We start from the raw sequence: 111753 nt of genomic DNA, 5'->3' as shown, positions 1-111753 counted from the left end.
ATCGCTTGGCAACATGCCACTGGAGACCTATTTATCAATACCAGGCGTCAGCTTGACAACACAAAGTGAGAGCCATCCTCACTTATGTTTGAACATAAAACATAAAAGGAAGCTCATATTGAAAGCACATAGCATGTAAAAAATCTTTCGACGGAAATTATCAGTAACAATTTAACGGTGTCGCCGGCCCGTATTTCTATAAAAAAGATTTTTCATCGACCCTAATTTTTGTCACCCCAACAGGGACTAACAGAATCAACCTCAATGAATTTGAATGAAAATTTATAAAAAGAGTTGCCACTTTGGATTCTCAGTTTCCAAAAGTATGCCAAAAATATTCAAAATATTCATCATATAAAATGAATAATGTTTGTCTTCTTTTTCGCGTTTAACTGAAAATCAACTGCAACAGAAAGTGAAAAAAATATAAATTTTTAACAACGTTTTAAGTAGGGTTAGTAATTGTAAAATATAACACCCCTAATTAGCGCATAGATTTCAAAAGACTTGAATATATATTTATAAACAGTCCAACAGTACGAAAATTTAAATAACGAACGCGTATAAATGGCGTTTCAGAGGACAGTAATCCACAATATGTGTGAAAATTAGAAAATTAGTGTCCCCAATCTCGAGAGTTCTTTTCGTTCTTATGATAGGGGCAGAAAAAGAAAAGAAAATGACAACAACAACAACAACAAAAAGGGTCTGGGATGGATAATTTGTATATTTCAGAGTACATTGAATTGTAATACAAACAAACAAAAAATCTAGCTTAAACAAACAATACGTCTTTGTTTTCTAAATAAAGTTCAATTTGTTAAGAAAGATTTTGGGAACGGACTTTGTAGCCATGAAGATATTCGTCTAAATCAAGTCAAATGCATTTATTGATATGGTTTGAGTTATATGATGATAATAATTAAAGGACCTTAAAAATGATTGGCGAACAAACTTTATTCATTATCCAATCATGCTGCAGTTGTTATCATGTAATTAAAAATGTTTTCTCTTTTGAAAATGAGAATTAAATATTTATCAAGGGAAGATAAAGAATGAACGACAGATAGAATATATGTCCTTTTAGGAAGCGAAAATTACGAAATCAATGGAAGTTCTCTTCAATAATACTTCATGTGCAAATTACCACGGTGTGCCAAAAATATTATCAAGCAGAAATGCCCGTTGATAAATATCAAGTTGATGACATCTTACAGGAAGTCATAACGATGCAGCAATTTGTAATTGATGGTCTTTAAACATATTGAATTGGAGAAATTGTCAGCAGTATTAAAAATGGCAGCAATGAAGACAGAGCTTTTTACATACAGCGTAGTCATTATTTTACTCTCTGTAAAAGTAGCAGGTAAATAACCTTTTTTGTATTCTGTTTATACGAAATCATTTCCAAGTAGTTCTTTGTTTCTCGTTAGTTAGAAACATTTACGAAATAAAAAAGCTGCGATGTTAAAATGACATTCTGAGCGAAAGAAACTCCAGTGACTTAATTTAGTTGAAAATGATAAACAAGCTTAACAAATGTATCGACGCAAGGTCAAACAAAATGGCTAATTAAAAAACCGTCATAATTATCATTGCTTTAGAATAGTCTTAATGAAACCGCAATATGGTCATCAAATGTTGGTCAAAAAATAATAATAATAGGGATAACAATTAGAAAAGGGCTGACATAAAATTTTACTGTCTTGTTGGTCAGACACTACGTCATGTCATTATGTCCTTTTCAGAGATGACATTTTGCTGAAGGACAATTAAAACATTCATTTAAATGATGCAAACTCGTTAACGTTGTAAATCATCCTGGCGTTTATCGATGTTTTACCAATAAACACTTAACACGCTGACTCATGTCTCTTGTCCACTTAAAAAGCTTACAAAACAAATTTTTTTCTTGCATAGAGCATTGTTTGAGTTCTTTTCTGCTCGTTTTTTTTTAACTGCTAAGCAAACTAATTATAACAACCCAGGGTTTTCATAAACAAAGCTATAGCTTTATCACCTAAAATACTTTGTCAGGGGGTGGGGTGTCACTAGATATGTATTTTCATAAGGAGAGAAGAAATGATAAACTTTCCGGTTTTACAATAGACGTATTTTTTATTTTTAGCTTCCCCATCTTCTTTTCCTTACATTCAACATGAAGACAAGGTTATGGTTTATAAAGAAACTGGAGGTACTCTGAACATATCGTGGACTTTGAAATCGACATCCAACTTAGAATATATATTTATTGTTTACATGGACAACGTAAAATTAGCAAGTGGAAACCAAAATGATTTTACGGCCACCAAACAAGGAGTGGCACTTTTTAGCGGAAACATTTATACTTCTGCGAATGAAATGGTCTTCAAAATCATGGCGAAATTTCCAGAAATTTATTTTAGTCGTACTCACCATCACAACTTCATGCTGAGTCAACTTGTTATAAGCGGTTGCAAGAAAAATATCACAGCGAAAACATTAATACAATTTGATGAAAGTAAGTAGTAGCTTTTACCTGACAACTTCAACCCCAGGACCTGTTGTAGGGCATGTCAAACAAAAAAAAGAAAGTCAACATAATCTGCGTACCGGATTGCGTCACAACAGTTTTTTATAACACGCCGTAAAAAAAATTGGAGTGTTCGTCTGTAAAAATGAGAAAAAACAATGCCTAAAAGTACTACCTTGATTCCCAGTATTCTAGACTTGTTTTATACAGCGATAAGAGCAGTGAGTATTTATAACAGAATAGCTAAGAATTCATGTTTTGTAGAATACCATACATCAGTACTTCGAAGCAAATAAGTTGTTTCTTTGACTTTAACTTTTTTTAATATTTTATTTAGCCGAAAGAAAGGATGAAAGAAAAGACTTTTCGCCAACTTTGTTTGTAATAATGACAGTTGGTATCCTGCTTGTGACAATTTTGTTTGTCTCCTGGATATTGCAAGAAAGTAAGTATACAACCTAGTTCTCAGTCCACAATCAGTTCTTGTGTCTTACATAAGTGACGTCGCATGTCATCCTTTTCAGATAAGTATGATCTGGGGGACTGTGGTAGGATTGGACAGGAGGACACCGGTAGATAAAAGTATGTTTATTTCTTCTTTAGAAATTTTGATCTATTTTGGTTTGGATAGAAAAACCAAAGAAGATATTCCATTGAAAAACCGAATTGTACCAAATTTTGAAAAACTCTTTCCAAATTTTAAAAGACCTGGTGAAAATATCAAGCCAAAAACAGCAGCTGTAGAAGTAAATAAAAATCGTACCCTATCTGATAGCTTGAACGTTAGTCTTGAGATTACGAACAATCAGAAAAAAGGGAAAAGTGAAGTGGAAAAAGAAGATATGAAAGATAAAAATAAACATGCTCAAACTGATAGTACGAACGTTGAGCTTGAGATTACAAACAATCAAAAAGAAGAGAAAAGTGAAGTAGAAAAGAAAGAAATGGAAGATATAGATAAACATGCTCAAACTGATAGTACGAACGGTGAACTTGAGATTACAAACAATCAGAAAGATGGAAAACATAAAGTAGATGCAAAAGAAAAAGAAGAATCAAGGGCGACATGAAGTACCTCAATGTTGTTGGTAGTAGAAAGAATGTGATAACATACGTAACACCCAATCACAAATCATGATTCTCAAAATCACTGTGACAATCAATGGGCAAGGCGTGCGATAGAAAACACCATTCCAAATGGAGATTAAACGGGAAATAATTTAATATATCCTTATTATATAAACAGCACATGGGATGGAGAAAAAGCGTTAAAACAACAAGCGGTATTAACATGCGTTTTTGAAAATTTATAAATTTCAGGACATAAAATTGATTCAACCCTTAGACTCCACATATTTTTATGATGAATCCCAAACTTCTATGATAATTTGCCACCATTTGGTCGACTTTAATCTCGATTTCTGGGCACCTTCCGCATCAAGCTGACCACTGCCGGATAATAAATTTAATTCTTTTTCACGTGGGCCTCCTGATATGGCCTTCTTGATATCTCAAAGTTGAGTGAACACGAGTTATGGCTAATAGACAGCATGTCGGAATTTCAGCCTGACCGAAACGCCAATTGGCGTACTTCGGAGTCTAATGGTTATTGAAATCAGAAGAATAAAAGATGCAAAATTTTAATTTTTATATTTAGTGAGAAAATCGTGTCTATTCAATGCAATGATTTTTATGTTCCAGGAAATAGAATATATATGTTCGGTAAATCCAGTTTTACAGCACAAGTTAATTTTTCTCAAAAAGCATTCTTGAGAGCTGTTTGAGATGAACATCGAAAAACATAATTTGGAGGTTTACATCGAAGAGCTTTGGGTCAATAATGTGAAGATTAATTTTTCGTGCGAAAATTTAATTACTTAAATTTTCATACGCTGCTAGATTCACATGGCCCATAAACAAATAAAACTTTCTTGGGCGTGTCCGCCTTTAAAAGGTGAATTCTACTAACGAATAATGTAATTTTGGTGACCTTGCAACGGCGACGTAGAGAGAGATCCACTATAAAATGTTTCCTATGTGGAGATTTATGTTATGAGAATTTGTCCATCATAACAAGCATCGTGAACAACTTCAGCCCAAGGCTTTTTGTCTCTCACTGGCGCTGTGCTTACTGACAGGTCTGACAAAAAAGGTTTATTTTTTATTCATTCGGTATACAAAAAGAGACAATAGGTCCTGGAATCGAGGTTACGTCCTTAAATAATAACAAAAAATGGAAGAATTGACTACAGGTCTTGGCGGGCACTGTTGATGGTCTTAGCGGGCTCTGGGGCAGCGTTTTGGAAGCTTTAGCTAAAAATGGATTCGCTTGCCCTAAAATTAGCTTGAAAGGAAGCAAAAACAACCTCGTTTGCGGATGAGTTTTATGTTTTCCAGGCCTGTAATTCATGAAGAACGAAGTATTTTCGCAACTGTCGCTGCAGCGCAAAGATTACAATAAAATCTAGACCGTTTAAGCTAATGTCAGGGCACATCAGCCTGGTCATATCCGTTCCTAAGAAATGTGGGTCCGTTGTAGTGGTGTTCGCTATGAATTTTCCCTGCCAAAATTTTTCGCGCTAGTGCTGAAGCCGTTGGGCCGGGTCGTCAACATAAACAAACAGTCTCAATAAACTTATGTAAAAACCATAATAATATAGTGGTTATCGAGGCAATTTGATTAAATGATCAATATTCGAAAACAGTTTCGGTTTTTACCAATTCTTCGGCAAGAGAAATGTATGTTTATTAGCTAGCTACCGTGAAGACATAGCTAAACTTTTGTTTGATGATGCAAAACTATGGGTAGCCAACCCATATAACTAAATGTTAGCTAAATACTCCATATGACAAACAACAGAAGCTGAGTTAAACAGAGTCTTCACACACAAAGTATTTTTCATGAAATCTTGTGTTTGTGATTGTAAAAGAACTATTTTGTCAAAAGAAAACAACAGGTTGATATAGTTAACAGTGTGCAAAACTGTATTTATTGTATTATTTTACTAGTAGTTATAACTGTCATCTATATATGTGGTCCATCTATTATTTCACTAGAGTTGTTTATATAAACAAATTTGTTATTTTTATTATTACTTGGATTTTATTCTCCTTTTTATTTTTGTTGGCCTACGCGTTGGTCATGTAGGTTAATTTAATTGTAAAATTAAAATGACAGGTGGTATTCTAAAGTCTAGCCAAACAAATTTGATTGAAACTTCTGATTTATTTGTTAATAAAAATTGGAGGCTGTGGAAACTTTCATAAAGGATGACAAATTGGAAAGTGTATGTGAAAAGTCTGTTCGATGTTTATAATGTTTATTCTCCCACCCCCACCCATCCTAAAAGTTAAAATAAAAAATATAATATTTGAATATTATAAATCTTCTAAATCACGAGTAGTCATATATATGCACTTGTATCATTATCTTAAAACTGAAAGTACTTTTAGCACAAACCTTTAGTACAAAGGTTTAAGGGATTAGGGTCATTCATGTATTATTGCAGCCCAAAATTATATGAGTCAGCGTGATGTAATGATGACAAATCACTTCAAAATACTTTTTATCCTTCAAAAAAAATGGTACGTCATGACATAAAGTGTCACAGGATTTACCTTTCCCCGAAAACGTCAAATTGCCATTTAGCGTATATTTTTAATTTGTGAGTCAAGTAAGAATTGGAATCAGGCTGGGATGTGCCGATGTGAAAAAACACAATCTAGATTGGAGTATACTTACTTTTATGCTTACTGGAGAAACAAATTAAAACCTTATGAGGGTATATATTAAAGTCTTGTGAGTTAGAATTATTTTTCAAAACAAACATAAATGAACATCTGCAAAAATAAAGGTATGATTAAATAGGGGAGGTTCAGACATTATATTAGTGGTAAATTTATTAAGGAAAAAAGTCTGTCTCATTAAAATGTCCATAGCATAAAGAAAAATACACATAATAAATTATTTTATACCTGAGACTGAATATGCTTATAAGTGTAATGCAATAAAGGTGTTGTTGGAATTTTGACACCTTTTGTTATACTGGCAGCAGAAACTTATTGTACTTAAGTGACATGAAGTATTATTGGACATTTTCAAAAAATAGGTAGGATTTTGGCTAATTGTGGAGATTAGTATGCTATGTTACATTTTCATCCATAGAGTTTTTTCTGTAAGAACTGGACAAAAAAATTCAAATGTATCATGTTGTTATGGTATTAGGTATATATTATGTAAAATTGTAGAATTTTTTTAAACTGTGTACGTTTCATGCAGAAAAGAATCGGTAAATCATTTGTGTCCATTATTAGGCAAAACAGAAAATTAAAATAATTTTACAGCCTATTGACACACAAACAAACTTATTAAGAGATTTTTTCCAATCATTTAAATTATTTTATTTATAAACAACATGTTATTTAAATATAGTTTTTATAAAAACATTTAATGTGTATGTATAGTTGCATAAAGAATTAAAGCTAAATTTTGCTACATATACCATGTTAGACAAAGTAAACAAAACTGTAATATCAGATTTTTAATATTTACTTGTCATTGTGTCTCTCAAATATTTTGTCATTTTTATATTCATTTTATTTGATTTACCTGAAATGTGTCACATTAATTTGTTAATGTTAGAAGTTTTTCAGAATTTTTTTTGTTTCACATAAAATAATATATACAAATTTACATTGAGCTGTCAATACTGTGGTTGAAACAAGGATATTAAAATTATATAATGTATGGCCTTGTAAACTACATGCAAATCATTACATGAATTGATATTTTTTTAAAGAGCTCATGCAAAACAAAATATATTTCTAATTAGCATGGGTATGGAATGTACTGCAAATTCAATATCATGTAGATAAGTAACAAACATCTTAATGCAATACATTCAGTGTACAACGAAAGATATTACGATTTGTTTTTGTCACATGATGTTTATTGCAAAGTGGTTTCTTAAAAACTTGTACGGTAGATGAAGGTGTGTCAAATTCCATACTTTTTCTCTACTGCTCTTTTATGTTCTTTACTTAAAATTTTATGTTAGTTTTAGTTTTATATCAAATATGGCAACAAACCAGATCCAATTGAAAACTTTAGTTGATTTAGCTTTAAACTGTAATGATCCTGGTGCTGTGAACTTTAATTATCTACGAACTTTGTTGTTGGCCATTTTGAAGTTGACCAATACCGATGAAAGTTTTACCGAAGCAAAATATGTGGAAATTGATCCAGTATCTGAAGAAAATGAATTTGTAAGTTTTTTCTTTAAAAAATAAAGTTAAAAAAATTACAAACATAACATAAATTCAAAATATATTTCTGTAATAATAAGTGGATTTTGTGTTAAAATTGGTAACCAAACTTCTACTTTGTGCTGAGTATCTACTAGATTATATATATGTAGTCCTTACTTTTCTATTTTTTTATTCTGTCTGCAGGAAGTAAAAAATGATGGCCTGGCAACAACTGATGAAGTGGTAAATCATGCTGAGAAGTAACTAAAATTTCTACTTTGTTTATATTATACCAGAATTTTTTAAATTATCCTAACAGTTTGCAAAAATTTGTTAGATATTATATATACATTTTTGCAAATCGACGAAGTTAAAGCTTTTTTGGAGATACATAATACTTTTAATTAGTATGTCTTTCTAAGGATTTAAGGCTTGTCAGTATTAAAGATACAAGTAAAGGAAAATAAATATTATTGATTATTTTTTGCAAATTTTTCTTCTTATTACTTTATTTTACGAGAAAGCTCAAAATTTCTGGAATTCATGAGAATTTTCCCAAAGTTCTTCATAATATATACTGTAAAATATTAGAAGTTTCATATTTTTTAAATCAAGCCACTTTTAAAATCTCTTTAAATGTAAGGCTAACTCAATAAATATTTAACCAAAAATGATTTCGATTATGTAGCTATCGAAACTTAAACTAGAATAAACTCTCTTGTTCATTCAACTCATTGTTCAATCTTCTTCCTCATTATACCTATGTTCCAATGATAACAGGATACCTTGTTTTGCACTTTAGGTCCATGCGAAACAACAAAAGTCACGAGGAGAGAATATCAAACCTTGAAAAAGAATTATACCAAATTCACAATTACCCATCGAATGCAGAATTACTCAACCCGACAAGTAAAGACACAGCAGAAGAAGAGCAAGCTCCTGATCAACAAATATTAACTGCGGATAGGTTGGCTTCAGTGTGGCAGGGTAAAAAAATCACGAAAAGATTAGAAGCTACCGAAGAAGGGATTGATAAATTATTTTCACTTATTAAAGATGTCTTAAGCAAAATAGAGAAGTCAAACGGTGATGGAGAAGCTTCTGATGAAATGAAAGAAAATATCACGAATTTAAAAAACAATTTTGGCCGTTATCAGGAGATGGTTGACGACAACAAAGATAATATTCAAAAACTTTTAGATCAAGTAAAACAGATGAGTGAAGATATTTTAAGTAATAAGAACTCTACTGATAAAAACACGTTAAATATTGACGATTTAAGAAAGGAAATTGATAAATTGAATACACAGTTTAAAAAATTGCAATCATCGAGCAGTATGGAGAAAATTGATCAGTCACCAAGTCTTTCTGATGAAGTAAAAAAACAAAGTAAAATCATGGCTGGAAAAGCAGATAAATCCTCTATGAAAGACTTACAGGAGCATGTGAATAGGTTACAGAAAGTAATGAATGAAATGGCTGATAAGTTGAAGGTAAATGGATTGGCTGATAATCATCAGGAGGCCAATGTTCTCTCCTTCAATGAATTGACAGAAAAAGTTGACAAAATGGAGAAAGAGATAACTGCTAAGGCAAAACAAGATGATGTTGAAGAAATCTGTAAAAACATGGCAATAAACAAGGAGAAAATACAGAACTTAGATGATGAAATTGAAAAAATTAAACAATCTTTATCAAATATGGATAATTCTGAGATGAAAAGGCTGATTGAGAATATGGATCAGTTGAAAAAGATGTCAGAGGAGATTGACGAATTACGCAAGTTGAGTCATTTGAAGGATCTCGCTGATAACGTTGAAGACCTCAAATCCATCAAGAATTCTGTTGACGACTTACTGAAAGACATGCAGCAGGGAAAAATCGATTCGAATGAAATAAAAAACAACGTTAATGATATTTCAGAGAAGTTGAGATTACAAGAAAATGATAAGCACCAGCTCCAAAATAATGTCCAGTCTATAGAAAACTCACTGACGGATATATTCAACGATATTTCAAAAAATAAACAAGATTTATCCGAGCTTGAAGCTTTGGTGAATGATAATATGAGGAGTAGGATAATTGGAGATGGTGATCATGATAGCAAACAGGTACAGTATACAGCACCTTTTTTTCAATTACATTTCACAGTTACTTTTCGTATGTAAACAATCGCTGAAATAAGCAATACGTTAGCTACTGATCAATTCCAAGAACGTTTCAAATCTAGTCTTTTGATTCAATCAACAGTCTCACTCTGTCGACCAGTTATATATTTTATCCTTTTTTTGGTATTTTTATAGGATTCGAATAACGCGAACAATCTAATCTCACAATATGAAAATCGGCTTGCTCAGTTAGAAAGTCTACTCGATGATTTAAAAACAAAACATAGTAGTATGTTGACAAAAGAGTCTACAGAACCACATACACCAGGTGGGTTTGTTTGTTTAACTTTTGTTGATTCACTATAGCTTCTATGTAGCCATGGCTGTTTTTGTTTTCGTGTTGTTGTTGTTCCTGTTGTTGTTGTTGTTGTTGTTGTTGTTGCTCTTTTGGTTTTGGTTGTTTTACTCATTATATTTTCTGTTATTATAAACTTGTAAACATTTTTCGAACTGACACGATAACAGATGCAATGTATTTGGTTTGATGTGTGTTTTGCAACTGTAATGATTATTTTTTTTGAATTCAATAATGACTTCCGTCGCCTAATTTTAACATTTTTTTTTTTGCATGCAGTGTTCGATGCCTCTGTGTTGGCCGCTATTCAACATTTGGCTCAACAGAATCGCCAACAAATTGCTGCATTGTACGCTGATTTGAACATCTTGCGGAAGTTACAAACACCAGCATCGTCATTCTCTACTGATACCAACATGGGACCAGCTGCAGTGGATAACAAGTTTGTAGAAAATCTTCAGTCACATTTAAATACCTTACAAGAAGAACAGGTCAAATTGTCTGGTCATCTATCAAATACGATAGATGATACGAAGGATGAATTTAATAGAAAACAGGTTCAACTGGATGTTTCTCTTTATTATAGTGTTTTATTTTTTTTAAAATCAATTTTTTTTACGTGTTTAAAATAATATTTTTTATCGCTTAGTAAGAGAAATTGAAGTTTTTAAAAAGTTGAATTTTTACGAACTAGTCGTTTGTCAAGACTTTTGTTTTGCCATGTTTCGAAATTTGTACGTATGGTAGCAATATATGTTGAGCATTTGTTTACTGTTTCAGCAACACATTGATGCTCTGTATGATTACATTGACAAGCTGCAACACAGCAAAGCCGATAAAGACGACATCAACTCAGAAATGGATGTAAAAGCCGATAAACATGCTCTTGATGGAAAAGTAAGTAAAATTAATTGTAGCCCGACGAAATGATGAAGTTGATGTTCCTCCTTCTGTTTTACACGTCACAGAGTTGTAGCAATACCAATCTGACATTACCTCGATTTATACGAAGTCTTGTAATGTTGTCATTCAACATCAATGACCGTTACGGTCATTTGTAAACAAGTACTTTCATACTGCAAGTACAAGCTCTTTTTTAGGTAAACATGAGTACGTTTGATGAACGTTATCAAATGTTAGAGCAGACACTGCAAGATGCTTTGAATCGGTTGGATCAGTATGTAAACCAAGAAGCTGACTTAAAAGAAGCGCTGGATAAATTAAATGAAGATTTAAATTCAAAAATGGACTCGGACGCGGAGAAAAAACTCAAGAAATTTATGGGTGTGTCTCTCACATTGTTGTTCCGTTTTTCACGGAATTCCACTAATTCCAATAGTGTCTGAAACAGATAAAAACACCCGCCATGTGTATATCGAATAATACAGGCATAAATAATTGCTGTTGTATATTAAAATAATTGCCAAGAATGTCAGTCTACATTTTTACTTTTTTGGCATTATAAAAAAAACGTATCCATGTAATCCATAAAATTTATGCAATTTGTTTATTTTTTATTTTAGAAAGCCGATTAAAAGAGATTCAAAACTCTCGTACCAACCTCCCTGATCAATCCAACATGGACTTCGATTTGCGTAATGCTGCAGGCCTGAGAAAACCTATGCCACTATCCTACCATTGTATTTCTTGTGATCGTCCTGTTGATGTCACCATGAGGGGTGTTTTGCCACCTGTACCACATAACTTTCCTTCTAAGAGGAGTATGGGACCTCACACCACGTTTGAATTAGACCAGGTATTAATTTGTAACTACACTTATAATTATAACTCTCCTTGACAAGAAACATGACTTTTGCGTGCTACTTACAAATTTTATAACACCAATGCAACAGTTGGTTCAGAATCTTGCTATCAGATTAATCGTATTTGTCAGATATGGTCGTGTATAGATAAATACGCTACCGAAGTATAAAGTTGTCTGTTGGTGCTTTAACATATTGTTTACTTTAGTCTATACCAAAGACTCCTTTACTATTTTGTTAGGTGCTACCTTCGGTTGATCAATTTTGCTCGCGAAAATAGTCTGCGCTAAAATTAACCAACTTAAGGAGGTTGTATTTAATGATGGCTGAAAGATTATTGTTTATAATTTGTACCTTTCGTTGTTCAAACAGATGCGTCAATCTAAAAGAGCACAAACACAACCTGTGTATGACAAAGTGAATACACTGAACCGAGCATGTGGAGGCCAACATACGTCTGTTAATGCGTCAACGTATCGTGGGCAAAAATTATTCAATGGTAAGCGATATGTCAAAAAAATCTTAAATCATCCTGAAACATTTTCGAACCCTGACGAATCTTAGTAAAAATGTGCTTGTTTACGAACGTTTGTATGGATAGTACCTCATTCTTTTCTGCCGCAAAAACAAAAAGACAAACAGCACTTTTTCTCCTGCATTAGCTATTATTAATTTTTTTCGTCTTATCCTAATATCGACAATTTTGACAATTTTGGACTTTTTGGCTACCGATAACCGCTTCTCTTCGTGGCAAAATATAAGCCCTTTAAATAAATATAGATCGGTAAATCCGAAAAAGAGCTTTCGAATTTTAAAAATCCTCTATTGAGAGACACAGCTGCGTTTTGCGATTGTTGAAAACTTGCGTGAGTGATTAACTTCGTAAATTGTCCTGACGTGAAAATACTTCGGCTATTTATAAAAGTAAGTATATTTATATATTATATTATAGTATAAGTATATTTCAGACTGATAAGAAAAAACACCTTTTAAATTCATACTTTTCAATTTTTTGATTTTTTAACTTTGCAAATTTGGGAAAATCGCGTAAATTGAAAAAATATAGGAAGTTTAATTTACTCTCGAAGTTCTGTATTGGAGTAATAAGTTTTATTCATTTCAGATATAAATGAAGCGATGGAGAAAATGTCTGAAAATAGCGAAGATGTCTCCATCATTGATTGTGTTTTGGGAAAAGATGGACAAATTTATCGTGGAAGATTTAAACAGGTACCCTATTTATACGTAGTTTTTACTTACAACGACAACTTGGAAGGACTTTTTGATTTTGTGACGTAAAAACCTGAATAACGTCTACATGTCTTATTTATTGTAGAACAACCTGCCACCGCCTATTCCAAAGAAAATGCCACCCTATGTTGGTCGTAACAAGCATCATAAGCACAGAGTGACGCATTCTGCAACTGTCGTTAATCAAAAGGTAGTTTTGTTTTCATGTGTTTATATATAGACGGGTTCGTTTAAGTAATATTGTACGAAAAATATTAACCGTAGGATTTTTTTTGGTTGTGAAAGGTTTAGGCTTTCAAATTAAACAATTGGCGTCAAAAAATATAAATCAAAGTCAAGCGCCTAGTTTATGCAGTAAGGAAGCTGCACGTTTGCTTACATCTTGCAAGCCATGAAAATAATTCACCCCGATCAGAACTCTGATCATGACGGGCAAGTATAATGCGTGTAAGTCATATTGATGAACAAAGTAGTTCTTGTTCAATATATGAAAATAATGTCAAAATTCTCTTTTACATCGATTGTCGAAGGTTTTCTTTCTTAAAGCGAGAAAAAGCCTATTCCAAGCATCTATTTTCGCGAAAGTATTAATTTATGGGTAACGCTTGTAGAAAAAAAAAATGCAAAAAAGATAAAAGTATATACAACATTCTTCGTTTCGATATGATCTGACATTTAAAATTACATATGGCTTGATGATTGTAACCTATGGTGTAAACAATGCGAAGTCCTTATCTGATATCTCATTTTCTTGTTATAGGCGCCTTCAACACCACCTAAAGATGACAACCGTCCACGTTCTGCTGAAGCACTTGAGAAAAATGCGACGAATAGCAATGTAGTGTTGCCACCTATAAGTCGCGACAGCAGCTTGATTGGTGACGAGATTATTATGAATATGGAGACATAGAAATTAATTATTTGTGTAATATATAAACGATAGTAAAACTAAGAAGTTGTGTAAAGCATATTGACAGTAATCTTGTCGTTACAGTAAGTTATAAAATAATTCTTTAATAAATTAAGTTAAAGATGATATGGATCGTTTCTGATGTCCCTTTCCCTTGCGCGTTGCCCTTCTTTCGAACATAGTACTTATGCATAGCAGTAGGCACAATGTTTCATGACATATTGCTAGCGCGATTTACACGTAGTAGGAGCATCATAAATGGCATGCCAATAGATTGTTCTTCCTTTTTTATGATTTCTTCCTGTGACAATTAAACATTTAACTTTGTGGTAAACCTTAAAAAGACACTGAAAATTGGAGATAAATCGTTTTCAATACCAATGCTTTTTTACTGTAATCTGTCTTTATCATCGAGGAATTTGTTGTACAATGACGGCACTTTCTCTAACTCACAGGATATCAAGAAATTTTTTTGGTACATAAACAGAGAAAAACACATTCATTGATCTTCATTAGTTTGATGATATTATGGTTTCTCTCTTTTATATCAAATAAAAACCTTCTTGGTTTGGCGAACTTGTTCGAATTCTGCGATAAAAATGGTACAGGTAAATAAGTTCAAGATAAAGTTATAAAAATTGACATCATAAAAGATATATTTAGTGCAAAATAAATAAACAATATATATAAATAGTTATTTAAAAATATAAAATCCAATGTCCCAAAAGGATAGAGATAACTAAACGTCAAGGTGTGTCCACTGTATTACCAGTATAAATATCGACCTTCTTTGATTTTGCAAAGTTATTATTGTACTTTTTCCCAATTTATTTACCGATAAGAATTAGTTGTAAAACAGTGTTTTCCCCATATGAATTTGAAACCCATGTGGCTATATATCAACTATATTTAGAAAGCTTTCCTTCTCTGTAGTACTGTCAAATGTAGTGGTATCTCTGACACCCAGGTTATTGAAATGTTTTTGAAGACTTTGCAAACTGTCCTTATAGTTATTACATTCCTTTTCTTTTCTTTCCAAAAGTGTTTCTTTCTCATGAATCTTGATTTCTAAGCTTTGTAATATGCTTTCATGGTCCATTCGTAATGTTTGTTCGAGTGTGTATAATTCTTTTTTGTGTTTTATTAGCTGTTGTGTACAAGTTTGTTTGTACTCTTCATTTAAACTCTTATACCTAGAGAATTTCTCTTCTATTTCGTTCTTTTGACTCTGCAGGCTATACAGTGAAGATGTTAAGTTATTGTTCATATCTTCATAATATTGCAATTTTATTTCAAGATCGTCAGTGATTTTTTGACAACTTGATGCATACGCTTTTAAGTGCTCATTCTCCTTTCTAACAACAGAAAATTTATTTTGCGTTGTAGATAATTCTGTTTTAAGTTCCTTATTAGTTCTTTTTAAAGTGTCAATTTTAAGATCTCGAGATTCGATTATACAAATAAGTTTTATGGCGCGTTCCTTTAATTTTTCATAAGATTCTTTAAATAATACAATTTCCTCTTGATTCCAGCAGTGCGTTGTCGATGAAATTGGACTTTGGGGTTTAGCAAGCAGAATATCTTTATCATTTAATTTTTTTTTCGCTTTTGCCAACACATCCGTCTTTTTTTCTGCTTGTAAAATTTTATTTTGTTCTGTAACTTCGTTTAAGATTACTTGACTATAAATATTAGAGTAAAAATCATTTGCAAGATTATACTTAGCCTTTCTATCGACTTCGTCAACAGTCAGAAGATCATTTGTAGTGTAACAAGGTTGAAACAAATCTGCAACCCAATAATCACTTTTGTTTTCCCTTTTTGCAGAGTCCATGTTTGTTTTGACGCCTGTACAAAAGCACACTTTGCCGAATATTCTGAAACAAAAACGACGAACTCGGAACAACAACATGGAGATCCCACTCGTGCACATGGAACCAAAATTGTTCTTCCATCTCCAATTTTAGGTTCAGGCTATATTGTCTAAAACTATATTTTTTATCAAATTTTAGGATAATATGAAGGTGGATTTTTCGTTTAGTTAGTAAAATTGTGCAGGATACACAACTAGCTAGCTAATTTAGGTTCGTGGTGGATAAAGGCCAAGCGGTACAACTAACACTGAGACGGCACTTTCTCTACTCACAGAATATCAAGAATATTATTAGATATAGAAAAAAAAAACACGCCAGAGGATGATGCAACTTTAACAGTTTTTATTTTTATAGATTGGAGGACATTCTCTTTGTAAACCTAAATGTCTTAACCTATGCCAGTAAGTTTATTCTCAGGAGGAATCATCATGGCTCAGATGGCGAGTCCTAAAGTATTTAATGCTCATTTTAAACTACATCAACAGCCCACACAGTGTGCCATCTCCATTTCCCTTATATGGCTATTATTGTTTAACCCAAGGCTATTGTAAGAGAAATTGAATCAAGATCATAACCACTAAGCTATTGTGCCATAAGCGCTTAAAAATAGTATATATTGGGCTTACATTGATTATCCACCGTATCTTCCTAATTTTTTGCTAATTGAAATTTTAAAATCTGGGTCCTATCGGTTGAGGCTATTTGTGACACGCAATACATGGAATCACAGTCGCGATATTTACTTGCGCACGCATCTAAAAGATTATGTAATGCCCGATGCGCACGCAGAAATGGAGGTAAAATTGTAAACAAACTAAGCGAAAAAATAATCCCTCCAAATCTGTACGCACATGAAAAGCACGGCACTATGATTCAGTGTATTGCGTTCAATTGTCAGTGCCCGACGATGTTTAATCCTCAGAATAAGCCATAACAACGGTGTAGCGCAAAGCGCAAGTTATATAAATACTAACTTTTTTAAAAGTATTGAAATTGTACCATTGTACAAATTGTACGCTAGCTTAGGTATAGCAATTATAGTGTTAGCTAGCTGTTAGACAGACCACACACCCAAAACTAAGGTGTTGTGTAACTTAATTAGGCTACAAAAAAACTTTATTGCACTCCCTGTATATATTAGGACCAGCAATAAAATGCACATTTTTCGTCTGTTAACTTCCAAACCCACCTATATTATTCCCGAAATATGCAAAACTTGCTCTTTTAATTTTATTGTCTACTCAACCAAAGAAAAAACATTCAAAGTATTGCAGAATTTTGTTCTTTATTAACTAAACATTTATCGAGCAAGTTGTATTAAATCAACTCTGCGCCAACAAGGTTTGTTTGTGATACCATCACAGCATCTCTGCCATCATGTTTTGTACAAAGTTATTTGCAGGACTGTTGGAATACAAGGCTTAATGTCTGTGTTGATAATTAACCCTTTTAATGAACACTTCTGTCACTAGGAAAGGTATGTTTTAGCGGACACTGATAGACAAATTATTGTAGACGTAAACTCTGTTTTTTTCAATTTTTATAATAGATACAGGCTTTTTTTGGAAAAAATTTTGATTTTCTTTTATAAAACACTGAACTTGTGAAGTCCTTGTGATTTTGTGCCGCTTTTCATTGAGTCGGCTCCATTGTGAGTCAATTTCACTCTTTTTTCTCAATGTGTGACGTCAAACGTCAATGTGTGGCAGTTTCAAAACAAAGTAAGGAACCATAAAAAATAAGTTTGTTCCAGGGTTTTGCCAGGGCCGTTAAAAATTTTTTTTGATAGGAAAGAGAATTAAAATATATTTTTTTATTCTTTTAGTAACTTAATAACAAAGAAATAGTTAAAACTACTTAAACAAATGACATAACTTAACCATTCAGCAATTTGTTGATGGGGTGCCTCATTTAGTGTTTGATTCAGCGTTCCAAAGAAATTCAGAATTTGCCCCAAAAAAGCAGCATATATACCAATCAATACCCAAAAAATGAAAAAAATAAAAAAAGATAAAAAACAGTTGCTGAACAGATAACATTTTGCTGGGCTCACTTTCTTCTTTGTCAAGTTGCTATAGAAAATTCCTTTTATAAATCAGGGTGAATATTGTTGGTTTGCCCAAAAAAATCCACATGAGGTCTGAGATGTGTTCTGCCTTTTTTATTTTTATCATAGCGTTAAAATTTCTGCCTTCACTACTAAATTTTCTGTTATGAGGTTCGGTTACTCCTTAGATGATATTTTGAGCAAAAAAACCTAAATGTAAGTTTGTTAATGAACAGAGAAGTGAAGCTATATCTTTATTATTAAAATACTTACATATATACTTAAATAGGAGAAATAAAAGATGGTGTTAGAAACTATAAAGTACAAAAACAGAAAGATGTCCATCATCAATCAGCTCTTGCTTCCTCAACAAACAATGTATGTTGACATCAAAACTGTGCAAGATGGTTGGGAAGCCATTAAGAGTATGCAAGTTAGAGGTGTGTTTAGTACGTTTGTAAAAATACAGCGCTTAGTTTATAATTGTTTGTTATTTAGAAATACAATTAGGTTAAGAAGTAAACAGAAAAGAGCTTCTGCTGTAAAATCATAATTGAGCAAGAGTTATTTTACGTTTATTTTCCATGTATAGACGTTGCACATATATTTTCAGGATCTGCCTTAGGAAACAAACATATGCTGACCAAAATGACCTGCCATAATTGTGCCAGGTCAATTGTTAACAACTAACCATTGTTAGTCCAGTGATGATCACTTATAAATTGCATTTTTCTATATATGTTTAAGCACAAACAGGGCTCGAGATACAACCATATTTTATGCAAGTTCAGTTAGACTTTGCTATTTACTTTTGTCCTTTTCAATTAATCAAAAAGGTCTTGCATAGTCATGCAACTCCAGTAAATTATAGTATATATATATATATATTTGTTAATCAACAAAGCAAATTTTTTTTATTCCTTTCATCATGAAATGTCTATCGAATGATAACTGTGTGGATCGTTAAATGTGCAAAGCACATTTAAGGATACACACAGTACACATAGTGACAGGATATTATACATCCCAGTGTATTAATATTCTAACGATACACACCAGTCATCTTTACATAAGTCAGACATAACAGCAGCCACATTTCAGAAAAACTAATATTCTATCCTCGGAGAAAAATGAAACGTTCATAAAATTGTAATATACAAATTAGAGCATATATTTTTAGTTTTTGTTTACAGTTAGGTACTTTCTTTTAGGTGCTCCTGCCATAGCAGTTGTTGGAGCTTTGTCTCTTGCAGTTGAAATGAATGGCAAAACATTTGCTCAAGTTGAAGAACTAATGCAGTATGTACAAACTAATCTTGATTATCTAATTACTGCCAGACCAACTGCTGTGAATATTTTCAGAGCTTCTAATGACATTAAGGAATTTGTTAAATTACAGATTGAGAAGGGTCTTGAAGTAGAGCAGCTAAAAGAGAAAATCATTGTTTTTATCGAAGATTTGTTGACTGCTGATGTAAAGGACAATTTGTCAATCGGTGAGCATGGCATGGAGCACATGGTTAAGAATGTCAAAGGTGACGAATTGGTAATTTTAACACATTGCAATGCAGGGGCACTGGCTACTGTTGGTTATGGAACTGCCCTTGGAGTTGTCCGGTCACTTCACAATGCCGGAAAACTAAAGCATGTGTTTTGTACTGAAACACGTGCGTACAATCAAGGTGCTAGACTGACTGCGTATGAGCTGGTTCATGAAGGGATTCCATCAACTCTAATTACTGATAGTTCAGTGTCAATTGCAATGGCACGCAAGAATATTTCTGCAGTTGTAGTTGGTGCTGATCGAGTTGCGATGAATGGTGACACTGCCAATAAAATTGGTACTTACCAGATTGCAATCTCAGCAAAACATCACGGTGTCCCGTTCTATATCGCAGCTCCAACTACAACGATTGACCAAAATATAAAAACAGGAAGTGATATTGTTATTGAGGAACGTAATCACGAAGAGATTACACATTATAAACATGAGAGAGTCGCTGCAGAAGGAATCGATTGTTGGAATCCAGCATTCGATGTGACGCCTGCTGATTTGATCACAGGTGGAATCATCACTGAACATGGTGTCTTTGTTGCTAATGAGTTAGAAAAGAAATTAAAATCCTAGTTACATGATTTATAACTTCTATTATATTTCTTTTTTTCAACTAAAGGAATTAAAAAGTAATAATATAAAATATAATTATAAAAATAAAATAAAATTTTATATAATATTTTACGAAGCCATACACGTTTTTTACAAGCAACTACTATTTTTTATTTCAGTCCCGTTTTTATTTCAGTCTCGTAATATTTAAATTTTACATCTTTTGACCTTTATGTTTTCTATTGTTGCAATTTAATGTTCTTAATACACCAATTCAACATAGCGTGAGACCGCGTTAATAAAAAGACTGGGACGAGTTTGGGGTAAACAAAATTAACCGAAATTAGTCTTAGTTGCACAAGAAGGAAGAAGGATATTGAGTTGTTTTGAGTAGTTAGTGTTGTTAGATAAATATGGAGTTTGAAATGATAGAGAAGATGAAGGTAGGCGAGTTAAAGAAGTATTTGAGATTGAGAGGTCTGAAGGTTAGCGGGAGAAAATGCCAATTAGTAGCTAGGGTGTTTGCAGCTAGTTATTTCAGTTAGGCTTGGACTGACTAATATGTCATGTACCAGCAAACCATGTGAGTGGCTCCCTAATCGTACAGAGGTAAAACCGGTCAAGATCAAAGATGTTACATTTAAACGTGATGATTTTGGAAAGAGAGGTAAAAAATCAAAAGGGTCTCTCAAGTACATCAAAGAAAAACTATAATCCCTTTGATGTGTCATTTAAACATTTGAAGCTTTGCGATGTAGCTGCTGCACTTGAAAAGGTTGTTCCAGACAGCACTCTTTCAACGGCTGTTCCAAAACCGGAAATAGATTTCATGCGTGAGATTGTCACTGGCAAGTTACCGAACCCCAATGGCCTTGTTAGCATCAATGATGTCATTTTAATGTCCAATTTTATTGAAAATTTTCATAGCAGTGTTGCAGTACACTTTTCACCATCAAATATTGAGCAAATTGAAATTATTACTCGAGGTCAATGTTGTAATGAATGCCTTTCGCAAAGGTGTCATAACTGCATCCAGAGCTCATGAAGTGAAAACCAAAGTCGAAAAGTTTGTGAAAGGTGGATGTACCATAAATTTTTGGCAGTTGTTTCAAAAGATTTTCGGTTTTGTGTTCCTTAGTCCAAATATTCCAGCATTAATGGACGCTCAATGGAAGTTATGCAGTGAATAAATTTTACAAGTATTATTCTGAAGGTCATAAGAATGTTGAAGTCATTGAATGTGGGTTATTTTTAGACAAGGTTTTTCCAGTCATAGGTGCTAGTCCAGACAGAGTTATTTCGTGTTCGTTTTGTCCTAAGTCTGCTTAGAAGTAAAATGTCCATACTCCATTAATTACACATCTCCAAATGATCCTAAAATTCATCTACCCTATTTAAAATATGTTGAAGGGAAGTTAGTTCTGAACAAAAATCATCAGTATTTTGCCCAGTGTCAAATGCAGATTGGAGTTACTGGTTTAAACTTTTGCAACTTTTTAATTTGAGTTTTGGAACGATCTTTAAAAAAAAATTGTCTTTCTTCCATGTGCATTATCTTAAACACATGTTCTCACAATAAATGGTATATATGGAATAAAAACAATAAAAAGGCTATTTTCATAGCCACACATTTATAAAAAATATTATTTGGTTGAGACTGTTGCGGTAAGAAGGTAAGTAAACAGGTTTTGTTATGCATAAGTTAAGGAAAGTAAGGTAAAACTTAAAAAACAAAATTAAAAAAATTTAAATCACAAAATATTTTGTGTTTGCCAATAATGTTTTTTATAGATATGTGGCTTTAAAAAACGCCGTTTTTTTCTTCACCAAGATTATTTCGGTTGCTTAACTGATCAGATGTGCCAGGTGACAAGGTACGCTTTTTGGCCTTTTTAGGACGTGGCTGATGCTGTCGAATGAGTTCTCTTCGAGGAACAGGCTCTCTAAAATCATACCCAAGTTTTAATGATGCATACGGATTACTGCAGGTTAGTTCTGCATCCACAAAGTGCTCAATACAAACCCTGTCACTTGGACGTGGACCCCACGAAGATTTATCATCTTTTTCTCTCTTAACTCTCCGTACCCATTTCAAACGATTAGCTAAATAACGTTTGGTACTGGGAAAACAAAACAGGCGATATGATGGTGGTTGACAGGAGGCACAAGTTCCTTTAGTTTGAGGCTGACTATAATGCTCTGTGCAAATACTTTTCCTCCACTTTTCCAATTTCCTTGTGTTATTCATACACCCAACAACAGCACAATTCGCAGGACCCATCTTAATAAGACTGGAAAGCCAAACAACTTCTGTCACTACTTTACTCACAACACAAGGTGATTGCGGTTTTGTTTACCCCCAAACTCGTCCCAGTCTTTTTATTAACGCGGTCTCGCGCTATGTTGAATTGGTGTATTATTAGAAAAAGGACTTTCCATTCTTTCATAGAACTTTCAGAACTGTTTTCTTAATCTGTTGTAATTTATTTATTTTTGACATAAATTTTAGCAGTACTTTGCAGCCTAAAAACTATAGTTCAATTTGAATCACATATTTACCAAGTCATATTTGTGAAAGTCAAGTGTCCTGGACAACATTCTTGAAGGTAGCTTCAAGGAAATTTCAGGAATTTCTTTGATCATGAATTTGTTTATCTCGCAAACTTGTTGAAGTTAGTGTCTATCAAGCGTATATTAGTTTTTTAATCCCTTCGTAAATTATTTGTGACATGTAGCATTTTACGCTGTTTTTTTATGTCGAATATGTTTCTACTATACTTAGTTGACAAATTAGTATCCTCCCTCATGTTTGCATATGGTGCGGGCTGAAATGATCCATTTGAAATAGAAATGATTAAAGATCTCTTGTGATGACTATTTAAAATTTAAGCTGCTGCATTTTTAACAGAACATTCTAAGACAAGGAGGAAGTAATGAAGAGAATTGATAGCAATATTTTATTTTATAAAAATATAAACTTTAGGAAACAAAGAGTAACCTTGAGAAAATTAAATAATGCTGGATAAATTTTTTTCTGTGTACCTTCGCGTGTCGAGAATTGTGTGTTATTTCGGGGTTTTTTTTATTTAAAATATTGAAACATAACTTTTTGCGAAAATAGTCAAAATTCGAGAAAAATTTTAATCTAGGCCTCTAGAATTATTCTATTGTGTATTTTCTATTGTTTTTTATTTTATCAATTTTATTAAAACTTGTATTTTTGAACCAGGCTTGTAGCGACGTGATCGTGGGGTACAGTTTGCTCACGAAAGCTTATCCATGCCTCTAGAGTTATTCTAATTTCTATTGTTTTAATTTTTCAATTTTTTATAAAAATTTTTTTTGCATATTCGGTCTTGAAAAACGTTTTTTACAGGTTTGTTTATTTTTGCGTTTATGAGCCAAATATTTGTCCAGCATTAGTGGTTTTGACCCTAAAAAATTAAGGTAACTTATAGTTTGTTATTTACTTTGGGGTGTCAACGATTTTCAACTGTTGTTTATAAATTTTTAACCATTTGCATTTTTAATACTGATAATAATTTTAATACTGATCTGCGGTACTTGTTAAGGACCATTCTGGCTCTTTATGGCTTTCCGTAGCTGTATATACCATTTTGAAGTTACGTTCCTTTTTTTGTGTAATTGTACAAATCGTTGTTTCATTTTCTTTGTAGTGTACTAGTCAAGTAAAAATGGCAAAAACTACCTCCAGTGCTGTGAAATCTTATGAAGGATGCAATTTCCTAAGGCAACGCCTTATTCTGTCAACATTGTCCGGTATCCCCGTGCGTATATCCGGTATTCGGATGCATGAAGACGAGCCCGGTATCCGAGAATTTGAAGCGAGTTTTTTACGTTTGTTAGACAAATTAACGAACGGTACGAAAATCGAAGTCAACGAAACCGGTACCGGGATTTTATACATCCCAGGGTTACTTGTTGGAGGAAACATCGACCATGATTGCAGTACTGAACGTGGGTTGGGTTACTTTCTAGAAGCTGTAATTCCTTTGGCACCTTTTTGTAAAAAATCGATAAATATGACCTTAAGAGGTGTGACCAATGACCCAGTTGATTTATCAGTGGATACCATCAAATATGTGACACTGGCGTTAATGAAGAAATTTGGGATCGATGAAGGATTGGAACTAAAGATTCGAAAAAGAGGAGCGAAACCGGACGGTGGTGGCGAAGTTGTATTTACTTGTCCAGTACGAAGGAAATTGTCGCCTCTTCATTTTACAGACTCTGGGAAACTGAAAAGAATTCGTGGTACTGCGTACAGTATGAAAGTCTCTCCTGCTTTTGCTAATCGGATTGTCGATTCTTCGCGTGGCATTTTAAATAAGGTACTTTCTGATATTTACATCTACACCGACCACGCTAAAGGAGAAACATCGGGTAATTCACCGGGATTCGGATTATCTCTCATGGTAGAATCTACAACTGGAGTCATGCTGAGTGCAGAAAAGTGTTCAAATCCGAAAGGTCAGGGTGAAGCCGTTGTAGCAGAGGATTTAGGACAATCAGTTGCTGTATCGTTACTACAAGAGGTATACAGAGGCGGGTGTGTAGATTCGGTGCACCAAAGTTTGGTGATCCTTTACATGGCACTAGGACAGATGGATGTCTCTAAAGTTTTGCTCGGCGAGTTAACACCGTATACAATTCAATTTTTGAGACACATGAAAGACTTTTTTAATATCATGTATAAAATAGAGCTAATGAAGAAGGATACAGAGGAGGAGAGTTTTCGTGGGTCGCATGAGAAGTATATAGTCTCCTGCATGGGTGTTGGTTATACGAATTTGAGTAAAACATCGATATAAGCGATTCCAGATAAACAAAAGTTTTAAAGTGTCTACAATTTTCGCTCCTCCCCTTTGCAATGAATATCGATGATGATTTGCCATTTGCCAAAAGTATGTTTTAAAATCATAAAATCATCTCATAACATGACGATTTAACTGCGAGCTAAAACTGTTATCCTATTTAAATCTTCGATTAAAACTATTTCATGTTTTCTATATATAACCGCTGAAAGATTTATTTTGTACCAGTTCGACACTGACATCAAAGATCTGTCATGGATTATTTTTATTTTAAATAACAGATGTAGTTTTTCTTATTTTGCTTTCTAATAATACAGCATTGTTTCATCTCATTTGTGCAGCAATGAAAACAATATACATGTTTTGCTCCCAAGCCTACCTGAGAGCGACCGGATGATTAAGTCCCGCCTCTAAATGCGTACGTTGTAATTACGTAATCTGTGAACAGACTCCATTCTTCTTGTTTTCTCCTCCTCCCTAGATCCATCAAGTTTGATTTTCAATTATATTTCCAAATTTTATTTTCTAATGCTATACAGTTTTTGCAAATTCTATCTCGAAGTACGAAAATGCACCCTCAATAGGAGGTCTGCGTACGACTTTGGTTAACAACATTTGGAGTACTATTGAGAAAAGAATTTTTAACTAAGCTGCATGTAATACTTGAGTCATTTCTAATAAGACCTGGGAGAAATCGAGTCGAGAATTAAATATATATTTATGCTGACGTCATCAATACGACAAACAGGATTAACCTTTAAGTCCTTCAAGAATGTTAAACACGATTTAAAATCCAGAAAGTTGAACTCTTTAACTTTTGGAATCATTTTTGACTAGCTATTGGTATAAAACATGAAATATTTAGTGCATCTGCTACAAGGAGTAAACTTGGTGTATTGTCTACACTGGTTGTAAGTAATATTTGAAATATTATACGATTTGGTAACCCGATGGCCCGTCGTAAATATTCCTCGTATCGCTATTTAGTGCATGCGTTTGTTAGCTTTATCTAATGAAATTCAATCTACCGGGGGTTATTACTATGATTAAAGGTGTGATACACAAACCCCGGTATTTAAAGAAAAAACTTGGTATACTTCTGCTCAATTTTCTGTAGAATCCAATTCGGAGTGTATGGGACTGTTGAAGCTTAACGTACTTTGATGTAAATCTACCAATCATATCGGATTATTACGTGTTCTCATCCTGTGGATGTGCAAGCAAACCTGTTCTATTCTTGTGTCTAAAGCGTTTTGTTCTTGTGGTTGAGCGTTCGCCTCCAGTGTAGAATGTTGTGGGTTCATGCCAGAAACTAGAAAAGTGTGAATCAATTTTAGCAAGAGAATGGGATCGATATCGTAGACGGCTGTCAAGTTGAGCGGCTGTTGTGTTTGTACGGCTTTTAGCACAAACTTTAAATGCACTATGAGCTTCTTTGCGGAACCCTTATTAATAACAATACCATTAGGTACTAAAAAGGCGTTCCTTGGTAGATAATAGTGATGAAATAAATTGGTAGATGATAGTGATGAAATAAAATGGTAAAAGAACTTTTTGTGTTGAAAAGCTTTCTTGAACAGATCTTTGTAGCACTAATGAAGCGTAAGAACAAAGATTAAAGGCTAGATTGTTGATGTCTTAGTACAGAATGCACCTTTGGAATTTTTTTGGATGATAAACTTACGTGAGTTAAAACGTGTATGCATTCTGTACTACAATCTACAACATCTTCTGTGGGCCTTTTTGATATCGGGAACATTAAAGGGACCTGAAACAAAATAATGTTTTTATAGAGTAGGGTCTTAGCATTTCGCTGTTGTGTGTAGTTGCATTTAGTTTTTTGAACAAAAACGTGTTCGGCATTTTTCCCGCAAAGTAAATAAATTCCCACCCAATTCTCAGGGTCTCATGCACAAAAAAACAACGTATTTACTTTTACCACTCTGTCGTTCCCAAAAATGGTTGCTTTTTTAAAAAAAGAGAAGACGGCGAAAAACAATAATTTTTCGATGTCTTCCCTTTTATCAAAAAGGCAAAAATCTTTAGGAACTAATATCAACTTTTTAACCTTTTTTTTCTTTTTTTAAAAAAAATTCACCGATTCTAAGCAAATATTTCTTCTGTTAAAAGAACTTATCTGAGGTCTGTAGTCTGTTGTTTATATTTACAACCTACAAGTATGAGTGTGCACGTCTAATTGTTCTCAACCTAAAACCAAAACATTTTGTCACACTGAAAGTGGTCTACAAGCCTCCCCTCACAATATTTTCTGACAAAATCGAGGAATAATCGAGCACCTTATATTATCAGTACTGTTTAGATACATAAAGTTTTATGTTTTACCTCTTAGTAAGTGCGACCACTACAAAATTAAGAGAAAACGTTTTTGGATTTTTTTCAAGGATATATGTCAATTTTGTTTATATGTTACACCTTGGTCACGTTCCACCTTGTTTTCTTAGTTGCTTTTTTGTGAGAAAATAAAGGCGAAGGAGAGCGGTGATTGTAAAAGAATATTAACAGATGTGTCTTTGTGTGGTATTTTATCGTTTTCTAACTAAATATGTTTATGGTCTATAAACCTACACAGTACTTAAAGATGATGGATATATGTTATTCTCATGCAACTATATAAATTTGATTGATGAGGACTAGGTTTCTATCCTTCTAGACACCCCTCTTCTTCCAATTTTTTGCCATGAAAAGCGGGAAGATAATTTTTTGTAAGCTGGCAAAAAAAAAAACTAATCTTCTTCTAAAAGACTTTCAAATTACTGAATGGTTCAACTTCAAGTATGATTTACTAAAGTGAGATTTTACCCAATCTTAGCATTTGTAATCAATTCTGGGAGAATCCGCACTATCTGATTTTCTTACACTAAAGAGTTATTACAATAATGAAACAGTTACTATAAGCAGTTACAACTTTCCATGTTTACCATGCGGTCGATTTTGACGTCAACATTTTTAAAAAGGATTGGCATTAAAATACAGGTGTCAATGTTTAAATGTCAACACTCAATACGTGCACCCGAACTCTTGTACCAGGTTAATTTTTACTGTTCGCTGTTGCGTCGTAATTTTAAAGGACAGCGTTAATTATATACCAGTGAGAGTCTGACTAAAAAGATGAGGTCCAAGAATGTATAAAATATCATTCGTAAATTATAATTTTTTTGTCCTGATTAATCCAAATTTTATTCCAGAGGTAGCGAATATTCGTCAGATCATGCTTGGACGTCAGAAGATTGTTATGACGAGGGCTCTCGTGGTAATCTACGAACCAGCGAACAAATAAAATTCTGTAAAAAATATAAACATATGATGCCATTGCTGACAAAAAGCATAAAACAAATCAAAGATGAATGTCAGGAAACATTTGCTGACCGTAGATGGAATTGTAACCGTATTAATCGAATCCGACATGGGAACATACCAGTAGAGCTCGAAAAAGGTGGGAAGTGTGGAACAATGCTATCTTGTTTTTATAACTTTTTGGCTCAATTTGAAATTCGCGTACCCAGCCTTAAATAGTCAACCGTATTTTCTGTAATTACCTCCCATGTGGTGCTATTTAAATGTTTAAGATGTAGCACTTACAAGAGGGTGGCGCCAATTAACTCAAGGGCCGCCAATTAACTCAAGGGCCGCCTTATTATACAAATCGTTATTTAAGTTTTCTTTTTCCCATGAGAAGATAACTTGTCAGATGAAATGTCAAGTATCCAAAAAAAATTGATAAGAGCAAAGGAAACAAAAGATCTCGTCATTATGAAGTTTTGCAAGAAACTAATGCTTATGCAATCTTTCTAAATTAACACCAAAGTTATTTATGTTACACGAACAGATCCATAGGTACAAAACTGTAGTGACAGGCGCTGCTTTTCACAGAGAGGCGCTAATCGAATGTTCTTGTTTTCGCACCCTAGGTCTGCGCGGCGCTAAATGGCAGAAGTAAGCCAAAGTAAAATTCTGTAGTTAGAAGTTTTTCTTATGTTGTTTAGATACACGCGAATCTGCATTCGTACATGCGTTATCCTCTGCTTCTCTTGCGTTTCGTTATGCTGAATGGTGTTTTCAAAACAGAGACTGTTCTTGCGGCAGACGAGGTGTAGAATGGAATCGCAGGTATCCAAAGACAAGAATAAATTTTCATCCGTGCACCAATTACCTTCAAAAAGGGATGGAATTCTCAAAAGATTTTGCACAAGCTAGTTATAAAAGAGAGTATATATCTTCAGAAAAGATGAAGAAGAGGATAAAAGTCATACTCCATAACCATGAAATTGGTAGACAGGTTAGTTTTCTTCCAAATATTTTGAGTTTATGTGAACTTACAAAAGTTTGATAGGTTTTGGACTGCGTTGGGGCCTAGTTTTTATCCGGAGACTGAATTACATTACGTCGGATCTTGCACGAAAAAAACAACTTAGATGTAATTCGTCCTTGAATACGAGATTACCATTTCAGTAAGATTATGTGTCATGGTTTATCTAATTTAGGTCATACATCAAAACCAGATTATTAGATGCATATGTGCAGGTCATTCGACAAGTTGTCAAAGGAGTATATGTTACAGAATAAATCCCTATTTTAAAGATGTTACAAAAGATCTGTTTTTACGTTACAAGCTCGCCAAAAAACTTCCAAATTACGATGGAAAAACTATAAGAAACGTAGCCCTTGGAGATCAACATTCGATTTCTTCGCAAGGTCAAGTTACACCATTGTACTACTTGGAGGAATCACCAAATTATTGCGATGGGGATTCCAAATTGGGTATTAACGGAACAACGGGCCGTCATTGTGTACAGAATAACACAAGAATTGATGATTGTAAATTAATGTGTTGTGGCAGAGGTTTTCATGTACACGTTTACACCAAATCAATAAAATGTAATTGTAAGTTTGTGTACTGTTGTAGACTTGTTTGTCAGAAATGTAACAAAATACAAACCGATTTTATATGTAAATAAAAACAAATGCTTAGAATAATATGTCAATGTTTTAAATGACATGGTGAAACGTCCCATAAGCATATATAAAATATTAGACAAAAATGCTGAGAAAAAGCAGTTCTTTCGTTATTTTTCAAATTTGGACAAAAGCGCCCAAAGATTCTGCAGTCAGCAGGCCGCAAAACGTTACATTCGCACACGTGTGAGCCAGGTGGACAGCATTTAAAATTAGGGCCGCAAATCGAGACAACTTGTTGGCCAATATTTTCGCCAACACTTCATGCAAAATGTTGGTGTGATTTCCTTTACGCTATAAAAACATTGACAACATGTTGGAAAACATAATATTCATTCATTTTATCCTACATGCATCATATACTTTCCAACAGGATATTCCAAAGTTAAAAAAAGGATTTGAAACTAACTTATTTACGTACATACTAAAGCAGAGAACCACCAGACTTTTGCGGAATCACCAGTGAACCACTAGTGTACATTGCGAATAAGCAGTTGTATATTCACGTCATCTGATGTACGCTTCTAAGACATCATATGGAAACCAAAACATTTCATCTCACCAGACCAGTCGCCAAAAGGGAGCTTTATTGCAAAACGAACTGATAATCTATTACAAAAGGCTTTTAAATCATACATACGGAGTAGTGTGATTTGGTTGTGAGGCCATTATTTCACTGGAATAAAAAATTTTCTACTATTTTTTCGCGAAAAAAGAAAGCTGTTTTTGTTGTTAAGCTTTTGCTAATATAAACTTATGGAAGAAAAGCTTATCTTTTAGTTGTTCTTATTGAGGCGTGGTGATTTGCAAAAGTGTTTTTTATATCAACGATAGGCTGACTAAAAGGAACTATGTTAAATCGTTTTTATGTTACTACGAAATACTTTATAGAATTTTTTTAGCAAGTCTAACAGGAATTATAAGGTAACCTTTTGAACCAATTTTTATTATAATGTGTATAGAGCTGTTTATTTAAAAATTGTAGCTGTGAATTTGTGTGTCGTATATTTTATTGTGTTTTATCTGGACAATTTTGTATATCAAATTTTTTAAAGAAATATTTTATATTTCTTATTATTTCATTTTTTCACATGCAATCTCACAAACGCAAAACTCGTGTCGGGTTTGGTGTCGTTTTCTTACTGAACAATCTTTTGAAATAAGCTCTCGCGTACAGAGGATTAGATATGAAAAACAATGTGTTTTTAAAAAGAAGCTCCTGTCTGAGGAATTGTTAATGAAATTTTAACTATGCAGAAGTTTAAAAACCTCGTACATAGAACTTTCTTAAAAATCTTCATTAAGGGTCAGAGTTTGGCTTTATTCTTGACTCGTTTTTTCCCCTTCTTTGACACACCATGTTCTAACGTGGTTTTGAATTTTATCCTCCTCCCTTCAACAATTTATAAACACGCGTGATGTAACTAGAAACGCAACTAATTATTTTATATATGTATATATATATATATTTGTTTATGTTTTATTATAACAACGCGGCAGTTATTTTTCGTGTTTTAGGTTCAAATTTTAGATTTAATAACGTTATTCGTACAGAACTTGCTAATTTTTAGAAACGGATATGCCCGAGAAACTATTGTTGGTTTTATAATTCCTATTTTGACCCCTGTTTTATTTTTTATTTCCTCAACATTGTAGACTGTTGCTACGAGTTTTTTGTCATTTTTTGAAGGACTCCAGCTTCATTTTGTTCATAAAATATTGCTTATAAAAGAAAGCCTCTGATACGGTTTGTTAATCAAATCATTTAGTATTACTCACCCTGGTCCCCAAAGTTTTTGTCTTTTTGATATGAAACATGACGTCGAATATTTTTCGTTGTCTTCTCTCATATCAAAAAGGCAAAAACCCTGGGGACGAGGGTGAGTATTATTGTTCTTGTTTCATTTTTTGTGTTCTTTTGTTTTTCTATCTGAAATTTGATATCTAAACAACTCTGACACTCTGTTGGCACAACATACGCAGAAATGTTATGATAACGTTGAAGTTAAGGATATCATTTGCGAAAAAGTAAGTCTTATTTGTGTCTCTTCGCGGTACAGCTAATACTCTAAACAATAATTTGAGTTCTCTCGAAATAAGTTAAGCTTCAAAATGAGCCTAGGATTAAATTGAAAGTGGATGGACGGAATATCAAGCAAGCAGTAAATAGGGAATATTTATTTAACGTGACAACTTCGTTCTCAGCAACCTAAAGCGCATTTGTGCACGATTTACCCAACGTTAATTGTAATTGTACAACGAGATCATTTTAGCTATTTCGCATTGCAAAATGAAAAAAAAAGAAACGCGTTGATCGTAATATAAATAACATAACGGCGAGGAAATGAGGACCATGAAAACATACTTGCGTAACAGCACTAACAACAACGGACCTACCAAACGACCAATTAGCCAAAAAGAATAAGAATTTTTAATAATTTTATTACTGTAAACTATTTTATTGTTCCATTCATTAAGTTTGATCATATGTTTCAATTTTCTTACTTATGAATATCTTTTATTAAAACGTTGTTTATTTACTCTCCTGGATTAAGTTGATATTTTTTATTGTAGTAAGAGTGAAATATGAAGTACAGAAGTACCCGCGGTTACGCATCTGGTTTATCATTTGAAGAGTCTTTACTAACTGGCTATTTACCGGATGGTAGCCTCCTTATGCCAGAAACCATTCCTTGTCTAAATAAAGAAAAACTTCAGACGTGGTCACATCTCTCCTACAAAGAGATTTGTGTGAATGTTTTCCAAATATTTGCTGGTGAAGATTTTTTGTCTTCAAAAGAATTAAATGGTAAGATAATCTATCACAGATTTTTCTGTGTTATTGAAAATTTTTAACTTGTATTTTTAAAGAACCTCGTGATAAAGTGATAAAGGGAAATCTAAACCTTTTACTCAGGGGCAGATTTCGCTATGATGTGTTTTTTTGTTGTTGTTTTTTGTGTCGGTGCCGCCTTTACTGTTTACACCAGTTCTGCTGGTGTAAGCTTCCCAGCTGGCTGGGCAAGAATTTCTCTGGCGTATTTAACGCTTTCTGCTTCCACTTTCAACTAATTTTTGGGCTTTAAATGGTTTAAAAAATAAAAACAACGGAGAAGTTCTTAGATACAGATACAGTTGATCTCTGGTCGTATATTCCACCATGTGTTTTACATATTGCATCATCGCCATCGCAAAATAAAGTTGATCAGACAATTGAAGTCTTAAATAACTTAGCCTTGTTCACTACTGTTTTAGAGGTAGATCCTTCCTTGCTGTTAAAAGTCTTGAAAAAAATCAATCAAAGAAGATTTAACAGAATGAAGCAAACTTTTATTACTTACTTTTTTCTAAAACAGTAATTCCATGTAAAGTTAGTTGTTAAAAAGGTTACTGATTCTTATAAAAATACATAGCTTGATTAATACATCGTGTAAAACAATCTCGACCGATAAAATTTGAGCTCTGTATAACTGGTATAACTCGAACAAATTTTGATATCCTAAGATGATTTCAATTGAACGAGTTCCACAAGTTTGTTTATTTTACTACTAGAACTAATTGACACCGCATATCATAATTTTCCTGAAGATACCGTTCCACTAACGAAACTATACGAGGATACGTACATCTTAGAGCTCTTTCATGGTCCGACTCATTCGTTTAAAGACATTCCCCTTGCTATTATTGGTCCAATACTGAACCACGTTATGAAGAAACGAAATTCAAAATGTTTGGTGTATGTCTGCACCTCCGGAGATACTGGAAGTGCTGTTATCGAGGTGACTAAAGATCTACCTCTTGTTGATACATTAGTTTTCTACCCCGGAGGAGATCGCATCACAGACTTACAACGTCTGTTAATGACCACGGTTTCATCCGAAAACATTCATGTTTTCTCTGGTGATTTCTTCTGTGACGAATTTGATAAATTCTTTTCATCTTTTGCTCCACCAATCAAAGAAAAGTATCCTGAGCTAGTAGTGACGTCATTAAATTCGTTGGTATGGGTACGCATAATGGCTCAAATGATCCACTTGATATATGCGTATTTTCGTGTTGCAAAAAATTTTGGAAACGTGAATTTTTTCGTACCGACTGGTGGTATGGGTCACATAACAAGTAAGTGTTTTTCCGACTTCGTTCCCATTCCTTTGCAGTAATAGTGACTATCTCTTCTTAGGCTTTTGTAGCGAGTTATGATCGCGCTGTTTTTAATCAAATTTTACGGCAATCGAACAATCCATTATCGGAAGTTCCATTCGCAGTACTTTTGCTATATCTCGTAGATAGGTAATTTCTATGTTAATACTTCATCCATATCATCATAGGTGCTGTTTTGGTGCAGAAGTTAGGTTTACCCATATCTATCTCGCCTTGTTTTAACAAGAAAAACCTTAACAGCTACAGCTTTCTCCAGGGGAAAGAATTTGTCAGCGATATCAACGTCACAAAATCTCTCTCAGTTGCCATGGATATTCAGGTAAAGTTTTAACGTCCGATTCCCGTAGCAACATTTAACATATAACATCGAAGGTTTCTTTGCTGGACGATTTTTGTTCCAAATACTAATAGGCAAACTTAAACTTCGCGGAACAGTACACTTAGGAAAAGTCATAAGTTTTGTTCGATGCGATTTTAAAGAATCCTAAGAAAGGAAAACGACATGTCTATTTGTTGCGTCAAGGTTACTTGGTGTGTTTCCGCAGATTTTTCAGATCGGAAATAAATGGCGTTTTTATTTCATTTTTTATTTCATTTGAAAGAAAATTTGCTGTAAGAATGCAACTGCTCTTGCAGGGTAGTCACTATTTCTGAAAACTCCTTAACACTCCTGAAAATAAAATAAAACTTTATTTACTTTCCATAAAATAAATGCTTTAGATCCATTTTTGCTTGGTATAAAAGTTACTTACCATTCAATTTTTATTTCATTGAAATATCTTTATTGAACCTGATCAGGTAAACTGTCAGACAATTTCATTATACATCCCGAAAACTAACTTTCCTGAATGCAATTTTAAAAGTGAGTTTTTCGACAGGTTTGAAAATTACACTTCGGAAGAATGTAAAATATGACTGAAGAGTCGGGTCCCTGCACAAATCTGACCCAAATAAAGTTTCGTAAGAAGGGTTCCATTTCTATGTTATATGTAGTTTATGATAGTAGATAATTTGAGTTTCTTGACCAATCTGACTCCTTTAAAATTATAAGGTCATATTTTTTTAATTTGATTTCACGAGCCTTAAGGTTGCAATTTTCGCCAGGAGTTAGTTCACGTGATAGTTAAAAATAGCTGAAAACTGATTTGAAGGATAAAAAATTCGATGAAATAGAGTCTGTAGCGTAGTATCGATTCTTATTTCTAGATTCCATGCAATATTGAGAGACTTTTGTATCTGTGGACAAATGGTGACGTAGATGAAGTTAAAAAATATATGGATGATTTTAAAGATGGCTCTTGCAAAGCAACTGATGACTTACTTAAAGTTGTATGTACCACGACTGTTTTTTATACAAAAATAATTATTGTTATATTTATTCCATGAGTCTAATGAGTTGAGCTAATGATGTTCTGAAATCTTTGTTATGAAATAAAGCATTGTTTTGAAATACTATGGTGAAATCACACAAAATAGAACAATTTTTTTGTTTGTACGCTCTTTCCCAGGCTCTTTCGTCGAAAGTTGTTTTCACAAAACTCTAAATTCGTCAAAAGGAGAAAAATGGGTTGAAGAAAAGAAACATTCTGTTTTGATTTCATATTTTTTAGATGCAGGAAAGTGTCACACCATTTATAGCAAGTGATGACGATATTATTTCTACGATTAAGAGATGCAAACAGGACACGAATTACATCGTCGAACCTCACACTGCGGTTGGGTTGACTGAACACTATCAACGGTATAATCTTTCTCCCTTCTTTCTATTTGTGTAACAATCCTCATCAACTCTTGTTACTTTGAGCTTTATCATTCTAAGGAAATAGGAGATGGCCTTTTTTAAAAAAACAAATTACCTCGTGCCAAGATTTTTTGTGTCGTCAGAACGGAAAGACAACTTCAACTTGTTCAAAATAAAAGGCAAATAGTCGTAGGGTCCAGGTTGGTTCTATCTACAAACTTTAAATTGCTAAGCTAATCTTAATTTTAGAAATGTCGCCAGAAGTGGAGCTAGCGTGTACATGGGATGTGCGTCGCCAATTAAGTTCAGTGAAGTGATAACGTCAGCAGGTATTGGACTTCCTGAGAAATATAATGAATACTTGAACGAGTTGAAAAGTCGAAAAAAATTCGACCGTGAGCTGCCCAGTGAAGTTACAGGTTGGTCTGATTTCGTCATGAAGTACATAGAAGAAAATATTATGACAAGATGAAGTAGGACAGAGATATGGCAATGGCTGAAGTCTGATGGAGTTAAATTAATATTTGTTTAAGCATGTATATAATATCACAACAAAGCTGGTGAGGATGTCGTGACAGGGTCGAATTCCAACTTCCATTAATTTTTTGATACCTGCTCAATAAGTTTTTAATTTTTCCTAAATATAGATTTTCCAAGATTAAGAGATAATATCACAGGTATTCTCAATATTTGAAAAATAAATTGAGACTAGGTTACAAATTTTGAAGTTCGTCTCCACATGTAGTTGTTGATTCACGCATTTTAAATTCTCCAAAGTTCATTTTTTAATATTCACAGCAGATTTAGGAAATGAAATAACCTAATTATTTAGTTAAATCCAAACCTTTACAATGTTGTTGCTGACGTCATACGTCCTCAAATTTCAGGGCCATTGTGTGCCCCGGAATGATTATTTCGTGATAGACAGTGCATGTAGCGCAATTAAACCCTACTTTCTGCACACACGAAAAGGCGTGCTGCCTTTTCGTGTGTGCAGAAAGTAGGGTTTCACCAGCTGCAGAGTAACAGCTGCATAATTTCTCGCTTGGACTAGTGGTATGTCTTATTCTGGAAGACTTGCGAATATGTGGCGTTACAAAAAAGGTTATACTAAGGCAGCATTCATGATCTAAAAACATTGTACGCCTTTGGTTGTTCGTTCAACCAACAAGGGCCACGTCTACATGATTTTTTGGGGGGCGTGGTTTACAACCCGAAAAGGGTGTGCTAAATGTTAAAGCGATCTAGATTCCATTTCATCCCCTCGTCGACCCTTTTTTCGCCCTAAACTTAGTATTGTTAATTCCATGAATTCACAATCTCTTGCATATAAACCGATGTTTAATTCATGTTATAAAACATTTCAACGTCAAAGGATTTATTCTCCTCTGCAACGTCAGATTAACATCGAGCTTACACTTTTAGATTTGTCAGTCCCTACCGGGCGTTGTTGTTTATCACTATGCTATTAAAATAGCCAACCTTTATCCCAGATCTTGTTGTAACATTCTTTGATATAAGCATAAAACCTAGTACGCTTTTCATTCTCATATCAAAAATAATCAATGGAGGTGACGACTACACAACAAATATTTTCTATGCAAACTAATACGTGTTTGCAGAATTTGGTCCTTAATTACAGTGAGTATATTTTAGATGTAAGGGTCTTTGACCCAAACACATTTTGCTACTTTTACCAATCATTACAGTAATGTTGTGCGAATTATAATAATAGAAAAAAAACGTAATTACAATAAACGAATTGTTAATGATGGTACTTTCATTCCATTAGTATCTTTAATCTATGGCTGTACGAGTAAGGGATGCCGTACCCTTCAAAACCCTCTGTCAATCACGAAACGAAATGTTCAGTCCAAAACATCATCTTTGATTTGAATCAAAATATGTTTTTATTTTTAAAATATTAGCTTACTTTGTTTGCATAGTTCCATATTGTACGATAAACATCGGAATGATATTGTCGTAAATTTACAAGACTTCAAATTTAATATACTTAATTTTATATTGTAACGTCATGTATTACTGCTTTGTGAGTTGTTGTAAGTCTTGTTTATACGGCGTGTTACTGTACAATAGTAGACGGCAGCCTAGTCGAACCTGCGCGTAAGTAGAATTGGCGTAAAGCTGTCGGTGAACGCAAGAATTGCTACTGTGTCAGATCTCGCAGTGGGAACATGTCTTCCAATTTTACGGGTGATGTCGATAAAAAGCGCTGCCTCTTTATTTCTTGATATAATTCCATAAGACTTTTTCAGCACATTCTCGTATTCCTCTCAAGTGGTTTGGTTAGAATACCTTTCATTGTATATTTTTTTTTTGTTTATTTGTTTTTTGTTTTATTGATTTAATTTACCTATGATTGGCCAGCTTACAGCCACTGCTACCAGCTGACCTACACATAATATTAATAATAAGTAACTGGCTACTAGCAGTTAGCTAGCTTTCTGTATCCACTAAATATCCTCATAGACAAGAGGGCCTAATTAATTACTCAATTCAAAGTATTATGCCAACGTCTGTCAATAATCGCACAAATCTTATTTTTAAAGATCTCTTTCAAAAACATGGTTAACTTGATTTTATTTTTTTCTTGGAAGAGGAATTATACAATAAACATTATAACAACATCTATTTTCGCTTGCTTAAAATGTTTCTCATCACCCGCTAAGTAAACACGCTGTATTTCGCCAGCATTCAAAAGTTATTTGCAATAAGTTCCCGGAAAACAATTCCGTAAATTGTTAATTAGTAAAAAAAGTTTTTTTCCGAGTTTTTCTTTTATCGATGTTAGAAGAAAGTGACTTTCATCAATAAACAAACTGAAATCGGGTACAATTTTCAGCGTTTAATTTTTCTTTGTACATCAAAACAATGCAAAAATTAAAAGGAAATTTAAAAGGACGTCGCGAGTTAGGTCTCTTTTTCATCTTCCTAGATCTAAACAATGTAGATCATAATATTTTACTAGAGAAACTAAAAAATTATGGAATCGTTAACACAATCATTGGGTGGTTTGAAAGTTATTTATCTAAAGCAGCTTTTACATTATCATATTTTGTCTGATAGTGTAAACAGACAAATTGGAAGCTTTTTTGTCGTCAAAGAAGATGATGTAGCATTAAAACTCCCTAATTTATCTATTAATAATGTAAGTATAAAAAGAGCACAATCCATGAAATTCTTAGGAGTTATTCATCATGAAAATCCTACTTGGAGAGAACACATAAATGTCGTAGAAGTTGCAAAAAATATTGGAATCCTTTTTAAATCAAAAATTTGTATTATAAGATAGAACTTGTTAAGAACATATATACTTTACTTTCATACACTGCTATTTAAATTATGTTAACATTGCTTGGTGCAGCACTAACGTTAGACAAAAACATGCAATCAGACATACTTTGAATGTTGGCAGATGCACTCACTCCAAAGTTTTATTGCAAAAACTAAATGCAATAAATGTATATACCTGCTCAACATTTATCAGACTCTTCTTTTTATGTTTAAATTTAAGAAAAAACTGATACCAAGTGTATTTAAAACAATGTTTTGGAAGATACAACATAAGTTTCCTTCCCGATTTTCACGTAACAGCTTCTTTAACCCTAAAGTAACTATACAATCGCTTAGTTCAGTATTTCTTGTAGAGGACCTACCTCTTTCAACACTTGTCCGGTTTAAATGGAAAGGAGGAAATTCGTCCGAATAAAAATTAATAAATCTTCGAAAGTACGACTCATCAGGATTTTATTGAAGTTTTGTTGGTGAAATTTATAAATGCATTAGAAAACTTTCGCCTTTTTCGATTTCTATTAGAATATCATATTTCAACAATCGTACCCGACTGTATTTTGCGTTTCTTTCCTCTGCGTGAAGCCATGTTAAAGTTGAAGAATGAACGCTATCCAGGATTTTAGAGTCGTCATATCAAAGGGGACAAGAAATCCTTACGGTTAAGCGAATGTCTAAGTTACCCGAAGGTGCTAAATGAATTCTACGCTTAGTAGTATCAACAATATGGCCAGTATGTCGTTTAGTTAATAAAATTTAGCTGGGTGACAGATATCTTCTGTTCACATTAGCCATTTTGTACTAGAGCTTGCGAGCAAAAAAGATTAAAATAAAAAATGTTGACACACTACGATACAAGTTGCAACACTTTGACTTGAGCCGGTGGAAAGGGGGCCGACACCCCGACAGCATGGTCATCCTGAACCAGTGTAACCATATCATAAACTTTAAGGCTGCTCTTCATCTCGGCGCCTCTTGAGCATTAGGAATTTGCCTCTTCTGAAAAAGCATTGAGTTTAAATAAATATTTAAACTAAGAAAGCCAGTTGTTTAAGATAATTTTTGTAAATAAAAGTTAATAAAATAAAAGCAGATATTTTACCATGATACTATAAAAATGAGAAGGAGATTTTTTTTATTCTGCTGCGAGGAGAAAACTCGTCCCAGGCTACCAAATGTTTTAACGCTGTGTGGCAGAAAAAAGTCTTTTGCTCGCTGTTGAGTACCACAGCCACACAGATTTTACACATAATCAGAGCCAGTCGAGTTTTGTGTATAAAATTCGAAATTTTAAACTTAGTTGTACCATTCAGTTATGAGTCATGTCGTACAAAATGATGTTCATGGTCTAGGGCAGCGAGTAAGTTATTATTATAAATGGCATTGTAACTAGCACGCTAGCTAGCTAAGCTGCTAGGCTAGCTAGCCATCTGTTTGTTTGGCTGTTAATGAGCCTGTCTCTAGCTACAAGATGTATCTATTTTAATTGTGTTACTCTTTATCGTACTTATGCTTAAAATAAGAAATTTTATTTGTTAGATATAGCTAGCTATATACAATAGATTAGATGAATTCCTTTGTTTACATTTTCATTGCGTGGCAGAAAAATGATGGGGGCGCTAGGTAAAGCAAAGTAGTCTATTTCTTTACCAGAAGGCATTCTTAGAACTTTTACTTAATATAAATAAATCAAAAGGCATCAACCTAACAGTCGATAATGGTTTATAACCCCAACGATATTCATGAGGGTGCCATTAAGGCGCATACGCCATATGAAGTGCGGGCGTTTTCGGGCAAGTTCGGCGTTCTGAAAAAAAAAAGTCGTCCGAACTCGCCCCTATATATGCAGGCGTTTGCGGCTTATCGGCACCCTCTTCGATGTTCCTGTTAAAAGAAATCCACAGTAAAAAGACCTCTCTTCACCAAACCCCAGCATCTTTTTTCTTGCCACGAAAATGCCAGAGCCAAGGAGCTTAATGCTGAAAAGTAAACAAATAACGTCAAGATGGAATTCATCTATATACAATACATTAGAATCTGTGTTCACATCATTGTTTGCTTCTGAAAAGCTGTAGGTCGATCCCTGCCTAAAACCAGTGGTTAATGTGCCAGGGCACCCTCTTATTTAACATGAACACTTTGTACAATTTTCTTTACCACCAATCACCATGTTCACTCAGGAATGTCATAAATTTTGTAAAAATGGCACAATGTCAGAAAAACTTATCCTTTTATAAAATGTTAGGAAAATGTCCAGATTTAAAAACCTTTCACTAAGTCCCTGCATTTTATTTCCTTGAAATCAACTAAAACTCAGATGTCTGTTTGGCTAAATAGATTAAATCTTTTGATAAGTATTAGATAAATGTCAAAAGTTTGAAAATGTCAGTAATTTCAGCTAAAAAATATCAGGAAAATATAGGTCAAACTTTTTGAGTGGACACTTTTACCACAATACTATAGACTGTTAAAACCTCTCAATGAAACCTATATATTACCACCATGCTTTGCTATGGAGAAAGAAGGGTCTTAATTTCAACCAACTCCACTTGCGTAAAAACCTTAATGGCATCTGCAGTTGAAAATTGTTCTGCTCAGGGAATGAATAAAAGTTGTGTGCATTGTTGGGAGAGGAAAATGTAGACAAGGGTGTGCAGCAGTAGGCAACATTTTTCATTTGTTGACGGTAATAGAAAGACGGATCAAGTATATATTGCTTAATGAGTTTAAACATTTTTTTAATGCAATGTATTTTTTGAACTTCTGTATTTCTTGTTCATAATAAAAATTCATTATTGCAGGTGGCTTCTCTGGACTTGAACAAGCAAGGACAACAAGGTATATACATTTAAAAATTATTATTTTTTGTCTTTACATCCTAATTTCATTATTTTGTTATATGATTTTTTCAGTCCCCTTTTTTTATAAGATGTGTAAAGGACCAAAGTAAAAAAAAAACTTGTGTAGCTTATTTAGCCCCAAAAATTAGGTAAATTTGAAGAAAGTTTATTTGCAGAACTGAGACTAGCATTAGAAATCAGGCTGAAAATAATACAGAACAAAGAAAACGAATATCCACACAGAGGTGAAGCTCTACATGTACACAAAAGCATCAAACAAGACAAGACATGTAAATATGAACACATTAAATGTGTTGTTTCAGTCTTGTCACACATACCCAGACTAATACATGTGCCATATCATACTGATTGCAAGGCTCTGCTAATTTTCTCAAGTTCAAGCAATTCTTTTACTTAATTAGAAAAACAGTTATTTTCGTGGTACAAAAACAAAAAAGGAGCTGTACTGGCATTATATTAATAAATCCAACCCACTATGGGCTTCCAAAAATACATTAACCATTATTTAAATTATGGATTAATCCTCTGGAATCACTGAAAAACATTTTTAATTACCCGCCAGAATAGAATTATTTTACTTGCCCTCACAAAACTACATTTTTTGTTTATAAAGAAACAAAAGTAATTTTGGTTACTCACTGCCAGGTGTTGTTCAGTATTTTGTTATGACATAATACTGATTTAAAAGTAAAGTTATGCCAACTTTAAAAAAACTGGCAATAATTTAACTTAAAGTAATAAAAAAGTAATAATTAAGCTTGTAATAATTTTGTGTTTGACTACCTTAAGTGTGGAAACAAAATTCTTTGATTTCACCATTTTTGTCCTAAATTGCATCCTAAATCCTAAATATATACCCATGAATTGTCAAAAGTTGATGATTCTTGCGAAAAACAAAAATTGGTTAATTTGCAATTTGTGAAAAGTTTCTATAAAAATTTTTGCGATTGTTTTACCTCGTACAACATTGTTTTGTAAAAGTTTCTAACTTTAAAGTAATTCAAAACCTATTGTGTGTATTGATTGAGACACATACAATGATGTATATAGGTGAACAAAATGCTAAATACTATATTTACACACCAGAATAATCATATGGTGTGTTATCTTGAACGTCAGGAAAGTTCTGGCATACAAAACTCCAAACTCCAGGTCAAGTACTCCTGTTTAATAATAACTTTAAAATAGGCTAATTTTTATTCCCTTAAAATATGCAATTTCACAGAGGTATAGGAGCAGTAAGAAATTACATTGCACAAGGGGTACTGTTTTTGCCTTCTATTTATCTTTTAGATGTCTTTTTAATTGTGTTAGTGTTAAAATGCCAATAGTTTTCTAATACAATATAAACTGTTTTATCTAATACAAAGAAATTTTACCTGAGGTCGAAAGTAGCTTTTGAAGTCGATGCGCTAACAGAGGGTAATATTTCTTGGAAAAGATAGATAAAACAGTTAATATCGTATTTATTAAAATAGGTTTGCAGAAACCAGGTTTTGTTAAAAAAAAGAAAACGTTTGATTTTAATTTCATTGTTTTAATTTTTCAAAACAAAAAATTGAATAAGCATTATACAGAATTTTTTTAACGTTTTTTACCAAATTCCATGCCATTTTGTTTGTTGCTCATTGTGCCAATAAATGTTTATATTAAAAACAGTTTAATATAGTTATCAGCTAAAAATTGCTAATATTACCTTGTGTTTACTGTACTAAATCATGAAAATCATTACCTATAGTATTAGTGTTATTGTCACAAAAAAGGCTGTATTTCTATGGTTGGCTTTTCACCAAAACACAATTTTATTTGTGATATATTGTGTGTTTTTTTAACTTGCAAAGTGGGACACACAAAACACAATTTAACCATTCTTTCTCTACTAAAAACTTAAATATTGCTTTTTTTTGTTTGTTTTTTTAAAAAAATTCTAGTGAATTTGCAAGTGAAAACAAGTGATTTTAAGTGCTTCAAAAAAAGATTAATTGAAATCAACAATAAGCACTAGGGCATTGGTTTGCATGTGTGGATGTGTGTGCATGCATTCTCACACCTGTAATAAATTGGTCTGTTTTGTACTATCTAAAGGATTGCTATTTTTAGGAGATAGTAAATACGTACCTCCGCATTTAAGAGGAAAACAAGGCTTTGCTGGGCCAGCTTACTTCGAGGGGCCACAGGGTGGTGGCCCCCCTCAAAGAGGTAGGTAGCCATCGTAATGCTTATTGACAATGTCATAGTTAAGTGGCTATCACTCTCGTACTTTGTTCGTAGGGGCAGGGTTCGATTCTCCTTAGCGGCGATTCAATATGTGCAATTGAATATTGCCATAGCCCTGGGTTAACCCAAGCCATGTGAGGGAAATGGGGATATGGCGCACTGTGTGGGCCGTTGAACGTTGCAAGGAGTTGTCTGGCTGAGTGCTGACCCTAATTAAGTTTGCGTAGCTCAAAGAGAGCATTAAATACTCCAGGACTCCCCATTAAATCCATGCCCCCTCCTGGAAATAATAGACATGGTATATCCCTCGATAATTGTGAGGCTAGCCATTTAAAACACTCATATCTATCTATCTCTGCAAATAAAGAGTAAACTATTTTCACCAGCTTCTTATGGACATTTAGAAAGTACTTCAGTATAATAAGACACCATAGTCTCAAATAATTTGACAAGTAAGTACTGTCCTGAAAATTCAGTTAAAAACCTATTTGCCCTAGAAATGTTCTTAAATATTCAAATGATATAATGGATTTTCATTGAGTGTAAATTTAAGTTAGTATGGTCAACCTGATAAACATAGTAAACTATAATTAAATATTAGATTTTAATCGTGGGTATCAAGGTGGCTATAATCAAGGTGGCTACAACAACTATCGTGGTGGTGGTGGTGGTGGTGGCGGTTACAACAATTATCGTGGTGGTGGCGGAGGTGGCGGTTACAATAACTATCGTGGAGGCGGTGGCTATAACAATTATAACCAAGGCTATCAGAACAACTACAATCGACGAGGTGGCAATCAAGGAAATTTTTCTTGGCATTCTGAGCGAGGAGCAAGATGGGAGAGTGGGGATTATAACAGTGAGTGTACATAACCTGAAGTCGTTAATATGTGTTTGCACTTCTTGATACTGAGCTTTTATACTTTCTTAGACACTCCTGAAGATTGGTCGACACCAGGACCAAGGAACGAAAGGCTGGAAAGGTGAGTAGCAATTTGCAGGCATTGCAATTACGACTTTAAATAAATAAAAATTTCTTTTTTCTCTTTTCTCAGTAGTATATTTTAAGTGTAATTTTTTTTGTGAAATGTAATATTTTATACCCCCTACTTTAAACGAAATCAAGAGAGTGGAATAACTTCTTATAAATTTTGTTTGATATTCTTCACTTTAATCAGAAATCTGTAGTAAATAAGAAATAAACATTACTTTATAAAAAACATTTGTTTGCAAAAAAAAAACAGAATAATTTTATTTAAACCCTGGTGAGAAATTAATTAAATACTTTAAGTGATATGATGATGCACATAACATTTGATGCAAGTATAGATTGTTTATTGGCTCAGAGTTGTGAAGGTTATACTTTCTGCTTAGCTGTTATAGCTATGCTCTTGATGAAAAAAGTTTTTTAATTGCGTAAATTTGTGAGCTTTTTTTTGCTAATATTAGGCACAATTTTCCAATTAATTTGATTGTTTGTTTTTATTTTATGGCTGTTTATTGCCAAATTTAGACGGTCATAAAAAAATACCCTTGCTGTCCCCTTGCTGTCTCAGGCCTTGCCATAAGCAAATAACCTCCCGAGCAATTAATTGCTCGTGTCAGAATCTCTATGCGTGCAATTTTGCTCGCCATATTTTTCGCTAAAAAAACTTTACATTTAGTCTATCAGGCATCTTTTTTAGCAGAGACGTGCGCCTTAGCACACACCTAAATCGTTTTAGGCGTGTGATTAAAATGTCCGCATCATTTCCAGTTTGGTCGAACATGTCTGTAGCTCGCTTCGGACATTCATCTAAAAACATCCGATAGATTTCCGTCTTGGTCGGACACTTTCAGATCTCAGAATTATTGAATAGTCCTGGTCCTTTAAATCCATAAGCAAGCCTATTCATAGCCAACCTGACCATCCTAGCTAATTCACCGACTCCTGACTTAGTTAAAAAACTACGTAGACATAAATCTCTTTTGCCCGGCTCCTTTGTCGTTGGTAACCAGGTCTTACACAAGAAATTCAGCCATGCGGTTCTTAACTAATGCGGAGGTGAACGCCGACGGAGCAAGGATGACGCAAGTCTGCAAAACTGCACTTACAGGCAGAAAAGACAATTTATCATGGATTTAATTGTAGATAATTTCTTCATTTGACGAAACAATTGGAAACCATAGCAGGTCCAAATTTAATGGATTTTTTTTTATGCCGCAACTCTTATTTAAACAATTTTAAAAACAAACCCACGTGCGGTATAATTTTTTTTTGTATAAATTTTATGTACCTAACGTGTACCTTTTAAAAAGAGATTTTATTTATTAGTTTTATTTAAACCACATGGATAAAGATTTTTTTTAATTTTAAAACGAAGCATATTTTTCCCTATTTGCTTGTGATGACCTGAAAAATAAACATAAATTTATGAAAACAACAGTATAGTCATGCATACTATTTCGGACATGTAGAAAAGGAAGTTAAGATTGAGAGATTCGCTATACCAGTAGACGCTCGATGATCGTGTTTGGGGTTCACGATTAAAAACGTCCCACTTTTCTATTGCAAAATGAATGCGCAACAAAGATTAACCTTAATGCCCGTATCACACGCATTTTATAAAATGACGAATGAACTGTTGCATGATGGGTGGAAAATAATCACACCAAATATCTTTTCAGTTTCACTTAAAAAACCAATCAATTCTTGAGAAAAACGTTTACACTCATCTCAAAATGTTAATATTTACGCAAGCAATAGAATGCTCGGGTAACGAGCATTTATGCGAGCACTACGCGGGCGCGAGCAATTGCTAGCGACTCATGGCAAGGCCTGCTGTCTGTAAAACAACTACTAAATTTGCTTTTTCCGAAGTGATTTATGAAGTTAGAAATTGTCTTTGCTATCTTCATAATCTACCAAATCTTGTGAGAGGCATTTGTTAGAGATTCATCAACCAGCAATTGTAACCTTTTTCTTTTTAGCACCATTTCTTCCTTGTTAAAGGGTGCTGCTAATTTGACGTGTCTGACACTTACTAAAAGAAATATGGTGTATGCCTAACAATGTTATAAATGAAAACTTCAAATAGCCCCTCATTCTGCAAAATAAATTTTTGATTATTATGATGTAGGAAAATAGTCAGAATTTTTTAAAGTATCTGTATTTTAATTTTCTTAAAAAAGCACCAGTTTAACTTACATTTTATTTCTGAAAATTGCCAAAATATTTTTCACTGAAGTTTTTCCTTTTAGCCACCATAATTTTTGGTTTTTAACAAAGTATCAAATGGCAAAGGTACTCACTCCCATTACTGTTGTTTACATTCCAATTTTGTAGTGAGCTGTTTACATCCGTGCAGTCAGGTATAAACTTTGACAAGTATGAAGACATTCCAGTCGAAGCGACTGGCAGCAATGCACCAAATGGTATTGAAACTGTAAGTGTATCTTTTTCGTAATATCTAAACTAGGTTGGTGACGTGGCTAGGGTTTTTGTAGGATACCAGTCTCAGTGATGCAAGACCTCCCATTTAGCACTGACAACAGCACCTGATATTTCTTATTAGTCAATATTTACCCTAAATTTGTAAAGTACATTGGTGGAAAGTTTACTTTCTGTCTCTAACGCTTTTCAAGAGCAGTAGATATGTTGGGGTAAAAAATTAATGACGTTTAAGCACCCATGGTAATATACTGCTTTTAAAATTCTTGCCGGATACATCGCTGAGAAGGTATTAACCTTTCCCACAGTATTTAAGCAAAATTTTGTGTTAAATTAATCGTTGTTCTTTTAGTTTGAAGAAGCTAATTTGGGAGAAATTATTACAAAAAATATTGAGGTATGTTGCAGTATACTCGTCACACATAAAATCTTATACCTTTTGTAGTTAAATTTTCCTAACATTGTTTAATTTTTTTTTTTCTATAGCTTGCGCAATATTCTAAACCTACACCAGTCCAAAAGCATTCTATCCCAATAGTTAAGGCAAAGCGAGATTTAATGGCTTGTGCCCAAACAGGTATTTTGTTTTATCCATATATTTTTTTAGCATTCACATTCTTAACTTTCTTATTAAATGTCTAGTTTACATAGTATTCGATATATCAAAAATTAATCTAATTTAGGTTCTGGCAAAACAGCTGCATTTTTAGTTCCTATTTTGAGTCGTATCTATGAAGAGGGCCCATTTGAAGGAGCTAGTAATAATCGATCTGGTGGTAGAAGAAAACAATTCCCAATTGCATTGGTCCTGGCACCAACACGTGAACTAGCTTCTCAAATCTATGATGAAGCCAGAAAAGTATGTTAATAAGATTATAGTGCACTAAAGAATGTTATAAGTGATTCAACTTGTTAGAAATAAGATTGTTTTCAGATTAGCTATGCATAATTTTGACATTTAATGCTTAAAAATGTCAAAATTGTGACAACTAAGCAGTATATATGCTTAACATATGTGACAATGTGCATTGTAGCATAGTGTGGAGGATGGGGAAACTCTCTTCTGAAATTTAATTTGCTTTTGTATTTAATATTTAGTTCGTTTACCGATCTTGCATTCGACCCTGTGTTGTTTATGGGGGAGCTGATGTTGGTACCCAGATGAAAGACATTGACCGTGGTTGTCACATTATTGTAGCAACACCAGGTCGACTAGTTGACATGGTGCAAAGGGGAAAGATAGGTCTTGAGTGTATTAGGTTTCTTTGTCTGGATGAAGCTGATCGTATGTTGGACATGGGTTTCGAGCCACAGGTAAAAACATCGCATCGAAAAAGTTGTTCTAACTAACTTATGTTTTCTCATTGTTTAAGCAGATTGTGATTCTATGTTTTGGTTACTATAGATACGTGAGATTGTAGAAAAAAATGACATGCCACCCACTGGTACAAGACAGACACTTATGTTTAGTGCTACTTTTCCCAAGGAAATTCAGGTTTGTGACTACAAAACTATTTCTTATTAAGAATGACCTTAAATATGAATGACTAAGTTGTAATAGTTGCGTTACCACGGCGTGTGGGTGTATTGGATGCATCTTAGCCACCTTTCTGTACCAGCTGACTATTGTGAATGCTTAATCTGAGCCTTCTTTTTCTTTGACGCTAAATTGCCAACGTAAAATGTCGTTTATCTGCCAACTTTGATAACGCATTGCACATTGGCATTCGAATTGTGAAATTGCCCAGTGCCTGCGTAAATTAAAGGCTGGGTGTTTCAAGACATAACTTTTCTTTCTTCGCTATACTGCTGAGACTGAGTTATTTTAATTGTTCTTATACAGATCATCTTGTTTTTAGATGTTGGCTAGAGATTTTCTGGATAATTACATTTTTCTGGCTGTTGGACGAGTTGGCTCAACCAGCGAGAACATTACCCAAAAAGTGGTATGGGTAGAAGAACATGATAAAAGGGAATTTTTGCTCGATTTATTGAATGCTTCAGGTATATGCAACTTTCACTTTAAAGTTAACAATGTCACACCTAAAAACTCTTCTGTGATAACAGGCAGCACTAATTTTTTTATGTAGGACCCGATTCATTAACACTGGTGTTTGTGGAGACGAAGCGAGGCGCGGATGCATTGGAGGACTTCTTGTATCGCTGTCCAGAGCAATATCGTGTAAGCTCTATTCATGGTGACAGGCATCAGAGGGAAAGAGAACAAGCACTTTCCTCATTCAGATCTGGTGCCACACCCATTTTGGTTGCAACTGCTGTAAGTATATTGTGTTTTTGATGAAATCATTAAAACAGTTCCACTTTGTGCATGCTCAACCAATCGGCTAGCAGTAGATTGGATTCGCATTTTCCATATCTGCCAGTATCAACCAACCTACTACATCACAAGCAGAACTCTGGAAGGGTAATCTCAACTGGAAATAGTTCACCATGATTAACTGAGTCATAACAGTAGGGGAAATAAAATGCTTTGTATTCCTTCGTAGGTTGCTGCACGTGGCTTGGACATTCCAAATGTAAAGCACGTGATTAACTTTGATATGCCAAGTGATATTGAGGAGTATGTTCATCGCATTGGACGTACTGGCCGTGTTGGCCATACCGGACTTGCAACATCATTTTACAATGACAAGAACAGAAACATTGCGCGTGATTTAATCGATATCTTATCTGAAGCAAAACAGGAAGTTCCCTCTTGGTTAGAATCTATGGGATACCAAGCCCAACAACACCAAGCTGCTAAACGAGCCCAAAAAAGCAGGTAGGATGACATTTTTTCTTACCCCTTATTGATGAATTCAGCATCGCATTTTTCCAATTTGTTCACATGTATTGTTCGAATTCTAGATATGGTGGTGGCGGCTTCGGTGGTAGAGATTACAGACAGTCAGGAGGTCGGGGAGGTGGTCACCATGGTGGTAACAACTTGTATAGCCAACCACCTGCAATGCATTATGGAGGCAACCCATATGGTGGCTTTACCCACTACAATCCACCCATGATGCAACAGCAAAGCGGATACCGTGGTGGTGGTGGTGGTGGTAGTCGTGGTGGTAATCGTGGTGGAGGCGGCCGCAATACCACTGACGACTGGTGGGACAAATAAACTGTGCACCTGTGAAGAAACGAAGAGTCATCGATGTTTTTAATCAGTGCACTGTTGATGAACTCCATATATTATTAACACATAGGAATCGTCGTCTAGTTGTTTGTTTTGTTCAGAGGAGCTTATATGGTTGTTTCATTGGCGTGTCCCATTTTGCTTGCTTGTCCTGCTTACCATTCACGCGGTTTTGTATGCAACCAAGAGTTTTGGTTTTACTTAATAGTTCATAAAAAGGTCTTATTTGTTGGAAGAGGAGAGGAGAAAACGATCTTGCGAACTTTAAAAAACGATGTTCTTGAATAACAGCAAGTTCTGCATACTGTTTATTTTTATCTTGACTTCGTCGAGATGTTATTGTTGATATAAAGCTACTGCTCGATAAAAAAAAATGTTTATTATGAAAAGTTTCTGTTTTCTTTTCGACAAGCGTCCAGAGGACGAAAACTTAAAAAGGTGATAATACCTTCATTGTAAATATGTATGTATACACGAAGTCCTTACACATACCAATGAAGGTAGTCGTGAATTTACGTTTTTTCAAAGCATGAACTTTATTGCACTATGTTTAGTTATTCTAATTGGTTATATTCGCGTTCGAAATCTGTGGTAATGGTGAATGACTATTGACACATTCTGCACGTTACGTGCGAGTGTTTCCATGTGTCTAAGTACTCACTCATAATCAAATAGTCACTGATGGTCGCATAGTCACTCGCTATTATCAAAGTTGGTAAGAGAAGCACGGACTTTCCATCGATAACTGTCGATGAAGTATATGCTTACTATTTTTTATACCTGTGCTGTTAGATAACAGTTTTTAAAAAGTGTTATTTATAGAAATGTTATTAAAACGCGAATATATATTTATTTTGTTTACTAAATTAGAACTAAACAAGAAGAGAACGCATATATTGACATTTCGATCACTTTCAACTGATTTTAAAAATTATCCGTGTGCTGCTCGTTGGGAAATAAAAAATAAGAACCTAAACTTAGTGAATTTACGTTCTTTAAAAGCATGAACTTTAGTGTTTTGAACATAGTCAATCACTGTTGTTGCAGTTCGAGAAAGAAAATCAAAACGATAGGAGATCGTGTTCTGTTGTCAATATTATGCTTTTTTATGAGAAAATTATTTTAGTAGCTAGTAGGTATTATACAATGACTTCAAGATAAAAATGAAGCATCGATGCGGAGTCTGTAGAAGACAATGTTTCGTGTTTTTTGTATGTATGTGGATGAACGACCGGTCTGGTCTAAAACCGAACAGACGTTTTTTTATGTAGTCTTGTTATTAGCTTTTCCAATTTTGCTAACTGCTTTCCCTTTTCCTTTTTTTTTTACACTATCTTTATTATTCGAATTGTCTTTCAAACGTTTTCCTTAGCCCTGAAGTTTCTTTTGTGTTTCTGCTTCATTCAACGAACGCTTCTGTTGTCGTTAATCAGTAAGAAAAAACGTTTTGTTTTTCTTCTTTCAAGATTTAGGTAAATTTTTAAATTCTTGTATTAAACCAGGAAGCTCCTTGTTAACAAAAAATAAATTATTTGTTGATGAACTTTAATTCTTCTTCTGCGTACTACATATCCCCCTTAAAATATTTTTCCAGTGAACTTGCCGTACCAGAAAATAAGAAAACCGCATTACATCTAAAATGTAAGAAAAGATTTTTGTTAAAAAATGTAAGCTGATAAGGTTCTGCAACCGAAATAACGTCACCCTTACTTTATTTTTTTCGACATAAACTTAAATACACCCAAATCCGACTTTTGGCGAGCGATTTTGTTGGAAAGTTACCCGGAAACGTACTCTTCCCCGTTTGACACACACTCTTCCCCACTTGACACGTTCGTTGTCTAAAAATAACTTCTTGTTTTATAATTTACCCACTTTTTGGAAATCATTGGCTACTGCTTGTTTTGTTTCTCTTTGAAAGTGACGAAGAGAATTATGTCATATTTGCATTTGCATTTAAAAGTGGAAGTTTTTTATAAAAATTCTTGTAAAATTCTTGTAAAAGTTGGAAGCGAAAGTCGATTAGGGCAATTCCCAACGTCAAAGTTCCCTAAACAAATAAACAAAAAAAACCCGAGATAATGATGTATATAAAAGAATTTGGCAGTGAAACCATAACGCTTATAGACAGCTACAGGTAAGAAAGAAGACGATTAAATTATAACGCACTGCAGCAAAATGCTTAATACAACCAACATGGCTCAACACGACATCAAATGGACTGGATGTCATCATCTGCAGGGCAAAATGTGTAGCAGTACAGTATATTTACCCACTAACGAACCGATAAAACAACTAACCGACAAAACAACAAAATGGAAATGGGGTTGGTGTATCATTCTCATGCTGTTATTAATTGGTTCTGCAGTATGGTATAGCACGAAATTGTACGATAGTTTCGAAGAAAAAACTGAAAAGGCTGAACAGAAAACAGCTTCTCTTAGCAGTGCCCTGAAGTCGATTAATCGTACCATAGCAGCGCAGGAGAAGAGAATTCAAAAGCTTTCCAGACCAGTTGTCGCTAAAGCGCCACCAAAACAAGTGAGTTAAACTTTTGTATTTAAGATTGGTGTGTGTGTCCAGAGAAAGTGGGATTTGAAGATGTTAAGCATAGGAAATTGAAATAAAACTTAATAACGTAAATAAAAAAATATGCTTATTTAGGTTGCAACCGTAATTCCGATACTCGTAAATGTTTTTGCTATTTTCGATGAGAAGAGAAAGTTGTAATATTTATTTACTAACTTTTTATCAAAAACGTTTCATGTTTTTCCAACGTTGATTTGGTGATCAATTTGCCATTGTAAATAATCAGGGTTTTCCCCGGAATTTAATTTGATTATTGCTTTTACACTACCTAGTTCCTAATCTCTTCTCATTATTTATCGATATTAATTTCTTGTATTTAGAAACCTTTTGCCGCTATCTCGTTTTCAGGGGGTCATAATGAAATTATTGAGAGTCATCGAGGTAATTATCGAGTCAACTCAGTTTTTTTTTCTCAAAAACTAGATATAGTTTATATCGTTTTAAATGTACTTTCTCAATACTCCATGTGCAAAATTAAATAAGAAAACAGAGGCTTAATTTACTTCATTTTGACCATAGGTAGATCGTACCCTTGGAAACAGAAAGTTTTGGTTGGTGATATTGTCTACAATCACGGTTATGTTGATATTAAAAGATCTGGATATTATTACGTTTATGCTCAGGTAGATATAAAATCATTTTTTTTCTTTCTCTAAATACTTTTTATTGTTGTCGTTATTTCAATTTTAATAAATTATTTTCATTTTAGATGTTCTTCTTCGAAAATGTGGGACATTTTAAAGGTGAAAGCATGGATTTTTACATAGAACATAACCGAACAAATAAAATAGCCGTAGCTTCGGTACCATTAAATTCGTGTAAACACACGTGTACGCGCCATGTTGGCCGATTAATCTATTTGAAGAAAGATGATCACTTGTATTTGTCATCGTACGGAAGTGGGATAAAATTTAGAATGTCTCCGGATAAATCATATTTTGGTGTATACATGGTTTCTGATAGAATTTCACCAAAGCCATCTTGATTAAGTAAAAAAATAATAACAAAAAAAAAAGAAAAGAAAATAGACAAGAAAAATTTCAAAGGGAGAGTATAAAAAGTAGAAAAAACTTTTATTTATGAAGCGAAATAATTTTTTTTTAATGTTATAAGAATAGAAGATAGGTTATATTACATTGGTACTTTTGTCCATTTTATGGGACACATTTATGCCGATGCTATTCATTTTCAGGTTTGTAGTCTTAATTTGTATTTATTTCTTACAAAAGAAAATCGTATTAAAAATATATTTTTAAACGCGTTACGCATAATGTAATTAGTATTTTTTTTTTAAATTTATATATTTAATAATAAAAAAATAATTTAAAGCTGATTTTACAAACTTGTTAGTCTCGGTTATCGTGACGTAAAAAGATTACCCATATGAGAGTTTGACTGACAAAATTCAAAAATGTCGACTTACATCCGACCTAATGAGGACGAACAAGATCTCATTAAAATCAAATTGCTTTTATTTTATATATCATAATTCTCGATAAGTTATAGTTTGTCTACAGCACTGAGTTTGTAATACATTGCAATAAAATGATAATTGTAAATATTTTTGCTAAACTGTAAATAAAAACTGTTTATATTAATTTGTACAACGCTTTCTCTTTTCTACTTCTCCTTCTCTTTCCAGTTACTGGGTTAGCTGCTATCACTCTGTTTACATATTACTGTGTCCCTTTTCTGCCAAATCTTAGAACGCCCAATCTTTGGACATACATTTGACCAGTCTTAAGACTGGCCGGCCAGACTTAAGACTGGGCAGGGTGTCACAAGATTGGACAAAAGACCCTATTAGGCCCATCTTCTCCTAGACAGACACCTTTTAGATTTTAAAGAAGGGATTTGCCACGCGAGCTCTGTTGTTTGCAAGAACCAACAAACATTCTCAGGCACATTAAAACATCATATTTTGGTACTGTTGAATTGACCCGGCCTGTTTTCGGACACAGTAGAGTAAAAATCGTAGGTAGCTAGGTAGTGGTATAGCAGGTGTTACACATTTAGCATTTATATACAGCTTGTAGTGGCTAAATTTTAAAAATAAAATGTTTATATATATTTATGAAAAAATCGGAAAAATCTTATTCAACCATATTATTAGTTAGCTAGTTGTTAATTTCATTGGATGAGATGTTTAGCCAGCTTGCTAGCTAGCAAGCTAATATGGTTGAGTAGTTTCAATTTTTTTAAATACATGTATAATACATGGTATATATAAATTTTTGGCCTTTGAGTTTTCATGAAAAGTTTCAATTTAGAGTTTCTTTTTTGAGGTAGAGTCTAAAATTTTTTTTGTTCTGTTTGTTTTCCACAATTATTCTAAGATTGGGCATGTGCGTCCATAGATTGGGCAGTCCTGTCTTAAGACTGGCCACCCATTTGTCACTGTCGGAAGATTGGCCTGGCCAGTCTTAAGACGGGGCGCGTTCCAAGATTGTCCCGTCCCAAATTGTGTACACACAAAATTTTGCTTAGTTGAAATTAGCAGCAATAAAGACAATTAGGAACTTCAAAATTTGCAATGAAAACTTCAAAACTTTAAAATTTGGTGAAAAAATACTTTAACCGACTATCCAGACTATTTTCTTTCTTGACCATGTTCTTATCCAATTCTAAAATTTTAGCAGTTCTCATATTTAATATTTTTATAAATCAATTTTCAGTGCAAATGGCCTGGGAACGAGATTTAGAATGTATTTCTCTACTTAGCTGGTTCAACTAATCGGTATAAAAAAAGCGAAAGACAGAAAAAGATCAAGTTGTACTTCCCCGTCATTATATTAAAAGGGAAATTTTAAGTTTCTCCAATTTGTTAAAATAAATGATGTCTATTTTTAAACGGGGAGAATTTTTTTCGCCTGGTGCAAATAATGTAATCGTAGTAAAATTAAAGATATGAATTATCATGTTACATAGGCAGATGCTATCTAAACTTGTATTTGGTGAATGTTTTGATTTCACAACAACTAGGTACTTTCCAGCGATTATAATAAAAAACTTCGGTAATTAACCAACTTACGAATGTGTTTAAAATAATTAGCTGTAATTGAACCTTTTATCATTTCATTTCCGTCAAACAAGCTTTGATCAGGGAAACTAGACTTACGGAAATGATAAATTTTGTTTAATTTATTAATTTTTAGTGTGACGTAAGATAGATAAATCTTATAATTAAGAAAAAAGGTCTTTATCAACTCTTTTCGATTCATTTTCCAATTTGGCCGCCATCCACATATATTTACGTAAAGATCTTTCAAATAAACACGATATATAAACTTGATAAGGGAAATAAACGAGTTAACTGTCTGGCATGTCGAACACAAATTGTGTAATTATGGAAATTTTAATTATGGAAAAAGAAAAAGCGAAACAACATGACGTCAAATTATCATTGTTTGGAAGAACAAGAATGTTCCAAAACGATATGACAATTGATGACTGTTGCTGGAATGCTTACAAAATTGTGATTTCCCTTACAAAATTAAGTTTTTTAAAAAAATTGATTATTAAAAAAACCCAGTACTATTAAATTTAGAAGATTGAGGGAAGTTCAATTAAAATTTTTTATTTTCGTGAATACTTTAAATGTTCCCCCTCCGATAACAATTTCCCTAAGGTAATTTTTTGACTAAAAATCGTGAGTCCTGATGTCTTGAGGAATGTTCTTCTGCTTGACAGAGACAGGTTTCTGTAAAATACACCACTCAAAGTTTAATGTTATGCATAGAGCAGATACTTAAAACAATTGTTATTCGCATATATTCTCTCTGACAATGTCATTAAAATAGAGAAAAAGTTTTTAGTGACAATCTTCCCCTCACCTCTCGAAATATCCCTAAAGAGGTGTCTGTTAAAAACAAAACATACGTCAATTTTGTAATGACATCAGTCAGCTTAAATATTGTTGGCAATAATAGACAGTCGTGTCTATCGTTGAATGACGTTTGCTGGCATAGTAGATATAAAAAGATTACAGCTAAAATAAGGTATGCTAGGTCAATTGCTCAATCTTTTTGACGAAAGTATGGACTTTGAGATAAACAAAAACACTTTAAAATAATAGACACGAAGGCGGAGATTATATACAAACACCTTCCTGTATTTTAACGCCTCTCTGTTATACGCCCCTCTATAATCTCGCGAAATTGGGCGCTTGTTAGAGCATTTATTGTATTTATAAGAATCACCACAAGTCTCTTTTCCGTATCACTTCTTTCCAATTTCATATTGAGGGAAAAGGGTACAAAATAAAGACGGCGGTAAACTCAGTATAATAACGCATGTAAGATTACATAGGATTTTGTACAATAACATCGTGTGTATGTATAAATAAAGGAAAGTAGGTTATATAATCTAAAAAATCTATTTTGGTTTTATCCTGGTTCTGTAATATATACTTGAGTATTTTCTGGTTCATTTCAGCGGCGTGTAACTCAAACATTAGATCTTCCACATGGATAACTGTCTCCTTTTCTCGCAGCAAAATTGTGTAAAGTTGTTTTGCTTTGGAGAAACAAGTTGAAAGCGTTTTATAATCCACATTTGCAATATCATAACGAAATAGTTCTCTGAAATGTAACAAAAAAAAATGCGATTAAAGGTGGAATCATAAGCAAAATTGATACATGTCAAAATTTTCACAAGAAAAAAAAGTAAATACTGGCCCATAAAGTGTGCATACACCATTCCCAGACTTTTCGGGCTCCTTCCCTATTTAAACTAAACATTATACTCAGTCTTCATTTTACACGTTTCTTTTTGCACATAAAAATTTCTGAAGTGACAATTAACTTTAAGAAAGCGGGAATTTTTCGCTAGAAAATTTTGTACGCAAGCAGTTCTTGAGGTTTCTGCATTGTTGTAAAATTTATTATCAGCAATAATATATACGGAATAAACAAAACAAAAGAGTTTTCTCCGAACAGAATGCGTACGTAAATAAAACTATGGCCAGCCTCAGCTGAAATTTTTTTCCAAGGGTGCGTAATTTATTGGCGTCCCCAAAATAATTGTAGGATTTTTTAATGCATATAATACAGAGATAAGACACTATCAAAGATATGGACAGCTTTGTGTCAGTAAATCTGAAAAGAAAATTTTTTACGTCAAAAGTAGTGTCATATATCCCGCATGTGCATTACAAATTAGCATACCTAGTTGAAATGATTTTTTCAGCAAACGCAGCTACCAATGAAAATACTTGTAAACTGATTTTTCCATCAAGATTCACACCTAGTATGTCCAAAACCTGAAAAATACGGATCACAAATCTCTCCATTTAAAATGGCTACGTCGCAATTTTATTTCGGACCACACCACCCACCTCAGTTCGGGCCTGCAGATGCAGACAGGGATGCACGAAACCGCGATATGTACGAAGGGTTAGCGGTTAGTACGTTTATAGCTATTAGGAGAGTTTTATATCTATCGTTTTCTCGTTCTCAGAGCTCTTTGTATTTATAGTCTATGCAAAATCACAGACGAAAGATAAACAAAATATAAGAGATTAAAATAAAGTTGGTAAATAATTACTGTCTTTATATATTGCAATTCATTGTCTGAGACTAAAGACTTGTGAACAATCAGAAGAGCATCAGACACATCCTCCATAGTTAAGTCTTCTCTTGATGTTTCATCTTGCTGTTCTTGTAGCTGAAAATAAAAATTTAAAAGAGATGATGAAAACAAAAGAATTAAAAGTGAGAATGGAGGAGCGTTGTATCAATCTCATCCTCAGGGCTCGTCTGTTAATCATAGACGTAGCACTCGTGACAAGGTTGCCAATGTTTTTTGTAATCAGGACAGAAATTACTATTATTTCATAGATATTATATATAGTTCCACAAAATCTAGTATTACGAAAAATATTCTGATTTATGTATTCTGAAAGATCTCAACATTTTCTATAGGTTGGTATAAAATGAGATAATAAGTACACGAGTTCTAGGATAAAGAAAATTTGCCTTCTTTTTGAAGGATTGAATCTCTTATTTGATAAATTTTCGCGAACAACAATCTTCGCGACTTTTGCAAATTTAAATCAAATTTGCGAGTATTCATCTGCGCAAAAATACTTTAACTTATTCGACATTTTCTAGCTTTTTAAAGTCAGTCATTTCTAGGACAGATACTTTTAAACCATTCTGCTTAATATTTAGTCGCTATATAGAAGTGCTCTTTCTTGCGCCATTAACCACGTTCGTCCCAGTCTTTTTTCTACGAAAATAGGATTTGAGAATTCAAGCCGCTTTTTGAGGCGGTAAGACTAGTATTGATGTGACTTCAGTTGTCTGAAACAGTACATAAACTTGATTTCTTATGGTATTAGTAACAACATTTTAACAAATATTTTGTTGTTTGTTTACTTTCCCCTCAAACCTAGGAATAAATTAAAATAGGAAAGAGTGATAGATTCGCGAAAATTGATCAGCTTAAAGTAGTGCTTTGTTATAAGCAAGGCTGCTGCTGGCTATCACAGTACTTGGGTGGGAAATCATTTTCGTGTTTCGTGTGGTAAGCTTTAATAACGCAATGTACACTCACATCTCTGTATATAGCCGTATACCATTCTTGTTGCTCATCTGTTATGATGCAGTACATCGAAAAGAAGTCTTCTAAACGTTACAAAAGAAAGAGTTAACTTCGAGATGATGCAATAGGTCAGGATTGTCATACACGATGACTTTTATAATACATTGTGGATCGTTTATCGCGATTTTCGCTTAGCAATTGTCACTGTTCAGATTCGAGCTATTTAACACTCCTTTCCCTAACCCTCCTCCATACGGGCGTGAGTAACAATTTAGTAAGGATCAGAGTTAAAATGATTAATTTAATTTGGGCGTCGTTGTAGAAATGATGCTTACCCTGGTTGACAGTTATTTCACGCTTGCTTATAATTTCTTCTTTTTTGCTTTTATATATTTTTATTTGATTTTTCTTTCTGTTTAGTTCTAATTGTAATTTTAGTTTTCTTCTTTTGTTAGCTAAAAAAACCATTTTGCGAAATTTTGTTTCTTTTGTTTCTTTTGCTTCTTCGACATCTTCTTCTTTTTCTTCTTCTTCTTCAATGACACTTTCTCCTTTAAACGCCATTATTTTACGTGAGGTAGAAGTTACGTGATTTTGGTATTTTAACAACTCTTCATCCAAATGAACTGAAAAAGATGTTCAAAATTAAAACAAATAAATCTACTATTTTATTGGCTGTAAACTTTGCAACATGTTCACTCCCAGGAATCTTTCGACAAACAGGACGGCAAAAAATAAAGCGGCGTTAGATAGCGCAACGGGTGACCATCTCAAACATTTGCCCTGAGAAGAAGGACCAATATTAAAGCTGAAACATGGCCTCCTTACTTTTCGTAGATTCGTAACTACAAAAACAAAACAGAAAAATTTAGCAAACGCATCCACTACTTTTTAGGTCGTCTTGAAATAATTTGTCATATATAGCACTTCTCTCATCAAGCACGATTTCATTAGCAGGCACAGACTCCAAGGGCGGGTCAATTGGCGGTAACGTATCAGTTTGCGGTGGCGTTGTAATATGAGCAACTGGTTTTAACTTCACCTGACCGTGTTTCTTTTGGTGCTTCTGTAAAAAATTAGCAATCTAGATATATAATATATGGGAAATAGAATTATTAGAATTTACAATTTCGTTTTAAAATGCCATTTTTTTAAAAGTTTCGTTTGTCGCCCTTATAAAAAAGAGGAAATGCCCTTTTAGAGGGCAGTTGTTTAATCTACCCTTAAAAATTTAGTCCTCTTTGCCGAACTGATATCGAGACATTCTTAGCTTTTGTGTTCAGAGAGAATAGAGGCGCTGGCAGAGGTTCATATTGTATATCTCGCCGCCAGACTTCTTAGTAAATGCTAAACATAGAAGATTAAGTAAAACTGCATTGATTGACTTTTTTATTGCTAAGCAAGGTAAAATACGGTATTAAAGGGGTGATATGAGAATTTTATAGGTATTTTTTCTTGATCGCATAAAAGTTTAACTATCTCAAAAACTTAAAATTCCTTTACCTTTTTTTTCTGTTCCTTTCCTTCAGAAACTTCTGTGTTTGAAACATCTAAAATAAGGTTAGTAATTACTCTTCAAATTCTTTTCTTCCGAATCTTTTAACATATTAAGATCACAAAATATGATTAACCTTTGAATTCCACTTGCAATATCGAATCTAAAAACTCGTCGCCTGCGAAACATCCTGTAGGGTAAATACGAATAAACTTAGTCACCAGTTCTTCGCTTAACGAATGTGTAGATATTTGAAAAGGCGCAGCTTCAAAAATCTAAACAAGGATGGTATCTCAATGAGTCACAAACAAATACGTACTCGTGATTATCATTTTAAAAATGAAATTGTTCTATTGTCTCTAAGTCTTCAGACTCCTACAATTCCGGACGTAATATTGCAAAAAGAGGGGCGAATTTCGTAGTATGTCCTCAGAAAAATAGAAAGGGGACCTAGTGTCGAGGTTATGTACTGACAAGCAATTATAAACTTTCTTAAAGTGCAAAGTTGTAAACGTTTAACTGTCAAAGATCGCCAGTGGATTTAACATCTTAGATTGTTTCGATATGTTAGCCATATTAGCTTTTGCTGGCGCCAGTATGCCTGTTTTCCCACTTTTGTACGTTAGCTGGCCATCGTGTGGATTGTTCTGAAATTTTGTCAATGTTTACCTAGGCTGTTAGCCTGCAAACACAGAACTTTGCAGCTTATATGCAGAGTTTTGACAAGACGATTCTGTTTGGTCACTTGTAGAAATAGCCAAAAATGGCTATTTGCAAAAATATTATGTCCAGAATTGCAAACAAAGGGTTAGGGTGCAAAACAAGTTTTTGCCTTTTCTGAATTAAAGATATATAATTTGTTGGCATATAAAAGTACGGTACCTATTACATTCATTTCTTCTCTTCTTACCTACGACGTATGTGTTTACATTTAGCAACTTTCATGCTGGAGATTTTGATGTTTTTTATTATTCATATTAATTTTGGGACCCCAAAAAGCTACAACTCTTGAACGCAATACTAAAAACACATCATAGACATAAAAATGCACACGCTTATGAGCTATAAAGTACAGACCAGCGCCTCCCCGTATTTATCGTCATAGGACAGCCATTCAACTCCGTCTAATGAATACGTGATTGTAAAAGTTTGTTTGTTGTGTGTTTTAGTTCTTCCTTCTTCCACTCCTTTTCGCTAAATTAAGAGATAAATAATAAAGCAAAAAGGATGCTGAAAGGAGGAATTGTACACACGTGCTCTCGTCTCTGGAGCTGTTTAATAAAACCTGAGAATCATTCCCAATAGGTCTAGGGAAGAGAATAACGTTTCCCTGAGCGACGAAAGACGTACCATGACAAACCCTCAATGAATCCTTTTTAAATTAACCCACTTTGTCTATCTTACTCAGTAGCAGAAATTCTAAGACAATTTTTTCTCATCTTATTTCATCAGAAAAAGAAAGACATTGATGAAAACCTAGCAGGAAAGCTTAAACTATCAGTATTTGGTTGAGTTCCTTCTGCTAAGTTGAAATTTCGTCGTATGATGAGAAAACCATATAAATTCTGTACCTGTAAAATTATTTGTTGGATTGTGTTTATCTTGCCCAGGTCAGTCTCTAAATATCGCGGTTGTTTCTTTTCCGTTTGAAAATCTCCATTTTTTCCATTTTCCCATGTATGTTTTTCTTCGGAGAAAGTACTTTCATGATTCGATTTACTTTTTTGTATTTTTTCTTTCTTTTTACTATGCTTTGTTTTCGCGTCATCTTCTTCAAATAAGGCAACATCATTTTTTCTCAATATTGGTAATTTCAATTGATTTGTTTTTTGTTTTTTGTTTGTTTCTCCGCTTGTTAAAACGGTTTTTAGAGTTTTTCTTAATATCGAAGGAAACATAATATGTCGTTGTCGCCTTTGCTGTTGTTGTATTTGTTGTTGTTTGTTGTCTTTTTCCCTCATCATCAACTCTTCTTTTTCAGCCGCCTCCTTCAGAGACAATTCCTCCTTCAATTTTTTTCTTTTAGCCGTTATTTGTTTCATTCTGTTGAGATATTCTTGGTGTTCCATTTCTCTTTGCTTTTTTCTTTTTGTCTTGCAAATATTTTCTGTGTCAATTTGCGTCAATAGAAATTTTGTTCTTTCTTTGCGCTCTTTAGACATTTTTCTTTGCATTTTTTCCCGCCACTTTTTATATGCTTCTAATAAACAGAGGGAAAGTATTCACCACTTCTTAAATATCCTTCCTACCTGAATGGATCATTATAATACTCCGAGTGATAAAGATATATGGGCCCACGATAAAAGCTTCTAAAATTACCTTAAGCTGGAAAATCAAATAATCAAATTTAAAAAATAAGCAAATGAAAGTTTACGTACCTTTTTGTCTTTGAAAATTGTCGAGTCTTCCATCAAACACATTAAGTCTATCTTTTCTCTCTCTGATTTCTGCATTTAATTCTTCTAGCCGCCGTAAAGAAGCTTTTATCAGCTGAAAATATGATTTTTGATAAAAAAAAATAGTTGTTAGACATGTTCTTTAAATTCGAATTAAAATCAACACTTACTCGTTGTCGTCTACACCCACCGCCCATGGTAACGCCCTTGTCACAATTACACGCGCTGTCATGTCTCCAGCGTTCGGTGGTATTTCGATTCTTCCATTTTTCTTCTGGAGATAATAACTCAATCAAACAGGACAATTTTTCATATACTATCCGACTTTCAAGCTAAAAAATTCATTAATACATACATTAACGTTGATAGTTGGCATTGTTACTCGAGGAAAAAACCACTCCTTATCTTATTTTTTACTTATATTTTAGGTCAAGTCAAAAAAGGGCTAGCAATATAAATATTTGTTTACAAACTTACAAAAGTACATATAGGAAGCAAGGAATAAAAGACCCGGTGAACGAGTTGACCGACAGCTATAAAATAAACTTGAGATTCCTTTGACTAAATGAAATCCATGAGCTTTTTACATTAGGCCAAATTTCAGGCAAAAATGTTTTTTCTAAGAAACAGTTTCTTTAAAAAATACATACGAGACCTAAAAAGGAGGCTGGGTAAATAAATATAAAAAAAGTTATAACCTATGCCTCAGACCCTTGATGCTTACCTCTAAGTCTCTATCCAAGTTATTCTTTAAACAAACAAGATATTTCAAAATAGATTGATCTCGGTCGTGATGACAACCGAGAAAGAAATATCTTTTTTGAGGGTAGGCCAGTACTGATTCCACGATAGATTGTATTTCTTCCACGTCTCGATTCCATACTAAATCGTTTATATAATCCCACCACGGTTGAGTCTGGGTATCAAATAAATCATTTTGCTATTTAAAAGAAAACAGCGTTTTAATCAGTTTGGTACTCAGTCATTTTAATTCTTATTGAAAAAAATGGTGGAAAATTAACGGTTTGTATTTTAGAGTTGGTCAAAGATTTTTTAATTCTTAGTCCAAATATTCTTATTGACATCTAAAAGTCCTTGCAAGTGAAAAAAATTCGTCCAAAAAAATTTTAAGACAAGATGAGGATTGCATTATACGAACATTTTACTGATTTGATACTAAACTCTAAAGTATGAAATAAAAACATTCAAAGATCCAAAGTTAGATAAACACTTTGATTTTCTTATAAGAAAATGTTTTATAAGAATATCAAGCTGGAATTTCAAATGACCAGCCTGGTTAAAATTTTTGCTTTCTTAAAAAAGCTTCTGTAGCAGTATTTAAAATTTACACACCTTGACTGTTTTCGCACTTTCTCTACTGTGTCGGAAAACATCGCGCTTCTTTAACCGATAATCAAATAGTTGATCAAAAACTGGATTATTTTCAAGTTGATACATGTTTTATTTTTCTTGACTAATTCAAACATAAAGCTGTGTCGCTGCAGTTGCTACGGGGAATGCTCGCTCTCCTTCTTAGAAGATTTCTTTTGCCATTAAAACAAAAATAGCTAAAAATGCAATTAAAAAGCACAATGAAGAAGTTACTATTTCTTTTTTTTATGTTAATCCACCGGGAAAATTATAAAACCAACTCTCAACTGTTTCACTGTGTAAAATTAATACATTTAAAATGGCTGCTAATATCGATTATTGTTTCAAAATATTTGTGATTTTATTGTTTGATCCAATGTAAACAGATTATTGAGCGATCTCGAAAAACTATCAATGATGTTTCCTGTTTGTCTGATCAACAATAATTCCATGAACCAAAAAACAGTTTTGAAATTTGAATTCTCTGACATAAAAACGTTTCATAACTGTGATGCAAACAAACAAACAAATTTCATGACACGATCAAAAAGCATTTACAACCTCGCTTCCAGGACATTTCTCCTTTGTTTAGCGTTTCCGTAATAACGGTGAGAACAATAATGTGTTTAATGCGTGTGCAAGAACATCTGACAAAAGACGTGACCGTGACTTTGCATGCAGAAAATGCAAATGTTATAAACAAAATAGTCGGTCGCCAGTAAAAAAATCCACGGGGTCGCCCGTCTTTTATATATGGCATTTCGTGTCTCCGCAACACGACGTTTTTCTCGGAGACAGACAGACGTCAAATATATGGGGTTACATCACTATAAAAAAGATAAAGAAAAAATCGTCTATTATTAATATTTTATTTGCCCTCTTTCTTAAAAAAACAGATACATTTAGTTCATTACAGTGTTTCGTTTATTTCATAATCAGATTAAACTGTTTTCTCCTCTATTGCATCTGCACTGGAGTAGGACTGATGTATTCAAAAGGGCTCATCCTCTTCAGTTTCAGACAAACTCATTTTTCTCGTTTTGCTGACGTCTTAAAGAATATTTACTGTACTTGTATATATTCTTTTTATTATTGACATAAAGGACAAAATTTCTGAGACCTAAGAAAATGCATGTAAAAAACAGATGCACACTAGCGAAAATAGTATTACAAAATTAACGCCGCTTTGTGTTAAAAATTTCTATTTTTTTTACGTCGGCCCTTATAACGTCAATGATACTATTGACTGCGCTGAGACAAGCTAGAAACTTTTATTCTCGATTTCTTTCTCTATCTTTAGTTTAACAAAAGAATGTTTTTTTAACAAGAAGACAGGATCATAAAAGTTCATTTTTTCGGTGTTTAATAAAAACTATCGACTAACTTTGCTTCAGCGGTTTGCCAGGTTTAAATCAACCTTGGTAAAAGATTGTTTTGATCAACCATAGTTGCAATAAGCCGTCGATAAAATGAATAATTGACGTCAGATACCAATCTAAACCTGTCAAGATTGACTCTGACAGGATTGACATGAGAGCATTTCCACTTCACTCTTCATTTCATTCACACTTCCCAGACGAGCTTAAAGCAAATTTAATAAGTCGGTACATTTTATAGTGTATTTTGTCCAAACAAAGTCGGTCTTAATTGACGAAAATTATCGCAACTGCGAAAAGTTTTGTGCCGAAAAAAATTAAGGTCATGTTGTTTGGGCAGTTTTGTATCTTCCATTATCTTACTCGTGCAACAACAGCAAAAATAGCATACGAGAGACTCATATCAAAATAACAAAAAACCTGGAAAAGAGATTGGGCATGAACGTGATTTAAAAAAACAATGACGAAACTACCATATTCAATAAAATGACGTTATATATGACGTCAAATATAAAATATACTTATCCAACGCAAAACACTCACGCAATATCAACCGCGCACACATCTTCTACACAAAAAATGGATCAAAGTACAAGTTTCGATATTGTTAAGAAAACTGGAGACAAAAAGAACGAATCACCATTGAGTTTGTTTCAAAGTGCGCGAAACACAATTTTACAAGCCACAGGCATTGACAAATCGAAAGATCTCTTCAAAGAATTGAATTTACCAAAATCACTTGTGCAATACTTAACAAAAGCGTTTGGTACCGATGACTTCTTCGTAAACAAAGATGATGTCACACCTGAAGATGTGGAATCGGGGATATACAAAGCTGTATGTCGATTGGATACCAAAGCCGTTATCCTAAAAGTTCTTGACAGAAAGGAAATATCGAAGGAACGCTTTGAGGTTCTCAGTAAGTGGGAAAATCTCTCCCTCACTGGCGTTCAAAAATGCTACACATCTTTCTTGCAGCAAGACAAAGTTGTTTATGTTTTGGAATATGCCAGGAGAATGGACGATGTGATCAAAAATGTGAAGAAGCAGAAGACTACCATCTCAGAAAGCACCATTTGGTGTGTTCTTTATCAGGTCACAAAAGTTATCCTCGCCTTAGCAAAAGTGGGCTTACATTGTCAAAATCTGAAAACACACAAGCTGGGTTTCGCCAGTGATGGAGAAATCAGACTTGAGAGCGATATCATGAGTTTATCAGAAGAAGCAAGTGCGATGGAGAACTTGATAATGGAGGATGACGAGCCAACTGGTGTTTACACTTCTCCGGAAGTTATTACCGGAGAAGAGCCAACAACATCCAGCTTGGTTTGGGAATTGGGCGTGATCACATATGAGATAGCCGCTCTTGAACCTGCTTACAAAATTGAAGATGCTTCCAACATGTTCGAAGCCTTGAATGATATTACAGAAGGCAACTCACCCCAGGAATTATCAGATTCCTATTCAGATGACTTCAAACAGATCATTAAAAAATGCTTGAATACGGATCCCGAAAAACGTCCATCTTTGAAGGACTTGAATTTAATCTCCGAAGGGAAATCCACAACATGTGACGAAATCAAACAATTCCTTTAAAACCAGTTTATTTTACCCCTGTTTATCTTTCTTTTATCCTGTAAATAAATTGTGTAAATACATGTACAAAAAATAATGGGTATATTTTTAAATATTTCGAGAAAAATAACGTTTAAAACGTCCTATCACGCTCCGTGTTTCCTACTGATTTCTTTTTTTATCAATTTTTAGCGTTGGATTTATATCATAAGTTAAGTAAAAACACTACATGTTTTTTTAAAAAATGAGGCCCAAAATATGTAAGAGACATTTCAGGCTTAAATCATGGAGGTACTCTCAAATTGATGATTTTTAAGAAGCATTGAGTGTAGCTTGATAAAATATATAGATAAAATATATTCAAGGTTTTTACTCTTTTTGAAAAGTCAAATTTGAGGAGATTTGAGGAGGAATTTTAGCCCTTCTGAAGGAGATATCGGCATGGAAAAAATTAGGAGATTTGAGCAGGTTTCAAATTATTTTTCACGAAAATAGAGAAGATCGGATATTTTATACCTAGATAAGTAACAAATTTAAACAAATTTTGCAGCTTTGGCTCACTTGCAGCACGAATAAACTGAAAGAATCTCTCAGGAAATGACATAAGATGAAATCTCAATCAAAACAACTAAATTCGTTCTTTCGAAGCACATGCAATCAGAACAAAGAAAGCAGTTAAAAATTGGGGTGGGTGTGAAGTTTGAATTTTACATGAAGAAAACCTAAACCAATGATTACAGTGAAAACGCAACAAAAATATTCTGAAAAACTCCTCCTTCTTTTTTAGCAAAATCCTTTTCCAATAAACATCAGGTGTTGATTTATTTTCTTGCGAACCTCTTTTCGAAACAGCACACACACTATTTGCTTTAAACAAGTGACCATTGGCAGATCGATTCTTTCGTTTGTAAAATATTCCTATTTATTGAAACATTGTTTTTGTTCAGTGTTCATTTTTACCTCTCTCACTGACTTCACCGAACTCTGAAAACGTTCTTTTTGACACCCAGATACCTTGCTCGTGCTTGCGTAACATGAACTTGTAGCTTTGCAATACTTTAAAGGAAGAAATTTTCGCGGAAGAAATTTTCGCGAGGCCAAAAAATCGCGAAATTTTTTTGGAATTTATTTTCGCGAATAGCCTCTCCTAAGATTTTTCGCGGGAATATATTTTCGCGAATGAACACTTTCGAAATTTTTCGCGAGAACAAGTTTTACAGGGTAAAGCTTTTCGTATTAACGAGTAACAAAAATATTTGTTCTAACAGTGTCATTGTTCATCTTCCATGCTTTCAAAAGCGTCAAAAGCAGATCTTTCCCACACAAAATCACAATCCTCATCTTCGTCGTCTTCACCGCTATCGTCATTTTCGTCGTCGTCGGCTCTTTCAGAGTATCCAATCTGCTTTTCTTCCAAGGTCAAACCACAAACCGATTGAAGCTGCTGGTTCTCCACTGGACTGCTTTCACATAACGGGTCGATCTCTTGAAATGGGTCGATTGGAGGGAGATTCTTGCTACCCAGCTGAATCGCATCAGTAATTCCCGCTGCTCTCCATCCACTTTCAATGATACTTTTTCTTTGGTGGTAGTCATCTCATCATAAAAGTCGACAACCCATTGAGCATGTAGGGGTTTGAGAGTAGTTAAACGCAGCTTAACATCTACTTCATCAATTTTGACCCCATCATTAAGCTGCTTTGAAATTTGATCAGCGTACCAGGTGCTGAATTTATTTCTCAAGAAGCGCTTTGCATGTCCATTGACAGTTAAATCTAATGGTTGATAAAACTTGGTCATATTTGCTGGTACATTGACGACACATATGTGGTTTTTCTTGATCTTATTGAGGACTTCGCTCGTCATTTGGCCAGTAATAGATTAAACAAAACAAAAAGAAAATTTTTAAAAGATATCGAAAAACTGTTTACGTTATTACTTCCTAATGCTTTCATTTTTTAGAGTGAGAAGTGCCATAAATAAAACCTTGCACATTTTTCTCAAACTTTTCCCCAATAAGGTATTTGTTATGTTGCAAAAAAATTTTTTTCGCGGGAATTTATTTTCGCGAATCAAGCATACTTGAAAATTTCGCGGGAATTTATTTTCGCGAACGACCTCTTTTGATTTTTTTCGCGGGACTTTATTTTCGCGATTTTGGCCAAAATTCGCGAAATCGCGAAAATTTCTTCCGCGAAAATTTCTTCCTTTAAAGTAATTTCCATATTAAATGATTGATGGTTGTGGAATTTTGTGTGGTCATGGGTGACTATCTGAACTATCAAGCCTTCCCTATTCTGATTTTTCACTAGAAGTTTTAAAAGAGTACTAAAGTTACGTTCCATTTGAGCCGTGTGATAGGATCAGCAGAATCTTGATAGCTTTGGCCAACTAGCAAAATCTTCAGACCATGACAAAAAACTCATTAAAACAGATCCAAACGTTGTCAAAAATCCTAAGGCTTAAAATCTGCAACCATATATCTGGAAACCTGGATTATTTATTTAGCTTTTGACATTATTTCCACTACAAAAGACATATGTTATAAAATAATGAAGTTTTAATTCAATTGAGAGCAAATAAATTGGAACAATAGAAGAGAAAAGACAGGATGGCCAAATAAGAGAATAATTTAATTATGAGCATATGAAACTCTACACCACAACGATTTTATTATTGGCCTATTTAATAAATTTTATGCACGTGTAATCAAAACTTTTCTTTTGTTCTCAAGACTAATTGAGAAGAATTGAGGAGATATTTTCAAAAAGTAGCAATTTTGGAGTACAGTAGACTCCCGGTTATTCGAAGCCTCAAGGGGGATAAGAATTTACTTCGAATAACCGGGAGTTCGAATAACTGAAAAATTCGTTTTCCCGCCAGATTTTCAACTTAACCTTAATGGGATGGACTTTTCTTAAGTAATTGAGGCATTGTGGTTCAGTTGAGCGTGTAAACACAAAGAATTTTTACTTTTTGAAGAAAGAATAAATTTGAACAAATTGTTAACAGGTTTTAAAATATGAAAGTTATAAAGAAAATGTATCTAGTAAATACAAGGAGTTCAACTCTTAAAAAAATCTTTAATGCTACATTGTTTTTTACTATCGATGTAGTGTTTTTGACATGTACGTGTTATCATGTTTAACTGCTTTCTGATTTCAAGACCATTCTCGTCAAACAAAGACCATCTTTCCAACAATTCTAAGGCCTCTTCCAACTCTGACTGCTTTGGCTTCTTCGGGGGGATGTCATGTGCCTCAATTTCATCATCATCGTCATCTTCGAGATTCGGCGCGTTTTGATCTTTGTCCTCATTAAGTACGATTTCCACGATTTCCTCATCAGTCAATTCAATTGATTTACTCGTGCATACCTCAAAATCAATATCCACAAAATCATCTGCGTTAAAGATGTCGCCGTCAACTTCTCTTTTTTTCAACTCGCTTATGCTGTCAGAAGGAGATTTAAATGGGTCATCAGCATCATTGAGACTCGTGATCTGTGCTTCTTTTGAGATGCCTGCTTCTTAAAGCAGTTTTTAACGGTGTCTTTTGAAACAGCGTCCCATGATTTGACCAAGATTTGCATCCCTTCAAGAATGTTAATTTTAGGGACCTCTTTACCGCCGTCAATGAACTTTATTTGACGTTTCACAAGATTTGACCGGTAATATGCCTTCAATGCTCGGATTACACCTTGATCCATGGGCTGGGTCTTAGACGTTGTATTTGGTGGTAGAAAAACTAATTCTACTGCTTTAAGACCAGTGACTTCTGGATGAGCTGGGCAATTGTCAATTATCAAGACAATCTTTCGACCCGCAGTTTCAAATTTAACATCGAGTTTTTTCACATAATCGGTAAAGATTTTAGAATCCATCCAGGCCTTCTTTTGAGCTTTGTACTGACAGGGAAGACTTCTGACTCCTTTGAAACAGCGCGGTGTAACCGATTTTCCGATAACGAACATGGGCAACTTTTCACCTAGGGCATTTCCTGCTGCAAGTCCTGTCAAACGAACTTTGCTGAACTTTTCACCAGCACATCTTTCACCTTTGGCATGATAGGTATTTGTTGGAAGCATCTGGTAGAACAAGCCGAATTCATCAGCATTGAAAATGTCTTGTAAATCATAGTGTGACAAAATGGTTGGCAGGTGTGTTTCTTCCCAGCTTGCTGTCATCCCTGGTGTACAAGACTTTTCCTCTCCAGAAATAATTCTGTAAATGATGTTTTGTCTGTACTTCCATCTGTCTAGCCAGCCTTCTGAAGCTTTAAAATCAGGTTCGTTGAATTGCTTTGCAAAATCCAATGCTTTTTCTCGAATGATTTGACCACTAATCGGCACAGTTCTTTCACGAGCATTAACGAACCACTTGTAAACTGCTTTATCAATGTTATCGTATTTTCCGGAAGAAAGCTTTGGTCTTTTAACTCCATACTGGCCTGATTCATACTTGGTAAAAATGTCACTTTTATTCTTAACCCAGTATGAAAGTGTGTTAGGTGGGACACCATACTTTTTAGCAATAGACTTTTTAGTTGTTCCTTCTTTTTCAAGCTCTTTCAAAGCAAGATATTTTTCTTTGATCGTCAGAACAGTTTTCTTTCTTGACGTTGTCTGAGCGGTTGCCATCTTTAATGTGGATTTGAAGAGCCTTTAAAAAGTTTGTTTACATTATATTATATTTAGAAATTATAAAATTACATAGTATCATCCGTTTATTCGGCTTGATACCTTGAAAATTCAAACATACGTTATTTTATATAATTTTGTTTTGGTCTATTTCTATAGCGAGAGACCGCCGCTCAAAATATATAATATATAATGCTATTTCGGCTATCGGAATTCCCTTATTTCCGATAGTGTGTTGGTCAAAGACATGTCGATATCAGATATGTTAACATCCCGCCGCAATGATCTTGATCCACGCAGGCATAGCAATGTCGATCGGAGTAACGAAAAGCAAATTTTCGTTCTGACAAACGTCGTAGCGATAGACGTTGGTATACCACGTTTATCTGTTATCAACTCAGCAAGACGTTGATAGAATCTCTTGCATTCTCTTCCTAACCCACCGTGTGTAGAAAACACCAAAGGTGTAAAAGAACTATTTTCAACCTGCAAAACCCTTTCGTTGTATAACCTTTTCTTTTCTTGCTCATTTCTTTCATAGCAACGTTTGATTTCTGTGTTCCTATACCTCTGGGCGTTAAGGTCAAAGACCCTGACATCGCAGAATACCCGTTGGCCAGGAATCCAAAAACCAAGTGCGCTAACATCTAATCGAGCTTCATTGGATGTGATCGCACTTTTCCGGTCAAAGCGTTCGTTTTGTAGTGGAGCAAGCATCGGTTCAATTCGTACGTCTTTACACACTTCTTTCAAAAGCTGAGCAGTTATATCACGAACTTCGTTATGACGTTGTGTGACAAACCCACCCTTTTTGCAGGATAACGCATGAGCAAGATCAAACTTTGAGCCACATGCACATTCAAATGGTAACCTGGGTAATTCCCAGTTATATCGAATTCTCAATGCGTCGAAAAACTGCTCCTTTGTGAGGTAGTAACCACTCTCCTTTATTGGCAGAGTCGTCAACCATTTTGACGCACCTATTTCCTGATTTGCTTCGTTCTGCCTCTTAGCACTTTCATCCATTTGTGACAATAGTCCTTGCAGAATGTTTTGATGGCTTTTATTTCTCTCAGACTTTATTTGGCTTTTCGTTTTGCTGATCTCGTTCGCATTTTCATTTTGTCTGAGAAGAATATTTACGAGCTCCGTCGTCATTTTCCGAGAATTCTCGTATTCTGTGTCAGAAACATTCTCAAGGATTTTTATTCCTAGACCCCCGAGACGTGGTGGCAAGGACATTAGCTCCCTCTCTACCTCGTTTACAATATGACCACCAGTAATAGCCGGCAACAGTTGGTGTCTTATTACACTTTCCACTGGTCGCAGTAATGATGATATTTCTGGGATGGTCCGTAAATAGTATGTGAAGCGATGTTGATATCCACTAACATAGCATGTATAAGCTGCTTGTGGTTCGATAGCAGCTATTTCTGAAATTAGTGTGATTTCTTTCACCCATTTCGCGACAATGTCTTCAACGTACTCTTTTCGAAAAGTCTCACTGCCAATAACTGCTCCGAGATGTCGTTCTCCTGTACATGTAATTTGGATATTTGTTTCTTTGAAGTGTGTTTTTGCTCCTTCAATGTTCTTATCTTTCACAATTAGCCATGATTTCTTTGGCTGTGGTTGGTAACCAAATTTTGGGCCTTCCACAATGAGCTCGTCCCACCATTTCCGAATGGTGGAAAAATTTCCAACAGCTGTTAAGTCATCAGCAAAAGCTACCAATTTCATATCAATATCAGCAATGTTTTTCATTCTATCAAGTAATGGTGTGAGTCCTATTGCGTAAATGGCCATCCCCAACGGGTCGCCTTGAGTGGTACCTTCTCTTGAACTCAATTCAGTTCCACCAATCACAAAAAGTCTCGCAGGCTTTATGTAGCAGTTGTTGATGTATGTTGCTAGAATCGGGCAAATGATCTTGGTATTATGAAGTGTTGCACTACGGTTCAAGCTATTGAAGGCATTCGCAGCATCAACTAATAAGACACATTCGGCTTCTTCACTAGAGTATGCATCTTTCATTGCATGTATAGCAGCTTCGCACCCAGATTCATGACCGGAGCACATTTGAATTTTTGAACAAGATTCAATAACATCATTCTTTGATGCGTACATCACGGCTTTTCCAATAATGCGTCTAAAAACCTATCCTACTCCGATAGGTCTAAGACCAGGGTTCTTGTCTAAAGGCACAAGACGACATCCTAAATACGCCTCTAAAGAATTATCGTTTACTTCTTCATGGCAAAGTCTTCTTGCAAACTTAGCTATCGCTTTCCGTAAATCTGTTCCAGTGTCGCCATAAACTCTAGACGCTATGATTTTGATCCATCCATTCGCATCCATTCCAGATGGTCCGGAGCCGCCTTTTGTTGTCTTCGCTGCTCGCATTATCATGTCTTCGTCAATGACGTCATATACAACGGCATTAACTGATTTGATCGGACCTTGTATCAGCGTGTCTTCGTATGATTCACTTCCTTCAGGATGTTTTTGTTTTAGCATTTCAAGAGTTTCGTCATTCAAAGGAAGTATTCCTCCAGACATATTGTTCGTCACCACATTAATCGCTTTATGAACATCTCCTTTTTGCATATGGTTCCGGAACTTCCTTGAAATAACTGCAATATCTTGCTTTTTTATTACTTTAGGTAGTCGGCTTTGAATCGTCTGTGCCTCATCCATTAAGCTCATAAAATCTCCTTTAAACCATTGTGCTAGACGTCTGTTTAATGCTTCTACGTGCTCCTTAGATTTCGATGCTTGTGATGGTTTTTGCAGCAGCAGAGCAGGCATGATATGTATAGCTTTTAATGCTATAGCTCTTAAAGGTGTGTTTTCAATCCACGCATTGAGCAATCTTGTGGTCTCACGTACGTAGGATTTACCTGCGTTTTCATTAGGCAGCATAAACAAGTTTCGTTTCCAATAAACAATTCTGCTGTAACATTCCTCGATGTCATTGACTGCTTCACTTCCTTTAACATTACTCCAATAAAACTTCTCTGGAGCATCAGCAAAATGATGTTGAGATGAAGTTGCGTCTTCGGGAACGTTACGTTGTTGATTTGTATCCTGTTGTGTTTGTGCAATGTTCTGTGTCAACACTTAACAATACTTCAAGTGCCTTACCAAACCTCTATATGTTTTAAACTTTCGGTGACATTTCATACACGGAAAAGTCTCTTGACTCTGCTCAACACTATCAATTCTTGAATTCGATGACGATGGTTGCTTATGACCTCTTTTAACCATTTTTATCCAATAAACTGTGAAAATGATGTTTCGTCGTTACTTCAATTAATTCTTCGCGTTTTGACACTTAATTGAAACTTGCATGACGGATCATTTACTTTGTTCCGATCAATCGGCATTGGAGACGTCCGCCATCTTTAACCGTCAACCGTCAACAAGTTTGTTTACATCCGCCCACTTGTTTTTTAATCGAGCTTTCGAAGCGTTCGAAAATTAGATGAAACGTTTGAAAATCAAAGGAAACGTTCGAATTTTAAATGATCCGTTCGAATGTTATAAAACGAAACGAAACAACACAACAACAAAGCAGTCACACCACAATTAGGACGAAGAAGTGAAAATTACAATGGATCTTGTTTTAATGATAATCAACGAAACACAGCCGATAGAAATCATTCTTATCAAGTATTATGAGAGCAACTCAACCGTTATGGGATATCATGAGTATCAAAAGAAATGGAACGCTGTTATTGGTGAAGTCCTAGAAGCTAAAATGGAACCAACAAACGACATAGACAAATATGCAGTGGCGGTCTGCAAAAAAGGAGATATTGTTGGTCATTTGCCTAAAGGAAAAACAGGAAAATTTGCCAAAATGATATTTTACTTTCTGAAGTCAGAGATGTTGTGTACTTGCAAAGTAAAAGTGACAGGGAAAAGAACTAACTTTGGAGATGATAAGGGATTGAGGATCCCCTGTTTGCTTCAATTCTCTGGACCGAAGGAGAATATTGAACTTTTGAAGAAATTGCTTGAAGAGTGTAAATAGCCATGAATATTGAAACCTGATTTTTTGAAGAAAAAAAGTGTTTTAATCGCAGAAAATCAATGTTCTCACTCGACGATCTCCCAATAAGAAAAATTCGAATAACTGAGGGTGACTTAGCCTATAATTGGCCCCAAGGGGAATAAAAATCACTTCGAATAACCGAATTATTCGAATAACTGAAGTTCGAATAACCGAGAGTGTTTTTGCCTGAGTTGGGTAAGCAGATCCAAGGGGAACGCCATCTCACTTCGAATAACCGAATTACTCGAATAAGTGCAGGTTCGAATTAACCGGGAGTCTACTGTAGTTTTTAGGAGACTAGGCAACCCTGTATTTGTTGTTCTCTTTCTCTATCCTTTCCTAGTTTAGCCGCAAGAACCCTGTACCGTTTTATGCATTAGTTTTATTTCACTTCTGTATATATTTTGCGCATGCGCATATTGTGTTTTTAATGCCATACCGTACGAGAGCTGACAGTTCAAGAATCTATTTTCAACGATGACACGTAAAAGATTTTATTATCTTATCTAAGGTTACCATTTCAAATCCTGTATAATAGTGATGGTACTCACAGACAGTTACATTATTCGCACGAAGTTTAATGCATTAGAACGATTGAACGACAGTTTAAACAATGCAAGAACCTACATTAAGAGTATCTGAGAATGCGCAACCTTATGATTCAACTTTAAAACATTTTTTTCTGCGAAAAAGTAGAAACAGTTTGTATTTTTTGTCTAGAGTCATTTTAAGGTAATATTCAATCAATCAAAATCTAGCCAATAGCGCAAATTTTAGCAAACTTCTGAAGAATCAATGCAATAGTTTTCTTTCAGCGCTCATTCCTTGTTCTCGTGAAACACTAACAAAAAACTCCGAACTTGTAAATCCAGTGTTCACCATACACAATTCGTCATGTGAAAATTCGCATGATACTAACTTAACGAAATAGGAAATTTGAATGTTTTCGCGCTTGTCAAGCAAAAGTAAAATTTCTTATCGCGAACTCTTAGACAATTTGCATATTCTACATGGCTAGTCTCGAGTCTAGTCGAGGGATATACCCTGTATATTACTTCCAGGAGGAGCCATGGCTTAGATGGGGAGTCCTAGAGTATTTAATGCTCGTTTTAGGCTACGCAGCAGACCCAATTAGGGTCTGCGCTCTATGAGACAACTCCCTGCAACAAGACCCAGACAGTGTGCTATCTTCCAAATTTCCCTCAGACAGCCGAGGTTAACCCTGGGGCTATAATAACATTTAATCGCTCATATTGAATCGCCCCAAAAACTAAAAACGAATTTTTAAACAAAACCGGTTTAATTTTTTCAGGGGACTTGTACAACAGACATAAAAAGGTCTTTCTTTCCACAAATTTTTCTGATTAAAGAACTTGCAACGTTTCAACTAACTGTTTTAATGCAATGGTATTTAAAATAATCTAAATCATTAATATAGACTAAAAAAATTATTTCAGAACATATTATTGGTGACATTATTTGTATCGTCATAGAATTACATACATACATGTGGCATGGTTAAGATTTGCACACAGTTTTCCTATTATTATATAGATTTTTTGGGCAGGCAAACAAGTTAGGTAGAATGTGGTTTATCATATGGGATGTTTTCCTGACTGCTTTTAACTTGTGTAGCCTGACTTTGACGAGAAAATGGAGTAAAAGTACCTTGTTTTATAAACCCTGAATTTTTATTCTAAATTGTATAAAATTCTTGTGGCATAGAATAGAATTTTACCATGGTAATACAAACATTCCTTAATTAAATGTATACCTTTCGAAGACACTCTGAAGAAAAAATAGCACACATTTTTGATTGTTATCATTTTGGGCCAATGTTTGTTTTGAGATGATTTAGCAGTTGAATAACTTTTCTGTATCCTGTGTTGTGAAAATACTTTTAAAAACATAACCAAAAAAATTTACAGTATAAAAAAGAATTTCAAAAATAACTAAATTTTTAAATATATACCAACTATATCTTAAAGTTATCAGCATCTGTGAAAGGTCTAGTTATTGAATAAAAACAAAATGGCAAAAAAACTAATAATAACACAGTCCCATCTCGGATGGGTAACTCGAATTCTGTAATGGATATAATACCATATGCATGTGCAATACAGTAACATACTAATACGCCCACATGTCTTGGTTTACGAACCTTTTGATAATAATTTCCGTCCAACATACTAAGAAATACTGCAACACCAACAGCTGACAAAAATAAAGCTAGGTATGGAAAAATGTAATAGATAACGCCAGAAAAACATGTGTGTACAGTTCCAACGATTGGAATGATATACAAACCAGCATATAAAGGTGATCGTCCAAGGTTTTGAAATATGATACGAAGTAGGATACCACGTAATATTATCATAGTTATAAAGGAAAACAGCAAATAAATAAAAACTGAGGTAAACAGTGGATACACAGCTTCTTGTGTGCAATGTATTGTGGATAAATACATTGGTTTTGGGTTGAAGAAAACTGTATACCAGTCTTTTATTGATTTGACACCACATTTATATAATTGAAAAGAACCTATTGGTTCGAACAATAGCACCATAGACATAAACGAAGTAACACATTCCAGCAATGCTGATGCATGCAAAAACCAGACTCTTCGATGACTAGAATGAAATGCATCAATGGCGTAAAAATGCAACACTGTAACACATAATGCCATAAATCCTAAAAATAACCAATCATACAACTCGAAAGTTTGATTGCATTTTTGACAAATATATCCATCTGTTCGGTAGCCCCTGGGACATGCTCTACAGTTTAAGGTACAGTCAGTCATATTTTCTGTATTTATTCGCCCACAAAACATACCAAGACATTTTGAACATTCACTGGCGCTCATTACTACAGTCGCAAGCCATGAACTGATGAGAAGCTTCAGCAGAATATGAAAAACCATACTTCTAAAAATATCATTATTTGAATCTAAAAATAAATAAAAATAAAACAAGTCCTTCACTGAAACAACAAACCATCACAAGGCATGTTACATATAGAGTCTATTTTTTATATTTTAATCACACAATGTGTGAAACAATGATGGGGATACTACAAAACCGAACATAATTACTTCTAAAACCTTTTATTTAAATCAACCGTCACAGGATTTCAGCAAAACCAGCAGAATATAATTCCTTATCTGTTTTCGGGAATTTACGACACATCACAAAAATATCAGCTCAGGGCACGTTGGAAGCATTCTAATTGGTTTCTTAAAACAGCGTAAGATGTTATCAAAGAGAATTTAGGTTGGTGATTTTTACTTGTTTTTAACAAAACACATCTGTATTTAATATTTTATCGCCTTTAAATAAAGAAAATAAATATGATACATTTTAATGGTTTGTGCCAGGCTAAACCAAAAATTCAGCAGTGAAGTACCTGCAAAATATATTTTTGATTTCAACAAAAAACAATTAAATGTAGGGAATTTAAAGTAGCTGATGGCCTGTGGAATAATTCACAAATTAGCCTGTCCCTCTTATTTCCTTTTTGGCGTCTTGCTACGTGCGGTACCATTTTGCGTGGGAAGGCATACAGGTATTATAATACAGATATATACTGAAGGTAAGCACTTAAATTGTTTCTGGTAATAGTTTAAAAATAACACTGATTATTGCATTCTGATTAATAGAAAGTTTGAAGCAAAATCTTTTGCAGCTGAAAAGTATAAATTTTTCTTCCTTTTGCCACAGCAAATATTTTAAAAAAATCAAAAGAAACAAAACTGCAATTTAAAAGCCAAATTTGTATGTATCCATGTAATTTTACACTTTTTTTGTGCTTGAAAACTCCTTTAGAGGCTGTTTTAATTTTGTTTTAAATTCCTTGTGGGTGACATTATTGAAGACAGAGTGAAGCAGAGATATTCCATATCATAGCTGTCAAACAGCCTTGCAGAAAATTGAGAATCATTGAAAACTGAAAAAAAATCTCACGGCTGTGGATGTATTGGACAGGTAAATTACTATAGACAACTTTCATTGTGACTCGTGTTGTTTATAATACCCAAATCGACAGGCAAAATAATGCAGGCATTTGATCAGAACTATTTTCAGCTAGAGGCATCTCTTAAGCTTGAAATTAAAATATATAAAGCTTGTATGTAGTTTAGATTTAGATCATATATCAGTGAAAAGATGCTAGTATAGTCACAGTACAAGAAAGGCTATATACATTTTTTTCCTGTCGATTTTTCTAAATTTTTCTGCGCATGGATGTTCTTCTGCCATTTTGTAATGCTCTTTTCCACTCAAATCTAAATTATTGCTCCCAAGTCTAGGGTCAGTTCATAAGTTTACAAGTGAACCCAATTTTGCCAATCATAGAACAAATGCAAACCAATATTATAAGGATTTAGGCATCCTTAAATTTACAGATACTGTGAAACTGCAAAATTTATTATTTATTTATAATTTATTTCACAACAACTGTTCCTTTAATTGGTACCTTTTAAATTGACTTCTCTCACTCTCATATTACTCGTGCTAACAGCCTAGGCCTTATAAATTTGCGTGCTTCGTACTTCTGCGTTTGGTTTGAAATCCATTAGGCGTCAAAGTGTCCTATCATGGTCTAGTTGTCAGAATGCCTTACCTGAAATAAGATTTTTTAATCTCCCCTTGCATAGAGTTAAATTTCTAATGAAGCATACATTCTTGTCTAATTATGTTTAATTTATATATACCTATAATTACTATTGTTCACAATCACTTTCACACCACTTTTTTTCTTGGGATTTGCATTCTGAAATATATGTCATTCATTCCTTCCTTCCTTCATTCATTCAAGAATCCCATAAAAACATACACATTTCATTTAAACTTATCTATCTATAGCAAAATATGATGAAGAAAGGGGTGTTAAGTTAATGTTTGAGAGCTTTGTTGAATCAGACTACTTCTATTTTTTTCGGGGTTGTTCTAACCTGCCAACTTATAGTGACCTTCAGAGGTTATTAATATAAGAAGTAAACTAGCCTAGCTATATTTAGATGTCATTCATTGCTAATAAAAATCAAATTTTAGGAAGCCAGCCAGATGTCTAGCTAGAGAAACCAGGTAAAAATACAACATAGCTAGCTAGCTTCTGTCTAAAACAATATGAATGTGAAAAAATTTTAAAAATACTAAACCAGAACCAACACAACACCAGACTGGAGACAAATCAAAAGTATGACTTGACACTTGATGCGGATATTTTGCTTATATTTGCACAGACTTTCATGCCTATCTAATAATGTTCTCTCGATGTCCCACATATTTCTTCAGCAGATCAAGATGTTAGCGAGACAAACACTTATTTGTGTGGCAGTGGCACGAGTATGTTTACAGTGGTTGGGGTCCTTGCTGTGCTCGTGGGCCCAGATTTGGAAAAGATTTGAGGAGATTCTTCTTTATTGTTTGTTGCCATAACAAATTCTTTAGTGACTTGTTTTATGCTAATGGTACACAATTATCCAACTTTCGGATCCTGTCATGGCAACGTTCCATCTTAATCGAAATCCAAGACCAAAGGTCTCCAGGCAGCCAGGTTTATGTGTAGCTGCTGCTAGCTGTTCGTTCTGCCCCAGTTAAAAACGGGGCAGAAAATACATAATCAGGGCAACATAATCAGCACAGACCGACTTATGTACTACAGTCTTATATCATTTGTTGCTTAAAAAACAAACCTGATTGGGGCAGGCAGACTTGTGTACGACAGTCTAATAGTATTTGAGACTTATAGAACGAACATAATCTGGGCGGGCCGGCTTATGTAAAACATTTTTGTATTATTTCTCACTTATTATAGAACGAACATAATCAGGGCTGACTGGCTTTTTCCGCAAAACGAATAATTTAGGTCATTCCCAGGATTCAATTCCTGCGAAAAATAAAAACAAACCCACCCATCTGCAAAATCTAGCTAGTTTAAATGGTGTTTTATGCAGAGAAAAATTACGTTAAGACTTTTTTCCTTCACTATGCCGAGTTTTCAATGGTGCGTTATCTTGCAGATAAAATTGACATGTGACAATTATTTGTCAATGGTTTATTCACAAAAGTTTGAGGAAAATGCCAATCACAGCCTGCCTTAGCCGGCTATTATATCAGCGTTCATAATCTCGTCACCACGACATATAATCAGGGCAAAAAAACAATTGGACCATGCATACATAATCCGGCCGTCCTGTTTATAAACAAACAAAACCTCTGTCTATTTAACCTTTTATTCACTATATTTCTTTAATTATATTCAATTCAGCATAACCCTTCTTATTATTAGCACAAAAAATATTTTAGTGATTGGCTAAGAGGAGATACATAAAAACAGTATATCATATTTTTTTCCCAACCTTCTGCGTTTATGCAATATGCATGAGAGTTAAGCTCAAGACCACATAATCTTCTTAAAAGTTTATTTCTTTTCTAGTGGAATTCTTTCACAGACCAAACGTGAACCTAGATAGCTAGAGCATCAATTCTTTCAGACTAGTTATATATATCTGGTTTTACACAGTGTTTTTCTCCTAAGAAGTAGTGTTAAAGTTGCTGACGTGTTAATTTAAGCCAACTATTCTACTTCCTGAATAAAGGTAGATCCTGGTAATCTTTTTACCATTGCTAAGGATTCTCTGTGTCTTGTTGGTTAATCTAACCAGCACTTAGATCAGTTTAGGCAAAACAGTCTAATTCCCAGCATGCCCACAAACATGAAGGCTGTTGCCAAAAAGTTCTCAGAAGATGATTTCTAACTTTTTCAGAAGGTACACATACAATCACAGGGGAAAACATAAGTTTCAAAACAGTAGATTTAATAATTTGACTGCAAAGGTTAATGATTTCCAAGCGCAGTATTACCAGCTTAACTGGTAATACTGCAAATTACTTATCTACAAGATACTGAATTTAAAAGAAATTGGATTTGGTTAAATATAACTTTTTTAAATGGCGAGTATTGATCTAAAAGATCAGTATACCAAGTATACCAGTATACTAAAAGATCAGACCAGTATACCAGTTTATTCAAATTACCAAGAGTTTTTTGTGTTTAAGTTTCGCCAAATATTTTATAAATTTATTGTCATGCCTTTTGGTTTTGGTCCTGCTGTTATAAATTTTACAAAGATAAGTTATACTAAGATAAAGTTTCATTTCCTGAGGTGTAATGAATACCTATATGTGGCATATATATATATATATATGCTCCCTTTCTGTTGGGGGGAATCATTGTGCAGCTTGCCAGGAAAATATAAATGTGACAGTATCGTCTTGCTTTCAGCTTAGCGTTGCATTTACTCCTGAACGCATAGCTGATTTATGTGAGCAGCTTTTGTTTGCATCCTCACCAATCATCTGTTTCTGTGCTAATGTGATTGGCACCATCATTGCATCATTTCAAGCTGTTCCCTTGGAGGCCTTACATTACAGACTTCTGGAGCATAAAGTTTTTTGCTTTAAGATTTGCTCAGGGAAATTTTGGTGCGTTTAAAGGCTGCTAACCTAGGAGTACAATTAGATATCATCTTGAAGTATGGAAATTCTACTTAATACAAATTTTATTGCTGGGACTTTATCTCTGATGTAACTGTCAACCAGCTTGACGATTTTGTTTGCAGGATGCAAGGACAAAGTAGCTATGCATAAACTGCAATAAACGTCTTCAGACAAGAACAATTGTTTCATGCTATAATTATACTTTGATTATCTAGGCAATTGTCAAGCCAATTTTGTTTGGGCAAAAGTGAATGAACACTTTCACTTTCAAGTTCATGTTTTTCCTAAAGCAAGGTTTCCTGGCAACACACCATGACACTATTTTGTTTACCACTACATCACCTTGAACCTTGAAGTCTCGTGCATATTGCGTAAACAACAGAAAGTTGGGAAAAAAATTGAAAGATTAATCGAATACTTACAATGGTTACTCAGAATTTTATTTCCAAACCTTGTTATTACGCAATGTGCGTGATAGCGAGGCTCACGATTACGGAATTCTAATTTTCACAAATATGCACTGAGTATTAGTTTTGTCACAGTTTTGTTGTGTTTCTTAAACTCGCGTTGTCAGGGTTAATATAAGGAAACTAAAAAGTTATTAATGCTTTTTTTTTTTATTTAGGTAAAAAAAAGCGTATACGGGTAATCTCTGTTCGGAATGACCACTCTTACACGCAGAGATTTCTATACAACAATATTTGCAGAAAAATTTTCACCATGTGGAAATTACTTGGTGACTGCAGATATGTATGGAAAAATTTCTGTGTTCAATATAACTCAAGCATTGACAGTGGATATTGCAATTGATTGTAAACTTCCTCTAAACATCTTTCAAGCTCATGAAAATTCAATCTATTGTTTTGCTTCTACAGAACGCTATTTAATAAGTGGGGGCTCAACAAAAATACACGGTTGGTTATGGAAGGACATTCTGCATCAAAAGGTATACCGAAGTAAATATATTTCAGGTTTAAGTTTGCGGAAGATGGCTGTTAATAACAATTTTTTTACCTTAGCTTTCAGTACAATCATTTTCTACTGAGAATGTTCGCACTGATCGGAAATCCGATCATGGACGGACGATTGTGATCAGTATTTACAGTTAAACTCATGTAATTTGAATCATCTGGGGATCTCAAAATTTGTTCAGATTATGAGTTTTTGAATTATAAGAGTTCGTGTCTTAAATAAAAAAAGGTGTTTTCTGCGGTGTAACAAGCAAAAGGTAGGGGTAGAAGTTATTTTTGTAAGAAACATATTTTTCAATAATTTACTTTACATGGAATTATTTTTTTAGAAAAAAGAAAATTGATTTATTCTGTCGAATCTTCTTTAATTGACTTTGTTCAAGACTTTCAACAGCCGAGGATTCTTCAAAACAGTTGTGAACAAGGATTTAACCTATTTAGGCCTTCAATTGTCTGATCAACTTTTTTTGCGATGATAATGATACAATATCTGAAATACATGATGGAATCTACGACCAGAGGATCAAAGAATCTGTTCGATTTAAATGATTTTTTGAATTACATGAGTTTAACTGTATGACATAATTAAAGCCCTACTACTTTGTGCGTCGCAAACATACTGTGTGGCAGTGAGTGTGCGTCGCAAACATACTGTGTGGAAGTGAGTCGGATTCGATCTGCTGCAATCGCTATAACGACAAGCCGCAAATGAACCAATTACACAACAATGTGCGACAGTCGTTTTTTGTGTGAATATATAACGTGTTAATACTATTTCAAAACCCTAAAAGAAAAAACTTTAGAAACATGTTATGAGAGTTTGTGTTTGAAAATGTGTATCTGTATTTCAGAAACCGACTCCTAAATGGACCTTTACACCACCATCATCCAGTCCATTTGAAACTCCTGAAGCGAACAGTCTTGTTGTGGATCCATCGACGGACTCTCTTATAGTTGGTTGTGGAGATAATAATGTTTATGTGTGGGACCTCAATACCGGTGATTTAAAACATACATTGAGAGGACACGAGGATTACATACACTGTGTTGAATTTTTATCAAAAACAAATCAAATTATCAGTGCAGGTGAAGACGGATTGGTTAAATTTTGGGATATGCGTTCATGCATGTCTGTAGAGCAGATTGCTCCCAATGAATTGAGCATGACGTCACGTAGCAGTGTGGGCAAATGGGTTAGCTGCATCGCTACAGATAAGACGGAAGATTGGCTGGTCAGTTGATTTTGTTGTAACAGCTTCTCTCTTGGATTTTGTACGCACCTATTAATATTTGCGGCTATACTTAATTATGTACTACATGTAAAAATGCTTTGCGCGTGAATGTACAAGTTTTAGGTTACAATTCGGTGCAAACATTAGAGTGTATTTGTAAATCGCGATCCATGTGAATGGACAGGATCCAAGAAAGGAGCTGTTTAGTATACACAGAAAAATTTAAGAACTGGCGTAGTGATTTTTTATCGATTTGTTTTTTTCAGGTTTGTGGCGGGGCCGCCCATTCATCTGTTTGGCATTTACGTTCAAAAACCGCCACAGCTGTTCTCTCAACGCCAAAGTCTTGCGCACAAGTTATTAAATTCGAAGACGATTTTATACTCACTGCGGGTACGGAACCAAACGTTTTTAAGTGGTCTATAAATGGAGAACTGAGAACAAAGTTTCCGACGTCACCAAAGTCGATATTTTCTTTGGAGGTCAACGAACATTCGAATCGTGTATTAGCGGTCAGCGGAAGTTCACCGTACGTCGACATCAGCACAAACTTTAAATACAAAGCCTTCTCGTTAACTGTCAAAGGGTGATTGGTTGTTCACATCCATTTTGAAAATCAATTCCATTCCACGTATGGAGGTTAACCGTAAAATTTAACTCCTGACAAATATTTTGACAAATATTGACATGTCAAACTTTGACAGCGAAGCATGGAGTTTAGAACTGCACAAGTACATACAGTGGAAAGTTGTTCCAAAATAAAGTTGACAGTTTATCCTCTCTCAATATATTTTATTTTTATAATAGGTGTGGAAGATTTTATCAGAAAACAGTTAATGGAAACCATAAAAAAGTCGCTCAATTTGGTTTGATCCCACGAAAGTATCAATCACACAAATAACAGATTTTTTTTTACATTTTAATGACTGTCTATTTACGTTTTTTATCCATTGTAGTGTTTAAGAATTGCTACCCTAATTTGATTAATTTTCGCGAAGGCTTATTTTGCGAATCAGTCGTGTTGAGATGTTTCGCGACGTATTTTCGCGTATTTTCTACTACAGAATTGGCCTCTGCAATTCACCTCAATTTTGAAACCATTTTTACCCCAATTTTAACTTTACAACCTGCCGCATGTTTTTACTTTCGAAATGGATAGTGGCATCGCGTTCGAGAATTTTTGTTGCACAAAAAACTTCTTTAATTATTCACTCTCTATTTCGTGTTAAACATTCGTTATTTGCTACACGAGTTCATAGATAATCTCAAAACCGTCATTATTTTTTGTTTTCCAAAAAATCGATGCGTCAATACGTATATGGTCTGTTTTAACGACGATTTCTTGATTAATCGGCGTTATTTGACTACAAAATATTCCGACAACCGACTCTCCAACAGTTGCCGTCACAGTTGAATCAACGCAGCTATACAACTTCGGATCAAAGTTGAATACATTGAAATAAAGTTTGATTATCTGTCGTCGTGGAAGAGTAAGTTTCCAATGACAACGCCCACACCTGTTTTTATTTTGATTTTTTTGTGTGTACATTATTGATCCATTTGTTGTCACAAAAATGCCGTCACCACATTTGTTGTTGAATGGTGTGGTAGCGATATCTGTCGTTTCGGTATTTTTTGTTGACATAGATTTCCCGTTAACGGACGTGTCGTAGAAAGACTTTCCTTTATAGTAATAATGTCTCCTTTGGTTGTGAACTGTCTTGTGTTTTTATTCCGCATTGCCATGATTGACGAATAGGCTGTGCTTGATGTGTCCGTTTGTGACGTCGGCGTTGTCATGTATGTCGTAGTTGTTGTCGTAGTTGTTGATTTTCGAACATCTAAAAATGCATTTTAATAAAAAAAAAGCTTTTAAGAGAAACTAAAGACAAACAGTTTGACTTGATTACCCACCAGCTGGAATTAGCTTGTAGTAGGCATAAATATTAATAACAGAGGGAAATCTGTTCATTGCTGTCAACTTAATGTCTTCGTGATAACTAGCTGTGCTAAATCATTACAGTACGGCCCAAATACAGTCTTTACACTAAGTTAAGCTCAGGTGAGAACGTCTTGAAGACAGGTTTCGAATCGTATAATCCGTTCGGTGGTATCGCGTTGGGAGGTTTACCGTGTGTGACTGCAGTTTTGATTTCATGCAAATTCTTTACGATAACTGAGCGAGTAGTCTAAAATATAAAAATGATTAGATTTTAGACCACAACTACTTAGAAGTTCTATCATGTAGCCCGCGTTTCATTGCTTTCTTAGCATGCGTTGCTCAAATGAAGACAGCTTGATACCTAAATCGGGAAGTTTTTCGTATTTTAAGATTTTTTCACCTGTGTAAAGTTCCGCCCACATAAATGTAATGTAGGCAAACTCATTACAGGGCTTTAAGCAAAATTCTGAACTTTTCGTCTTGTATTCTGCATTTAATAGATGCAGACGAATAAGCAGATAGTATTTCGTGACAACCTCATTCCAAGATTCGTGTCTTTCTATTGTAAATAAGTTTTCTTCTCGTCTGACAAATATTCGCGGGAAACGTTTAACAATCTCGTTTCCAAACATTTTTTCTGCATTATTGCATGTTAAACTAGTCTTACATGCGATAATTTGTCTAGGTCACTTATTCGGGAAGTAAACATTACTTTTGCTTGATTAAGATTTAATACGGGTTTAGAGTAAAAATTATTCTAGTCGTGCCGGGGTCCCCTGCACCGTGATCCGTTATTACGAAGGGGTAGGTAAATTTAGCAACAACAACTACAAAGAAAACCCTGGAAACGAGGTTGGATTAAACGAATCTTTAAAATAAAATAAAAATCGGAAGATTTTGTTTTTAGTATTTGCACAAAACATTCAAAATTATATTTATTCGCCTGTTTAATGTTTATTATCAAGGTTACGTGGTCGATAGTTTCGAGGAACCCTTCACATCTCCCCCGTCGGCCGTATTATTTTTCGACGTGCCGAGATTAAAAAGAAAATGCACTGTTATGGGAACGAAGCCAGTAACTTATACTGTCTAGTCTACATTACCAAGCTGCGTAAATAATACGCAGAAAATATATCTACTTGCAAATTAAAACACGAAAACTGAAGTCAATAATCTCAACCTTGTTCCCTTCTTGTCTCTTTTTGACACTGAACGCCGTCTAAACGTCGAAAAGTTTTAATTATCATAACAAACGTCATTGCACCAAAGCATTTGTAGCGGCAGTTTTGTACAGTACCGAAGTTGCATTATTTCTCAACTTTCCGCTTTAGACGCAACGGCAAGAATACTAGCACGTGTAAAAACTAACAATTTGATGTCGCCATGATTTTTCGTCGTGTGTTTTTGTTCTTGTCAAAGAAACAACTCCAATGCGGTAGGTTTTTTTTTTGCTTGTTCAGGCCTATTCAACAAAAACCTAACAAAACCAGAGGTCCTGGTTGGAAAACGAAAGTATTTTATACATGTTTCTTGGCTTTAATTTTAAATATAATTGTTGTAAACGTGACCAAAGCGTTAACTGTCTTTATTATTTACTATATCTTTCTGTCTCTTTGGAAATTTAGTGCGAATACTTGCAAAGAGACATTAAGACTTGAAAGATATGTAGACCCTTTGTTATAATTTTATATTCTATTTTTGATATGGCATATTTTGGATGCTGGTTTGAATATTAACCATGTTCTTATCCTCATTGCTCTTTGCTTAGAAACTGCTCTTGATACAGGGACTTGTGAGTAATATAATTTTTACAATTTATTAAAACATATTCATTGTGAAAATATACATAAAAGTTTACATATGTACAAGATGTGAAAAGCACCGAAACGAATTGAAGATCACAACACCTAAATAGATCAGCATTTTGCAATAATAATCAAGCTGAACTTTCAGTCTTGTTTCTAATATTTCATTTTTCTCTTTGCGCAAAATAAAGCAGTGCCGTATTCGCATTTTCTTATAAACTACGTATTAAGCGACAGGTTGTTCTTTCCTTGTTAATTTTTTCGTTGTCACCATTCTTTTCTCAGTTTCGTCCAGATTTGTAAGAACTTTAATACGTGTAAAAATTACTTGTGTTAAGGATTCACGAAATAGCAATACCCAAAATATGTACGCTGAGTAAAAACGTGAAGACTGGCTTATTCACGATGGACAAATCTGATTTTTCAAAGGCTAACGACTAGTTCGCGAAAATTAATTGTCTGCTTGAAAAGATTTAAAAGAATTTAATTTCGCAAATGGAACGCAAAAGACAAAAGTTGCAACTAAAGCATCTCGCGAAAAGGAAAAATCTCCGCAAAATCTAATTCTCGCTAAAATTTTTTGACTCTCTCTTGTGATTCAATGAATTAAAATTAATACTAATACACTAATTTAGCTATAGGTTTTGCAAAACCACAATAAATGACTCTGTAAAGATTTTTACCTTGGAAGATATTTACCCATGCTTGTTTTTTTCTCCAAAAAAAAAGAAATTAGAGAAAATTATTAAAAATTCAGCAAAAAAATAATTTGGAAGACATAAAAAAATTAACCTATGGAGATCAAAGATCAAATGAGAGGCAAACAGAACCTGTTTAACTTTCAAACAAACAACCACACAAAAATAGTATTAAAGTCATACACCGTCCGTAGTGTATCTAGACAACACATGAACTTTTAAAAGAAACGACGAGTCAGCATCTTTGTGCCAGGGCAACATCTTTTGTTCATTACAAAAAATCGCCGGTGCAACTTTCGGTTTCTGCAACACATTGACTAGCTCTTTTGCATAAGCAGCTACATATGAAAACTCACTATGCGCATTATTCAGATAAATAGACGTCGATGTTTTGTTCAAACACATGACCGCCCTCGGAATCCATTCTTGTGAAAATGACGCCAGTTTTGACAGTGTCGAAATAAGACTGGACACCACTTCAGATGATGACATAAAATGGTCATCCCTTCCAATTTTGTTGCACACTTCAAGTAAAAAGGTTTCAATGTTATTATACAACATATTAACTTGCAGGGAAGTACACGAACTCTTTGCTCCGCTCTCTCCCACACTCCATATTACACTTGTTATCAACGACGTTAAAAACGTATCACTTGCTGCAGCTTGAGAGATAAATGTCAACGTCTCTTCGTGATACGTGCCGAGAATATCAGGTGCCGATCTTGTTATAGTTTTCACTTCGTCGGAAAACAATTCATGTATTTCGTAAACGTAATCAGTGTTGGGAAAGATTTGGAATGTTCTTTCTAAAATGATTGGAAATAAATTCCTCAACACTCCAATATCATTCAATTTATCAACAGCTTCGAAAAAACTTAACAACAACGACGGAACGATATCAGAAGTGTATTTTACCCTCATGTTATTTTCCAGAGCTTTTAGGGTCACATGCAATTCTGATAATTTATCAATGGTGTCTGCATGACCTGATACATCTCTGAAGACAAACGACCACATAGCTTGGTAATAACTTTTGATTGGAATTCCTAGCATTTCCTCCAACTTAGCCGTATCATCCAATATGTTTTCTTGTTGAAGGTACAGTAGTGCTGTCAAACATGGCAGATCCAAAATGGTGTGAAAAACCTCTGATAAGTTGGATTTGTTTACAAATATCTGAATTAATTCACATGCTTCCTCTACAAAAGAAACTGGCCACCAGGCTACAACTTTTAAAATATTTGGAAAGTACTTAAACAAAGCTGTGGTTTTTTCTTTAAAAAACTCTTTATTTTTTAGACATAGATTCAACAATTCAAAAGCAGCAGGTTGATTAGAAAAGAATGTCAACACTCCCTGAAAATAAATTTCAAGATAATCATCAATTTGTAACAACATATCTTCATAATGATGAATAAAGAACTGCAGCAATGCTACGAAGACTCTGCGCGCATTAAACGGATTATTCTCAATCCTTTGATGCAATCTCTTGATTTCAACAAAAACCTTTTGCATACTCCCTGAATCTTCTGTACATAACATGTCTAGTATTTCGATGCTCTCTATGACACTGGCCGTAACGATTTTGCGATTAGAATCTCGGCGAGGTGACCGTTCAGATTGACTTATCACACGTAGACAATATCTTATAGAAATGTTTTTAAGATTGGACGCATTGGAGAGGATGTCTGATGTCATGGATATTGTATCAGCTGCTTGACTTTGTTTGCGAAAAGGTGTTTGGGGTCTTGAATCTGTAATTCGTTTTACTTCAAGCTGGTCGTTTGACAAATTATCTACATACATAAAGCTGTGTATAGATGAAATAGATGATGACAGCGAGGGCGCAGAATCACTCCCAGATGACACATCATCATAGAATTTGCTACCACCTATTGATATTGGACTGCCTGATTGAGACTTTGGTTCTGATGACATCATTAACTTGCTCAGTTGACTTGTCAGACATTCAGCAATGTCGTTTTGATAATTTACGAAGTTAATCCAACATTTAAGGATAGAAAAACTAAATACATTCAGTAAGAAGTCTGTTCCATAACTTTGACTGACATTCAACACTGTAAAGATGTCTCTTGATGTTGAGCCATCAATTTCTGTAATTGCAGGAGCCTAAAAAAATGCCGAACTTTTTAAATACAAAATTCTTTTAATTTTCACTCTTAATCCAACCTTGCATATTTAGATTATTTTTAACGATTGTCACATAATAAAAATAATAAAAATAATGTAAATTTCTACCTTATTTGTACAAATTATGGCGAAACTGGCGATTTAAGTCTGAAATTACAAAATCTAATCTATTGTAAGCCATTGCTTATTTTTCTTTGTCGTTGCTAAATTAGTTTTATTCCCCATTGTTTTATGGTAAGGTAGATTGTTATTGCTCGAAATTTCGAGTTTAATACATATGTGATAAAAGATTACTGGTATGATAGTTACACAAAAATTGCTTAAGTTTGAGTTTTTAGCTACTGCAACAAGAAGTATCTTAACAGCAAATGGTAATACTAAAGACTTTACATACCATTCTAAAAAACAAATATTTTTTTTCACCCTCTTTTGCATCCCATTTTTACAAATTTCTATGCTGAAAAGCTGACGTCAACAAAAAATTGTAAAATTTGTGCCATTTTTTAGCATTTAACAGACCATACCAACATACCTCTGTAATGCAGCTTGTAAATTTAACATAATAATACATAATAATTTTTTTTCATCTTCGTTGAAGTTCAATTTAGTGAAAAAGATAAATAATTTTAGAGATTTAAGTAATAATTTTTTTAGAGATTTGTTTGGCTAATTTTTTGATATTATATTAGTAAATTGGCAAAGCTATAATTTATATTTTATTAACCAAATATTATTATTGCTGACACTGTTAGGGGCATAATTTTTCAGTGAAAACTTTTCCTTACCTTATTTTCCAAGGGTAAATAATAAAAGCGTTCTTTGAAATAAACAAAAATTTGATTAGTTGATAGTCGTGAAATGTTTGAAATTGTCTAAATCATGAAAACCACCCTTTCCTAGTACCCTTCCTTGCAATATATTTATTTTTTTTATAAAATAAATTGTTTTTTTAATAACATAAAAAAGCATATATATTCAAGAATATATCATGCAAATAAGTATGAAGACCATAGTTACTGTCTGTAGTATTGTAGTATGGTGCAGAAGACTTGTTAGTCCAATATTTCAATGTCTCAATGTCTTAATATCTTTTTCTACCAACATAGAATTTCCATATGTATGAAAAAATATATTTCTTATCTATGCATCTTATTTATTGTATCTTTTGTTTTATATATAGTACATACTTAGTTAGTTTTACCCCATTCACCCATGATATTACAGTTGTTTCATAGAGAAATATTACCAGAAGTATTAAAAATGCCCCTTAAATAAATACCCAAAACAAAATTCAAAAATTAAATAGATGTTGCAGACGTTTATTAGATTATTAGGGCAATTTTGAATATCAAATCTCACAAATGTTTAATTAGTGTCACTTCTAATTATGAAAATGAGTCTGTCCATTAATTAGGTAAAAAAAATTCCCAAAAAATAAAAAAATCCAAAGTTGCAGCCATTTGTTTTGATTGTTTTGAGTAAATACAAAGCGGGAAGATACGCAGAGTGAGTAGAAAATAAATCAGCACAGTCCCCACACCTCTGTAATGGATGTTTTTCACCCTAAAAAATTTGTGGAGAAAGGAATGGACAGGAACAGAACAGAAAAAAAGATTTTCTAGTGGCAATGTGTACTTCATACACTCTGCGAAAAGAGTCTGATTGGGTAATTTATTTTTTTGCCAGTTGTTTCCGTACAAAATGAAAGAGAAAAGAATTATTACTTATTTCTACTTACACCAGAACACAGCCAAACATTTAAATTTTTATAGTCAAAGTCTTATAGAGTTTAAAAACTTTAAAATATAAAAATCCTAATAATCATCGGTAGTTTTATCTTTTAAAATCTAATGTCGATAACCCGGATCTGAGAATTTGTTTGGTTGATGCTTTTACACCAACTTCCTGACTCAATTTTGTCTTTTTACAGTATGCTGGGCATTTAGAATCAAAAGTATTACCATGGGAAGATTTCTAGCATTAAAAAATGACTTCTTTCCAGGAACTGATGCTACCTGCTTCCAGTGCAGAAGTAACCACTGACATATCTTCTGTGATATTTCCCCTGCACACTCACAATCCCAGCTTTCAATGCAACACAGCACTGGTGATAATAGCAAAACTGATACTTTAGGTATTCCAGAGCTTTTATCAAAACCAGAAATACCTTGGAAAACAACATTCTTCACAAAATTGGCATTAATTTTCACAGTTCTTAGAGCTGTATGCAATAAGAATTGAAAAAAATATTTCCCTTTAAAATCGGATAATACCATCGAATCTTGTCTTGAAATGTACATTAACTTGAGAGAAAGCAAAATAAGGAGTTTGTTTTTAAAATTTATGCCACTTTGAAGACAGCGTACATCACTAAATGAAAGAACGTGCTTTAAAAACAGAAGCATATTTATTGCAAAGCTTCCGTGTAAACTCTCAGCTTTTGCACCATAAAATAACAATCTTGACAGATCTCTTAAATCTTCACTAATTAATTGTTTATTATCCTTTTTAATGCCATCAAACTTTTTTGAAAGGGTCGTACAAAGCGAATGCAAACTAACATCTGCTAAATGCTCGTTTTTTCCCTCCATATTCGACGCCATGTTTGATCCTCTCGTGACTTTCACTTTCTTCGCATCGTGATGCAAATGTAAGGGATCGCGGACCTGTTGAAAAAGTTCCGCTAGGCTAGAGTGTGCTAAGAAAAAAGTACTGCAAACGCAACAGACGATGCAAGACTAGATGTAAAAGGTAATGGGTTTTGGATCTCCCATCAGTTAACATTTTCCTCTACAAAGAAAATTTGAATATGCAGAATATACAGGTTGGTAATTATTTGCATTTGAGGGAGTAGAACGATCAGGAATGATGTTGTGAATGATACCGAAGACGCCGTTACCAAAGAGACCTGTTGTTCGATACAACACTGGGAATTTAATTTATGTTAGTTAATGTTATCTCTATTCAACTACAAAAACAACAACTTAGCGGGATTCTAATGCCGAACCGTGTCCACAATTTCACGCTCGAACTTCACAATTCGTCATCAACACTCGAACTTCGATGATTAAGTGCAATCCCGTGATAGAAAGCAATGTATCGATGTAGTTGTGACTTTTTTTTTGTCAGACTTGTTTCACAAAATACATGGCGTTTCTCGGGTAGTTGTAATTAACACAGGGGCGGTGTCTGTAAATCGGCCGCCCCTCACAGTTTACGCTCTTCTACACGGTGCTCTGCTGTTCTGTACTACTGGACAAAATCAACAACCTGCAGCGTTGCTCTGTATGCACGAAGTAGACTGACTGTAAAACATCCACACTCCAAGTATTATTTAATAATTGTCACTGTACTTTTGTTTTTAGCTCCCATTTTATTGCTTTAGTTTGCATAGCTGCTAGCGAGCTGATGAACTAGCTAGCTAGGTTTACCACAAGCACAAGGATAGATAGATAGATAGATGTGCATATTTTACATGGCTAGTTAGCCTCACTATTATTGAGGGATATACCCTGTCTATTATTTCCAGGAGGGGCCATGGCTTAGATGGAGAGTCGTAGAGTATTTAATGCTCATTTTGAGCTACGCAGACTCAATTGAGGCCGCGCTCTACTAGACAACTCCCGGCAACATCCAACGGCCCACACATGAAGCCATCTCCCCAATTTCCCTCACATGGCTTGGGTTAACCCAGGGCTATGGTAACATTCACTCGCCCATGTTGAATCGCCGTCAAGAGGATGTTCCGTACGAAATTGACCCGTTGTACGAGGTTGGTCATTTTTCACGCTTGTTTGAAGATGGGCAATTTTGTACGAAAATGGGCATTACAATTGCTGTACAAAAATTAGGCAACGAATAATTTGGTTTAGAAATGAATATCTAAACATTGTTAATTACATTCAGTAAACATGATAATATCTTAAATATTCTATGAACGTTAATTTTTTACCATTATTTAATGATTGTACCAACTTCGTACAACTTAAATAACTGTGTACGTTGGACCAACTTCTTCTACTTAACTTGAATTTTTCAGACTCGAACCAAATTTGTACAACTATTTAAAATACCAAGACACAGATGAAGACTACTATATATTATCATTTATGGTCTTTACATTGCTTTTTTTTTGTTTACTCTATCAATAATTTCCACCAACAAAAACAGAATGTGGTTTAACGATAATCTCCCTATATCGAATTCGCATGGGTACTTCATTCGAATGTAATTGGTGATGACTCATGTTGGCTCTGCAATGTTCGAATCTTTCATCAGTTTTTGAAAAAATTGAGGATGTTTTTTCGCCAGTATTTCGTTATAAAATACTGACCTTTTTTTGCAATATGTAAACATAGATCGCAAAACCAGTCCCCTAAGGGTTTTACAGCCAATTTGGAGCATTTAAAATGACACTAGACAAGACAGCGATCGCATGCAATTGATCTTCCTTTTCCAATTTTTCGTCTGCAATGGCTGCTTTTTCACAAAGGCGCATGTTTTTTCTCCTGTATCGTTGCTGCCATTTTGCTGTATGCTTTTTTGGAACAGAAATCCCTAATTAGCGTTATATCAAGCAACTCATCCACCACAGTTTCTGGCACCTCAGACGGAGATCTCAGATTATCCAATTGTACCGAGCTGTTTCCATACACAAATTCTTTAGCAATTTCAATCTGCGTAAAACATGATAATATGAAGATAGATTTTTCTTCATCATTCATATCTTTAAAGGGAACTGGTTCAGCACCGTCCTCTGATTCGTCGGCCATTACAGTAGCTATTTTTATATAAAAAATAGCTACTGTAATGGGAAAAAATATCTTACCAGTTTCGGGTAACTGGATGTTATCGTTTTGGCTACTTTCAAGCTGGTCCGTTGGTGCTGTTGGTGCTAAAATTAAATAAAGGATATAGTAGGTATAACCCGGAAAACAATCTTTGAGTAAAGTTTTTCCTAAAACATCCAACATCATAGAATAACCATACGCCATTGAGCCTGATTTTTGCGGTGTAATGCGACCCCTTCCATAGTGTGATTGCAACTAACTCATATCTTAAAAAATATTACGCGGTTTAAGGATATACCAATATAGGTCTCATTGTATAAATGTTCAGAAGGTCTCTTTCAAAGTTAAGAAACATCCAAGCCGAACTTAAGATATTTTTTTGGCCTCGATAATACCTATTTCCTTGATTTGTGGAAAACGGAATGTGTAATTGTTCTGGAACAGTAGCTATGTCTATTGGGTCAATATCGCCTGCAACATCAACAGCTAATAGTTGGGCCTTGTATATTCTGTTTCCGTTACAATATCTGTTCTTTATCCTATGGAAACAATAACATAATTAAAAAAATTACCTTAAGGGAAGAAATTTTCGCGGGAATTTAATTTCGCGGTTGATCAAAACGATTTTTTTCGCGGAATTTAATTTCGCGGTCGAGAAAAAAATATAATTTTCGCGGTCGAGAAAAAATAGTCTTTCTAAATTGTTAATTACTCGTTACATTCATCATCGATAATGAAGTCAAATGCGTTTCTATCAAAGTCTTCTTCGAACCCCCATTCTGCATCATCATCATTGTCGTCGTCATCTTCATCATTTTCTACGATTTCGTTTACGTATCCGATATTAAATCTGTCTTCGTTTGACCATTTTTGGTAGGACTTTCTGTTGGTCTTTCGAGGAGTAGATGCGGCTTGGGCAGCAGCTTGGAAATCTAACGGTCCTAAACCTGATTCTCTCTGCAAGTTACGCGACGATTCTGAAAAATTAAAGGGATATCTGGGTATTACATTTGTATCAAATAAATATCAACTGCTTTAGAATTTTAATAATTCTAACAAGGCTTTAAACTCGGAAGATTTTTGCTTAAAAAGTAAGTATTACAATATGAAAGTTAATAATAAAAAGTAGTGTTACCTGAACTTGACATTTTTCTTTCGTCTTGTTTTGTCTTTTTCACATGAACGCGTTTGTTTACATGTGTCAGTTTATCACCCAAACTCAAGAACACGAGTGAAAGATATTTTGATCGATGAACAATACAAATATACAAAATTTGTGGTTTAATAGACCATTTCTATATATCCAAAACGAGACGAATTTCTATTAAAAACTTTCAATGGTTTTTTTTTGTTTCGGGAGAGCAAATAAATGAACATTCGAAAAGAAAAATTTTCCAGACAACAATTTTCCCGCGTGTTTATCCTATTGTTTGAGGGGGAAACCCTTCGATGAGAGCAAATAAATGAACATTCGAAAAGAAAAATTTTCCAGACAACAATTTTCCCGCGTGTTTATCCTATTGTTTGAGGGGGAAACCCTTCGATGAGAGCAAATAAATGAACATTCGAAAAGAAAAATTTTCCAGACAACAATTTTCCCGCGTGTTTATCCTATTGTTTGAGGGGGAAACCCCTTACTCGCTGAAGTAAAGGAGACTGAAGTAAAAGAGAGTCAAACAATGAGGACAAACTTATTGAGACAAGAAGGAAACAAGAAAGTACAGAAGAAAGTTACTGTCACTGTAAGATGGCGTACAGTAAAGTTTTCGAATTTTCAGCAGCAGTAAGAGGATACCATTATTATAAAAGCTTTTGGAATCCTCAGAGAGAACAATTTCTAGAATGTCATCACGAGTTTGGAAATCCCTTTGATCGTTTCGCGATCAAGGTTTGCGAAATAGGAGATACAAATGCAGTTGGTCATCTTCCACGAGAGATCTCGCGTGTTACAAAATTTTTCATGGATAGAGGAGCAATCGTTAATGCCAAGCTTACAAGTGAACATTATAGACGCTCTCCCATCGTTCAAGGCGGTATGGAGATTCCATGTAAAATCACAGTGAAAATTGCTGGTATTTGTATTAACCTTCTGTTGATGGAAAAATATAAACAACTTATAGAGGAATTGTACATTGAACCCAAGAATGAGGAAAATCTGGGATCCTTTTTACAACCTAATAATGTGACCGAGGAAAGCATCAATTTACCTTCCACTTCATCCCAATCGAAGAAGAGCAAGTCCAAAGATGAAGCGAGCAATCAGAAAGATATCCGAAGTTTTTTTAGCAAGACCATTAGCATTAAAACAACTACTAAAAGGCGAGATGGCAAGAAGAAAACGGAAAAGATTATCACGATTGACTCTGATTGATTAATGAAAGTTTTATTGATTATTGTAATTCTTAGAGCATCTCTTATGTTAGAAAAGATACTTTTATGTATATGCCATTTCTCCATTCTCAGTTTTCACTGAATTTATAATTCCAATGCAAATAAAATCAAAAATTTTCGCGAGAATTTAATTTCGCGGTCAACAAATTTCGAAAAATTTCGCGGGAATTTAATTTCGCGGTCGGTGAATTTTTAAAATTTTCGCGGGAAGAAAATTTCGCGGTTTTTTCCAAAAACCGCGAAAACCGCGAAATTTTCTTCCCGCGAAAATTTCTTCCCTTAAGGTAATAACTTTTAACATCGAATACGAACATATTGGCGTACGAAAGAAAATTCGTCAGATATGTTCTAACTTACTTTCTTTCCACAAATTGATATTGTTGCTTTAAGAAACAACTTTTGGACATCATGGACAAAGGAACTTTTCACTGTTGCCGAAGGAAATGTGTTGAAGCAGGCTCTCGATTGTTTCATGCTACAATGCGGACTGTTGCAAGCTGACTCCAAAATATGTTCCATGAATGGCGCAACGAAGTTTTTTATCATACATTCGTATTCTGCTCCAAAAAATGACAAGCATTGGTTGGTTGGTGTTATTTTTCGATAAATAGCAGTATGAAATTTAGCAGCTTCATAAGCACCGTTTTTCACAAACGTAAAAAGCTGTTGTATGTTTTGTCGGTAACTTCATCTGTTATACTTCGTCTCATTACTATAACTGCTTTTAACACTGCCATCCATGTATCTAAAGCGCAAGTATTATGGAATGTGATCATTTCGTTCTCGTATTTAATTGAGCCACCAAAATTTCTTAAACGTAGAAATGTTTACCATTTTTCAAAAACATCATTGCTTATTCTCTGTTAATATAAAACAAAGTATAAAAATATATATATATGTATATATCATGTTTATACTTATCATACCATTTGCATAAAATTTAATTAGATCCAGACAGGAGCCTAATCTGCTCGCCTCATTAGTATTTTTCCAAAGAGGCATCCAGATCGTAAAACGAATGTGTTTTTTTTTAAATGACTTAAAAAAAGAAGATATTTCAAAAAAGTTATTTTTTTATTATAGAAGTTTCATTTTTTGACGATATTCGCCGCTGTACGAAGATGGTCAGTTTTGTACGAGGATGGTCACTCTCAGCGCTGCGGCAAAAAAGCCCAACTTCGTACAATGAATGACATCGTACGGAACAAGGAATCGAACCCCGGTCTCCCGCACAGAGTAGGAGAGCTATAACCACTAATCTACGGCGCCACAAGGAAACTCTGAAAGCAAAAAGCAGAAGTTCTACTTTTTCTGATGCATAGGTCATGTAAGACTAAGGGATTGGTACCTCAGTTTAATGTCATGTGCATCATGTCAACAGTACCAGGAAATTATTTTAAAACTTAACCTTCCCCACTTAAAAAAAGGAATGAAAAACCAAATCAAAGTATAGTAGACAAAAATAATATAATTTCATATTTGTTGGTAAGATATCTCTGATAAGAGTTGTAATTACTAGCTAGAAAAAAAGCTAGTCGCCAGTCACCATCTTTTGTCCCAAATATAAACAAATTCCTTGGGCCTGTGATGTCAACTCCTAGATGATAATTTCGTTGACTTAGCCATGGCCCAGGATTTATATATAAATACAAAGCAGTTTTATATATGCCAAGTACTTGTTTTGTTTTTTAATATTTCTAACAGGCCCGAAAATATGTTTGGTTAGCGTCATTTCTAATTATATACAAAAGTGAGTCGGTCGGTGGGATAAAAAATTTTTTCAAAACATTACAAAAATACTATATATATTTCGCAGCCATATTTTGTTATTCATTTTAAATGTCACTCGCAGGCCATTTCTTGAATAAAACTATGCCAGAGCTACAAAAAGCACCCGTTAAAAAAATTACGAGTGCTATGGTGTGTGAAAAATCGCACTCGTAAGCAAAGTTTACAAGTGTGATGTGAATATCTGCAAGTGTGATTCACACTTAACTTTTTTTTTGTTTACCACAACGTTATATGTTATTTAAGCTGTATAGAAATGAGGTGTAAGTCTTGCAAGAAATATATGATTAAAAGAAATATAAAAGGAAAATTTTGAGTTGTGCACTCTCATTGTGCATGAATAAAACAATTTTTTTTTAATATTTATTTTTGAAGGGCATAAAGATGAATATTCACGTCATACTCTTCTTGTGTAGGAACAATTATATTTGTGGGCCACCAAGAAGGTGTTTTCTTCAGCCACCTGGTGGTAAAAATATAAAAATATATTTCAATTATTGCACAACATCTTTTTTTCTGCTATTCAAAAAAATGTTGTGAAATTGCTTTAACTTTCTATTGCTTGCTAATGTTATGAGCTCTCTCTGAAACACAATGCTGGAGATCATTTTTCTTTTGTGTTGAAAGTAATTCTAATCTATTTATATCTTTGCAATCACATTGAGCACATTGAAATGATTTGCTTCTGGTAATAGAGCAATATAGCAGGTATCATTTTTAGGTTTAATTGACATGTATTTTACAACCTAGTGCCCAGGACTTAATTATTAATTCCTGTTGAAAATATTGATACATGTTAAATAAAATAATAATAATAATAAATATTTAAAGTGGCTAGCCCAGAAAATCACAAAAACCTATAGTTAGTGGATTGTTTCCACTGAGGGCCACTAGAACAAAAAAGAAACAAAAAATGATAAACCTTAGACTGCCTCAGCTCAATCAAACATAGTAACATTTATAATCTGTGAAAATTGAAAAGAAAAAGAATAAAAAACAAAAATTAAAAAGTTAAAAAGTGATCTCCATTAGAATTTGCCAAATACATTAGAGATGGAAGTCTTAAACGAAAGCAGACTTCCATCACAGGTCACTTGGTCTGGAAGATTATTCCACACTTTTGCAGCTCTAAATGGGAAGGCTTTTTTGCCAAATTTCGTGTTGACAAAGGGAAGTGTGAACCTGTTTTTTGAAGCTCCTCTTGTTTGATGATTATGACAGTTTTTTGTCAAAAGGAATTTTGAGCGCATGTAATCAGGAGCAATGTGATTCATGGCTTTGAAAACTAATATGGCATCGTTTTTGATGAGTAAATTATTCATTGAATATTCCCTCTCTTTCCCAAGAAAGGTACGGACACATTTTAATCGTTTTTCTAGTTTTCCCAATCTACCTTGGGTGGCACAAGCCCTTGCCGAGGAGCAGTAGTTAAAATATGGCATGACAAGTGCATTAATTAAAAGGTTTTTTGTGTGAGGTGTTAAACAGGATGCAATGATTCTAATTTTAGAATATTTAATTAGTATTTTTCTATTTATGTCATTAATGTGCTTTTCCCATTGCATTTTTTGATCAAATGTTACCCCAAGATATTTAACTTTTTCGCTCCTCTTCAAAGGAATACCCATATAGTTGATAGTTTTGTTCTCAACTTTTTTTAACTGGCTGTGGTTGCCGAAAAAGATTGTTTCAGTTTTGTCCGTATTAATAGTCATTTTGTTATTATTCAGCCAGAGGTCGACTTGCGAAAGTTCTAACTCGACCTGGGAGACAAGGGTATCCAAGTTTTTATGAGACGAAATAATTATTGTATCATCTGCATATAGATGGTGGTAGTTTGAATTGATGACAGATTTTAAGTCATCAATATACAAAAGAAAGAGCAGGGGCCCCAACACAGATCCCTGCGGCACCCCAAAAGCGTCTTCATGAAGCAGATCTGATTCTGTGTTGTTTACAAGAATCAGCTGCATTCGGCCCGTTAAGTAGGACTCGAACCAGTCAAAGGCAGCATCTCTGATACCAAAACACCATAGTTTTTTTAACAAAATTTTATGATCAACAGTGTCAAAAGCTTTTTTAAGGTCAATGAGCACAGCACAAACAAAGTTATGTTGGTCGAGCTCAGTAAGAATAAAATCAGAGACATCGACTACTGCAGTTTCTGTGGAAAAGAGTTTTCGAAATCCGGACTGTCTGTCATTCAGGAAGTTGTGCTCAGAAATAAAATGAGACATTTTCTCATGCACTAACTTTTCAAAAATTTTCATAGGAATTGGCAAAATGGAGATAGGCCGATAATTAGTAGGATCTGTTTTATTGCCACTTTTAAAAATAGGCGAGACCCTTTTAGTCTTCCAACATTTAGGTACATAACCAGTAAATAAAGATTTGTTGAAAAGACTTGATAAATAAATACTTAAAACTGACGAACCTTCTTTTAGCAGTCGTGAACCAATTCTGTCCAAGCCTGTAGCTTTATTAAGTTTTAGTGAACTAATTATTTTTTCGACACTTTTGGTCTCAATACAAGCCCACCGAAAATCGTGTCCGCTAACAGGTGGATTAACATTAGTAGTGTCAGAAGAAAATTTAGAGGCTAGTTTGGCACCAACACTGACAAAAAATGAATTGAATGTGTTGGAAATTTCTTTTGGGTGAGAAGTTTCTGTACCATCGTTTTGGACTACTCGTTTTATCGAGGTAGTATTGCCTGACTTATCAGGAACCAGTTTTTTTAGGGTTTTCCAAAGTTGTTTTGGCCGTTTTTGAAAGTCCTGCAAAACGTCATTATAGTACTGGTTTTTAAGTCGATTTTTGAGACCTATTACCTGGTTCCTTTTTTGTTTGAAAGCTTCCCAGTCTATGATGGATTTTGTTTTTGATGCTTTCCGTTTCAAGAAGTCTCTTTCTTTGATGGCTATTATTAATTCATCAGTGACCCATGCCTCAACACGGCCAGAAAATCTATGTGTTTTGAAAGGGGCATGTTTGTCAGCCACTGTTTTAACATTTTTATTCAGTTTCTCACATGCTTCATCAAGGTCATCATAATTATTAAAATATGACCAGTCTAAATTCCTGAGGTCCTTCAGAAAAGCCTCTTCACGTTTTTGTAGCTACGAACCTTGCATGTTTTAGGTTCAAATTTTGGCCTTTTGAATTTTCTGATCACATAAACTAAATTGTGATTACTGATGCCTAAATCCATGACACCAGTTTTAGAAATACAAGAACTGTTAGAAAGTATCAAGTCTATAAGAGTGCTACTATTTTCAGTAACACGAGTTGGCTCCGTAATATGTTGTTTTAGGAAAAGAGTGGAGCATAATTCCTTTATTTTGGAGGAAAAAGCATATTTTGAAAGCATGAAGCATATTTTGAAAGCATGAAAGCATGAAAATAATGTTAAAGAAGCATGTTAAAATAAATAGATAAATAGTATAGATGATAATTTTCTTTTTTTATGTTCGCCACCTTCAAGCAACAGGTGGCCACAGAGAACATCAAAAATAAATATAAAATACAATTAATTAGACATACGCAACTATCTCCTTTTTAATCGCCGCCATTCATTTTATCATGCACACTGTGATTGCTGAGATATAAATAGATAACAAAAATTCTATAAACATTAGAAAAGATTGTTCCGTACATCGCTGTTACAGACAACCTGTGAAAATTATTATGTTGTTTATTTTTATGCTAAAAAATACATAAAAAAACAGAATTTTTACTTCAGGTTTAATAGCCCTTTTCATCATTCTATAATAATTTAGAAAAAGAATTTACGAGTTTAACGAAAATTTATGAGTGCGATAAAAAGCACTCGTAAATTTTTTTACCAGTGTGTGGGCGAGTGCATGTGCGATCGCACTCGTCTCAAGGAGTGGCCTGCGCTCGATTTTTGTCAGTCAATGTTTTTCCCATGTTTTTTGCTTGTATTGGCGTATAAATGCGAAGCAGGAAAATATAGCACAGAGTAGCGCAACGCAGTCCCCTATCGAAATAACATTCGGACGTAACAACCGTAATTCGGAGAACCGCTGAAAAGGTAAATGGTAGAGTTTGTTGCATGTCGAAGATTGTTCATGGATTGTTTAGTTTATTTTTTACAAATTTACCTACTCCCTGACTCGACTTTTGCCTTTTTCTTAAGTAAGTCGGTCGGGTGACCAATTATATTTTTGAGGGTGGCCGTACTGAAGATGACCTTGTAAGGTACTGAAGATGAGCTTGTAACAGGTGTTGCAAATACGCTTGTAACGGCTAAAGATAAGTAATAATTTGTTTATCTACTTCCTTCTCAAAAAAAGTTGTGGGCATTCAGTTTTAGAAAAATAGTCTGCAAAAGTGTAGATAAAATTCCTAGATAGACAGAGTTTTGATTTTTCACCGCATGGGCAACTAGGGACCACCTAGGGCCAATTTGGGTAATTTTCTCAAACCTGGGTCCCCGAATCCGTTTTTGGAATGGACGGGTTAATGACGTCATCAAAAACCTTCAAACCCTTATATCTTTGCAACCGTTTTTCAAAAGTACACGATCCTATACATTTTCTTGATCAGCGCTTCAAGGTCTGTGCGATAAAGGCAAAAGGTATACGAATTTCTTAAAAAAAATTGGGTTTTGACAGGTCATTGCTGACGTCAGGAAAATTTTTAACACCTTATATCTTCTTAGGCGTTTGTCGAAAACATATGATCCTATACATTATTTTGATCAGTTTTAACCTCTACACATTACAGGCAACAAATAAACTAAAATTCGCCATTTTTTTGTACCTGCGCTGCTGATGTCAGCAAAAAACTAAAACAACCTATTTTTTTAAAGTCCTTCTGCCTCAGTGGATTTCTCGACGGACCTTATCGACTAGTCTACAATAAAAGTCCAACATCAGTCCAACATATACCTCATGGTTTAAAATTCTTCCAAGTTTAGCTTTATAAATTAATAAAAATAAAAGTTAAATATAATACCAAAAAGCTATAGGTCACAAGATCAGTTTTTTTTACAACAAAAGCCTTTTAGCAATCAAATTAATGACCTTCAGTTTGCAGGTCAATTTTTTCATGGATCAAATTTACCTACTAAACATAAAATCTGCAAAGAGTGCAAAGAACAAGTAATCAATATAGAAAGTGTTGCGGAGAGGTTGCCAAGGCAAAGGCATTAAGCACGGCAAGGAAAGGGCAAAGGCAGGCAAGGAAATAGGAAGAGGAATCAGGAAGGCAGGGGTAGGAAAGGCATGATGGGAGGCACAGGCAAGGACATAGTAGGCAGGCACCAGAAAAGGCATAGGAAGGGTAGGCAAAGAAAGGCACGGTCAGTGCTGGCAAGGCAATGGAACGGCAAGGCAGGGGTGCATGACTTTAATAGAAAATCTCCACCTTACAACTCAAAGATTGCGTATACTCAATATGTCTAAGTTAAGTATCATATTAGTCCAGGAGTATAGAAAATATTGAGGTGCAAATATTTCAAGTTCAATATCTCAAAAAAAAGTCTCAAATTTATCTCAGGTCAATACACAGTGAATCATAGCAGAATTATGTGCCATTACAAGTATTTAAACAATCGGTCATAACGACATATCATTTTTTGATAAATCTGAGATTAACTTGGTTCCAATGACAACAACATTAAAAAGTCAAGATATAGAAATAATCAGAGAAGTTTTACTCAAAGATTACCTATTATATGAAAACCTGGTTGTTGTAGGTGCAAGATAATTATGTTTTTCCTAGCCCTGTCCAGGATTTGAACCTGGATCTCTCATTTGCATGAGTGTCATAGCCATTAGACCAGCAGGGCATAAACATAAATATATATACAAAACTTTACAGGTGAGTATTATATACACTTAGGAATTTACGCTGGTTAAGCCACAAGCAACTGTGTTACCTGGCGTTAAATGCTTGATGAAACAATTAATACAAATTTTAAACTGTACCACACATTCAGGTGGCTCGCTTTAGTACAGGTGTGCAGTATATCATAAATCGAGTGAAACACACAACATTAAAGGTGTGTCGGGTGTGTAATTATATTTTTCAGATTCACAAAATATATATTTCCTTCAACTTTAGCTTGAATAGAAACACAATTTACATATTGTGCCATGTCATAGCGAAAACTGTTTCACAAAATGTTCCCGGTAAAACTTAAAATATATATGTACTTTAATCTGTGGTGCGCCGTTAGTATAGGTAAACAAACCCTTTCAAAAAAACTTTAGCACAACTTCTGTTAAATAGAAACACAGGTATTAGCTTGTCGTTAACACTAGGCTGAGTGATTAGTACAAATATACTGTGGCGCACATCCGAAAAAACTTTGGTTCAAATAAACAGACAGTAAACACCCTGTTGTTATCCAACACAGCTAAAACAATCATTCAGCAATTTTATTTTGCGGAAAAGTTTTTGTAACATTTAAAAATAAAAACACTGTTCAAAACCTGTTTCTACGCTCCTAAAGAATCCTGCAATATTTTATAGGAAAAGTTTCTGTGCTAGATCAAAAATATCATAAAATCGGACAGCCGTAATACATTTTTAAAAAAACCTTTACTGCACAACTTCGGTTTACAAAAACACAGCAGAAACAGCCTGTTGTTAGCCTGTGCAGCTAAAAATCAAATAGCACTATATGTTTTGTTTGCAAACAAGTCTTCATGACAATAGGATAAAAATATCTTATTTCAGACTGAACAAAAACATCATTAGAGCCACATGTGTAAGGATCGGGCCAAGTTACAAAAACAGAAATTATTGGGACATTATTTGTATACATATCGTGAAATTAGGTGAGAAATAATGAATACACTTGGAGATTTTCAATACATGTTGACGATTGAACGAGTATTGAAATAATTTTCCCTTCTGTAACTTCAGCCGCACTGGTGTATGCTCAGCGGCAGGGTTAAAAAAGTTTATTTCCTGACGTGTGTACAATATATATAGCTAGCTACAATTGTCCATGAAAATATGGCTCTCTATTCCCCCTTAATGTAGTTTTATCCCAGTTATGTAGTTAATTTTATGCTAGCTTTCTAGCTAGATTTATGCTATAGCCCTTTTTTATAGCTAGCTAAACGGTTAAAGTAAGCTAGCTATATGTTATCTAAGTTCTGTTATTATGCCAGCTAAGTGGGCAGTTTTATACTAGCTAGCTTTAGGTGGCAGTAAGGATAAGAAGGGGTTCATCAATGTAAAGAAATAGTGATCTACTAGCTGTACATACAAATACCCTTCTATCCTATCCAAGCTATCATCAACTAAATTTTCGTTTCAAGCGCTATGTATCTGAGGAAATGTCATGTGATATTAGTAAGAGTAACTTATGAATCACGTGGCTAATGCTGTATGCCGACCTGATCTTAACTGAAAATGGTGTGTCTCGACCAACCAGATTTTAACGGAAGAAATGACCATAAAAAATATTTGGGTAAGTGGGTCAAAAGTCGGACGTTTTAAAATTTGATGTACTAGGAGAAAACGCGGAAATTCGTTACGCTCTAATATATTTATGGGAACGAGGAAAATAGCTCCGTTCGAGCAATGGCTCTCTCTCCGCAAAAAAAAAAACTCTAACATAAGAACAAAAAAATAATTTTTTTCTAAATTAATCATTTTGTTACAGTTTTAATGCTTTGATTAGCAAAAAGGCTGGACGCCAGGTTATCAAACAAATACTAGAAATAAACCATTTTATGCTTCATGACATTGAAAAGATACAAACAGATTTCAAAGCAAAAGAAAACAATGTCCTCAGGGTTACATTAGAGCTTTGAAGAAAAATACCAAGAAAAATTAGCATTATTATCATTTAAACCCTGTCTCATAAAAGAGTAGGACCAACTATGTACATAAAATACAAAAGGTAGAAAAAATAATTTTAATAGCTATCTCTGAGCTAGAAAAATTAAATTTTTATTTTACAAAATTTTTAAGGAAAAATGAAGTTCATTTGGTTTAGCATCCTGTTTGTGCAATGCAGTGGTAGTTTCTCATACTTGATTCATGACAAATCTACTGAGCAATACGAAGAAAAGTTTTTTGATCAGTATATTGACCATTTTAATTACCTTGGCCAAGCTGGTGCGAATGGAATGTACAAACAAAGATACCTAATTTCAGGTGAGTGAGTTAATGTTCTTATTAAGATTATAGGTAGTGTGAGGTGGATTGCACCCGTGATAATTCTGCATGTTTGTAATGTAAATTGTAATACAAAAATAGATTTAACAGAAGTGAAAGTAGTAACAAAATTCCTTTACCCTGTTACACTACACTGGTGCTTCTGTTTTAGCATGGGAAACAAATATAATGAGCCAACCCAAAGTTTCAGCATGACCAGGAATTTCCACCTACAGTCCAGTACAGATATAAGCGTATAGTTGTATGTACAAGTGTAGAAATAGTTGCTTTCAAACCAAGCCTTTTATAATTCTTTAAAACCTTTTTTTACACCTTTATTGTCTTTAAAAAAATCAATTTCAAAGGATTAATCAAATGTCACATCAGATTTCTTCATACCCATTATAAAACATAAAGATCAATAAACTTGTAAGTTAGAAAAAAAGAAAGGAAATGAGAAGCATGCAGAGTAGCGTAATTATTGAGCCGTCACAAGATAAATAAACTTGTGAGCAAGAAAAGTATTAAGAAAAATGAAAGCCAAATAAAATATTTTTAAAGTAAGAAAAACACAACTAATATAAGAAAGTGGTAATTCTAGAAAGAAAGCATGTGTAAAAAAATGTTTTATGTCGCAAAAACTTTCAACAATCAAAAAAATTTAAGAAATATTGCAACCCTTATTGTTGACTTAAATGTTTTTTTCAGAAGCATATTGTCAAATGATTTTTACCTTGAGAAGGCAACTTGAAGGCTTTACCAGTCGCAATACTATTGTATTGGTTACTAAAAGATAAAAACAGAATTAACACAAGTTGCAATATTAACAGTCATGACTAGAAACTTATATACAATTCTTTTTATTTTTTAGCATTCATCATTTAGTGTAAATGTTGGTGTACATCAGGGTTCTGTACTTAGTCCTTTGTTGTTTATTCTAGTCTTAGAAGCGCTGTCGATGGAGTTCAGAACAGGTTGTCCATGGGAGTTATTGTATGCAGATGATTTGGTTCTCATAGCAGAGTCGATGGAAGAATTAGTTGAAAAGTTTGAGAAGTGGAAGAAAGGACTAGAAGAGAAAGGGCTAAAGGTAAACACAGCAAAGTCTAAAGTCATGATTAGTAGCATTGCAGCCAAGTGTGACCTTGTAGTTGGAAAGTGGCCTTGTGGAGTTTGCAGGAAAGGGGTTGGTAGTAATTCAATTTTTTGTCAGACTTGCAAGCATTGGGTACATAAGAAGTGCAGTAGTATTAGTGGAAGGTTAAGAGCTGACATTCAGTTTGTATGCAAGCGTTGCAATGGTGAGATTATAGAGAATGAAGTATTTCCAGCTTTAATGATGTACAACAGTGGCTCGTTAGATATAGTTGAGAACTTCTGTTACTTAGGTGATATGTTGGGCAGTGAAGGGGGTGTTGGAAGAAGTGTTACTTGCAGGATAGGTTCTGCTTGGA

General features: G+C 34.2%; 17 protein-coding genes and 1 long non-coding RNA gene across 21 annotated transcripts in view; 11 read left to right on the top strand and 7 right to left on the bottom strand.

Annotated features, from left to right (window-relative positions):
* Nucleotides 1–1955: 1955 nt before the first annotated feature.
* LOC130635455 (uncharacterized) lies at nt 1956–4150 on the top strand. The gene is made up of 3 exons (XM_057444788.1): nt 1956–2500; nt 2850–2957; nt 3116–4150. The coding sequence occupies exons 1-3, from the start codon at nt 2173–2175 to the stop codon at nt 3580–3582; spliced, it is 903 nt and encodes a 300-aa protein (XP_057300771.1). The 5' UTR covers nt 1956–2172; the 3' UTR covers nt 3583–4150.
* A 3289-nt stretch (nt 4151–7439) lies between these two features.
* Nucleotides 7440–14272, top strand: LOC130636260 (uncharacterized). The gene is made up of 13 exons (XM_057445920.1): nt 7440–7503; nt 7570–7777; nt 7964–8019; nt 8562–9870; nt 10063–10195; nt 10502–10779; nt 11003–11119; nt 11323–11506; nt 11746–11978; nt 12358–12484; nt 13109–13215; nt 13322–13426; nt 13997–14272. The coding sequence occupies exons 2-13, from the start codon at nt 7589–7591 to the stop codon at nt 14144–14146; spliced, it is 2988 nt and encodes a 995-aa protein (XP_057301903.1). The 5' UTR covers nt 7440–7503; nt 7570–7588; the 3' UTR covers nt 14147–14272.
* A 766-nt stretch (nt 14273–15038) lies between these two features.
* LOC130636951 (kinetochore protein Nuf2-like) lies at nt 15039–15980 on the bottom strand. The gene has a single exon (XM_057446802.1). It carries the CDS (start codon nt 15978–15980, stop codon nt 15039–15041), a length of 942 nt encoding a protein of 313 aa, XP_057302785.1.
* A 1304-nt stretch (nt 15981–17284) lies between these two features.
* On the top strand, nt 17285–21885 carry LOC130636263 (methylthioribose-1-phosphate isomerase-like). The gene is made up of 2 exons (XM_057445922.1): nt 17285–18507; nt 19279–21885. Exons 1-2 carry the CDS (start codon nt 18369–18371, stop codon nt 20193–20195), a joined length of 1056 nt encoding a protein of 351 aa, XP_057301905.1. The 5' UTR covers nt 17285–18368; the 3' UTR covers nt 20196–21885.
* Nucleotides 21886–23801: 1916 nt separating this feature from the next.
* On the top strand, nt 23802–25341 carry LOC130636261 (RNA 3'-terminal phosphate cyclase-like protein). The gene has a single exon (XM_057445921.1). It carries the CDS (start codon nt 23870–23872, stop codon nt 25004–25006), a length of 1137 nt encoding a protein of 378 aa, XP_057301904.1. The 5' UTR covers nt 23802–23869; the 3' UTR covers nt 25007–25341.
* Nucleotides 25342–27343: 2002 nt separating this feature from the next.
* LOC130636949 (protein Wnt-11b-1-like) lies at nt 27344–31369 on the top strand. Its single transcript, XM_057446800.1, has 6 exons — nt 27344–27358; nt 27472–27547; nt 27772–27817; nt 28216–28463; nt 29014–29306; nt 29512–31369. Exons 1-6 carry the CDS (start codon nt 27344–27346, stop codon nt 29983–29985), a joined length of 1152 nt encoding a protein of 383 aa, XP_057302783.1. The 3' UTR covers nt 29986–31369.
* A 556-nt stretch (nt 31370–31925) lies between these two features.
* LOC130636259 (threonine synthase-like 2) lies at nt 31926–36470 on the top strand. Of its 2 annotated transcripts, XM_057445918.1 has the most exons (7): nt 31926–32011; nt 32558–32792; nt 33536–34102; nt 34312–34463; nt 35351–35473; nt 35755–35885; nt 36135–36470. In XM_057445918.1, the coding sequence occupies exons 2-7, from the start codon at nt 32570–32572 to the stop codon at nt 36355–36357; spliced, it is 1419 nt and encodes a 472-aa protein (XP_057301901.1). In that variant the 5' UTR covers nt 31926–32011; nt 32558–32569; the 3' UTR covers nt 36358–36470. The 2 variants fall into 2 exon arrangements, with proteins under 2 accessions (XP_057301901.1, XP_057301902.1); XM_057445919.1 differs by lacking the exon at nt 31926–32011 and having other exon boundaries at nt 32456–32792.
* Nucleotides 36471–40389: 3919 nt separating this feature from the next.
* On the top strand, nt 40390–52390 carry LOC130636256 (ATP-dependent RNA helicase DDX3Y-like). The gene is made up of 15 exons (XM_057445916.1): nt 40390–40557; nt 41999–42035; nt 44159–44257; nt 44877–45134; nt 45207–45258; nt 47601–47700; nt 48058–48102; nt 48192–48282; nt 48389–48564; nt 48804–49019; nt 49111–49200; nt 49565–49709; nt 49796–49983; nt 50213–50487; nt 50574–52390. Exons 1-15 carry the CDS (start codon nt 40513–40515, stop codon nt 50830–50832), a joined length of 2076 nt encoding a protein of 691 aa, XP_057301899.1. The 5' UTR covers nt 40390–40512; the 3' UTR covers nt 50833–52390.
* On the bottom strand, nt 52066–52838 carry LOC130636258 (uncharacterized). The gene is made up of 2 exons (XR_008982248.1): nt 52558–52838; nt 52066–52481 (listed from the first exon to the last, which is right to left on the bottom strand). It is a non-coding gene; the product is annotated as an uncharacterized LOC130636258 (long non-coding RNA).
* Nucleotides 52839–52857: 19 nt separating this feature from the next.
* Nucleotides 52858–55043, top strand: LOC130636257 (uncharacterized). Its single transcript, XM_057445917.1, has 4 exons — nt 52858–53388; nt 53757–53817; nt 53956–54059; nt 54146–55043. Exons 1-4 carry the CDS (start codon nt 53026–53028, stop codon nt 54419–54421), a joined length of 804 nt encoding a protein of 267 aa, XP_057301900.1. The 5' UTR covers nt 52858–53025; the 3' UTR covers nt 54422–55043.
* Nucleotides 55044–57707: 2664 nt separating this feature from the next.
* Nucleotides 57708–65548, bottom strand: LOC130636255 (trichohyalin-like). 3 transcript variants are annotated; one of them, XM_057445912.1, is made up of 14 exons: nt 65224–65546; nt 64595–64810; nt 64041–64202; nt 63853–63964; nt 63046–63674; nt 62552–62668; nt 61611–61749; nt 61483–61529; nt 60868–61063; nt 60315–60605; nt 59992–60062; nt 58981–59100; nt 58602–58696; nt 57708–58016 (listed from the first exon to the last, which is right to left on the bottom strand). In XM_057445912.1, the coding sequence occupies exons 1-14, from the start codon at nt 65326–65328 to the stop codon at nt 57737–57739; spliced, it is 2580 nt and encodes an 859-aa protein (XP_057301895.1). In that variant the 5' UTR covers nt 65329–65546; the 3' UTR covers nt 57708–57736. The 3 variants fall into 3 exon arrangements, with proteins under 3 accessions (XP_057301895.1, XP_057301896.1, XP_057301898.1); XM_057445913.1 differs by having other exon boundaries at nt 60868–61045; XM_057445915.1 differs by lacking the exon at nt 62552–62668 and having other exon boundaries at nt 65224–65548.
* Nucleotides 65549–66704: 1156 nt separating this feature from the next.
* Nucleotides 66705–68289, top strand: LOC130635454 (serine/threonine-protein kinase Nek7-like). Its single transcript, XM_057444787.1, has one exon. The coding sequence runs from the start codon at nt 67104–67106 to the stop codon at nt 68211–68213; it is 1110 nt and encodes a 369-aa protein (XP_057300770.1). The 5' UTR covers nt 66705–67103; the 3' UTR covers nt 68214–68289.
* A 2220-nt stretch (nt 68290–70509) lies between these two features.
* LOC130636948 (tigger transposable element-derived protein 4-like) lies at nt 70510–72830 on the bottom strand. The gene is made up of 3 exons (XM_057446799.1): nt 71819–72830; nt 71298–71720; nt 70510–70583 (listed from the first exon to the last, which is right to left on the bottom strand). The coding sequence occupies exons 1-3, from the start codon at nt 72828–72830 to the stop codon at nt 70510–70512; spliced, it is 1509 nt and encodes a 502-aa protein (XP_057302782.1).
* Nucleotides 72831–78228: 5398 nt separating this feature from the next.
* On the bottom strand, nt 78229–80173 carry LOC130636252 (JNK1/MAPK8-associated membrane protein-like). Its single transcript, XM_057445910.1, has one exon. The coding sequence runs from the start codon at nt 79808–79810 to the stop codon at nt 78863–78865; it is 948 nt and encodes a 315-aa protein (XP_057301893.1). The 5' UTR covers nt 79811–80173; the 3' UTR covers nt 78229–78862.
* Nucleotides 80174–83758: 3585 nt separating this feature from the next.
* LOC130636251 (THO complex subunit 6 homolog) lies at nt 83759–87633 on the top strand. The gene is made up of 3 exons (XM_057445909.1): nt 83759–85335; nt 86212–86592; nt 86859–87633. Exons 1-3 carry the CDS (start codon nt 85051–85053, stop codon nt 87180–87182), a joined length of 990 nt encoding a protein of 329 aa, XP_057301892.1. The 5' UTR covers nt 83759–85050; the 3' UTR covers nt 87183–87633.
* A 123-nt stretch (nt 87634–87756) lies between these two features.
* Nucleotides 87757–89034, bottom strand: LOC130636254 (uncharacterized). Its single transcript, XM_057445911.1, has 2 exons — nt 88507–89034; nt 87757–88433 (listed from the first exon to the last, which is right to left on the bottom strand). Exons 1-2 carry the CDS (start codon nt 88562–88564, stop codon nt 88159–88161), a joined length of 333 nt encoding a protein of 110 aa, XP_057301894.1. The 5' UTR covers nt 88565–89034; the 3' UTR covers nt 87757–88158.
* A 1060-nt stretch (nt 89035–90094) lies between these two features.
* Nucleotides 90095–96275, bottom strand: LOC130636245 (AP-5 complex subunit zeta-1-like). The gene is made up of 2 exons (XM_057445901.1): nt 95150–96275; nt 90095–93167 (listed from the first exon to the last, which is right to left on the bottom strand). The coding sequence occupies exons 1-2, from the start codon at nt 95789–95791 to the stop codon at nt 91215–91217; spliced, it is 2595 nt and encodes an 864-aa protein (XP_057301884.1). The 5' UTR covers nt 95792–96275; the 3' UTR covers nt 90095–91214.
* A 13811-nt stretch (nt 96276–110086) lies between these two features.
* Nucleotides 110087–111753, top strand: part of LOC130636248 (dipeptidyl peptidase 2-like) — a 13298-nt gene continuing 11631 nt past the window's right edge. Inside the window, exon 1 of the mRNA XM_057445904.1 lies at nt 110087–110299. Within this exon, the coding sequence (XP_057301887.1) occupies nt 110119–110299 (181 nt within the window). The 5' untranslated portion in view covers nt 110087–110118. The remainder of the gene's footprint in view (nt 110300–111753) is intronic.

Source organism: Hydractinia symbiolongicarpus, chromosome 3 (assembly GCF_029227915.1).
Source record: "Hydractinia symbiolongicarpus strain clone_291-10 chromosome 3, HSymV2.1, whole genome shotgun sequence".
Lineage (NCBI taxonomy): Eukaryota > Metazoa > Cnidaria > Hydrozoa > Anthoathecata > Hydractiniidae > Hydractinia > Hydractinia symbiolongicarpus.
Note: the sequence above shows the minus strand (reverse complement) of the source record. Positions and strands in the feature narration are given on the sequence as shown.

What these genes read in the sequence shown, in the direction of transcription:
- LOC130636245 (XM_057445901.1), bottom strand. Translation starts at nt 95,791, where the DNA reads ATGGCGTCGAATATGGAGGGAAAAAACGAGCATTTAGCAGATGTTAGT. An exon ending in ATGCTAGAAATCTTCCCATG is followed by an intron (nt 93,168 to 95,149) that starts GTAATACTTTTG and finishes GCATTTTTTTAG; the next exon opens with GCTCCTGCAATTACAGAAAT.
- LOC130636256 (XM_057445916.1), top strand. Translation starts at nt 40,513, where the DNA reads ATGAGTCATGTCGTACAAAATGATGTTCATGGTCTAGGGCAGCGA. An exon ending in CACCAAATGGTATTGAAACT is followed by an intron (nt 47,701 to 48,057) that starts GTAAGTGTATCT and finishes TTGTTCTTTTAG; the next exon opens with TTTGAAGAAGCTAATTTGGG. An exon ending in CGATTTATTGAATGCTTCAG is followed by an intron (nt 49,710 to 49,795) that starts GTATATGCAACT and finishes TTTTTTATGTAG; the next exon opens with GACCCGATTCATTAACACTG.
- LOC130635454 (XM_057444787.1), top strand. Translation starts at nt 67,104, where the DNA reads ATGACGTTATATATGACGTCAAATATAAAATATACTTATCCAACGCAA.
- LOC130636951 (XM_057446802.1), bottom strand. Translation starts at nt 15,980, where the DNA reads ATGGACTCTGCAAAAAGGGAAAACAAAAGTGATTATTGGGTTGCAGAT.
- LOC130636261 (XM_057445921.1), top strand. Translation starts at nt 23,870, where the DNA reads ATGGCAAAAACTACCTCCAGTGCTGTGAAATCTTATGAAGGATGCAAT.
- LOC130636948 (XM_057446799.1), bottom strand. Translation starts at nt 72,830, where the DNA reads ATGGCAACCGCTCAGACAACGTCAAGAAAGAAAACTGTTCTGACGATC. An exon ending in AATAAAGTTCATTGACGGCG is followed by an intron (nt 71,721 to 71,818) that starts GTAAAGAGGTCC and finishes AACTGCTTTAAG; the next exon opens with AAGCAGGCATCTCAAAAGAA. An exon ending in TCAAAAACACTACATCGATA is followed by an intron (nt 70,584 to 71,297) that starts GTAAAAAACAAT and finishes AGATTTTGCTAG; the next exon opens with TTGGCCAAAGCTATCAAGAT.
- LOC130636260 (XM_057445920.1), top strand. Translation starts at nt 7,589, where the DNA reads ATGGCAACAAACCAGATCCAATTGAAAACTTTAGTTGATTTAGCTTTA. An exon ending in ATGAATTTAATAGAAAACAG is followed by an intron (nt 10,780 to 11,002) that starts GTTCAACTGGAT and finishes TTACTGTTTCAG; the next exon opens with CAACACATTGATGCTCTGTA. An exon ending in TGGGCAAAAATTATTCAATG is followed by an intron (nt 12,485 to 13,108) that starts GTAAGCGATATG and finishes TATTCATTTCAG; the next exon opens with ATATAAATGAAGCGATGGAG.
- LOC130636252 (XM_057445910.1), bottom strand. Translation starts at nt 79,810, where the DNA reads ATGGTTTTTCATATTCTGCTGAAGCTTCTCATCAGTTCATGGCTTGCG.
- LOC130636257 (XM_057445917.1), top strand. Translation starts at nt 53,026, where the DNA reads ATGCTTAATACAACCAACATGGCTCAACACGACATCAAATGGACTGGA. An exon ending in AATTATTGAGAGTCATCGAG is followed by an intron (nt 53,818 to 53,955) that starts GTAATTATCGAG and finishes TTTTGACCATAG; the next exon opens with GTAGATCGTACCCTTGGAAA. An exon ending in ATTATTACGTTTATGCTCAG is followed by an intron (nt 54,060 to 54,145) that starts GTAGATATAAAA and finishes TTTTCATTTTAG; the next exon opens with ATGTTCTTCTTCGAAAATGT.
- LOC130635455 (XM_057444788.1), top strand. Translation starts at nt 2,173, where the DNA reads ATGGTTTATAAAGAAACTGGAGGTACTCTGAACATATCGTGGACTTTG. An exon ending in ATTAATACAATTTGATGAAA is followed by an intron (nt 2,501 to 2,849) that starts GTAAGTAGTAGC and finishes TATTTTATTTAG; the next exon opens with CCGAAAGAAAGGATGAAAGA. An exon ending in CTCCTGGATATTGCAAGAAA is followed by an intron (nt 2,958 to 3,115) that starts GTAAGTATACAA and finishes TTTCTTCTTTAG; the next exon opens with AAATTTTGATCTATTTTGGT.
- LOC130636254 (XM_057445911.1), bottom strand. Translation starts at nt 88,564, where the DNA reads ATGAACAGATTTCCCTCTGTTATTAATATTTATGCCTACTACAAGCTA. An exon ending in CTACAAGCTAATTCCAGCTG is followed by an intron (nt 88,434 to 88,506) that starts GTGGGTAATCAA and finishes ATGCATTTTTAG; the next exon opens with ATGTTCGAAAATCAACAACT.
- LOC130636251 (XM_057445909.1), top strand. Translation starts at nt 85,051, where the DNA reads ATGACCACTCTTACACGCAGAGATTTCTATACAACAATATTTGCAGAA. An exon ending in AGGACATTCTGCATCAAAAG is followed by an intron (nt 85,336 to 86,211) that starts GTATACCGAAGT and finishes TCTGTATTTCAG; the next exon opens with AAACCGACTCCTAAATGGAC. An exon ending in ATAAGACGGAAGATTGGCTG is followed by an intron (nt 86,593 to 86,858) that starts GTCAGTTGATTT and finishes TGTTTTTTTCAG; the next exon opens with GTTTGTGGCGGGGCCGCCCA.
- LOC130636255 (XM_057445912.1), bottom strand. Translation starts at nt 65,328, where the DNA reads ATGTATCAACTTGAAAATAATCCAGTTTTTGATCAACTATTTGATTAT. An exon ending in TGAAATAACTGTCAACCAGG is followed by an intron (nt 60,063 to 60,314) that starts GTAAGCATCATT and finishes TGTAACGTTTAG; the next exon opens with AAGACTTCTTTTCGATGTAC. An exon ending in GAAAAAATCATTTCAACTAG is followed by an intron (nt 58,017 to 58,601) that starts GTATGCTAATTT and finishes GTTACATTTCAG; the next exon opens with AGAACTATTTCGTTATGATA.
- LOC130636949 (XM_057446800.1), top strand. An exon ending in AACAGATGTGTCTTTGTGTG is followed by an intron (nt 27,548 to 27,771) that starts GTATTTTATCGT and finishes TTCTTCTAAAAG; the next exon opens with ACTTTCAAATTACTGAATGG. An exon ending in ACCATGAAATTGGTAGACAG is followed by an intron (nt 29,307 to 29,511) that starts GTTAGTTTTCTT and finishes TATCTAATTTAG; the next exon opens with GTCATACATCAAAACCAGAT.
- LOC130636263 (XM_057445922.1), top strand. Translation starts at nt 18,369, where the DNA reads ATGGTGTTAGAAACTATAAAGTACAAAAACAGAAAGATGTCCATCATC. An exon ending in TAAGAGTATGCAAGTTAGAG is followed by an intron (nt 18,508 to 19,278) that starts GTGTGTTTAGTA and finishes ACTTTCTTTTAG; the next exon opens with GTGCTCCTGCCATAGCAGTT.
- LOC130636259 (XM_057445918.1), top strand. Translation starts at nt 32,570, where the DNA reads ATGAAGTACAGAAGTACCCGCGGTTACGCATCTGGTTTATCATTTGAA. An exon ending in TGGTATGGGTCACATAACAA is followed by an intron (nt 34,103 to 34,311) that starts GTAAGTGTTTTT and finishes ATATCATCATAG; the next exon opens with GTGCTGTTTTGGTGCAGAAG. An exon ending in CAGTTGCCATGGATATTCAG is followed by an intron (nt 34,464 to 35,350) that starts GTAAAGTTTTAA and finishes TCTTATTTCTAG; the next exon opens with ATTCCATGCAATATTGAGAG.